Below are 131,591 nucleotides of genomic sequence, written 5' to 3'. Positions count from 1 at the left end.
CAAAAATTACTCAAAGCAATTACACAAATAACAGTGCCTGCCACATATTAAGTGCCCAATACATTTTAGCTGTTATTATTAAGAGCTTATTTCCTTTATTATTTTATTTGAATAGCAGCTTCTACTGCCAGAACACTTACTTTCACATTATCTTATCTGAATTGCATGAGGTGTTCAGCATTTAGTATTTGTTGAGTGCTAGATATGCAAAGAAACATGAGACCCAGTTCCATCTTTCAGAAATTTGCAACGTAATTCCAACAGTATTTCCTGCTATGGCTTGATTTTAGAAAATACATCTCCAGGGGAGCTAATTATAGACTGCTAGCTTTTTACCAATTAGGATTCTTTAGGTTGCAAGTAACAGAATCCAACTCAAAGTAGCTTAAACAACAAAGTGGACTTGTTAGTATGGGGCAATGAAAAGAGTGTGTCTTTTAGGAGTGGTTGGTCCAGGATCTCCACAGTGTTCACTGAAAGCCCAACTTTTCCCCAGCTATTGGCTTCTCTCATCACAGGGATGACATCAAACCAAGGCTATCTACCCATAGGATGTCTACTAGCCTCAGCTTGGGGCATTTTCTTGTTCATATCTAGGGGAAGGGAGCTAATTTCCAGAATCCCCCAGTAAACCTCTCTTCATGTCTCATTGGTTCAATCTGCGCCATATGCCTGTTCTATTGCCAGTCCCTGGGAGTGGAGATTATCCTTGGATCAATCAGGCCCACCTTGGAAACTGGGAGTGAGTCAACCTCCTTTCAGGTCCCTGTGCTAGTGCTTATTAGGACTACGATAAAAACTTGAAGGCAGAAGGAATGGTGAGCAGATAACCAACAATTCCCAGTCTACTCTTTGAGAGGAGAATGATATCTTACTTTTATGTTCTAACATGTTCTGAGCCAAGTGTACAGAAAATGCTTAATAAATACTACAGAAAGAGTGGAGAGTAAATAGACCTACCAAAGAATTGTTTATCCACCTTACATAAGTCTCTGAATCCTAGAAATATTTGTCCTAGGAACTGGCACTACCAGTTTTTTTCTTGTTTAAGTGCCCTCTCTCTCAGCAACGTGACCGTAGACTCCATCTAGTCCCAAGAGTGCTGGAGGGGCAGTTGGGATTGACCTTTTCTTCTGGAGTCCCCCTTGTTGATTGATCATAAGCTGTGATATTTGTAATTCATTCCCAAGTCAAGGGGCACATTTTGGCTGCTTGGTATCATATGTTGTAGTAGATGAATGAATCTTTTAAGATTTATGCCCAGAAAAATTGGCTTTTAAGCTTTCTCTTTATTCCAGCTCCGAGGTTAGGGAAACAGCTATTGATGGACTAATTAGCATTTTGGGGGGACTAAGAATGATCTCCTATCCTTTAACAGTTGAATAAGCAGTTGTCTCAGGGAGATTCTTAGAGCATCACTGGAATATTATTTCCTGCAGAACTACAGGCTGGCCTGACTCCTGGTCACCATATATAACACAATGGCAATAGCTATAGTAAAGAAAAGCAAGTTTGTCATGTCTGGTCATGGGAAAGGATAATGGTAGGGTGCATTTAACATAGGAAAGTTGTAACTTCTCAGAAGTTAACCCTTCCACTGTCATGCTCAGCATCTCTTTTTTCTCACTTCTAAGAGAGGGTCTATGTCTTAGGAGTAGATGCAGGAAAACCAAGTACATACAATCAATGCATAATATCACACACAATAGCCAATCAGGATATTGGGAAGCTGAAGCAAAATCAGGAACCACTTTATTCATTCTGAAGCATTACTACTGTACCAGTTACCAGTTAGCAACATTCTTATTGATAAGAACAGTTGGTTTGGTGAGCTGACCAAGACTGGAATCAGGAAGTTGCTTGAGGTAAATCTCTTTTAAAATTAAGCTCCAACACAATGAATGAGGTTAATCTTATGTATTCACTCATTTGTTTTACTGCTCTGAAGGCGCATCCACATGGGTCAATCTTTTTTTTTATTTTTTAAATTTTTTATTATTATACTTTAAGTTTTAGGGTACATGTGCACAATGTGCAGGTTTGTTACATATGTATACATGTGCCATGTTGGTGTGCTGCACCCATTAACTCATCATTTAGCATTAGGTATATCTCCTATCCCTCCCCCCTCCCCCTACCCCACAACAGTCCCCGGTGTGAGATGTTCCTCTTCCTGTGTCCATGTGTTCTCATTGTTCAATTCCCACCTATGAGTGAGAACATGTGGTGTTTGGTTTTTAGTCCTTGCGATAGTTTGCTGAGAATGATGGTTTCCAGCTTCATCCATGTCCCTACAAAAGACATGAACTCATCATTTTTTTATGGCTGCATAGTATTCCATGGTGTATATGTGCCACATTTTCTTAATCCAGTCTATCATTGTTGGACATTTGGGTTGGTTCCAAGTCTTTGCTATTGTGAATAGTGCCGCAATAAACATACGTGTGCTTGTGTCTTTATAGCAGCATGATTTATAATCCTTTGGGTATATACCCAGTAATGGGATGGCTGGGTCAAATGGTATTTCTAGTTCTAGATCCCTGAGGAATTGCCACACTGACTTCCACAAGGGTTGAACTAGTTTACAGTCCCACCAACAGTGTAAAAGTTCTTTTTTTTTTTTTTTTTTAAGACAGGGTCTCACTCTGTTGCCCAGGCTGGAGTGCAGTGGCACAGTCACAGCCACTGCAGCCTTGACCTCTCCAGGCCCAAGTGATCCTCCCACTTCAACCTCCCGAGTAGCTGGGACTACAGGTGCACACCACCATGTCTGGCTAATTTTTCTATTTTATGTAGAGACCGGGTTTCACCATGTTGCCTAAGTCAGTATGAAACTCCCGAGTTCCTCTGCCCTCCTCAGTTTCCCAAAGTGCTAGGATTATGGGTGTGAGCCACCAAGCTCGCCTGGTTAATCTTTTATTATTATTTAAATTCTGAAACAGATTAAGATGAGAATGGCTTCGTTAATCTTGATGTGACCATTTTAGGAAAATAAATTTTTTTTAATGGGAAAATAATGAAAGTCCTTACCTGAATCTTCTATTTCTAGGTATAATTTCTCGAATATCCATGTTTACCTATTGAATGTTATTTTCACATTATTTCATAGTGGCCAACACCTCTTTTGACTGACTTTTCTTTTTTAAAGAAACATCAATGTCTTTAATCTGGATACTCTTGTGTGTTCTGGTTTCAAATAATTCCGATTTTCTTGTACTGACTCTGAATCTATTAGTTTACATCTTTGCAAATAAAAGTTTAGTGAAATGGGAGTCTACTCCCTTTGGATGAGTTAATTAGCCCCTCCATGCTTCAGTTTATTCATCTGTGAACTGTGGATAATAATGGTAATAAATGTGGCAGTGCTTCACTCATGCCCCCCCTTCAGGGCCTGTGCTCTCCACCCTCCTCAAAGCTGTGCTGCTTTCTGAGGCTTGTCGTCCAGGCTCCTTACCTCATTGGAGGCCACCCAGCTCCAGGGATTTCTATAGGATTAGCTGAGGCCTCAACTGGAACAAAATTTTGGAGCAGATTGTCTTGTTGTCCAACCCTCCACTCTTCACTTCCTCAGGGGTGTATCTCCCTAAAGTACCCCCATCCTCATCCCTGTATATAATTCCTTGTCTCATAGTCTGTTTCCAAGCAACCCAATCTGAGACAAATACCTACTTCTTCAGATTGTTGTAAAGATTGAGTGTCTATATAAAGCCCTTCAGACAGCGCTTGGGTTTGGGAATAGATTTATTATTTGATAGCTGTCATTAGTCTTGGGTTGTACTTCACTGATTGATGACATTACCATGTCTGCTTATCTCATCAATCAGATAGTCCTTTGGAAAAATAATGTAATAACTAGCCCAAGGAAAGTTGTTAAGTTTGCTATTTTTCTGTTAGTTTACTCCTCCTTTGCCCTGGGGCCCTTCATGGCTGCCTCCTTCCCTGCCCCTTCTCTCCTTTCGCCTTCTCCTACCCATTCCAACCCTTCAGTATCTGACTACTCATGGCTTCCCCCGCTGGAAAAATATGTAGGAAAGGAAAGGACTTGTTAAACTTACTCACATTGGAGGCTCAATATGTTATCCCTTAACTTTCTAAGTTATACTTCATCTGAAATTCTCTCTGTATGCCTTTGGTTTTATTATTACTGTTATTATTATCTGCAGTACCACCACAACTGCCCTTCTGTAATTTTTGGCCTTCAGTCTGTTGTGAGATCATTTTTTAAAAATTGGTCTTCCCAGATAAGAAGCATCTTAAATAGATGCTTTTAAAATGCATGCCATTATGAGCTTCAAGTCAGTGAAATTAAAAAAAAAAGAAATAAAATGCATACCGTTAAGATAAAATAAAATGCATGCAACTAATTGCTACCTGCTATTACAAAGAAAATTTCCCCTTTTGTACTCATATGGTGAGGCAAATTGGCCTTAAAGGATGCAATTTTACCAAACAAACAAGATGAATAAAATTCTTATTGGATTTCTAAACAGTCAAGGTGAAGAGGGTAAATATGGAGAGTTGAAAACATCAATGTAAAAGGCAGCTCAATTTTCAAAGATCTCAAGAGCTGGGCTTATTTGGAGATGGAAAAAGAGTGGGTAATAAAGAATCTTTTTTCTTTCCTTTTCTCTTCTTTTTCTTTGGACACATGAACTTACAACAGCTAAATTTTTCTTCCACATCATACTAGATAGGAGTCTCAGTTCAAAGTGCTAGAAAACTCAACTCAAATTAAGCTAAGCACAAAAGGAGATTTCCTGGAAGGATCCTGACCAAGCTCAGAGAATCCAAGAAGGAGCTGCAGGAAACATGGCAATTCATGGGATTCAGGGACCAGAACTGGAGGTCCAGTGCCTCCAGAATCTCTCTTCATCTTTCGTCTCTGCTTGTGTCTGATATTATTGGTTAAATTGTGTCCTGCAAAAAGATGTTGAAGTCCTAACCCCCAGTGCCTATGAATGTGGTCTCATTTGGAAAGAAAGTTTTATCAGATGATCAAGTTAAAATGATATATTAGCTTGCTAGGGCTTCCATAACAAAGTACCACAGACTGTTTGGCTTAAATAACAGATATTTATTTCCTCACAGTTCTGGAGCCCAAAAGTCTGAGATGAAGGCATCAGCAGGATTGAGTTCTCCTTGACTTGTTGGTGGCCTTCTTCTCTCTCTTTCTTCACAGGTCTTCCCTCTGTGCATGTTTGTGTCCTAAGCTCTTCTTCTGATAAGGGCACCAATCATATGGGTTATTAGGGCCCAATCTTCCCTCTGTGCATGTTTGTGTCCTAAGCTCTTCTTCTGATAAGGGCACCAATCATATGGGTTATCGAGGCCCAACAATATGACCTCATTTTACGTTAGTTACCTAGTTACCCTTTCAAAGCTCCTGTCTTTAAATACAGTCACATCCTGAGGTACAGGGCGTTAGTACCTCAACATATAAATTTCAGGGACATAATTCTGCATATAACAGTTGAGGTCATTAGGATGGCTCTTAATCTAATGTTCTTATAAAAATTTGGACATGAAAACAGACAAGCATAGAGAGAAGACAATGTGAAGTCACAAGAAGACCATCCACAAGCTAAGAAATGCCTGGGGCTATTAGAAGCTAGGGGAGAGGCATGGACAGATTCTCCCTCTGAGCCCTCAGAAGGAATCCATCTTGCCAACAACACCTTGACTTATGACTTCTGGAATCCAGAGCTGTGAGACAATACATTTGTTTTTCAGGCCATCCATTTGTGGCACTTTGAAAATGAATACATCTGGCTTTATTTCCCTCTACAGTCAGACAGACTTTCTCCAGGTGGTGGCCAGACTGGGCCTCGGCTCTTCCTCTTCCCACTTCTGATCTTTCAGCACACCTTTCCATCTCTACCTTCACAAGGGATCCAGAACCTAAAAACTGATCGCCACTGATACCACTGTGGTCTCAGCCATCATTTCCTCTTATCTAGATTATGGCAGTCACCTCTTGAGGGGAGAACAAGCTCAAATCGTGTTTTTTTTTCCTGTGCTCTCACACCACAAAAATCATCAACACAGAAGACGTTCTATTTTTTGTAGAGACCAGGTTTCACCATGTTGCCTAGGTCAGTATGAAACTCCCGAGTCCCTCTGCCTTCCTTCAGTAATGGCAATTGTGGTGACAGTTAAATAAACTAATACATAATATTATTAATAATAATATTATTATCTGCAGTACCACCACAACTGCAATTTTTGGCCTTCATGTATAATGAAATATCTCTGTAAGATATTTGCTATCTTAAAGACCAAATAAGGTCATGAAATTCTAAGGTTTGCCAGCACACATACAAATGTGTGTGTGGTTTCTCCCCACGTAGCAAGCAAGCACTCAGGTCTGCAGTGGGCAACAGCCAGGTGTCCTCCAATTCAATTCTGACACTACCTGGAAATAATTCAGATCCCACAAGTTGAGGACTCAGTCCCACTAGATCACTCCGCTGTCCCCACCGTCCCCCATTCAGATGTTAGTTGCAAGTCCTGGCCTCCAGAACTTCTGACTGACCCATTTCAAGATGGGCTTCCCATGACCCTCTCTTTGGATTCAGTTAATTTACTAGAGCAGCTCATAGAACTCAGGGAAACACTTACTTCCATTTACCAGTTTATTACAAAGGATAGTACAAAGGATGTAGCTGAAGAGATGCATAGGGCAAGGTATGGGGAAGAGGCGTGGAGCTTCCATGCCCTCCCTGGGTGCACCATCCTCCAGGAATCTCCATATGTTTGGCTAGCTGGGAGCTCTCTCAACCCTGTTCTTTTGGGTCTTTTAGCAAGACTCCATTGGATAGACATGATTGAAGACAACCAGGTAGAAATACGATTAGCCAAAAAAGGGTATGATCTAAAACTAACAGACTGAGTCAGGAAACCTAGTAAGGCCCGTCTGTCTAGATTCTTCTTGGCCTTCCCGTGCAGCATTTCTTCCTGCAGGGTACGGGGCGGGACACTCTCTGGAATGAGAAATCAATCAGAAAAGCCAGGAAAGATTAGAGTCCTGCCTTGGGCAGGTGAAGGGAAGTCAGAAGAAGGTCGGAGAGAGAAAAGCCTGCTTCTGAGGCCTAAAGTGTCCCAATATTATAGCAAAAGACGGTAGCAAGGGCTATGGGAGTTATGAGCCAGGAACCATGAATCTATATTTATACATAGAGGGAGGAGTGGAGTTTAGTGAGGAGTGGGAGTTGGGGAGGAAATTTTACATATATATATGTAGAATATCATACCTCTTAATTGGTCTCTTTCTTTGCTTTGCCTCCCCATAGTCACTTCTCCAAACTGTAAGTAGCCAGAGTAATTCTGTTAAAATATAGAGTTGAGATCATGTCTCTCCTCTGCTCCAAACTCTAAATGGCTTCCCATCTCATACAGATAAAGCCAACATCTTTACCATGGCCTGGAGGCCCCTATGTGACCTAGTTTCATGGTTTCTGACCTTATATCTCAGGAACTCTGCAACAGCCATACTGGCCTCCTTGCAGTTCTGAAATGTATCAGGAGAATGCCTGTTTCAGGTCTTGGAACCTGCCATTCCTTCTACCTGGAATGATCCTCCTCCAAATACGAGCATGACTTGCTCCTCCTCTTCTTGCAACATTTCTACTTCAATGTCATTTTCTCAGAGAGGTCTTTATTAGCTCTTTTAAAAAATTTTAACACTGCTCCTCTCTGCCCTGCCCTGCCATCACTTCTCATCCTTCTTCTCCAGTTTATTTTTTCTCCTTAGTACCCACGCTTACTTATCAATACATGATATTTTACATATTTGAATCTATTCTGATATTTTGCTTTGTTTTCCTTGCAAATTCTCATTCTGTACCCTGGTTTTAATAACTATATGCCTGTTCCCTGCCTTGGCTTGTGTCTCTAGCTCACATCTCAAATGTCAGGTTGCTGGATTTTAGAGACAGTTTTGGCCCACTCAGTTTCTGCCCCTGCATTTCAGTTTTTGTTGACGGAAAAATTGAGCTGCAGGGGCAGGAAGGATTTTGTTCAAGGTCATATTGTATATTAAGTACTTTCATGAGTTTATTCAACATATACTAGGTGCCAGACATTTTACTAGGCACTGGATAGACAGGAGTGAATAATATATACAGTTCCTCCAGCCTTGAGAATGTCACAGTAACAGTGATTTATATATACAGATAATTATAAGACTGGATAGAAAAAATCAGTGATAGAGAGATGGTCAGGAAGGTCAGAAGAGGGAACTGAACCAACATGAAGAAGGTGAGAAAAGCAGAGAGACAGGGTCAGGGCTGGAGTTCTGTGTCACTTAAATCTTGCAGCATTTACAATCATTCATTCATTCATTCATTCAACCTAAATGTATTGGATGTCTACCACGTTTAAACTATTGTGTCTCCCTGTGAAGATGCAAAAGTTATTTGATATCTTACAAAAGTTCTTTAGTAAGATATTTGGTATCTTAAAGACCAAATAAGGTCATGAACTTCTAAGGTTTGCCTGCAAATTTCCATCCTCAAGTCCCTGCCCAGTTAAGCCAACCAATTTCAAAGCAATGGAAATTTGTTTCACAGTTTCTTCTCGCTCCCTCAGAGGACCCAGCAAGTAAGATTACTGTTGTGCAAACTGGCTGTGATTTGGAACTACAAGATTATAGGCTCATGTTGTCAAGTCTGGCACACGTTTCAGAAAGCCCCAATGTCCTTGGAATGGGCAGGTCACATTTGTTCTTACACAAGTCACTCAGCCAACCAGCCCCAAGTAGAGGTTGCAGGTGGTGGGGCCTTTAATCTTTCAGGACACACCATTGGCCTTTCACGGTTACTTAATCAGGAGATTAAGTCCTGCTTAAAGATACACTCTGGGAGAAACTGATGGTCAGATTGGATTGAGGATACAGGGCCCAGGACCTACGCTAGCAGGGGGTTTGTATATCACATCTGGTCTCCAGCTACTCTGGTAAAAGAGGCAGATACAAAATACTATGAACTCTGCAGGTAATTGATCTCTCCTTTGTGGACCTGTGTAGTCTCCCTGGAAGACTGCTTTTTGTTTTCCTGTAAGGAGGGATTGGTGATATAGTGGAGTGGCTTTTAAACATCCTTCCAACATATGGAAGAGCGTTTGCATCTCATTCTCCTCTCCACTCCTCCCTCTGTATTTCAAGGAAACACTGCTTACAGGCTTAGTAAGGTGGGGATTAAGAATTAATTATTGGATTTAGCAATTCGGTCATTGGTGACCTTGACAACAGTCGTTTCAGTGAAGTGGTGGGGGCAAATACTGATTGGAATGGGCTCAAGAGATTACAGGCAGCTCTTTTGAGGAGCATCAGTGGACCAGAGACTTGGAATACAGCTGGAGGAAGATAGGGGGTTAAGAGTTGTTTTTTTTTTTGTTTTTTTTAGATGGAAGAAATTACAGTGTACTTGTTGTGCTGGCTGGAATGGCCCAGTAGAGACAAAAGCTGATGATACAGAAAGGAAGGGGGATATTGCTAGAGAGATGGCCTTGAACAAGAAAGAGGACAGGAACTTTTAGTGATGTACTAGAGCTGGCCATTCAACACAGCTATTATTAAAGTATATAAATTTACAATCACATATAAAAATTAATAAACATTTATTTATTTGAGATGGGTCTCACTCTGTGGCCCAGGCTGGAGTGCATGGCACGATCATAGTTCACTACAGCCTTGAACTTCTGGATTTAATAGAGCCTCTGGCCTTAGCCTCTCAAGCAGCTAGGACTACAGGTGTGCACTGCCACACCTGGCTAATTTTTTATTTTATTTTTTGTAGAGATGGGGTTTCACTATGTTGCCCACACTGGCCTCAAACTCTTGGCCTCAAGTGATCCTTCTGCCTTGGCCTCCCAAAGTGCTGAGGTTACAGGCATGAACCATAGGAGCCTGGCCAAAGAGTAATAAACATTGAAAACTCATCCCTTCCTACTACATTTTCCATTATTTATGTTCTTGGTTCTTTATGGCTGTCGTATGTGGGTGGTGGAAATACTATGTGATGGTGTGCTTCTGTGCTTCCCTCCCCAACTCCCACTCCTCACTAAACTCCATGTTGCTAAATCCCCAACTTGTGTTTAGTGACATCGAGTTGGCATCTTTAAACATGGTAGGAGTATTTACACCACAGGAATCAGCAACCTTTGGAAATCAGGGCCTTGCTTGATTTATACTTTAAAGGACAGCTGTTTGTTAAACATTTTTCAGTTCACCTCAGGATTCAGTGGACAAATGGAGACACTGGTGCTAAAACAAAGTGCTGACAGTTCACCCACAGGAACAAGAGTGAAGGCAGGGCATTTGGTCTGGTGGGTGGAGAGGTGGCAGAGCGATGTGACCTATTGACTAAGTGAAAATGGAAGTAAGGTAATGACTGGAGTATAAGGCTGGGAACAAAGGTGTCAGAGGTGTGAGGTGAGAGGAATGTGGGAGAGTAAGTGGATTAGAGAAATTCAGTACTTTCTGTCTTTTTTTATTTTTTTTGAGATGGAGTCTCGCTCTTGTCACATAGGCTGGAGTGCAATGGGTGATCTCTGCTCACTGCAACCTCCGTCTCCCGGGTTCAAGCGATTCTCCTGCCTCAGCCTTCTGAGTAGCTGGGACTACAGGCGCCCGCCATCACGCCTGGCTAATTTTTGTATTTTTAGTAGAGACGGGGTTTCACCATGTTGGCCAGGCTGGTCTCGAACTCCGGACCTCAGGCGATCCACCCACCTTGGCCTCCCAAAGTACTGGGATTACAGGCGTGAGTCACCGCACCCGGCCAGAAATTCAGTACTTTCATAGTGTATTTATCTGGCACCATTAAAAGGAGTCATGGGGTTAGTGGTTATGAACTTAAAAGATGCCTGTCACAATGGGTGTGTATTTTCCTCCAGCCCCTTCCGGTGGCTTGGGTAGAGACAGTCAGAAGAGACCTAGATTTACACAAGGCTAGGGTTCTGCCAGACCAGTGTGACTGTGTATGGCAGGGGCGAGCGAGATTGCAAAATCGTAAAAGTCATCACCTCAGAGACCCTCCATAATCACCCTCGCTAAAATCATGCCCGCGCCTGTGTCACTTTAACCGATGATTGTTTTTATTTTCCCAGCTTGTTGATTGGGTGTGAAATCAGCCGATTCATCAGCAAGGGCTGGTGTTGCCTCCCTGCGGAATCCGCAGTGCCCACTACAGCGCTGGGGGCATAGGAGGCCACAGAACCGTGCTGAATACACGGATTAACGTGCTGGTTCTCCTAACATCTGTGGGTTGCAGTAAATAATAATACTCGCAACCCTTTTGTATCCTCTAGTTCCTTGCTCCGTGGTGTTTAACCTTAGCGAGCAAAGGAACTTACCTGCAGGGTTTGGTGCACTAAAACGCGGTTCTTATTCCCGAGGCAATCTTTACCTTACACGAGGCCCAACTCCAAGCCTCAGAGGCAGCTGCCTGGTGGCATGAGTAATGCTGGCCTTTGTCACACCAGGTCTTCCTTATTAATACTTTTTTCCCGTGCTGCCAACCACGGCTTATTCTGTGACTCCAGGCGGTGATACCATAAACGCACAAGCCCAAGGTCCAGGTTTCCTGGGGCGGGGCGTGATGGCTCCCAGGCAGAGAAGCTTTTCTCGGCAGGCGCGGCCGCGGGAGGGCACCAGGGCCGCTCTGGCGCCGCCAGCGTGGAGACCGCGGGGCCCCGGGTGCTCTGGGAGCGCTCCAGCGCCTCCCGCGCTCTGCAACCCTGGGCCGCCGACTCTGGCAGTAGGGGCGTGGGCGTTGCCGACTGCGCGTTTCTCCGAGTGGCCAATAAAGTTTCGAAAGTTTGAAAAGCGGAGGAAAAAGGCCACGCCCATGTGGCTGTCCGAGTGTGGGCGCCTGCGGGCCTCTGCTGAGCCCTGGGCGGCTCTGCGTTCGCGGAGGCGTGGCCGGTGCGCGGGCCCCGCGGCGCGCGGGGATGGGGGTTTCGGTGGATGTGCACCAGGTGTACAAGTACCCCTTCGAGCAGGTGGTCGCCAGCTTTCTCCGAAAGGTACCGCCCCGCTTCCACCTTCCGTATCCCGCGCTGCCTCCGCTGCTTGCCCCTCTCTCCTCTCCTCCCCTCCATCCACGCGGAAGCTGGCACCGCCAGTCTCTCTTTCCAGCTGCGGGCTTTGCTTCAGGGATGTGTAGGTCGAGAGGGATTTCCTCGAAGACTCCCCTTACAGGGAGCGAGAAAAGGAGCCGTACTTGGCATCACGTTCACACCTGCCCCAGCTGAAAGAAGAGGCTTTCCTTTCAGGAAGAGCCTCCGGGAATCCCAGCTCGTGAGCTCCGTGGAGTTGCAGATGACCGACGTGTGGAGCTTTCGTTCCCGTTCGTCACTGACCCCTTAAAAGCGAGAGGAGGCCATTGGGCAGTCATCCTGGTTTACTCAGCATGATCGTTCTGCTGCCTCTCCACTGCCCCTTATTAAACAGCTGTGGGACTTCGTGCAGGTTGCTTACTCTCTTTGTGCCTTAGTTTGCTAATCTGTAAAATGGGGAAAATAATAGTACCGACGCACAGAGTTGTTGTGAGGATCCAAATGAGGTAACTTGCGTAAAGTGCTTACCACAGTTGTGACCTAAATGAAGAAACTGAGGCAAAATCAATATAAAAAGAGAGTTTATTTGAGCCAAGTTTGAGGACTGCATCCTGGGAGTGAAGGTGCCCTGAGTATACATTCTGATGAGCAGAAGTCGAAAGTGGGTTTTTAAAGGAGAATAATAAGTGCTTCCTAAGTTGTTTACCAAGAATTTATATTAAAATAACATAAACTATTGATTGGCTGTACATTGTTCTTTGTATCACAAATTTCAGGAACTTGAAGATAATGGGTAAGGCAGCTGGTCAGGAACAAAATGCCTTTAACCAGTTGCTCCCAGGAATGGGTTGGTGAGGAGGGGACCACTAAAGTCCTATACTCTTGTCTCTCTGGGCTTGATCGATTTTGCATATTTCACTGTAACTCACACAATCTGCTCTGAGCTATTTTTCTTTTTCTCACTGCTACTGATGTTTAGTTAGGGCTCTAAAATGTTATTGTTGTTCGTATTGCTACAGCCGATTTCAATATAAATAATGAACTCTTCCTCAATACTGAGTGGCCCTGAATCCCAAAGACTGTTTCTAGGATTGTGAATCCTAATAATAGGAAAATGGGAAATGTCTTTGAAAAATCAAAAGCGCCCAGGCCTGGGAGGTAGGACTCCTGGACTCTGGTCTGGTTCTATGCGTGGTTAGTTCTCTGGGTGACCTTGGCTGAGGGTCTTTTCTCTAGGCCTTAGTTTCCACATCTATAAGATGAAGGGGTTGTACCAGAAGATCTTTTAAGGTCCCCTTCGGTTTTCACTTTCTTAAGCAAAATTTGCAACAATTGCAATTTGCCTTGGTTAGCAGCCACGGGACATTGAACTCCATATGCAGCCCGGAAGCCAAACTAAGGGAGATGCTGGGAAGATGAAGGTCCTTTGTTAAACGATAAGGTGTAGCCTCCATTAGAGGAGGTGACACGGTGGCCCTGGTCACAGAGGAGTGAGGAGGACACTGGTTAACACTTTGTTGCTATAGGGGGCCTCTTTAGAAGGAATGTTAGCTTGCTGATAGGTTCATTGATTTTCAGTATGTAGACTAGTGCCTAGCACCTATTAGGTATTTAATAAAAACCTGAGCAATGAATAAATGAATGAAAGAATGATTTACAGATCTGTTGTAGACTTTGCCTTAGGCCAGGCTTCTGGGCCCAAAAAGTAACAGCCAACACCCAATTTTTTTGTTAGGACTGGCACTTTGGGGTCTGGGTACCCTTAAGCCACTGCTCCTTTGTAAAGTCTTTTTGGATTGTCATCATCAAGAGTCAGTTGATCTCCACCTTCTCAGAACTCGCAGGGCACTTTGTCTAGGCGTTGCTCACCGTCTGCAGTGTCAGATGGTGACTTCTGTATGTGTTGTGTTTCCTGTTAGACTCTAAGGTTTTTAAAGGCGAGACTCACTCCTGCAGAAGCACGTAACACAATGCCAAGCTCTTATTTACGGAGGTCCTGGCGCATTGTCAGCTTTTGGAAATGCTTTTATTTTGTTGAATACTTATCTTCTGTGTGCCAAGCTTTGTGGTAGGTGCTAGAAAAACGTGGGAGGTCACCGCAGACCCTGTTCTCATGGAACTGATGGTGTGTAGTGGGTGAGATTAACATAAATAAGTGATATGCAAATGAACACAAAATTCAAATTGATGATGTGTACTTTTGAAAGGAAAATACACGGTGCTTGAATATAGCAGGGAGGCCTGCTGAAGTCAGAGAGGGTGATCTTTAGGAAAGGCTTCCCTGAAGAAGTGGCACTTGTGAAATGATGGCTGAAGCATGAATAGAACCTAGGAAGGCTGGGTGTGTGGTGTGTGGTGTGGTGTGGTGTGTGTGGTGTGGTGTGTGTATGTGCGCTCGTGTGCTTTCCATACTTTATCATGTTACTGCTGCCAGCACCCTCAGGAAGTAGTTATGATTAATTTCCATTTTACAATATAGAGAAACTGAGGACCAGAGAAGTCCAAGTGCCTTCCTCAAGTTCCCACAGCTAGCAGGTAGGACAGCCAGGATTTTAACACATGGATCCAAAACTCACTCCCTTAGCCACCAGACTGTGCTGCATTGCATATAATAGGCACTTCAATGATTATTGAGGTAATACAGTGTTTCAGAATCAACTTTGCCGGCCGGGCGCAGCAGCTCACGCCTGTAATCCCAGCACTTTGGGAGGCCGAGGCGGGTGGATCACTTGAGGTCAGGAGTTCAAGACCAGCCTGGCTAACATGGTGAAACACCATCTCTACCAAAAATACAAAAAATTAGCCAGGTGTTGTGCCCTATGACTGTAATCCCAGCTACTCAGGAGGCTAGGACGAGAATCACTTGAACCCAAGAGGCGGAGGTTGCAGTGAGCCGAGATCACGCCATTGCACTCCAGCCTGGGTGACAGAGCAAGACTTCGTCTCAAAAACAAAAACAAACAAAAAACCCCAAAAAACGTTGCTGTGCTCAATCTGTTTTCTTTTGTTCACAGACTTCTCTCAGGGTTTGCTCAGCTAAGTGGACCTGTTGACCCTGATATAAAGATGTAACTTTGATGTGTGTTAGGGTGAGAACACAGAATGTTTAAGTTATCTATTGGTATGTAACAAACCACTCCAAAACTTAGTGACTTAAACCAACGACAGGCTTTTAATTTTCACAATTCTGTGAGTTGACTAAGCTCATGTGGTTGATTTTTGTGTGCTGCGTGGTATAGCTGAGGTCACTTATGTAGCTGTATTCAGTTAGAACCTGTTGTAATTCTTATAAAATATTTAGCAAAGTACCTGGTACATAGTGAATAAGTACTATGAAAAGGCAGAACTGGGAAAGGCAGAACTGGGAAACAGAACTGGGGATGTCAGAACTGGGAAATGGAAGGCAGAACTGGGAAAATGAGAGACAAACATTTGGAGACTAAAGGTCTAGTGATGATGGGACAGTGTTAACGTCATGCATGTCACTGTACTTCCTTTCTTTCTATTCATTCATAAAGGAATCCTTCAGAGATTCCTTGGCAGGAACTATGTGACTATTTCTAAGATGTCAGTAAACCCATTTTCTGGGTGAATTTTCCCCTTATGTTATTCAAAGCCGTGAACTGGAAGTCAGTAGACCTGGATCTTGATCATTATGCTTTCACTGTTAGGTTGGGTGGCCATGGGAAACAATTTTCACCATCCTATACTGTGTCCTTGTGCAAATTAGAAAAGGCATCTTTTAGGGGTCCACTGCATAAGCTCACAGTTCATAGGGCTAGGGGAAAGCAAATGAGACTATTTATGCAAATTAGAAAAAGTTACTCCTTCCTCTAGGTGGATGCAGTCCTGTGCCCACAGGCCCACTTGACCAGGAGCCCTTGTGCAGTCAGCAACATCACAACTGTGTAAGCCCTAGTTTCTCCTCTGTGAAAATGGTAATGCCACCTACCCCACCTACCTTCCAGGGTTGTTGTGAGGATGTCAAATGTGTTAACAGTTTGAAAAGCATACGCTTTTTTATAAGCCTAAGGTAGTAAGAATTATCTTTTTGGCAAAATACACTTTTATTTTTCTTTCAGTCTTTATGATTTTTTTTCAAAGGAAAGCACTTTGCAGAAGGGACAATCGTATGAGGATCGCTGGGAAGCATTTAATCTGATTTTGCACAATGGTATGTTTGAAGCTGCTTTAGCACTGAGGAAGTTCTATTTTAAATCACATCTACTGATCTATGGCTTTTGGTTTGTTAGGAGTTGCCTTCCAAGTTATAATATACTACTGTTTTTAAAACTTGAAGAATGTTTGCTCTTCTTACATCTTCCTGTTGAATACCACAGGCAAAATATTAGCTGCATACTTTCAAAGCTAAGTGACACTGTGAAAACAAACAATATGATACTCTTTGTTCATGAAATATAGTATTTCTCAATAAACTCTTCATGGAGGAATGTTATGAAACCCAGAATAGTTTATTCATTGGATGCTGAACTGTATGTACTTTCCAAGAACTATAGTGTCAATGCACTTGACAGTGTATTTTGGTTTTTTTCTTTGTGTGATTCTTAGCTTTCTAGCTCTCATCACTTACCACTGTTTCCTTCCTTTTACTTAAAATCATCTACAAAGAGAACACAAAGTTGCATAGACGAACGTAGCAGTGTAGAAAATGGGTCTTCTCTGGAATCTCACTTAGACCTTTTTAATGGGCTTGCCTTTCATGAGCTGGATTCAGAGAACTTCTTAAATTTCATCTGCCTGAAATTTAAAGTCATTAAAAAGGATCCAGAGAGCCATTATATTGACTGGGTTTTCTTGTTTATATCTAAATGAGGCCAGAGAAGTAAAGATTTTTCTTACCTTCGGAAGGTTGACTTTCTTTTTATGCTGTGGTTAAAAGAGTCATAGTGAATAGAATATCACTTTCATAGGTGGTGATTTTTGTCATTTGTTTCTGATGTATCCCAATTATCCAAAGAGATCCTGGAACATAGTAGGTACTCAGCATATCCTTGTTGAATGAATGAATGAACTGACTCTTTTGGGGGTTAGCCCTGTGCAATTTTAGATTGAAGTCAGTATGGGATTCAGAAACATGTCCTTACTTTGGATACTGTAATAAAACGGACAGATTAAAATATTGATAATTTCTTTGCTTTGACAGAATGACCCTGGGTGTTATTTATTTTGGCCGGGAGCCTGGTGTGCTGAACAAAATGGTTTGAATGTTTACTCTTAAGCTCATAAAGGGGATTTATGAATGGCTATTTCCATTTAGAGTAGAAAGTTGATTGGGTAATTAATAATGTATCCGTTTCTGATCCTATCTTTTCTCCCTTGCAAATCTGACACTTACATGTGTGGAACATATCTTCTTGCAAAGCTCCAGAAATATTTGGGGTGAACCTGCATTTCTGAAATAAACAATTTGATAAACCATAGGCCTAGTTTAACGTAATGATTACTTATCTTTTGTCACATGCTGTACTAGTCTTTCTTCACTTTTATCTTCCTGTCTTCAGTTCCACTAGAGGATTAGGCATGATGTAAAGGAGAATGGTGCAGATGTGCAGAACGTGGGCTCTGACATCGGATGGGGTGGGGAAGACAGGAATGGAGAGCTGTTAGCCCTGTGAGCTTGGCCAGGTCAGTTCATTTTTCTATGCCTCGATTTCCTCATCTGCAAAATGAGAATAATAATCACTATCTTCTGGAGTTGTTGGAGAAATTAAATTGGATAGTGCATACAATTATATGTAATATACCTAGCTTAATTTCAGTACACAGTAGGCTCTTTTAAAGTACTTGTTGAACAATGATAACAACAACAATAATTTGTTGCATTTATTTCATGAGCCTGAAAATAAAAAGCTGAGAGACGTGGCCTCAGAAATCTTTACTAACTTAGAGTAATAAAGGGTAGAGTGAGCATGAATAAAGGTACACATTTGAATTAGGAATATTTTCTAAATGCCATTTGAATAATTGTAAAGTATACTTTACAATCTCTAGTGGAGATCGTGGCTTAATCAGTGTATAAAAGACAGGAGATATTGGCCAGGCATGGTGGCTCATGCCTATAATCCAAGCACTTTGCAAGGCCGAGGTGGGTTGATCACTTGAGCCTAGGAGTTCGAGATTAGCCTGTGCAACAGGGCAAAAACCCCATCTCTACCACCACCACCACCACCACCACCAACAACAACAACAAAACCCCAAACCACATAGACACAAAAACAAACAAAAACCCCCCAAAATTAGCTGAGCATGGTGGCACACACCTGTAGTCCCAGGTACTCGGGAGGCTGAGGTAGGAGGATCGCTTGAGCCGGGAGGCAGAGGTTGCAGTGAGCTGTAATCGCATCACTGTGCTCCAGCTTGGGTGACAAAGTGAGACCCAGTCTCAAAAAAAAAAAGAGATTTTTTTCACTATCTAAGGACATGGACCTGTCTTCAAGAAGTTCACTGTCAAAAGGGACAGAGGAGGATATATTAATTTTCATGATAAAGGCTTTCTTGGGTGCATATGGCAGACATTACATTATAGTATGGGGCAAGACTTATATTTTAATTACAAATCCATGAAGGCATTTAAAGTATTTAGAAACAGTTGCCTTTTTAAAAACAAGTAAATATTCTCTCCAGCACTCTTACTTCTCTGGTGTAGTCCTTTCCCTAATGCTAGTGTGGAGTGAAGTGTCAGGGAGGCCTTGTATCTTACACAAATTCTGAACTGGTAAAGCATGAGCTTGTGAGTTTTTTATTAGTCTAGGAAAATCAGATACATTATCTTCTAATCATTTAAAAATCATTGTTTAAGTATTTTTGGATTGCAGATAGATGCCAGCAATATATTTAATGCCACACCACAGTAAATTGCAAGATAAAAACCGAAATCTTGAAACTTTTTAAGTTTTCAAAAGTGTTGATTCATTTGTTAGTAGCAAAACCAGCTACATTTATTTTCTACTTGCACAGTGCTAGGTATTATACTGTAATTAAATTGTTTCCTTTAATTCTTGTAACAACTCTTTTAGGTAAGTATTTATTCTCATTTTACAGATGAAGAAACTAGGGCAGATTAAAGTGATTTGTCCAAGCTTCTCACAGATGGGATTCCAATTCAGATCTCTTGGGCTCTAAAATTCACTGTTTTCTAACATCGTGTCTTTAATTTTGTTTTTTATCTCTTAACTTTTCATTTGTAAATAATTTGACTTATAAAACATTTCAAAAACAATATTGCAGAAACAAAGAATTCCCACATACTTTTTTTCCAGCTTCCCCAAACCACAGTATACTTTTTTAAACCAGGAAATTAACACTGATACAATGCTATTAACTAACCTATAGACCCTATTTAGATTTTGTCAATTGTCCACTAATATCATTTTTCCAGTCTAGGATCCAGTTCAGGACCCCACATTGCATTTAGCTGCCAGTGTCCTGCAGTGTAGGACAGTTCCTCAGTCTTTCCTTGCATTTCTGGACCATGGTGATTTTGAAGAGTGCTGGGCAGTTATTTGTAGTGTATCTTTAGCTGCACTGGGTTTATGCATACATTTGAGGTTGTGATAAGAGGATTTTCCTCTGTGTTACCATGAAAAACTGTCTTTTCAAAACCTTCACTATGCCATTGCTGATTATTGGGCCGTTTTTGAAAGAAAGAGGCTGATGTGCTGTTGGTTGGCCTTTGTTTGGAATCATAGCTTTTCCTGGCCAGAAGGATCTTGAATGATCACCTGGTGGTTCATCACCCCGACCTCACAGATGGCAGCGTTGTAGTCTGCATGTCTTGGCTCGCTGCCCTTTGTTCTTTCTGTTTCATAATCCTATTGAAAGACCGATGAACAGCCATTCAAAATACTTTTCAACTTAAGTATGTTTTGTCCTTGATCATTGAAATTTTGATTAATTTATAACTCATTTCATCTTGGTATAAAATCAACTTTGCTTTTCTTCTGAGATAGACTATGGTGTGGAGCTCATAAAAGGAATTTGGCATAGCTCATGGTGATTTCTTTCTGCTGCTAAACACCAAATCTTTTTTCAGCAGCCCCATCTCTTTGCATGTACATGTTTGGCAGCAGCCTAGATAACAGATTCCTTTAATGCTTATAACACAGGTATGTTAATATACCAGACTTACCGTAGGTCTTCTTTACCTTCTTTGCAGGACTCTTCAGACAGACCTGTCACTCAGCTGCTACCTTGTACTCTCTCCGGTAACCTCATTTGTAAATTGGTAGACAGTGATTCCTTTGGATGTCATTGCCTGTTTCTGAGAGGGGAAGAAAATGTTATAAAAAAAAGGCATTGGCTTCTGAGCTTTTTGGAAAGTTGATATTTTAATAACTCTTTTAAGAGTAGGCTTTCTGAAGGCTTATGGGTTTTTTTTCCCTCAGCAAATATGAATGCAAAATGTTATATCTTCATGAAGCTTCTCCCACAAACATATTGAATATTCTGTAATTAGATGGATTCAGTTTCTTGCCTCTAACTTTTTATATGTATGTGTTTGTTTTAATGCATATTCCCCGCCCCCCCAATATTATGGAGTTCTTGGCTTATCTTTTAATATGTAAAAAATAAAGCAAGCAGATACAACAGCTTTAGGAGAGTCTACATTTTACCCTTGTTAGACTGTTACATACATATGATATATACAGTGGTATTTGCAGTAGTTTCATGTCTTGGGGAAAGGAAAAGGAGTTAGTTTACACATTCTGTGAAGAAAGTAAAAATTATAAGGAAATGCAAAATGAAGTCACATATACCTTTAAGAATCCCTTAAATCATCCATAAAGTAGTATAGCATACATGGCATATGTATGCAGCCTGTGGGATCGTTCTCATGCACACTGCAGTTTGTGATCAGCTAAGGCAGGATCAAGAAAGACAAGGGCTTTTGGCAGATATCTGGGTCTTCAGATCACATTGCTTTCATGAGAGTCTCTAGTATGAAATGGGGATTGAAGAATCCCGTGTGGCCCTGCTTGTCTGTGGGCTTTACACTATTATATTTATAGCAGAAATACTCTGTACATTAATACTTGATAGGTTTCCATGCTTTGAGAAGGACTGAATGAGATCATGTGCATGGCAGCTTCTCTAGGATAGCGCCCTGCATGAACACAGTAGCTGCTCAGTTAAGCCTTTGATAAGTGTGATCCTGATTTAGCTTAATCAATTCTGCAGTCATACTGGATTGTGTTTGAAAAGGTGTCCAGAAAAACCTGGCCATCTGCCTCCTGTCTTTCCAGGTAAATGTTTCTGATATTGACCTCTGAGAAGCCTTCCCTCTTTCAACTTTTTCTCATGGGAGTTTTGGTAAATTTTCATGAATTAAAACATGAATATTCAAGTTACCACAAGATGGCGTCAGATCATTTCAAGTAACACCGGGTAGGGGGAGACTCAGTTCAATAAATCTTTACAGAGGTTGAAATATGTGCCTTTCATAGTATGGTAGTTAGCTATTGCAAATAAACCCCTACTTTCTTCTACTGTTCTTCTATGGAAACTTGAGGCTCTTGGCTGTTCAACTCCAAAAATTATGTAAGTGTGAAGTATTTGAGTTTATAATGTTTAAGAATTTCTCTGATAGCTTAGGGAAGTAATCAGAACTTGAAAAATTTGATCATCATGTCTCCCTGGTGATTACATTTTCAATGTCTTTTATAGTTTAGTGTAGTCATCTTCCTACAACTTATGTTGAATTTATAATAGCAGTCAATATATATTTATGGGAATGTAATGAACAAGCTAGAACTGTAGTAAATGAGATAAGCACATTTTACTTTAGTGTACAAGTTACAATTTACACACATATAATCACAATTCAGAGGACCTGTGTGAGTCTCAAATATCTCCCTTGCTTTAGGGGTACTGTGTAAGCAAAAGTCTCCTTTGCCAAGGAGCAGAGTATCTAAACCTGACCCTCTGTCATGGGCATGTAACTTGGAAGGGCTGAACTTCAAGAAAGCAATCATTGTAGTTCCAAGTATTTTTTTTTTTTTTTTTTTTTTTTTTGAGACAGAGTCTTACTCTGTCACCCAGGCTGGAGTGCAGTGGCATGATCTTGGCTCACTGCAACCTCCGCCTCCTGGGTTCAAGCAATTCTCCTGCCTCAGCATCCTGAGTAGCTGGGACTACAGGTGTGCACCACCACATCTGGCTAATTTTTGTATTTTTAGTTGAGGCAGGGTTTCACTATTTTGGGCAGGCTGGTCTCAAACTCCTAACCTCAAGTGATCCATCCGCCTCAGCCTCCCAAAGTGCTGGGATTACAGGCATGAACCTCCATGCCCAGCCAAGCCTTTTTTTTTTCTAGGGCTAAAATGAGTGAATGAATGAATATATAAATAAATAGATTTTTAAAAACCAAGTTTTTCATCAGTTATCAAGATTTCAGTTTCCAGGATGGAAGTGTGAATGACAGAGTTTACCAACATGAAAGATGAAGAGATATTGAGGTTGCCGAAAGGTGAGCCACTGCTCTCTTCATAGATTGGTTTCTGACTGAAGGCAGGCTCATTTTCCAAATTGATCCCTGAGGTCATTGAGGTTTATATTCCAAATTTTTTATTTATCCAGAAAATATCGACTGAGTGCTTTCTATGTGCCAGGCATTATGCTGGCTGTTGGAGATACAGGAGTAACTGAAATAGACAGTATTCCTGCCCTCAGAGAGCCTGTGTTCTAATCTACTGTCTTTTTGGGTCATAGATATCTTTAAGAATGTGTTAAAATGATGAACCCCTTTCCCTGAAAAATCCGTTAATAAATCAATATCACACACACACACACACACGCGCCTGCTGTGGGTGGAGACCCACAGTCAGAGTTTTGTATTTCACTTCCTAGGGTTCGGAAAACTTAAAGCTCAAGTATGCAAGGTGAGAGGCCTTTCTTCTTTCTCCCCTCAGCCTGCCTGCTGCTTTTGCCTTCTGCTCAGCACTTTGTGATGTCATGGATAAGTCTTCCTGCTAATTTTCTTTCTGCTAATTTTCTTTTCAGATTTGATCACATGGTACATTGGTAAACCTCAGGGAAAAGAGTCCAAGGGGGCTCAGTAGGCTTGGGTCAGCAGCTACCTTGTCCTGTGGCTTCTAGGAGGTCACTTCTGCTCCCAGTGTCTCTCTTTTCACATCTGAGTAGTGGAAAGGATTGTGTTAGGTTAACATTGAGGTGATTTGGTGGTAGGTTAGATGGGCAGGCTTTATAGGCTGGCAGAAAGTATCAGGGGGTAAATTATGTTACCCCCAGATATGCTATTCATTAGCTGAACAATTTGAGCAAATTTTTTAATATATCTCCTTATTTTTCATATATGAAGTGGAAAAAATAACACATACCTTATAGAATGGTTTTGTGAATTAACTGAGCTAATGTATCTAAAGTATGTAAATGGCCTAAGACAAAATCGGTGGCTATTATCAACCTTGTCACAGCCAAATTGCTTTTCAGGGGAATTAAATCAATATGTTAAATATTTATTGAGCATTTACTATGTGCCTAGCAAAGCATACTTTTATGATTAGCCTACTGTGTTGCTAACCCAGCCACCAGACAATGATATTAGACCACAGCGAAGAGGTCCACTCTGTATTAAACAGGCCTGGTTTAATTCCCTGGCTCCACTAGGAGCCATCTCGGTGACCCTAGGCAGTCTAGTCTTCATTCAGTTTCCATATCTGGAAATGGGGATGATGATATCACATAAATCAGTTATAACAGAGAGGCTGTTGGATTTAGACAAGATTGCGCAAGGAAAGCATTTAGTACAGTGCCTAGCACAAAGAACACTCCTGATTTATGTTAGGCTGGTTCAATATTAATAGTATTATTATTATTTACTGATTTGCTTAACCTCATCCCCCTCAGGACTAGGTTGCATCTAAAGAAGGTTTTCCCCAGATTTCATGTAAGTCGAGATGATGATAGCATCTCACTTATCTAGGCCCAAGTTATAAAATTAAGATCCATGATTCAAAACTGGGCTTTGTTTAGAAGTTTCTTGGAAAATATTTACTAGTCCTGCAAACAGCTGTGGTTACTTCTAAGTAATTCACCTTGGTAGAAGATTAATGGTAATTCTTTTTTATATGTTTTTGTTTAGTACCCCAACCCCATGGATAAAAATGTCATCTCTGTAAAAATCATGGAGGAAAAAAGAGGTAAGTTCTCTGTACAGTTTTTTTCAGTAATGATCATTAAATGATAGTGATTTTTGTAAAGATGTGTGTATGTGTGTGTGTGGCCTATTAGGTTTTTAAAAAAATTGTTCACCTGCAGTTTCTTCCATTATTAGTTTTTAAACAGGTATATTTCTGTACTTGAGGTGACTTAGAAAGGTGTGGCAGGTAGAGCACCAGGATTTATGATAGTAAAAGGCCTGCTGATGCTTTTTGTCACTTTTTAACTAGTAATTGATGACAACACTGAGCTATATATAATTGTAACCACTAACATTTTTGAGCACTTAATATGTGGCAGGTACTCTTACTTTTATTAATTCATTTAATATTCAGAACAATGTTTGGGATAGGTATTAGACTACTCATTTAATGAATGGAGAAACTGAGATACAGAGAAGTTAAGTGACTTGCTCAAGGTCACATGGCTGTAGCCTATTATATCATTTTGTAGATGGCAAAATGCTTATGATTACATATGAGATGTGACCATAAAGTGATGGCTTATGGAATCATAACTACTTGGCAGTGTGGTTTAGCATTGACTAAATCAGGAGTTGACAAGCTATGGCTTGTGCTGCCTGTTTTAGTAAATAAAGTTTGATTGGAACGTAGTCACATTTGTTTACATGTCATCTATGGTTGCTTCCTCACTACAACAGCAGAGTTGACCAGTTGCCACAGAGACTTTATTGCCCACAAAACTTAAATTATTTAACATCTGATTCTTTGCAGAAAATGTTTACTGATTCCTGGTCTAGAGCATAGGAATCTCTTCTGTTCTGTGTTATCCCCACCTCCAGCAAAAACCATTATCAGTGTCAGTGTTTAAACTTGAGAACTGGGCAATGCAGGAAGCTGTGACAATGCACATAGTCAATGTACAAAGCTTTGGAGACGCTGGGGCCTAGGTCCAGCATGCTCTTTACCCTTCTTAGGAATCATGAGATGCTACTGTTCATTGTGTGTGACTCTGAAGCCCTCTCTGTGCTTGGTAAACATAACTGCCTTTTGCTTGTGTATGCATTGTCTGTACTTCTATAACCATATAGATATATTAAAAATATTTTCTCATGTACGTTTAGTGTGAGAGAAACTTGTTATTTGTCATCAGACAAACTGGATTTCAAATCTTGATTTCATTACTACCTTGGTTACCTAACTTTTTGGAGCCTCAGTTTCTTCATCTGTCAAATGGGAAAATAATCTTGTTTTTAGGTTGTTATGAAGATCAAATGAGAGAACACTGTGCATATTCTAAATTGAAATGTTAATTATAATTTCTGTCATTGTCAGGGGCATCTTTGCCTTTGGGAGTGGCTAATCCATTTCGAGTATGTGTGCAACAAACACTGGATGAGATGGCCAAAGGGAGGGCCAATGGGCAGAGGGGTTTGCACCCTATCAACAGCTTCTGAGCAGTCAGGGTTTTTGCATCAAGGGTTGGGACTACTATAGCCAGAGCTTTGAGAAAACCTGTAACAGCATGGCTAAGTCACAGAGATTCACAAAGCAGAAGACTGCACTTCAGAGTTTATTCTTTTCCCTGCCTCTGCCTTTCTTTTTCTTAACTAACATTGTTTTTTACATCCCTGGTTTAATTCTGGAAACTTTGGCCGGTGGCAGAACAAAATGGTTGCAGTACTAGAGTTACAGTAGGTAACTAGTCAGGTATGAGCAGGACAGAAAAGGGCTTACACACACACACACACAAACACGAGGGCTTACACACACATACACAGAAGGGGGCTTACACACACAGAAGAGGACTTACACACACACACACACAGAAGAGAGCTTACACACACAGAAGAGGGCTTACACACACATACACACACAGAAAAGGATTTACACACACAGAAAAGGATTTACACACACACACACCCAGGAGTGTTGGATGACCATCAGGTGATGGTCAGGCGGTTGTTAACTCTCTCTCTAAAGTAATAATTGGTCACAGCTGCCACCAGGCAAAGGCACGTTCCTAATAGATAGAAAACACCTGAAATTGATGATCAGCAGCTTCCTGATAAGATCTCAGGAGTTGGGAGAAGTGATGTAAGACCCCGGATGTAAGCCAACGTGTGTAAAACCCCAAGTCGAAAGGTCAGACCACACGCTTGCCTTTCAGGTTGCCTGCTTGGCTGTCTTCTAACTGTACTTTCCTTCCTTTCATTCCCATCCTAAGGGAAGCGGAATAGCTTTTTCCTGTTTAGGCAAGTTTATAAAAAGAACAGGAATAGCCATTTCCTATTCTTTTTTAATAAACTTTCACTCCTGCTCTAAAACTTGTCTTGGTCCCTCCTTCTGCCTTATGCCCCTCAGTCGAATTCCTTCTTCTGAGGAGGTCATAAATGAGGTTGCTGCAGAACCGTACAGGTTTGCTGCCGGTAACAATAGGAAGTCTACTCCCTTATGAGAGATAAATGTGGCTAATATAATTAATTATAGGTTTAAATTTTCTGGCCAGAAATCTGTGCTTGAAAGTTTGGTACAAAAGGTAGCAGCATCAGGTTCTCCCCCTTTTTGTTGAAACATTCTCTTTGGAGTTGAGCAGGAGTCCCACTGGTCATCGTCATTGGAGCACTGACATGGATAGTCCAGAGCAGCGAATGGTTGTGATTCTTTCATCCTCGACATTGGGGTGTGCATTCTGAGTTACTGTTGTACCCTTATTCCTTCATCCCAGATAAGGAATATCTGATTCGGCCCTGAAAAGTGTCAGGGAAACTGAATATTGATGTCAGTGAAACTGAATTTTCTGTAGGAATTCTGCAAATAGAAAATTGATACTGACTTTAAAAGATTCATTGCGGGAGGCTCAGGCAGGAGAATCCCTTGAACCCAGGAGGTAGAAGTTGCAGTGAGCCGAGACCGTGCCATTGCACTCCAGCCTGGGTGTCTCAAAAAAAAACCAAAAACCAAAAACCCCACCCCCGCAAGATTTATTGACACTAAGAAAAGAACACATTTCTTTAATTTTTTTTGTGTAAAAAATTTTCTTTTTTAGATGAATCAACAGGGGTCATCTACAGAAAGAGGATTGCAATCTGTCAGAACGTGGTTCCAGAAATTTTAAGGAAGGTAAGTTCATTTTAAAATGTAATCACAGTTGTTGTAACATTGAGTAAATTTTAATAGTCCTAAAAAGGAACAGCATTTTCTGATGTAAAGGAGCATTAGAAACTTCCTACTCCTTTTACCTCAGAGCCTTCTGAGGAAGAAAGCCCTTTCTTATCCAACCTCACTTTTAGCAGATGCAACTGGAGATACTTTGTCTCTCTGTCTTGTGAAGAACTCTTAATGGACATAGAGATGTTGTGCAGTTACTTTAAAGATACTTTTGGCATTTTGCATGAAGTGACTATCTAATCTGCTCATGATTAGAAATGACTCTTAGAATGATCAGAAATGGGAAGAATGTAAATATTTAGTCTCATCTTTAATAAGAAAGAGAAAAACTTCAGTTTCTAATTCACTATCAGAGATAACAGTCATTTCCCAGAGTATAATGTTCTCCATGCCCTCTGTAAGTCTTTATGTGTATTTCTCTAAAGTAATATCATTGATGATGAAATCTTCATGATAGCACATTGTTTTCTCTCTTTGAAGTCCTTAAGCACTCTGGTGATTCTTTGTTGGAAAAAGGTGAGTGGAAATTTTTAATCACATTGCTTGACCCATAGAGGGATTTTCAGTGGGAGTCCTTTCAGAGCTATGAGGAAGTCAGAGGAAAGCATCTGGATATGCCCTTTAAACAGGTCTCAGAGGGTAGTTTCAACCTGAGAGAGATTCTGTGTGTGATGTTGTGTTAGTCCATTCTCAGGCTACTAGTAAAGACATAGCTGAGACTGGGTAATTTATATATAAAAAGAGTTTTAATGGGCTCACAGTTCCACATGGCTGGGGAGGCCTCACAATCATTGTGGAAGGTGAAGGAGGAGCCAAGGCACATCTTACATGGCAGCAGGCAAGAGAGCGTGTGCAGGGGAACTGCCTTTTATAAAACCATCAGATCTGGTGAGACTTATTCACTATCATGAGAACAGCACAGGAAAACCCACCCCCGTGATTCAGTTACCTCCCACTGAGTCTCTCCCATGACATGTGGGGATTATGGGAGCTACAATTCAAGATGAGATTTGGGAGGGGACACAGCCAAACCATATCAGATGTGGAACCCAGCTTGGCTCCTGCCGATTAGCTTGCAAATTAAATTGCTGTGCTGTATGTGGAACAAATGGCAGCTTCCATCACTTCCTTATCATGAATTAAAAGACTGTCACATTCTTCAGTGTAATAAAGCTGATATGACAATGAAAATGAACTTTCTTTTATTTTCCAGATGGTAAAACTTGTTGCAGTGTAGCAGCAAATTATTACTGGCTTTTTCCAGAGTGTGTACCCTGCCTTTGTCCTGTATACTCACTCTGAATCTATTATTTAAAAAGGCATTCAACTTTGTCTTGTATCTCAATTCTTAAATAATTTAAGGACACCTCTGACTTGTACAATTCTGCCTTTATAGTTTTCCATGTCTTCACCTAGGAAACCATACATTTCTAGGTATTGGACAGAGTTTAAAATGAAGAAAATATTTTACCTGATATTGTTCTCCATGTGAGCTTGTAAGTGGGCTCGATTAGAATCCATCAATTTAAGAAGGCCATAACCAGCCTTAGAGGAGACGTGAAGGAGGCTGATAATTTGCTTAGTGTTTAGCAGTTAGGGAAATTAGGCCAGAGACTGTATAGCTTACATAAATCCTGGGTCATTTGCATGTCCTCACCAGCACTTAGTAAGGTCATAGTATGTTTGATTATCAAAAACGTACAGCCACTGGTGAGCCATCATCCATAGATCAGGATTACTTGTCCTCTTGGTTATCCAAGACTGAGAGTAACTCTGGATGCAGTCATTATGTTGCCTGCTCTTCCTAAATTGAGAAAGCCATTCTCTTTCTGTTGGACAGGTGAGCATTTTGAAAGTACCTAATATCCAATTAGAAGAGGAGTCATGGCTCAATCCTCAGGAAAGAAGCATGGCTATACGGAGTCACTGCCTTACGTGGACACAGTATGCATCCATGAAGGAAGAGTCTGTCTTCCGGGAAAGTATGGAAAACCCAAATTGGTAAGACTCGTGTGTGTGTGTGTGTGTGTGTGTGTGTGTTTTGGATGCAGGGATGGACACGTGAGTACATACATTAAAAATCTATGGTTCTATACTTATGACCACTGTTTATAACTCATACGAATTCCACATTATTAATTTTTAAATCACAGTAATTAATGAATTTTTTGCAAGAGAAGTCAGGAAATGACAGAGTTCAACTTTTATCTCACCATCTCCCCCAATCCTGTTGTCTTTTTCACCCTCTTGAGAAGTAGTGAGTGTTATCAGTTTGCTGAATATTCTTCCAGACCTTAAAGAGATACCTTTAGATACTTACATATATACTCATAGAGCCTGTATAGTTTGGTTTTGTATATATTTTAAAACATATATTGTAAGTTATAAATTAGTTTGTAAATTGTGAGTTTCTAAATTGTGCACTTCTTTTTTTTTACTTAATGGAATGTTTCTGAGCTTAAACCATGTGATATATATATATATATGTGTATATATATATATAAAACTAGCTTATTCCTTTATTGCATATAATTAAATCCTGTGATTATATGACATTTTATGTAGCTACTACTTTTTTGATAGACAGATGGTATCTAAGTTCTTTTTTACAAACAATATTAAAATATTTGTGAAGCATATCTTCCTTGTATATGATCCTTTATGTTATATATGAGTTGTTTATCTAAAGTATATATATATATATTTGAAATGCAGTCTTGCTCTGTCACCTAGGCTGGAGTGCAGTGGTGTAATCATGGCTCGGTGCAGCCTCAACCTTCTGAGCTCAAGTGATCCTCCCACCTCAGCCTCCTGAGAAGCAGGGACTACAGGCATGTGCTTCAGGAGATGAAGGTTTCAGGCATGTGTCACCATGCCTTGTTAATTAAAAAATTTGTTTTGTAGATACGGGGTCTCACTATGTTGCCCAGGCTGGTCTCAAACTCCTGGCTCGAGTGATTCTCCTACATCAGCCTCCCAAAGTGCTAGGATTCCAGGCATTATCCACTGTGCCTGGCGTAGAGTAGAATTTTTTAATATCAGGTTTATTGAGATATTATTTGCATACAATAAAACTTACTTTTCTTAGTGTATAGTTCTTTGAGTTTTGACAAATATATAGTTGTGCCACCACTGCCACAATTAAACTATAGAACATTTTAGATAGTTTTAAAACAGTTAACATTACAAGACCAATCAATGGGGAAAGAATATTTCTTTCAACAAATGGTGCGGAGATAACTGGATATCCACATATGAAAGAATGAATTTAGATCCCTACCTCATGTAGAATACAAAATTAACTCAAAATAGATCAAATACCTAAATGAAAGAGTTAAAACTATAAGACACTTAGAAATAAACATAGGTATAAATCTTTGTGATCTTGGGTTAGGTAGTAATTTTTTAGATATGATAGCAAAAATTTAAGCAGCAAAATTAAAAATAGATAAAATTGACTTCATCAATTAGAAACTTTTGTGTTTCAAGGGACACTGTCAAGAAGGTGAAAAACAGGCTGGGCGCGGTGGCTCATGCCTGTAATCCTAGCACTTTGGGAGGCCAAGGCGGGCCGATCACTTGAGGCCAGGAGTTTGAGACCACCCTAGTCACACGGCAAAATCCCGTCTCTACTAAAAATACAACAATTAGCCAGGTGTGGTGGCGCATGCCTATGGCTTCAACTACATGGGTGGCTGAGGCACGAGAATAGCTTGGACCCAGGAGACAAAGGTTTCAGTGAGCCAAGATCGCACCACTGCACTCTACCCTGGGCAACAGAGTAAGACTGTCTCAAAAAAAAAAAAAAAAAAAAAAAGACACACAATAACAAGGGTTGGTTGTGGATATGTGGAAAAATTAGAACCCTTACATGTTTCTTATGGGAATATAAAATGGTGCAGCTGCTTTGGAGAACAGTTTTTCAGATCCTCAAAAAGTTAAACGTAGAATTACCATTTGACCCAGCAATTTCACTCCTAGGTACTACAAGAAAAATGAGGAAATATATGTCCACACAAAAACTTGTACAAAACTTTCATAGCATTATAATAGCCAGAATGTAGAAACAAGCCAGTGTCCATCAACTGATAAATATGTAATGTATCCACAAAATGGAAATTATTTAGCTACAAAAAGGAATGGAGTGCTGATTCATGGTTAAACATGGACAAATTTTGAAAATATGCTAAATGAAAGAAGGCAGTTACAAAAGGCCACATATTGTATGGGTCCATTTATTTGAAAAGTCCAGAATCCATAGTGACAGAATGTAGATTATTGGTTGCCATGGGTTAGGGGGAGAGGAGAGTGATGAGTGACTGGCAGTGGGTACGGAGTTTCTTTTTTGGGGTGATGAAAATGTCCTGGAATTAGTGTTGATGGTTGCAGAACTCTGCGAATATACTAAACCTCACTGAATTGTGTAACTTAAAAGGATGAATTTTATGGTAAGTGAATTATATCTCAATACAGAAAATGATATAGCTGATTCTCAGGACATGCATACTTTTATTAGTTTAAATAGTGTTTTAGTTTGGGCTGCTATACAAAAATACCATAGACTGTGTGCCTTACACAGTAAACAATAATTTCTCACACACCTGGAGGCTGGGAAATCCATCATCTAGGCACTGGCCTTTCCAGTGTCTGGTGAAGTCCATATTTTTGGTTTGCAGATGCTGCCTCCTCATCATTGCCTCACGTGGTGGATAGAGTGAGTTCTAGTCTTGGTTTCTTCTTATAAGGACACCAATCCCATCGTGCAGTCTCTAATTCATGACCTCATGAAAACCTAATTACCTCCCAAAGACTCAGTCTCCTAGTACCACCCCATTGTAGGTTAAAGTTTCAACACATGAATTGGGGGTGGCAGGGGAGGGCACTGACATGCAGTCGTAACATACAGATTCTGTCACATTGCCTTCCAATGTGTTAATATGCACATTTTACACTGATCAACAACACATGAGCGTGTTCATTCCCTTACAACAGTGTCAGCACTTATTCACATGCTTTTTAACTTTTGCAAGTATAATGGGTGAAAAATGATTAATTTTTTTGAGATACGTTTAAAAACAAGTAAAATATACGCACTAAATGTTAATAGTGATTATTGCTGTGAACTGTGGTTGCTGTGAACTGGATAATTATCTGTGTTTTTTGTTATTGTTCTGTGTGGTTTGAATTTTTTATTATATACTTACCATTTTATGGAAATAGTAAAGCACTCAAGCCCAAACAACTATAAACCAAAAATTTAAAATCCATTCTTAAGCCCAAACACTTGTCCAAATCATTACTGCTCTCCATAACTTTGGTCCTGTAGTGATAATTCTAGGATGCTGCAGCAGCCCGCTGAGTGGGTGTGAAAGCCATGTCTTATTGGCATCAGAGGTGGGCTTGCTCTGAACCACCCACTAGTTTTTCTTTCCTAGTCTCTCTCATGATAAGAGTTTCACATAGGGCATAGATGTTTGGGATTAAGTGTAAAGGCTGTGGCCAGAGAATAGAGCTCCTTTCTTTGTATGTAGAAATAGCAAAAGGATGGAATTGGCTGATTTTGTGCAAAAAAATCATTTCATCTGCTTCGTATTAGCCTTAATTTTTGCACATATTTGAGCTATTAGCTAGTCTTAAAAGGTGAACTAAACTTTCATCTGTGATATGTAAAATGACAATTAGCTCTGAAAATCCAGGGAGGACATCCTTTAGGAACAATTTTCCTTTGAGTGTTTTTCAAAAATTATTTAAAAATAGTCATTCTGATTCTAGAAACAATAATGCATGTGTCTTGTAAAAATATTAACCAGTTCTAAGAAAAAAAGGAAAATTAATCATACCTGGAGATATTGTCTGTTTACATAATTTTCTTGGTCCATTCCTAATTGAAACTTAGGTTGTTTGTTTTTGCTCTTACAAACAGCGTTGTGATGAAAATCTCTATGATTTCATATTTTCTCACTTATTCAGTTACCATTTAAGGTAGATTGAGCAAAGTGAGATTTCTTGGTCAAAGGTTGTATGCATTTTATATTTTGGTACATATGACCAGACTTCTGTATAAGAAGGTTTGCCCAGTTACATGTTTTTTTTTTTTTTTTCTTTCTTTGGTTTGTTATGTTCCAGTCCTCTCCAAAACACTTCCTTTTCTATCATTGACACAGCAGGCTAACATTTATTGATGCCTACTATGTCAAGGTCAAAGCTATATCCTTCATGTGCATTCTTTGGAGGCTTAGGTTAAATAACTTGCCCAAGGTGATACAGTCAGTAGATTGCTAAGCCAAGATATGAATGCAGATATCGTAGACTCTACCTTGAGCACAGTGGTGAGGCGGGAATACGAACATTTACAAAGGATGGGTTTATCTTGTTCTGTAGAGTGCTTTGGATCCCAGGTATGAAGAATGAGTTTTGTCCCTTCAGCAACAAGCAGCCACACAAAGGTTTCTGAATAGGGGCTGATATGCTGAAAGCTGGGATCCACATTCTAGAGAACTTATTTTCCTTAGCTCTTGACATGGATTTAGAAAGGCGTTTAGGCAGACATTCTAAATAAATGGGTAATGGGATGGAGTGGGGGCATCCAAGAAAGATTCATTATTACTTTAATTTCTTCCCTTTGCTAAGGAAATATGAGAGTAATGGCTAGCCACTGCACCCAGAATAGGGACAAGTTTTTTTTTTTTTTTTTTTAAAGGGAATAAAAAAGCTGTCAGGGCTACTAGTGTAAAATTAGACTTTCAAGCTGTGTGTTGGTTAGCAGGTGTGGGTGTGTGACTGGAAACCAGATGTCACTCTGTCCCTGTGCATGGCCTGTTGGCTCAATTCAGAGATGAGCTCAAAATAAGTTTCCTTTAGAAACTAAGCCTTGCTCTATGTCCTCTTTACATAGTTCTGATTTTCGCTTCCCCCTGACATCTCTATAGTTGTGGCATCTTCTTCGGTGAGAGAACTGCATTGGGCTTTCCCCCATCTGTACTCTTACACAACTGGATAGCTCTAATATGCTTTCTTCCTTCACTGATTTTATCCGACATTGTCTTCTTGTAGTTTTCATGGAGTGGAATTTCTATTCTCTCCATAATAGGTATGGGAAGATAGGGTGATGTCCTGTTTCTCACTCATCTGACTCTCCCAGAACCCAGGTTGGCACTCCATGCCTCAGAGGAGCCCTCCTTTACTTACTTTATCCCTCCTCCTGTATCAGTTAGGCTGCCTTGTGCTGCAAGTAGCAGAAACCCTGACTCAGACAATACCAGCCATCCCTTACATGTGTTTACTATGTGCAGGCTCTGCTCTAAGTGCTCAATGTATGTATGTATATGTGTGTGTGTATATGTGTGTCTATATTTAATCCTCAATAACCATGTGAGGTTGGAACTATTATCTTTGTTTTACAAACTGAGGCTAGAGATGTCAAGTGACTTGTATGAAGTAAGATGGCCAGTAAGTGGCAGCACCAGATTCAAACATGGGCTGTTTGGCTTTAGAATCTGAGTGGTTGGCAGCGACACTGCCCTTCCTCTCACTAAGGAATTGCATTATCTCATAGCCAAGTGGGCAGTATTTCCATAGGTCTTATTCTTTTGGCTCTACCTTTCTCTGTATGTCCACTTTTTTTTTTTTTTCAAGTTTGGATACCTCATGACTGTCAACATCTAGGATCAGCATACTAATTTGTCCACAGTTAGTGAGAGAAAGAGCTATGTAGAGGAGGGAACCTGTCTCCTAGCCATGAGGAAAAAGCCCTTCACCTGATGCTGATTGAGTCAACTTAGAACACCTGCTCCCCCAGACCAATCAGAGTGTTCAGAGGAATGATATGGGTGTATTGGCAGATCCAGTCAAGATCTGCCCTTGGAGCTGGCGTGAGGTCATCTCCCTCTGAAGCACATGGGCTACATGGGGGATGGGTAGGCACCGGAACAGTAATAATTGGGGCATAGTAGAAGGGGACTCTGCACACCTTTTTTCCTCTTCATGTTTTCTTGGCACCATGTTGCCCATTGTCTTTATTTTGCTTTGGAAGTAATGGAAACTCACTTCTGCAGATGATTACAGGGATATTTCTGTACCAGTGATCAGGCCTCCTGAGGGATAGGAACCAGGAATTGGAAAGCCAGCAAGACCTAAGGCAGCCTCATAGTCTCTTATTTTTCTGTGTCTGGCTACTTTGTCTAGTAATTTACAGATCTGCTTTATTTACACAGCCAACTTGACTCCCTCCAGGCCTGCACAGGGTCTCTCCTCTCATGTCCTATGCCACAGTAACTGAGTAGGCATCTGCTTTCAGAATCCTACCTCTGTACCAGGTGTGGCTCAATACCTATGATCCCTGCACTTTGGGAGGCCAAAGTGGGAGGATCTTGTGGCCAGGAGTTTGAGACCAGCCTGGTGACATACCAAGACTTTGTCTCTACAAATAATAAAATAATTAGTTGAGCATGGTGCCACATGCCTGTTGCCCCAGCTCCTCAGGAGGCTGAGGTGGGAGGATCGCTTGAGCCCGGGTGGTCAAGGCTACAGTGAGCTGTGATCCTGCCATTGAATTCCAACGTGGGCAACAGAGCAAGACCCCGGATATGGTTTTGCTGTGTGCCTACCCAAATCTCATCTTGAGTTGTAGCTCATACAATTCCTGTATGTCGTGGGACATATGTGGGAAGTAATTAAATCATGGGGGGAGGTGTTTCCCGTGCTGTTCTTGTGGTGGTGAATAAGTCTCACAAGATCTGATGGTTTTATAAAGGGGGGTTCCCCTGCACAAGTTCTTTTTTTTTTTTTTTTTTTTTGCCTGCTGCCATGTAAGACGTGCCTTTTGCCTTCCACCATGATTGTGACGCCTCCTCAGCCGTGTGGAACTGTGAGTCCATTAAACCACTTTCCTTTATAAATTACCCAGTTTCAGGTATGTCTTTATCAGCAGCATGAAAATGGACTAATACAACCTCCGTCTCAAACAAAAAAAGAGGAAAAAGAAGAATTCTGCCTCTGAAACTGTAACTATGTGCCCTTGTACAATTTGTATCACTTCTCTACTCCTCGATTTCTTCATCTGTATGATGGGAATGATAACCCTTTCCCAGAGGGTGGTTGTATGAATTAAATGAAGTCGTACATAGAGAAATCTTAAAATAGTGCCAGCCCATAGTGGTCAGCAGATATTAGTGTTTTGTATTATTACTTTTACAGTTGTTATTTTCATAATAAAAATTCTGATAACTTTTGATTCTAAATCTCAGAATGTATTTAATACAGAAACAGTGTTTGTAATGATTTACCGTTACACTGCAGAAATATGTTCATTTTGGAGTTTTGCATTCCCTCAGTACACATCTTTGGGGCTATGAGTGCCTCAATTTGAGAGGCATGGGACTGGGAAACTTGTATTTTAGTTTCAGAGTGAAATTTAAGCTCTGGAGAGAATAGTATTCAGGGTCAGTGCAAGCAATTGTCATGGACTGAATCTGCTCACATTTCTGGTTTTCTTCTAGGTTCATGCAGTGATCTTGGCAGTTGTAGATTCAGGGGCATCACATAGGGTCCTCTGATGCACTGCTTGAGTGTGTAGAATGAGAGATGCCATGCTCGTGCTCTGTTTTGCCTTAAGACACTTGGGCCAAATCAGAAAAAAGAAAAGTTAATCTTAATCTGAAAAGAGGAAAAAATTAAAGTCAGCTTTTGTGGGAATATGCTTTATTATGTAGAGCAGGACACAGGCATTTACTTTGGAAAATGGAGAATGAAGTGTATTGTTTTAGACTTTTCAGAAGGAAAAAAAACAGTCATGGTTTTTACCCTCCAAAACCTTATGTTCTGAGATAGGTTTGTTAATTTCTTATCATTTTGTGTTTGTGTTTGTTCTTTAAAATATATTGATTTGTTAGTTTCTGGTTCTTATTTATTACCCTTTTCCTCTTAATAGGTATTTGTTATACCATGTGGGAATATAATTGACATGCATTTGATTTGGTTTTAGTAATTGACATTTGCTTTATCTGAGTACTGCAATGTAATTCTGGAAGATAATCATCTAGTAAAAGTGTTTTCTTCAGCTTTACTCCTTCAGCATATGTGTTTTTATGCTAAGTAAAAACTTTCTGGTATCTTCAAGTTACTACCATCAATGGAGACCTGTTCTATTCGTGATGTTGTCGAACTGGGTTTTTCCTGCATTTGAGTAACAAGATTATTCTTCTACACTCAGCACGGCATCTCAGTGGCCATGTCTTCAGCTTTCTACATCTAAAAGCTTCTGCTTATCCTCTGATGCTTATTTTTGACATTAAAAACGCTCAGCCAGGCTGGGCACGGTGGCTCATGGCTGTAATCCCAGCACTTTGGGAAGCCGGGAGAGGTGGAAAAGCAAAAGCTCTCCCAGGGCCCTGCATAGGCCCATGGCCAGGTTGGAGGCTGGCTGTCTCCAGGTGCTTATAGCCTCATTGCATGAAACCCATTTTAGGGCCCCATTTGGCCCACCCTCTCCTGGGCAGAGTGGTTGGGCATAGCTGGGCCATGGCAGTGTGTCAAGACTTGATGAAGGGGCCGGGCACGGTGGCTCATGCCTGTAATCCCAGCACTTTGGGAGGCTAAGGCAGGCGGATTGCTTGAGCCTAGGAGTTCCAGACGAGCCTGGGCAACATGGAGAAACCCTGTCTCTACTAAAAATACAAAAATTAGCTGGGTTTGGTGGCGTGTGCCTGTGATCCTAACTAATTGTTGGGGCTGACTGAGGTGGAAGAATTGCTTGAGCCTGGGAGGCGGAGATTGCAGTGAACCCAGATCGTGCCACTGCATACTCCAGCCTGGGTGACAGAGTAAGACCATGTCTCAAAAAAAAAAAAAAAAAAAAGAAAAAGGAAAAAAAAAAGCTCAGCCTAGCAAAATGTGTGTTAATAATTTGAATATATCCCTCGTGGAATATAGTGAAAAACAAGTCAAAATCAAACTTAAACACAGATTACATTAATGAGATGAGAAACTGTTCTTTTTTTTTTTTTCTTTTCTTTTTTTTTTTTTTGACAGGGTCTCCCTCTGTTGCCCAGGCTAGAGTGCAGTAACACAATCACAGCTCACTGCAGCCTTGAACTTCGGGGCTCAAGCAATTCTGCCACATCAACCTCTGACTAGCTGAGATATAGGTGTGTGCTATCATGCCTGGCTAATTTTTTTTTCTTTTTTGTAGAGACAAGGTGTCACTGTGTTGTCCAGCTGGTCTTGAACTCCTGGCCTCAAGTGACCCTGTCGCCTTGACCTCCCAAAGTGCTGGGATTCCCGGCGTGAGTATCTGCGCCTGACTGCCGCTATTGTTGGGTCAATACATTTTCATTACTACTGAAATTACTCATGAATATTCTTCACTCTCTAACAGATATGCATATAACTTTTAAAATGTTTTATTTTTGAATTTCTGGATTAAAACATCGTAAGTCTCAAGTGTTCATCTGAAAAATCACAAATACTATAATTTGCATGTGCTGAGGGCTAATTGGGCATATTTTTTGGTGTGTCCATTTTTTCACCCTGCTCTAGAGTCTTTTTGGTTTTTTTTCCATGAGTGAATTCGGTAGTCTGGTGACTTCTGCGTGTTTTTATGATTGGCAATGGCATTTTTGATGGACCTTCAGACCTGCTTTTACTGAAGTATTAAAACACTCTGGCTCTGCTGACTTAGGAATTATTTCTAAGCCCAGTCCTGGAGCTAAAGGGCATGAGGGTGTAGTTAACTAATAGCCTAAATAAATACTACTGTATTCGTCCCAAAACATGACTCCCTCTGCTCATATTGACCTTGATTTCCAGTGCACCAGTGGATAATCAAACAATTAGCAGAAAGCACCACCAATTGTGAAGAGCCAAGCAGTGAGGCCTTTTCTATACAAATATAATCATCTGGGCCGGAGCTTTATTTTTGGCTTAATAAGATTGCTCTCCAAAAGATACTCATTTGCCATTTGATGTTTGTGTTCATATAATCAGAGTCTCCTCTGTTTTTGATTCCTGTACTAATTGTTTTGTGGTGGCTGTGCACTGAGGTCACAGTTTACCACTGTATCCCCTGTATTTAGCACAGTGTTTGGCTCCCAGAAGATGCTTCATCACCATCTGTCTAATGAATGATGAATGAAAACCTGCTAAAGGGGATGCAGACAGTACTTGTGGGGTGAAATGGGAATGGCAGGGTCAGGGGGTTGTGGGTGGGAAAGGAAAAGAGAAGGAATTTGCTGCAGGGTAAGTGCAAACTGGGGAAGCCCAGTAGGATTTGGTAGGAAATGCCATGTAGAGAGAATCTCTACATTGAACCAGTAATATGGGAGCTCCTCTTCTTGTTTCTGCTTGGTCATTTTATGTGCTCTTTGACTCTGGGAAAAGGGATAAAGGTGGCCTGAGCTCCCTCACAGAGTGATGTGAAGACTTAGTAAGATAAAAAATAGACATGCTCTGCACCTTTATAAAGCACCAAATAAATGTAAGTTGTTAGAACTAATGGGATTAAATGTTGTTTTCAAAGTGTGGTGACTGTTTAAAGTTACTAATTTTGAAAAATAGAGTAAACTGTTTTATTGAAAAGGAAAATGATAATTGAGCTAGAAACAATCATGTTTAGCCAAGAGAGCATTCGATGACATAAGTAGGAGCTTTCGAGATACAGTCCGACACTGCCTACAACATTTCAGTCTATGGCAGACTGCATATATTAAGGTGGTACCATAAGATTATATTGGAGCTGAAAAAGTCCTGTTGGCTAGTAACATCATAGTCATCTTAATATCATAGCGTGATGCATTACTCATGTGTTTGTGGTGATGGCAGTATAAACAAACCTACTGTGCTGCCGGTTGTGAAAATGTGTAGTGTATACAATATGTAATACTTGATAATAGTGTATTAGTACATAATACTTGATAATGGTGTGTTAGTCCATTTTCATACTGTTATAAAGAAATAACTGAGATGGTAATTTATAAAGGAAAGAGGTTTAGTTGACTCACAGTTCCACATGGCTGGGGAGGTCTCAGGAAACTTACAATTATGGTGGAAGGTGAAGAAGAAGCAAGCACCTTCTTCACAAGGTGGCAGGAGAGAGATAGAGTGCAGGGGAAACTGCCACTGTTAAAACCATCAGATCTCGTGAGAACTCTCTCACTGTCAGGAGAACAGCATGGGGGAAACCGCCCCCATGATCCAATCACCTCCCACCAGGTCCCTCCCTTGACACATGGGAATTACAATTTGAGATGAGATTTGGTAGGGACACAGAGCCAAACCATATAAATGGTAATAAATGACTGTTACTGGTTTATGTTATTACAATACCATTTATTGTTGTTTTAAAGTGTACTCCTAACTTATAAAATATTTTAAAAAGTTAACTGTAAAACAGCCTTAGGCAGGTGCTTCAAGTGGTATTCTGGAAAGCATTGTTATCATAGGAGATGACAGCTTCATGTGTGTTATTGCCCCTGAAGACTTTCCAGTGGGATAAGATGTGGAGGTGGAAGACAGTGATATTGATGATCATGACCCCGTGTAGTCCTAGGCTAATGTGTGTGTTTTTGTGTTAGTTTTTAACAAAAATATTTAAAAAGTAAAAAATTAAAAATTGAAAAAAGTTAATAGAATAAGAATATAAAAGAAAATATTTTTGTACAGTTATGCAATGTGTTTGTGTTTTAAGCTAAGTGTGATTGCAAAAGAGTGAAAAAGTTAAAAATGACAACGTTTATAAAGTAAAAAAGTTATAGTAAGTTAAGGTTAATTTATTATTGAGAAAAACAGAAATTTTTAAAATAAATTTAGTGTAGCCTAGGTGTACAGTATTTATAAAGTCTACAGCAGCATACGGTAATATCCTAGACCTTTGCATTTACTCACCACTCACTCACTGACTTATGCAGAGTGACCTCAGTACTGCAGGCTCCATCATTCATGGTAAGTGTGTATCATTTTGTATAAACGGTATATACATGGTATGTATCTTTTATACTGTACTTTTACTGTTCCTTTTCTATGTCTAGATATGTTTAGATACACAAATACCACTGTGTTGCAGTTGCATACAGTATGCGGTATAGTAACATGCTATGCAGGTTTGTAGCCTAGAAGCAATAGGCTATACCATCTAGCTTACGTGTGTGGTAAGCTATACCATCTAGGTTTATGCAGGTACACTCTATGATGTCTGCACAACGATGAAGTTGCCTAATAATGCATTTCTCAGAACATATCTTCATTGTTAGGTGATACACAATTGTATCTTAGTGGACGCCTGTTGACATTGTTTTTCATCCTCCTTTTCCTTTGAGTTGTTTTGAGTTGTATATTGGCCCAAGATTCAGGGGCGGAGTTAAAAATGTAAATTCACCTTGGTAATTCTAGTTTTGTATCCCTGGGCTGGCTCATGAAAATCGACATTTTTAAAGTTCTCCTGATGAATCTGTTGAGTAGCTAGATTTGGAATCCCTGATAAATAGTAAGTATCCCATGGTCCCAGTGGTAAGCAAACATACAGCTGGCAGCCCTTTTGGAACTTCATTTTTTGCAAAATTCTTGTTAATCTTATAAAGCATGATCAGTTAATATTCTGGCTATCTAGCAAACACTAAACACTTTTCAGTGGAAACACCTGCTGAAAAGTCAAAATTCAGATGAGGGCTCTACTGAATTTATGCAAGAAGAATGATCAATGGAAATAAAGGATGAGGAGGGGAGACTTCAGTAAGTATGATTAGTGTCAAAACTATGTTGCATTTTCTGCTCTTAGGAAACACAGATGCCAGTTAAATATTTTTCTTTTGTTTGGTTAGCTTTTGTAGCTATAGGAAATAAAGAATTTTGGTATTAAAAATTATGATACTTTATTAACCAGGCATTGAGATAATGCAGAATAACCTAAAGATCTTGAGACAATAGAGAGGAACCTGGTGACAATCTAGACTCAGGGTCTACCTCCTCCATTGGGCAGACAATCAGCACTAGCTGTGAGTGGGATGCATGCACTGTTGGGCCTGATATCCCAAGACGAGCCTCCACCTAAGCTAGTTTACAAACCATTGTGTAATTTGAAGCTTCGCCATCAACTCAGGATGCCTGTAAGCTTTCACTAAATAGACACTTTTCTAGATAATAGGGGTTGTGGGAAGGGACATGGGATCTGAAGTTAATTGTGTTAATAGTGGCCCTGTCACTTATTTTTGTATGACCATAAGTAAGTTTGCCTCTTGGAACCTCAGTTTTTTTAAATCTGTAAGCTCGGGTTAATATTATATACCTTATAAGACTGTTGTGAGAATTAACTGAAAGGCATGTTTATAAAAAACTTAATACAATGCTTTACCACAATAGGCTATGAAAATATGTTAACTGTTATTGTCAATAATCAGTTCTTTTCTTTTTTGAGACAGAGTCTAGCTCTGCTGCCCAGACTGGAGTGCAATGGCGTGATCTCAGCTCACCACAACCTCCGCCTCCTGGGTTCAAGCAATTATCCTGCCTCAGCCTCCCGAGTAGCTGGGTTTACAGGTGTGTGCCACCACACCCAGCTAATTTTCTATAATTTTGGTAGAGATGAGGTTTCATCATGTTGGCCAGGCTGGTCTCAAACTTCTGACCTCATGATCTGCCTGCCTCAGCCTCCCAAAGTGCTGGGATTTCAGGTGTGAGACATATTAATAATCAATTCTTAAATACCATGTTTTAAGAGACAGAGCCAGACTGTCCTGAAATGTATACTTGTACTAACCTGCTGAGCCTCTGAGATTCTATCATTTAATTTATTTCTTAGTGTTATGGCATACCCTGTTGATACTCATTGTTAATAATTTAGGTAAAAACCTGTTGGTTTCTGGGATGGGTTAGAAGAACAGCTCAGAGGGAAAGCGCTTAGGAGAGGAGGTCAGAGGATGGCAGAATGTTTGGTTTCACAGTGCAGAGTGTGGGGTAGCAGGGTGGGACAGGAGTCTGGGAAGTTGGGAGGCTTCTGTTCCAAGAGCTTTGAATGTCAGAACTGGGGTGGGGAAGGGGTTCATTCCCTTCATTGCCAAGTGGTTTATGGTGATTGAGTTCCACCTAGAAGTTAATGAGTTACAGAGTCTTGGAGTTGGGTTGGGCTGGATTTTCACAGTGGTTGTTTGACTTCTCAGCCACTGTGCTTTTTTTTTTTTTTTTTTTTTTTTTTTTTACTTTAAATTGGAATAATAATGGTGGTTGTAGTAGAACAGCATAATTATTACTAATGTTAGTACTGTTTACTCACATTTGTTGAGTGCTTACACATAGTACTTTGAGTACTTTCCACATATTGCCTTATTCAACCTTGAGAGAACTCATGAAATACGTATTATTAACCCCATTTTACAGAGAAGAGCAAACTTCACAGAGCTTCAGGAACTTACTATGTGGGTGGGTAGGCAAGCTAAAACAAGATGTGAATGTAAATGGTCTAATTCCGGGAGCCACGTTCCCTGTCTTAAAGGCACACACATATATATATATACAGTGTGTGTGTGTGATTTTACACGTATGAATACACGTGTTCATGTTAAGGCTGAAACTGCATAGCATGTATTGAGAGCTCTGCAAATTGCACTGGTTTTCTGTGGAGGCAGTTATGTAAATGAGTTCAGACAGACAGCATGGGAGAGACTACATAGTCTGCCATCTTGGAGCAGCAGTGAGTCAGGAAGTCTCTACAGCAGCAGCAGAGCCAGGGAGTTGGTCAGGAGTGAGTGGGCAGTCTGACTTGAAGACCCCATGTTTCCTTTGGGACCCCTATTTCTGTGTGCTTACAGGATAATGCTAAAAACGTGGTTAGAACTGAGGTCATCACAACAAGAGTATCTGTGGAACTTTTTTTTCCCCCTCAAAGACACTTTAATTAGATTCCCATCATGAAAACAATTAGGCAAGATTTGCCATACCTAACCAGTCAATAATTCAAGGACAGGATCTCATTAAGAGCTTTTGCTTTCCCGGAAACTGCCGTTTTGAGGATTCAGCACTGGTGACTGCATGCTCTGGGGATTAATTCCTGATCCATATTTCCCCTGAACTTTTTTATTTTCTCAAATGCAGAAGAAAACAAATTTTTAAATGACTGTGTAAGCTGCCCTTCATTTTCACAAAGGTGTTCTGGGATTTGAGTTGTGCTTTCTCTGTCACAGTTCCATTGGGTTTTGTTTTGAATTACACCCACTAAGTGGACAAAGCAAGAGATGGGACTCAGATACAGGCGCTGCTTGAGTGGGTGAGCCTCACTCTCAGATTTTGCAGGTGGCTTATCCCACAGTCAGGTGAAGGTTGTCTTCTGTTGACCTGAGCGGGTGGAACTCCTGTGATATCTGGTTCATTTTCCATGACACAAGTATTGAGATGTATTATACATTTCTTGCCTTCTTTTGCTTCTTCACTTTCTCTTCCCTACACTCCCTCCATCTCTTCATTCTTCCCTTCCTAAATGCATTATTGATTTCCTACCATGTGCTAGTCTTTGCAATTTAAATTGAGGATTCAATGAAGAAAAAATAGATACAACCATTTAGAAAAACATTTGGCCTGATCTATTAAAGTTGAAACTGTGCATGTGCTATGGCCCAGGTAATTGACTGCTGGATACTCCAGAGATACTTGTGCACATATATATCTGGTTACATTATAAGCATTTTCATAACATACTGTTGATAATAGCCATAAACTGAGTCCATTCTAAATATCTTCTGTAGAGGGGATAATTTGGAGTGTTTTCAATCAGTAGAACACTATGTAGCAATGAAAATGAACAAACAACAACTACATGCAACATTGTGGATGAGTCTTATACACATAAGACTAAGCACATGGGCATTATTCACCCTGCCTTAATAGGCAGTGACATGATCAGTGTGTGCTTAGGAAGTTGACTTTTGTCAGTATGGAGTTTAGGGAATTCATGCTGGAGACAGGGACCCCATTGGGAGGCACTTTGCAATGGTCCTGGAGAGAGAAAATTCTATGCCAAGCCCAGGCAGTAGCAGTAGCAAGGAAGAGAGTAACATGGATTGTTGAGGGACATTACAAGTGAAATAAGCACAATCAGGTAACTTACTGGATGTTTAGATTGATTCTAGAGAGGGGACCATCTAACATGTTGCTAAGATTTCTAATCTCGTGGACTAGAAGAACAGTTGTGTCGTTCACTAAGAACAGAGGAAGACTAGGATTTTGAGGTGATAGCTGATGAATCCTCATGACATTAAGCTATGTGACCTTGGGCAAGTTATTTAACATCTCTTTGCCATAGTTTCTTCATGTATAAAAGAGAGAAAATAATTTTCAAAGCATAGCAACCTCAGAAGATAATACAATGTCTGATATAGAATGTACACTGTTACGATACTGGGTTTTGAGGAGTAAGTATGACCCTGAATTTGTAATATCGTAAATGTGATGGAGAGTCCTCCCTGCAGGCTTCTCAGAGAAGAAAGACAGGTGAAGGAAAACTTGAGTCATCCTTATATGTCTTGAGGATGATGAAACACTATGTACTTCAAGTACAGGGTGGGGAGAAAGTCTTAAGACACAAGCTACAAAGAAACGAGATTACATAACATGGGAAAAGGAAAGCCAAGAGGTGATTTAACAAGACTTTAAATGAAGAGCAAGCCAGAAGTTAGCAGGTACTGTTGCTGAAAATGGTTTAAAAGGCACAGAGCCATTTATAAAATGCTTTATTTATTTATATAAAAGTGATACTCAGGGTCTTATTACTCAATAGACTTTTTGGTGATGGCCAAAGGTATACATATTTTTTAAATAGAAAATTTATAAGCCACTAAAAAGAAGAACAAAGCAAGTAAATAACATATATAATTCCAATGTCCTAATGTTGTTAACATTTTAGCTCTGTTCACTTACTCATCTGTCCATCCGTCCATCTGTCCGTCCATCCATCCATCCATCTTGTCTTTTTTTTTTTTTAGATGAAGCTGAAATTAAACCATGTGTTGTGTAAACTGCTGTGTTTTGCACACAACGTAAACGGAGATGAATTCTAGTGTGAGGGATTTAGGTTAGCTATTTGTAGTAAGAAGAGTGTCTGATGTGCTTTATCAATGAGTTATTGAGGGAAAGTGCAATATTTTCTTCTCTGGCAGTCTTAAAATATAGGATAAACTCTCATCTCGTTGATGGCAAGGACATGACCCTGCTTTACTGCTCTGTTATTCTTTGATATGTGGACAAAACCCAAGAGTGCTTTTCTGAGGACTTACCTCTCCCAAAAGTGGCAGAAAGAAATATTGGTTAGAATATGATGTAAGAGACTCTTATTAATCCATCACCTACATTTGCCTTCAGGACTGAGGACTGAAGAGTTCATCTCTCCCAAGAGTGTGAGACTGCTCAACTTTTCATTTCTCAATATTAAAATCACTGTAAAATTCTATTCTGACTAATCCAGAATAAAGACAGGAAAGATTAGTGTCACCGGGATATAGTTTTACATGAGCAAATCATTTTAAACAGGCTTAAATCTAAGGAGTGAAAACTGCTTAGACGGAAGGTATTTATGTCAGATTGGGTGGGATAACTCATTTGTGTGTGTGTGTGTGTGTGTAAGGGAAGGGGGAGAGGGGGAGAGGGGGAGAGGAATTCTGAAGGCTTCCTTTTATTGTATGCATGATCTAAATGTAGAGGCTACTGCTATTAGCGAGGTCTAATTAAGAGGTTTTAATAACCATTTTGACCAAAATGACAGTTTGTTGGATCCAGTATTTTCTCAGATTTTTTTTTGATTGTTTCAGTGCATGTGCTCACTTATGCATGCATATAAACACATGCCAACTCTACATACAGGAGACGTGGCTTTCATTTCCTTTCCACAGAGATGTAAGGTTGGGAAAATGTTTTCTGTTTTGAATATTTTTTATTACAAAGGAATTGAATTAATTCATTTAACAAATGCTCATTGAACTCATTCAGTGTAAGCACTATGGTGAAAATGGGGGATAGGAGATTGTCTAAAAGCATTAAGGAATGGCAATGAACATTTTAGTCAGTGGTGCAGATGTGACTTAATCTATACCTGGTACTTGGTATCCTCAGAAGACAAGCCACCATTACCTTCAGGGTAAAGCCTAAACTTCTCAGCCTGAGGCCATTTGCAATCTTGTCTTCAGTTATCCTTTCTGCCTCATACCCTAACATCTCCCACACCTTATGCTCCAGTCATTCCTGTGGGAAGAATTTATCAAGCCCCATACCATGTACTGGGCATTTTTAGATAACCTGTGGCTCCTCAGACATCTCTCTTCCTTCACACCTCCTTACCTGGGTCCTTGTGGTTTTCCTCTGATGGAATGCTTCACCTCCAATTGCTGACACTCTCCCACTTGTCTATGTGTCTTTTCCACTAGCCAGTGAGAACCTGGAGGAGAGAGACCATCTCCTTCTCTGTGGGCCTCTAGCAGTCAGTATGGCACTTAGCATATAGTAGCCATGCAGTCAGTGTGTTGAACAAATGAATGAATGAGGCAAAGTTAAGTGTAATCCAAATCTGTAGTGGTGATGAGCTGCCTTAGCTTTTGTTTATTTAGGAAGATCTGAATTTCTCTTTCATTTTTGAAGGATAGTTTTGCTGGATGTAGTATTTTTGTTTTGTAGGTTTTTTTTTTTTTTTTTAATTTCAGTATTTTGAACATGTCATTCCATTCACTTCTGGCCTGCAAAGTTTCTGCCAAGTAATCTACTGAAAATCTTATAGGAGCTTAATGTGATGAGTTGCTTTTCTCTTACTGCTTTCAAGATTCTCCCTTTTTCTGTGACTTTTGACAGTTTGATTATAATGTGTCTTGGTGTGAGTCTTTTATATATATATATATATTTTATTATACTTTAAGTTCTAGGGTACATGTGCACAACGTGCAGGTTTGATGCATAGGTATACATGTGCCATGTTGGTTTGCTGCACCCATCAACTCATCATTTACATTAGGTATTTCTCCTAATGCTATCCCTCCCCCAGGCCCCCACTCACTGACAGGCCCTGGTGTGTGATGTTCCCCACTCTGTGACCAAGTGATCTCATTGTTCAATTCCCATCTATGAGTGAGAACCTGTGGTGTTTGGTTTTCTGTCCTTGTGATAGTTTCCTGAGAATGATGGTTTCCATCTTCATCCATGTCCCTGCAAAGGACATGAACTCATCCTTTTTTATGGCTGCATACTATTCCATGGTGTATATATGCCACATTTTCTGAATCCAGTCTATCATTGATGGACATTTGGGTTGGTTCCAGGTCTTTGCTATTGTGAATAGTGCTGCAGTAAGCATACGTGTGCACATGTCTTTATAGTAGCATGATTTATAATCCTTTGGGTATATACCCAGTAATGGGATGGCTGGGTCAAATGGTAATTCTAGTTCTAGGTCCTTGAGGAATCACCACACTGTCTTCCACAATGGTTGAACTAATTTGCACAGATGTGAGTCTTTTTGAATTTATCCTAGTTGAAGTTCATTGAGTTTTCTCAATTTGTATGCCAATTTCCTCCCTCAAATTTGGGGAATTTTCAGCCATTATTTCTTGAAATAGGCACTCACTCTGCTTCTTTCTCACTCTCTTCTCATTACGAGATTCCTGTAATGTGGATAATGATCTGTTTGATGATCTCTTGTAAGTCCCTTAGGCTCTCTTGACTTTTCTTTATTCTTTTTATTTATTTGTTGGTCCCTGACTCAATAATTTCAAATAACCTGTCTTTAAGTTTGCTGATTCTTTCTTCTGCTTGATCAAGTTTGCTATTGAATGAGCCACTCTAGTGAATTGTTTTTTAGTTCCACTATTGTATTGTTCACTCTGGAATTTCTGCTTGCTTCTCATTTTTCTCATAGTTTCTCTTTGTTGATAGTCTCATTTTGTTCTTGCACTTTATTTTTCCTGATTCCTTTAGTTGTCTATTTTAGTTCATGGAGCATTTTAAGATGGTTATTTCAAGTTCTTTGTGAGGTAATTCATAGATCTCTGTTTCTTTAGGGTTGGTTTCTAGAGATGTATTTTGTTTCTTTGATTGGGCCATGTTTCCTTGTTTCTTTGCATGCATTGTGATCTTTTGTTGAGGTTTGGGTATATAAAAAAACAGCCACTTCTCCCAGTCTTATGGACTGGCTTCATACAGGGAAGACCTTCACTGGTCAGCCTAGCTTGAGATTCTGGATTCTGGGGGCCTCTCAAACCTTTTTGGGGGATGCATCTTCTCTGGGCTTGTGTATAATTTCCCAGTCACAGAGGACTGCCCCTGTTCTCAAGAGCCCATGATCTTTTGTTACCTTTGGTGTCTGTCTGAGGTACTACAGGCTCTCTAGTGTAACAAGCCACCATGCTTGCTTTTGAAAGTATATTGCCATTTCCTTTAGCCTCTGTCATGCCCCTCTTAAAGACAATGTTGGATGCACAGTTAGCACTTTTCTATCCCTCCTGAGGGAGAAGCCAGAAGCTGGGAGTTTTTTCTTGATTGGGTTACACTATGCTGGGTGGGAGGGAGCTATCATAGGTAAAAGCAACAAAGTTTCTTATCTGCTTTGATGTGGCTCTTCTTGGCTTTGCACCCACCTGGGGTGCTGCTAATTCTTGAGGGAGTTCTCATAAAGGCAATTTGGTTTGTATATTGTTCTTAAGTCATTGTCTCTGGGGGTAATGAGGGCTTGGGACTTCCTATTCAGCCATCTTACTTCTATCACTCTTAAGTGTAATCTAGATCTCTGTTTTATGACATGAAGATAATTAATATTGATATAATTTTGGTAATTAAAATTGGTAGAGATGGTGACATATCTCTTCTGTCTCACCCCCTTCTCCAATCGAGGATTGAAAAAGTCATTCCAGGTGTCTGGCTTTCCAATCTTGTCTCTATCTGACTCTCTTTAGTAATAGCAGCTAACATTTAGTAAATACTTATGTGTCAGGAACTCTTCATATTCCTGTGATGTGTGATAACTCATTTACTTGCCACAGTAGTTGTAAAAGAAAGATACTGTGGTCGTTCCCATTTTACATGTGAGGAAACTGAGTTATAGAGAGTCTAAATAATTTACCTAAGGTCATATCATTGATAATTACCTCAGACTCAATTTTAAAAAGAGATTTTGCAGCATGAAATGAATATTCTTTAATTTGAATAAGACTTGTTAATATTATATAAACTATAAATTACTTTTAACAAAATCTTCTTATAACAGGTAGTTATTGAATTATTATGGATATTATTTTTTATTGATTATAAGTGGTAATTATGCAGCTAGAAATGTCTGTAGTTTACATATCCAAGCATAGAATGACATCAAAGATGTGTCTTTTGTTTTTTTTTTGCAGGACAGAGTTCATTCAAAGAGGCAGGATTTCAATCACAGGAGTTGGATTTCTCAACTGTATTTTAGAAACTTTTGCCAGCACATTCTTAAGACAGGGAGCCCAGAAGGTAACCGTATTTCTGCTTTGAACCAACATTAATTTTAAAAAACAATAGGATTTCCAATAGGGTTATTGAATAAGACTCATGAGCAGACATAATGAGAAAAACATATAGTTAATAAACAAATATACGCAAACATAATTACCCTCAAAATTATTACATAAATTCAAATCAAAGTAAAACTAAAGTGCCATTTATGGCTCATTAAATTGAAAATATGCCAATGAAGAGTATGTGAAAATTTGGAGCATACTTATAATCTAATTAAAAGAAATAATCAGAATGAATAATAATGTATAGTATGATGACAACTATTTAATAAAGATAATGATAGTTAATATTTATTGGGCACTTACTATGTACTACTGACTGCTAAAAGAATTTGTATTTATTAACTCATTTAATCCTCACAAACCTTTGCAGGAGCTATTATTGTTGTCCTAATATTATGGATGAGGAAAATACAGAGACCCCAATTGTCCATTCTTATAGTTTTCAAACTCTATTCTCAAGGGAGCTTAGGCTTCCATGAAAGTGATTCAGAAGCCACGTTGGAGTTCTAAGGTCCTGTGTGCTCTATTTTAAGTAGAGCTTTTCCATTTTAATCTGTCCTCTATGGTATTCCATATAACATTTATATCTTCTGTTTTCTTTCCTTAATAGCATTATTTTTAAAACTTCATGTCAAAACCCATTGCTTATGCATCTTTATGTGCTTATTGTAGTGCTCAGTATAGAGCAGTTGCTCCAAAGTGTTTTATTATTGTTATTAACTACGATGATAACTATACTCACTTATTTCCAGATTTTACTCAGGACTTTTTGTATAAGTTTACCTCATTTTGTTTTGTGGGATAGAATTAACCGCTGGTGTAAAGAACCATTGTTATGACCCTCAGAGACTTCCTGGTAATGGACCGTTGTTTTCATTTTTGCATGTCTAGGTTCAAGGATGAACCTGTACTAGGAGGTGTTCATCTGGGAGGCTGAGGGCGGTGAATGAATATTCAGTACTGTTCTGTACACCATAGACATACTGTTGTGATTGATGATGTGTTCTTGCTCCAGTTGAGGTGGTTCCTGGCACATATTCAGACTGGTCCAGCCTCTTTAAACCTGGACTTGAAGGGAGTAGTTGAACTTCCAGAAGATCTTATGTCACCTTCATTCACTCAGACATTATTGCACATTTTTCTGCTATATTGCAATTTATGCATTTGTAAAAACTCCCGTGTTCTGCAGCATTGCCCTCTAAAAATAGTGGAACTGATGAGAAAAGTAATTTAATTGCCATGTTTCTTACTGAGTTGACTTTTTGTGCATCCTTTAAACTCTGTATGATGATAATAGTAATAATAAATTGAATTTTTTTATAATACAGGTATATTCACTAGAAGAATGGGATTTTTTTGAGGGGGAGGGATAACATTTAGGTGAAGCAGGGTTCAAAGTTCGTGTTCTCTATTATCAAATTGATTGCAAATGTTCATTTATAAAAACCATTCTTGCAGGCCATATAAATACAGGTGGTGGGCTGGATTTGGCTTGTAGGGTATAGCTAACCCCTATTTCAGATAAATATTATTTCATTAACTGAGGTTGGTCTGTATTTGATGCATCAATTAATCTGATGAACCTAATAATGACTTTTAATCACACAGTGGTTATGTACATTCTGATCCTGTGAGACACACAAAGTGAAATTTTTATTCCCATTTTATTAATGAGAATGAGAATTCCCATTTTATTAATGAGAAATGACTTGACTTAAAAGATAAGCATACCCGATATGTGGTAACTGCTTTCCCTGCTTCCTTCCTCTTACAAATATATATTGAGTACCTGCTTTGCACTAGGCACTGTGCTAAGTGTGGGCTAAATATGTTTCTTCAAGGTCACAGAACTAGCAAAGGGTGGAGTCTGGACTTAAATCCCTATCTTTCGTCAATAAGAGTTCCCTCTTGCCACTTTACTGTGCAGCCCTCAGATGAATGAAGTGAAATCCTTGCCTACCTAGCATCACGAACTTCACTAATACTTGTGTTCGTTAGATGAATTTGTGTTGTAGTCTTACTCCCTTTGGATTTATTAGGACTATTTGGTTGCAAGTAACAGAAACCACTTCAGGCTAGCTCATTCTAAGTGTACAAGGGTGGTGAGGCTGGCAGCCTTCAGAAAGGTCTTCACTGGGAACTGAACACTTCCAGGAACCAAGTGGTATTCCTTCTTCAGCTCTTGTCTATAAGACTATGTGTCTATTTTATTCCACTCTTTCTGTGTAGTCTGGTTTTCTCTGCTCCCCAGCCTATATAATGGGACATGGGCCTCCACTGTCAAGCATACATATTATATATTAATAGAATTCTCACTAATAATAAAATAGCTTATTTCTTTTGTTTATTAATTCTTTGGGAGGGACTCTCGTTGGCCTCCTATAGGTGAGGCACCACCAGGAAGGTGGAAGTCGAGTTGTCCAGTTATGGCTCATCCTCTGCCATGACCACATGGACCAGGGTTAGGGGCCACTTTGCAGGGGAAGGGGTTGTGGGACGGATATATACTCCCCAAAATTTCTAGCATGATCCCACATTTGATTTTATGTTCCTTGATGGCAGAGATGGTTTTATTCACCTTAATTCTTATTCCCTCCTCCCAACCTGTAGTACCTTGGACAGTGTTCCATCCATTCGTGTGGGAATGAGTAGAAAGGAAATGCCCAGGGAGGTTCACAGTTGGTTTCTGATGAATATTATCTGGAAATAATTAGGTGACTTCAACTTCTTAAAGTGATTCCTTTTTATTCTCATTTATTATGCTCAGAAGTAAGAATATATTTTTCCTGCTAGCTTTTGCCTTTTCTGACTTACTTTTTCTTTTTGAAGAGGCCACGTTTAATTAGCTTTTTGATTTTAGGAGCCGTTTATGCTTAAGTGTCTTTTTTGTTTTATCCAAGTGGTCATGTTTTCTGATATCAGCCTGACTTCCTGATAAATCTTCACAGCTGAGCCTGCATAAATGGTTTCTGTAGAAGTCACCATAAGAGTGTTTTAGGTGACTTTATTTTCACTTTAGGACTTATTGCTGAGTCTGTTTAGTAGTGGTAATGATGGGATCTGATATCGATTTTTTTCCAGAAAAATCAAAACTAGGTACTCACAAACTTTATATTTTTATGTTTGTAAATTAAAAGCTGGCTTTAGCTATGGATCCCCAAGCTGAGGTCATACGTATTCTGTGCCTCTGGGGACTGGTTCAATTGCTTTTTTCTCCTTCCTTCATCACTCTTAAAGGGAGGTAACTTGGAATTTGGGAGCCTTTGTGTCACAAATACTGATTTTTCACACACCAGTCAGACCCCTCCTTCCTCCTGGAGTGGAAATCTGTGGGCAGGAGAACTGGGATTTCCCTGTGGCAGTCAAGTTGACAGATGTATCCTTGAAACAGGAGTGGTTCTGAACTTACAGTCCTCTGGACTCGCTCTCCTCACCGTTGTGACCCAGCACAAATCACTTTGGCCCTCCCTATTCTCAGTTTAATTGTCTGCAAAATGGGGATTTTAATGTGTTCCCACAGGTACATGTGAAAACTAAGTTTGATCACTTTCTGTAAGTTAGTAAACACAGGTCAAATATACAAAATATGTTTTAGTTTTCAAGAATTAAAAAATATCACTGCCACATACTTCTTTAACATATTTTCTTTTTATGGTTATACGTTTTTTTTCCCTCTCCCTCAAATTCATGTAAACACATACAGTCTAGACAACTAGGTTTTAAGTTCAATTCCACCAGCACTTTTTGGGTGTCACCTATATGCCAGGCATTGGGTAGAATGCTGGAGACACAAGTAAGAATTAAGACATAATTCACAAGATAGAGATTGTGCCTTAAGCAGCTTTACTTCTGGGACGTCTAGCTCAGGGTGGAAAGCAGGACAGACAATGAATAAACATCTGCTGATGCAGAAAATTTATTGAGCCTTGCTTGGTGTTCAGTGCCAGCACTATGATCAGTGCTGAGAAGCATATTAAAATAACAGCTAGTGCTTACAAGAGCTTAGTAGATGCCAAGCACTGTCCTTGGCACGCATTACCTTATCTGATTTTCTGGACAACATAATGAAATAGGAATTGTTATTTTCATTTTATGCATAGGGAAACTGAGGTCCCAAGTGGCAAAGTAGTTTTCTCAAGGTCACAGAATTAGTAAGTGGTGAACCGGGGATTTGAACCCAAGCTTGTCTGACCCCAGAGTGCTCTTGATCTCTGCAGCACAGTGCTGCATCCATGATCTATGCACTTAAGCCACCTGTGTGGGGCAAGCTGTGTTGTTGATATAACCAGAGTGAGGCGACGTGATGCACAGTAATGATGGAGGAATGCAAACGTAGGGAGCTCAGTTACAAGAGAGGAACTTGGAATGGGCCAGAGGAATGGGGCCATGCTACTTGAAACGGCCTTTGAGGGGCAAGTGAATATCTTCCCTTCTGTTCAGAGGCCTCAGCATCTGTTGTCTACACTACAGCTGGCCTAAACTCCACAGTGCCATGCAGGTTGAGAGTGTGTTAGCTGACGTTTCTCCCGTTTTTACTGTAGTGACATATCCTCTTTTCTGCTTTTCTATGTACTGCAGATGTATTGTTATTTGCTTTGAAAATACGTTTGTATTAAAAATAATATTAAAAGTTTGTTTTTTATTGTGGCAAAATATACGTAGCATAAAATTTACCATTTTAACCATTTTTAAGTGTACAGTTCAGTGGCATTAAGTACACTCACATTGTTGTGCAGCCGTCACCATCATCCATCTCCAGAACTTTGTTTCTCTTCCCAAACAGGAACTCCTTAGCCATTAAACAATAACTTCGCATCCCATTCACCTCGTAGCCCCTGGCAACCACCATTCTACTTTTTGTCTCTATGAACTTGGCTAGTTTAGTTATGACATATAAGTGGACTCATACAGTATTTGTCTTTTTGTGACTGGCATTATTTTACTTAGCATATGTTTTCAATGTTCATCTGTATTGTAGCATGTGTCAGAATTACCTTTCTTTTTAAGGCTAATATTTCATTGTTTGTATATATCACATTTTGTTTGTCTGGTCGTCTGATATGGTTTGGCTATGTTCCCACCCAAATCTTACGTGAATTGTAATAATCCCCACGTGTCAAGGTGAGGCCAGGTGGAGATAATTGAATCATGGGGGCTGTTTCCCCTATCCTGTTCTCTTGGTAGTGACTAAGTCTCATGAGATCTGATGGTTTTATAAATGGGAGTTCCCCTGCACAAGCTCTCTTGCTTGCCGCCGTGTAAGACGTGACTTGCTCCTCATTCGCCTTCTGCCATGATTGTGAGGCCTCCCTAGACATGTGGAACTGTGAGTCAATTAAAACTCTTTCCTTTATAAATTATGCAGTGTCTGGTATGTCTTTATTAGCAGTGTGAAAACAGACATCATCCATTGGTGGATTCTTGGGTTGCTTCTGACTTTTGGCTATTATGAATAATACTGCTATAAACATGGGTATATAAATATCTGTTTGAGTCCGTGCTTTCAATTCTTTTGGGTATATATATATATATATACACACACACATACCCAGAAGTGAAATTGCTGGATTAATTATATGTTTAATATTTTGAGGACTCATTTAAAAGGTTTTTTAAATTTTTTAAGTTAATTTTTTATTTTTAATTGACAAATTATAATGTATATATTTACAGGATACAATGTGGCATTTATATATATATATATATATATATACACACACACACACACACACACAATGTGGAATTATTAATTCAAGCTTATTAAAATATCCATCACCTCACATATTTATTTTTTGTGGTGAGATCATTTGGAGTTTACTCTTAGCAATTTTGAAATTTACAATATATGCTCATTAACTATAGTCAATATGCTATACAATAGATCTCAAAAACTTATTCCTCCTGTCTAACTGAAACTTTATGCCTTTTGGCCAACATCTCCTCATTCTCTCCCACCTCCCCCAGCCTCTGATAACCACCATTCTACTCTCTACTTCTATGAGTTTAACTTTTTTAGATTTTACATATGAGGTATTTGTCCTTCTGTGCCTTATTTCACTTAACATAATGTTCTCCAGGTTTATCCATGTTGTCACAAATGACAGAACTTGCTTCTTTTTAAGGCTGACTAGTACTCCACTGTGTACATATACCACATTTTCTTTGTCCATTCATCCATTGTTGAACACTTAGGTTGATTCCATATCTTGGCTACTGTGAATAATGCTGCAGTGAACATGAGAGTTCAGCTGTCTCTTTGACATACTGATTCCAAATTCTTTGGATAAATACCCAGAAGTGAGATTGCTGGATCATATGGTAGTTCTATTTTGTGTTTTTTGTGGAACTTTCATATAGTTTTCCATAATGGGTATACTAATTTACATTTCCCCAACAGTGTACAAGGGCATCCTTTTCTCCTCATTCTTGCCAATACTTTTTAATCTTTCATCTTTTTGATATCAGCCATTGTAACAAGTATGAGGTGATATCTCATTGTGGTTTTAATTTACATTTCTCTAATGATTGGTGCTGTTGAGCATTCTTTTTTTCATATACCTGTTGGCCATTTGTATGTTTTCTTGTGGGAAATAGCTATCTGGTTCTTTGCCCATTTCTTAATTGGGTTATTTGTTTTCTTGCAATTGAGTTGTTTGAATCCCTTGTATATTTTGGATATTAACCCCATATCAGATGTGTGATTTGTAGATATTTTCTTCCAATTTGCAGGTTGTCTCTTTACTCCATTAATTGTTTCCTTTGCTGTGCATAAGCTGTTTAGTTTGATGCAATCTTATTTGTCTGTTTTTGTTCCCTGTGCTTTTGAGGCCAAATCCAAAAAATCATTGCCCAGACCAATGTCACAGATTTTTTCCCTTGTATTTCTTTCTAGTAATTTTATAGTTTCAGATCTTATGTTTAAGTCTTTAGTTCATTTTGAGTTGATTTTTGTATATGGTGTGAGATACAGGTCCAATTTTATTATTCTATGTGGATATTCAGTTGTCCCAGCACCATTTATTGAAGAGACTGTTTTTTTCCCATTGTGTGTTCTTGGCATCTTCCGTGAAAATCAATTGATTGTAAATGAGCAGGTTCATTTCTGGTCTCTCTATTCTATTCCATTATTCAATGTGTCTGTTTTTATGCCAGTATTGTGCTGTTTTGATTACTATAGGTTTGTAATGTATTTTGAAATGAGGTAGTGTGATGCTTCCAGTTTTGTTCTTTTTACTCAAGATTACTGTGGTTATTTGAGGTCTTTTGTGGTTCCATGTGAATTTTAGAATTGTTTATTCTATTTTTGTGGAAAATGTTGTTGGAATATTGATAGAGATTGCATTGAATCTGTAGATTGCTTTGGGTATTATGGATAAGTTAGCAATATTAATTCTTTCAAGCTATGATCATGGGATATCATTCCATTTATTTGTGTCTTCAGTTTTGTCCATGTTTTATACTTTTCAGTGTAAAGATCTTTTACCACCTTGGTTAAGTTTATTCCTACGTATTTCTTTGGTAACTACTATAAATGAGATTGATTTCTTAATGTTTTCAGATAGTCTGTTGTTAGTGTATAGAAATGATACTGATTTTTGTATGTTGATTTTTGTATCCTGCAACTTAACTGAATTCATTTATCAGTTCCGTTTTTTGGTGGAGTCTTTAGGGTTTTATATATATATAAGATCATGTTGCCAGCAAACAGAGATGATTTTACTTCTTCCTTTTCTACATGGGTGCCTTTTATTTCTTTCTCTTGCCTAATTGCTCTAGCAAAACTCCCAGTATTATATTGAATAGAAGTGGCGAGAGTGGGCCACTTCTTTTGAGATAGTTGTCTATCTGTGTGCATGACAGCAATGGGGTATACCATTTCTGTGAATTTTTCTCAATTCTATACAGAAGAATGAATATATGCCGTCAGCCAGTGAGCACTGGTGGGTGTGCCATACAGTGTGTTCCTCAATCTGGGAGGCATTCACTCATCTCTTGACCGTGCCATAGTCTCTCTCAGCCTAGATTTCATGTGCTGGTGGACACTTTTGACCCATGGTGGCCAATAGAAGATAGTATGTTGGAAATGCCAAAAACATGCTGAAGACAAGTATTTGCTTATCTCAAGTCACGCTAAAATATGTAGTTAGCTTTTAATATGCCTTGAGATAAGTAAGTACATTCAGAAAGCAGATCAAAAAGATAAAGATCTGAAGGAAAATAGTGGTTGGTGGAAATCTGGGACACATGAAAGTCTTCATATACATTTCTACAGCCTTGGGAGATGGCCCAACCACTGTGTGAAGCAGAGCTGGAAGACACCCAGGCCAGAGTCAAGTCATGATCTCAGACCTCAGGGACCCAAAGAGGAGGAGACAGAGACATCACTGATGCTCTGCAGGTGCTCACCAGTTTGGGAGGGCTTTCCTTAGGTCAGTGTTTCTCAACCATTTTTTCATTATTACTACCTGCAGGAGCCTTTTTAGACAATTTCCCCCTAATTGCTCTTTTCACCATGAAGTTTTAAGACCATAGATATACTGACTATTTGTTCATGTACTATATTATGTTCAATTTATACATAAAAAGTGAAGATAGCAGGGTGTGGTGGCTCATGCCTGGAATCCCAGCACTTTGGGAGGCTGAGGTGGGAGGATCACTTGAGCTCAGGAGTTTGAGACCAGCATAGGCAACATAGGGAGATCTCATCTCTACAGAAAACCAAAACAATTATCTGGGCATGGTGTTGCATGCCTATAATCCCAGCTGTTCCGGGGGCTGAGGTGGGAGGATTGCTTGAGCTGGGAGGTAAAGGCTGCAGTGAACTGTGATGGCACCACTGCACCCTAGCCTGGGTGACAGTGAGACCCTATGTCAAAAAAAAAAAAAATTGTTGCCTCTTTTCAATATTGCCCTGTTGAGACAGCATGCCATTTACTATTTTGGGCATACTATTTAGGGAGCTTTTGTCTCTACTCCTCCAAATTGAAGTGAAAAAATTGCTAGCTTCCCACTCCCCAAAAATCTCAAACCAAAAATTTCCAAACTCAAAGCAAAAGAACGTTTTGGTGAACCCCCACATAGTTGCTTACAAATTCCACATTTTGCTTCTCCGGGAAGGCTTAGGAGATAACATGGGTGATAACAGTCTTGTTATGCAAGCATTCTTTTTTTAGCCTAGTTTGTCTGAATCTTTAGAGCATACTACAAATGCTGTGGAAATGCAGAGCTCTCGTTATGCAATCGCATAGACGTGTTTTTTGTTTTGTTTTGTTTTTTTGTTTTTGAGTTTGTGAAAAACATTTTCAATGTGTGATGAAATAATTTGTTATTTCAGCCACTCTCCTGGCAAGGCCCCATTATTAGTTCCATCATTATTCTTATTGTGATCAGGAGGCTGAAGCAGAGAAAGATTGAATTCAACAGTGTGTGAAATATTTGTCACTGAAACAATGCGGGCAAGTCAAACAATTTGAACATCGCTTTGAAGAAGGTCTGGCCTAGACATGCTAACAGCTAAAGAAATCAGAATATGCTGTTTCCTTGGGGTGTATGCTTGTTATTTTAGCCTTACAGAAATCCATTTTAGTAGTGGGAGATAACTTCCTGGGACTCAAGAAAAAAGTGGAGATACTACAAATGTAGTTCAAGTAGGCATTTGAAAAACTTTGAGACATTTGGTGGCATTATTTTTGTAAAGTAACTGTATGAGTTATTTGTTGCTGTGTAACAAATTGCCCCAACTTTGCAGCTTGAAACAACACATATGTATTACCTCTGTTTCTGTAGATTAGGAGTCTAGGCACAGCTTAGTTGGATCTGTTTCAAGGTTTCACAAGGATGTAATCAAGGTTTTAGCTGGGGCTGCAAACTCATCTGAAGGCTCAATGGGGAAGCTTCATCTCCAAACTTGCATGGTTGCTGTTAGGATTCAGCGGGCATCCCTTGGTTCCTTGCCACATGGGCCTCCGTATAGATGATCTCAGAATGTGGCAGTGAGCATGACAGCAAGAGAGTGCTACCAAGGTGAAATATCACAGTTTTTTATAAACTAATTGAAGTGACATCCTTTTATTTTCTGTATTCTGTTCATTAGGAAAAAGTCACAGCCCACACTAAAAAGAAGGAGATTACACAGGGGCATACATACCAGGAGGCACAGGTCACTAGGAGCCACATCAGAAGCTGCCTGCCACACTGACCTTATCCAACCTGTATGCTGAGTTGTAGGCAGAAGTGTTAAGTTCTTTTTGTTTGGGTATTGATGATAATGAGAGGTTGCTGAGGGTCAGCTGCATCCCAGAAACCTCATTAACAGTTTATGGAAATTTCCGTGACACATATATTGTGACATTTATTAGTTATTTATTTATAAATAGGCACAAAATAGTTGACCTGTTCTGTAAGTTTGATTAAGTTTTCATCCTTTTGGGTGCTCTGACCATGAATTGCATGAACAGCTCACTAAAGGCAGAGCAGACAGTATTCCAAAGGCAGGATTCAGCTATTTTATAGAGAGCATCAGGTAACTAGAATCTTCTGATGTAGTAGCTGGCCCTGGGACCATTTAGGCATAAACTGTGGATGCCATCCCTGAAGTTGGAGGGTGAAGGGCTTGCTAGATAGAGACTTACACCCTGATGGCACAAGGATGGGTGATCATTTAGAATTTTGAGCTAATCCACATATCTTAAGTTCCATTCATTGAGTTAATGACAGTCCATTTCTAATATCCATTATGCTAGTTAACAAGCCATTACTTTTACCAGTGAAAATTTGCAATTTTAACATTCCTTGTGCTAATAGTCAAAGCCTTTGGTGTCTGACTGAAGTTTCTGGAGAGCAAGGTTGCTGATTAGAATGCTCACAGACAACCTCTGGCATGTGAGGCCTGCATTAGGGCATCTGGCTGTACCTAGTGTATAACTTGAACTAACACTCATACTATCATAGTATACATCATGTGCTGAAGTATTTTAAAGCAAATTATAGACATCTTAACAATCGTATACCAAATATCAACTTCTGAACGAAAAGCATAGTATGCTGTGCCTTTAGAAAGATAGTTCAGTGTGAAACAAAGTTTTGTCTGTATGTTTAACATAGGGATTGTGTATGAAGCTTTAGAGAAAAGCTTCTTGGCCCTTGATTAGGCTTTCTCACTTTCCATAAGTCACACTTTTCTCTCTCAGACCCTTAACTTTCTCTCTCTAGAATGAAGTGATCATAAACCCCATTTTACAGGATTTTTAAAGGATTAAGTGAGGTTACATATGTGAAATATGCCTGGCACATAGTAAAACCTCAATCATTGTTAGCTTTAAGAGATGTTCTCTGCTAAGAAGTATATTTTTATAGGTAATGGCCTTTTAAATAGAAACATTTTAGATATACAGTGGTACAGGGCAAGTTTATGGTGTTTCTTTTAAAAATGATATATTTTTATCATTTTCTTGAATTATAAAAGTACTAAATATTCATTTTCAGTTTTTAATTAAAGTGCAAGTGAGATAAAATCATTCATAATTCTAATAGTGTATTCACATTTAACATTTTGACATAGATCTTTTTATATGTCTGTTCATGTTTGCATATGTATGTATATGTATGGTTTTTTTTTTTAAAAAAAACCGAAGTTGGGATTATTTAGCCCAACTATTTCATTTGTGGACATATTTATAAACATTTTTTTCTGTGTCATTACATATTCCTTGAAAACATGATTTTTGATACCTGCATAATATTCCATCGGCATAATAGCTGTTATTGTTGGTTTCTATTTTTCTTCACTATTATGAATAATATTGGAATAAATTTTTGAATATAAATGCTATATAAATATTTGTGTACATTTCTTGTTGCTTTCTGAGCTAAGACCTTTCATGCTTATTGCCAAGTTTTCTCCCAAGAGAATTCTGCAAATTTGGCACTGGATGTCATCCATATTCTGGCTGTATAACTTGAATGAAAGACTTAACTTCTTAAAACTTCCATTTATCATTAAGAAATTAGGCTCTCCCCTCTCCCTTCTCGCCTCTCTCTTCTCCCCTCTCCCTTCTCCCCTCTCACCTCTCCCATCTCCCCTCTCCCCTCTCCCTCCTTCTTTCTTCAGTCTCCCTCTCCTTCTTTCTTCGGTCTCCCTCTGTTGCCGAGGCTGGACTGTCCTGCCGTGATCTCAGCTCGCTGCAACCTCCCTGCCTCGGGCTCCTGTGATTCTCCTGCCTCGGCCTGCCGAGTACCTGGGATTGCAGGCACGCGCCACCACGCCTGACTGGTTTTTGTATTTTTGGTGGAGACGGGGTTTCGCCGTGTTGACCGGGCTGGTCTCCAGCTCCTGGCCTGGAGTGATCTGCCTGCCTCGGCCTCCCGAGGTGCTGGGATTGCAGACGGAGTCTCGCTCACTCAATGCTCAATGTTGCCCAGGCTGGAGTGCAGTGGCGTGATCTCGGCTTGCTACAACCTCCACCTCCCAGCCGCCTGCCTTGGCCTCCCAAAGTGCTAAGATTACAGCCTCTGCCCCGCCGCCACCCCGTCTAGGAAGTGAGGAGCGTCTCTGCCTGGCCGCCCATGGTCTGGGATGTGAGGAGCCCCTGTGCCCGGCCGCCCCGTCTGGGAAGTGAGGAGCGCCTCTGCCCAGCCTCCATCCCGTATAGGAAGTGAGGAGCGTCTCTGCCTGGCCGCCCATCGTCTGGGATGTGAGGAGCGCCTCTGCCCGGCCGCCCCGTCTGGGATGTGAGGAGCGCCTAGGCCCAGCCACCCCATCTGGGAAGTGAGGAGCGCCTCTGCCCGGCCGCCACCCCCTCTGAGAGGAAGTGAGGAGCGCCTCTGCCCGGCTGCCGTGTCTGGGTAGTGAGGAGCACCTCTACCTGGCCGCCCCGTCTGAGAAGTGAGGAGTGCCTCTGCCCGGCTGCCCCTTCTGGGAAGTGAGGAGCGCCTCTGCCCGGCCGCCCCGTCTGGGAAGTGAGGAGCACCTCTGCCCGGCTGCCCCGTCTGGGAGGTGAGGAGCACCTCTGCCCGGCCACCCATCTTCTGGGAAGTGAGGAGCACCTCTGCCCGGCTGCCCTGTCTGGGAGGTGAGGAGCGCCTCTGCCCGGCCGCCCATCGTCTGGGAAGTGAGGAGAGCTTCTGCCCAGCCTCCCCGTCTGGGAAGTGAGGAGCGCCTCTGCCTGGCCACCTATCGTCTGGGAAGTGAGGAGAGCCTCTGCCTGGCTGCCCCATCTGGGAAGTGAGAAGCGCCTCTGCCCGGCCGCCACCCTGTCTGGGAGGAAGTGAGGAGCGCCTCTGCCCGGCCGCCCCGTCTGGGAAGTGAGGAGCGTCTCTACCTGGCCGCCCCGTCTGGGAAGTGAGGAGCGCCTCTGCCTGGCTGCCCCGTCTGGGAAGTGAGGAGTGCCTCTACCTGGCCGCCCCGTCTGAGAAGTGAGGAGCGCCTCTGCCCGGCTGCCCCTTCTGGGAAGTGAGGAGAGCCTCTGCCCGGCCACCCCATCTGGGAAGTGAGAAGTGCTTCTGCCCGGCCGCCACCCCGTCTGGGAGGAAGTGAGGAGCACCTCTGCCCGGCCACCCCGTCTGGGAAGTGAGGAGCGTCTCTACCTGGCCGCCCCATCTGGGAAGTGAGGAGCGCCTCTGCCCGGCCGCCCCGTCTGGGAAGTGAGGAGCGCCTCTGCCCGGCCGCCCCGTCTGAGAAGTGAGGAGCGCCTCTGTCCGGCTGCCCTGTCTGGGAGGTGTACCCAACAGCTCCGAAGAGACAGCGACTATCGAGAACGGGCCATGATGACGATGGCGGTTTGGTTGAAAAGAAAAGGGGGAAATTTGGGGAAAAGAAAGAGAGATCAGATTGTTACTGTGTCTGTGTAGAAAGAAGTAGGCATAGGAGATTCCATTTTGTTCTGTACTAGGAGAAATTCTTCTGCCTTGGGATGCTGTTGATCTATGGCCTTGCCCCCAGCCCTGTGCTCTCTGAAGCATGGGCTGTGTCAACTCAGGGTTAAATGGAATCGGGCAGTACAAGATGTGCTTTGTTAAACAGATGCTTGAAGGCAGCATGCTCCTTAAGAGTCATCACCACTCCCTAATCTCAAGTACCCAGGGACACAAACACTGCAGAAGGCCGCAGGGACCTCTGCCTAGGAGAACCAGAGACCTTTGTTCATGTGTTTATCTGCTGACCTTCTCTCCACTATTATCCTATGACCCTGCAACATCTCCCTCTCCGAGAAACACCCAAGAATGATCAATAAATACTTAAAAAAAAAAAAAAAAAAGAAATTAGGCTAATCTCACTTCATAAAATTGTTGAGAAGAAAACAAAATTGTTAGGTCTTGTCTTCTGATATCTACTTTGAAGACTACTGAAAGTTAGTGATTCTGCCATTAACTAGTTGTTTGACCTTAGTCCAGCTCCATGAATTTTTTTTTCTTTTCTTTTCTTCTTTTTTTTTTATTTAAGCTCACCACAACCTCTGCCTTTCAGGTTCAAACAATTCTTGTGCCTCAACCTCCCGAGTAGCTGAGACTACAGGTGTGCACCACCATGCCCAGCTAATTTTTTTGTATTTTTAGTAAAGATCAGGTTTTGCCATGTTGGCCAGGCTGGTATTGGACCTGTGGCCTCAAGTGATCTGCCCACCTCAGCCTCCCAAAATGCTGGGATTACAGGTGTGAACCACCATGCCCCAACCCCCCTCCAAGCCTTTCATATATCCTACCTTGGACCAGTTGCTCTGAGGTGCTCAATTCTTTATCTGTGAACTTACTTTTCAGGATACACACATACACGGGTAGTCACAATTCTAAAGAACAGTGGACATTTCAAAATTCAGTAATTCCAAGACAGAGGAAAAGAGCAAATAAAACCGTCATTCAAAAGAATAAGGAGAAGTCACAAGTGTGGTATAAGAACAGGGTGTGATAGTATACTGACTATATATTGGAGACTTGCATTTCCTGCTTGTTCATGTGAATCCTTTCAAGATTCTTTATGTTAGTTGAACCACATGAAAAAAACTGATAAATGTTTTTTTCCTGTTCCAGAGGGTTTATTTCCCAATTCAAATTTACCTCTGTTGATAATACTTTTTAATCCCACCCTTGAGTGCTCAGATAGATTGATTTAGTTGATATTTATTCATTAGCTGTCCTGAGAATATTACCAAGAATTCTGATTTTTAACAGCTTATTTCTAGACCAGGTATATCATAGTAGCTGCTGTCTTCTTACACATCACCTTCCCCTTCAGCCCTGCTACTACTGTTACCTCTAGAGTTTTTGTCTGATGAAACATAGCTTTTGCAGGGAAAACAGCTTTGTGGAAATGAGTATTCTGTGAGTGATACATTTTTTTGTTCCTTCTACTGAGTTTGAATCAATGCCTTTACCTTGACTGTGAAACCTGGGAATCCAAAATCCCTTGATGGCTCATTTGAATTCATCCTGGTTGTAACAGACTTTGCTAAATGGTAAAGCTTTTGGGAATTCTTGGTTGATTTACCAGCTGAAATTCTGGGACGTTGCCTTCTGTGAAACTAGATGAAATCTCGGAAGTCAAGCTCTTGCATGAAATGAAGTAAGTGGTTTCCTGAGCTCCAGATGTGTTAGAGCATAGTGATGGGAGAAAGTGCCTCTCCACGCAGTGCGTTGAGGAGCCTGTCAACCCAGCCAGGAGTCAGGAGACCTGGGCTCTGGCCCTGTCTTGGCCACTCTCTAAGGGCTGTGTTGCTTGAACTGGTTGCTCTGAGCTTCACTAACATCTTCTGTAAAATCAGACTTAACTGGGTAGGTCATTTTCAATTAGGCAATTGTATGACTTTTTATTTTATTTTATTATTATACTTTAAGTTTTAGGGTACATGTGCACAATGTGCAGGTTAGTTACATATGTATACATGTGCCATGCTGGTGTGCTGCACCCATTAACTCATCATTTAGCATTAGGTATATCTCCTAAAGCTATCCCTCCCCCCTCCCCCCACCCCACAACAGTCCCCAGAGTGTGATGTTCCCCTTCCTGTGTCCATGTGTTCTCATTATTCAGTTCCCACCTATGTGTGAGAATATGCGGTGTTTGGTTTTTTGTTCTTGCGATAGTTTACTAAGAATTATGATTTCCAATTTCATCCATGTCCCTACAAAGGACATGAACTCATCATTTTTTATGGCTGCATAGTATTCCATGGTGTATATGTGCCACATTTTCTTAATCCAGTCTATCATTGTTGGACATTTGGATTGGTTCCAAGTCTTTGCTATTGTGAATAGTGCCGCAATAAACATACGTGTGCATGTGTCTTTATAGCAGCATGATTTATAGTCCTTTGGGTATATACCCAGTAATGGAATGGCTGGGTCAAATGGTATTTCTAGTTCTAGATCCCTGAGGAATCGCCACACTGACTTCCACAAGGGTTGAACTAGTTTACAGTCCCACCAACAGTGTAAAAGTGTTCCTATTTCTTCACATCCTGTCCAGCACCTGTTGTTTCCTGTCTTTTTAATGATTGCCATTCTAACTGGTGTAAGATGGTACCTCATTGTCGTATTGATTTACATTTCTCTGATGGCCAGTGATGATGAGCATTTTTTCATGTGTCTTTTGGCTGCATAAATGTCTTCTTTTGAGAAGTGTCTGTTCATGTCCTTTGCCCACTTTTTAATGGGGTTGTTTGTATTTTTCTTGTAAATTTGTTTGAGTTCATTGTAGATTCTGGATATTAGCCCTTTGTCAGATGAGTAGGTTGTGAAAATTTTCTTCCATTTTGTAGGTTCCCTGTTCACTCTGATGGTAGTTTCTTTTGCTGTGCAGAAGCTCTTTAGTTTAATGAGATCCCATTTGTCAATTTTGGCTTTTGTTGCCATTGCTTTTGGTGTTTTGACATGAAGTCCTTGCCCATGCCTATGTCCTGAATGGTACTGCCCAGGTTTTCTTCTAGGGTTTTTATGGTTTTAGGTCTAACATTTAAGTCTTTAATCCATCTTGAATTAATTTTTGCATAAGGTGTAAGGAAGGGATCCAGTTTCAGCTTTCTACATATGGCTAGCCAGTTTTTCCAGCACCATTTATTAAATAGGGAATCCTTTCCCCATTGCTTGTTTTTGTCAAGTTTGTGAAAGATCAGATAGTTGTAGATATGCGGCATTATTTCTGAGGGCTCTGTTCTGTTCCACTGATCTATATCTCTGTTTTGGTACCAATACCTGCTGTTTTGCTTACTGTAGCCTTGTAGTATAGTTTGAAGTCAGGTAGCGTGATGCCTCCAGCTTTGTTCTTTTGGCTTAGGATTGACTTGGCAATGCGGGCTCCTTTTTGGTTCCATATGAACTTTAAAGTAGTTTTTTCCAATTCTGTGGAGAAAGTCATTGGTAGCTTGATGGGGATGGCATTGAATCTATAAATTACCTTGGGCAGTATGGCCATTTTCATGATATTGATTCTTCCTACCCATGAGCATGGAATGTTCTTCCATTTGTTTGTATCCTCTTTTATTTCATTGAGCAGTGGTTTGTAGTTCTCCTTGAAGAGGTCCTTCACCTCCCTTGTAAGTTGGATTCCTAGGTATTTTATTCTCTTTGAAGCAATTGTGAATGGTAGTTCACTCATGATTTGGCTCTCTGTTTGTCTGTTATTGGTGTATAAGAATGCTTGTGATTTTTGTACATTGATTTTGTATCCTGAGACTTTGTTGAAGTTGCTTATCAGCTTAAGGAGATTTTGGGCTGAGACGATGGGGTTTTCTAGATATACTATCATGTCATCTGCAAACAGGGACAATTTGACTTCCTCTTTTCCTAATTGAATACCCTTTATTTCTTTCTCCTGCCTAATTGCCCTGACCAGAACTTCCAACACTATGTTGAATAGGAGTGGTGAGAGAGGGCATCCCTGTCTTGTGCCAGTTTTCAAAGGGAATGCTTCCAGTTTTTGCCCATTCAGTATGATATTGGCTGAGGGTTTGTCATAGATAGCTCTTATTATTTTGAGATACATGCCATCAATACCTAATTTATTGAGAGTTTTTAGCATGAAGGGTTGTTGAATTTTGTCAAAGGCCTTTTCTGCATCTATTGAGATAATCATGTGGTTTTTGTCTTTGGTTCTGTTTATATGCTGGATTACATTTATTGATTTGCGTATATTGAACCAGCCTTGCATCCCAGGGATGAAGCCCACTTGATCATGGTGGATAAGCTTTTTGATGTGCTGCTGGATTCAGTTTGCCAGTATTTTATTGAGGATTTTTGCATCAATGTTCATCAAGGATATTGGTCTAAAATTCTCTTTTTTGGTTGTGTCTCTTCCCGGCTTTGGTATCAGGATGATGCTGGCCTCATAAAATGAGTTAGGGAGGATTCCTTCTTTTTCTATTGATTGGAATAGTTTCAGAAGGAATGGTACCAGTTCCTCCTTGTACCTCTGGTAGAATTCGGCTGTGAATCCATCTGGTCCTGGATAAATTCCTCGACACATACACCCTCCCAAGGCTAAGCCAGGAAGAAGTTGACTCTCTGAATAGACCAGTAACAGGCTCTGAAATTGTGGCAATAATCAATAGCTTGTATGACTTTTTAAAAAAAATTCTCTCTCCCTTCCTTCAACGTCTGACCAAGATTTTTCTGTCTGACAAATGGTCTTTAAGCCCTGCATCAAAATGCAGTAGTTTAAGCTAACTAGGGATTTAAGAGCATCAGAGGTAATTCATTTAACAAGTTTGTAGTCAAGGGTTGAGATGGCAATAAAATATTTAAAAATAAGAAACATAATTTTATAAAACGCTAATTAGCAGAAGGCATGGTAAGCACGTGGTAGGGTGGTTACAATTTCATTTTATAATTATATTCACATAAATATGTTGGCTGTTTTTAATCTATGCCTTCTATAAACACAGGCTTTGGAAACTTTGGGGAAGACCAGATATAATATAATAGTAGCTGTAATTTATTGAGTGTTTACCATCAGCCAAGTGCTACACTGTTGTATGAACATTTAGTTTTCCCAGTTACCTTCTGGAAGAGAGACTGTGGTTACTCCCACTTTTCTGTTTTACAGATGAGGAAATAGAAGCACACAAAGGTCCAATTCCTTGCACAAAGTCATCAGCCAGTAAGTGGCAGAGCTGGAATTTGAATCCAGGTGGTCTGACCTCAGAGCCCATCCTCTCAACCGTCATTCACTTTGATTCCCTGATAGAGAGGTCAGAGTCTCAGAGAGTTCAGATGAAGGAGACAAGACAAATGCATGACTTGTCTCCATCAGCACTGGGTGTACATATGACTTTGAAGTAGATACTTGTTAGACTATAGGGAAAAATGTTTTCATCTTCAAAACACTTAATATGAGACTTGCTTTCTTAGTGTTCCTCTATTCTCACACCCATTAGTTCCTCTAATCTCTCCAAAGAGATTTGGGAGTTGTGTTCTCTCTGCTGTTCTGGATGGAATTTTCAACCAATCTATTAGTTTTCTGAACCTGTTCTCTCACTCTTTTGTGCTAAATTCAAAGACAAAGACAATGAGAAAGTAGGAATTTATGGCCACTATAAATCTTCATGTACCTCGTATAAACCTAAGGCAGGCATAGAATTGAAAGCTGCAACAGCTCTGGCCAGGCTGCATTGAAATACCAAAAACAAATTGTGTATTTGTATGTGTGTATATAGATATAGTATATATATATAGTGTATAATATACACACACATACATATATAAAAATATAAATATAGGGGCTGCATCTGCAGATTGTGTGGACTAAGTGCCTTTAGGAACACATCTGTTGTAAATAAAAAAAAGGCATCATTACTTACAGGATTGGGCTTGGATTTTCCTAGGTTCTTTGTGTTGAATTAAGGCTTTTAGTTTGACCAAAAAGACCAGGAAAGTGTCATTCAGACATATCAGCTGAGGGACTAATACAGAATTCTGGGTAGAGCTACTTGAATTGTAAAGGTAATTTCATTTAAGGATACATCTACTAGTTTAGCAACAGCTGTGTCCTTAAGCCCTGCAGCATGCTACTTCAGTGCTCCTTGAGCTCTCTGAGGTGTCCAGCTGTTCCCCTGGAGCATTCTCCCTCCCTTTGTCTATGGTGATTTCTCATCCTGGCTTCCCACTCTAAGATAGAATTTCATCCTTCCTGAAAGACACCTTTGGTTGTAGCCACCCCTAATGGGCAGCAGGCAGTGACCCAGGAAGGTGGTAGGGAGGAGGCTGCGGTGTCTGCCTGTTGTTAGGAGAAAAGGAAGCATTGTGTCTAGTGAAGTGGGATTTGTTGGAGTGACATTTCTTTGTCACTTTCAGTTTTTTTGAATTCCATTTGCTGTCTGGGATTTGACTCCTTTTTCCTTGGCTAGCTTCTTTCCTTAGATTCCAGCTCACCATCTCTGAATTTCCAAAGGAAAATGGTGGCTTTTTGAGAGTTAAGTAACTCCTTTCTTATTGAGTCCCAATTTAAGTAGAATTTAAAGACTATAATTAAAATTTTCTCAATCGGGGCCTTTAGTGGAGTGTAGCTTTTGTTATTTTTAGACATTAACATTTGTTAAAACCTATTGGTTTTTCTATTATTCTCTGAACTTCCTGATACATTTGAAATAGTTCAAAATTTGAAAACTTATACTCCTCCTAAAAAGACTTTTAAAATCTTTAAACAAAATTAAAAAAACTTATTTAACAATGTTTTAAATAGGTACTACCTGCACGTAAATATTTTAAATTATATTTCCAGTAGAGCCATTTATGTTCTTTTTCCTCAGCTCCCTTTGAAGCCAGCAGAATACTCTGCCCTGACCAGCTGTATGACCTTGGCTGAGGCATTTAATTTTCTGTGTCTCATGTTCCTCATCTATAAAAGGAGGACAGTATTGGAACCTACTTTGTAGAGTATTGTGAGGAGTAAATCAGCTATGTACATAAAGCTCTTAGGATAGGATGTGGCAACAACAAATGATTAGTTGTTATTGTTGTTGTTTTGAGGCAGAGTCTCACTTTGTTGCGTGCCCAGCTGGATCTTGGCAGTGGCATGATCTTGGCTCACTGTAACCTCCACCTCCTGGGTTCAAGTGATTCTCCTGCCTCAGCCTCCTGAGTAGCTGAGATTACAGGCACCTGCCACCACACCTGGCTAATTTTTATATTTTTAGTAGAGATGGGGTTTTGCCATGTTGGCCAGGCTGGTCTTGAACTCCTGACTTCAGGTGATCCAGCTGCCTCGGCCTCCCAAAGTGCCGGGATTACAGGCGAGAGCCATCATGCCCAGCCCCTGTTGTTGTTTTAAGAGACGAGGTCTCACTATATTGCCCAGGCTGGTCTCGAACTCCTGGGCTCAAGCTAGTTGTTGTTATTAACATTACTTAAAAAGCTTTTACACTGTTGGTGGGACTGTAAACTAGTTCAACCCTTGTGGAAGTCAGTGTGGCGATTCCTCAGGGATCTAGAACTAGAAATTCCATTCGACCCAGCCATCCCATTACTGGGTATATACACAAAGGACTATAAATCATGCTGCTATAAAGACACATGCACACGTATGTTTATTGCCGCATTATTCACAATAGCAAAGACATGGAACCAACCCAAATGTCCAACAATGATAGACTGGATTAAGAAAATGTGGCACATATACACCATGGAATACTATGCAGCCATAAAAAATGATGAGTTCATGTCCTTTGTAGGGACATGGATGAAATTGGAAATCATCATTCTCAGTAAACTATCGCAAGAACAAAAAACCAAACACCGCATATTCTCACTCATAGGTGGGAATTGAACAATGAGAACACATGGACACAGGAAGGGGAACATCACACTTCGGGGACTGTTGTGGGGTGGGGGGAGGGGGGAGCGATAGCATTGGGAGATATACCTAATGCTAGATGACGAGTTGGTGGGTGCAGCGCACCAGCATGGCACATGTATACATATGTAACTTACCTGCACATTGCGCACATGTACCATAAAACCTAAAGTATAATAATAATAATAAAAGAAAAAAAAAAAAAAGAAAGTATCCATTGCATCTCATCTTTGCCAAATCTCAACTTTAATTAGACTTCTCATTTTTCAAAAAAAAAAAAAAAAAGCAAAATGCAAGATAGTTAAAAACAATAACTTATTTTTCCCATTATGACATTATAAATAAATGTTTAGTGGTTATGATGAGCCTGTCTTTGGAATCAACCCAATGTGGATTTAAATCAGAGTGCCCTCCCTCATAGAGTGTGGATGAACTTAACCTCTCTCTGGGTGAAATATGAATAATACTGTCTATCTTATGAGTATGAGAGTGAAGGAGATAGTATAAGGAAGTACTTAAAATACCTTGGCACACAATAAATACTTCATAAATGATAACTGTTATCTTTTCATTATGACCCAAATTGGCGTATTTCCTTCTAGTCTCATATGCAAATTTTAAACGCAGTCATAATTAAACAGTGTTAGTACAATTTCATTTCTTGCTTTTTTCAAGTAATATTTTATAATAAATCTGTTTCACAGTTACTACATAAACTTCAAATTCATCATTTTAATGATTATATAATATTTCATTAAATAGTTATATAATAATTTATATCACCCTTTAGTATTGAACATTCAGGTTATTTTCACTTTTACCATTATAAATGACACCATGTGAAACAAATTTATGCATATAACCTTTCATATTTTTGTACCATTGCCTTAGAAAAGATTCCCTGAAGCACTCTTAACTGTATGTGACTACTTTCATGATCCTTTGAATGTGTTTTTTATCTCTCTCACTGAAAGATAGGCTTCTGTTTAAGGCTTACCACTTTATCCTTAGTACCTAGCACATCATCAATGCTCAATAAATATTTATTGAATTAATGAACAAATGAACATAATATTATTTTCCAAAAGTGGTTAGACTTTATTTTTTCATTCTATTATCTTTTAACAAAACTCTTAAAAGCAGAGGCGCTTTCTATATGACACAGGAGTAATCAGAAAGGTAACAGTAACAGGTAATATTTTTTGAGTACTTTCTGTGCCCCAGGCATCAATCATCCTGAGTATGTCGCATATATTACCTCATGCAATTTGCTTAGCATCCACCGTACAATTCACTATGGTGAGTACTATTGTTACAGGATCTTTGGGGTATCATTTTTCTGGCTGGAAACCTGTGGCTGGTGACACCTTTGTCTGAGTTTTACTTGGGCCTGCTGGGCTCATTCCACCCAGTCGGCCTGGCAGGCTGTGCTCAGTTCACACTACCGCCCTGGCTTCCACACCTCCAAGGGAGACTGTGAGTCAGGCGTGGAGCAGCAAAGGGTGTGTGAGCGAGTGTGGAGTACAGCCACTAAGCAGTTGGACACACCAGCTGCTGCCATGGGGCAGGCAGCTCTAGGTGCTGGCATGGGTGCCAGTTCTCTGCAAAGCTGTGGCTGGGCCAGGTGCACTACAAGCAGCTTCCCCAGTTGGCACTGTTTGTGTTGTAGCTGTTTCAGCTTGGCAGGTACTGAGTTCTTGTTCTGTGATCAGGAAGAATGAGATACATGGACAAATGGAGGGTGAGTAAGACAAAAAGGAGCTTTACTGAGTGATAAAACAGCTCAGAGGGAACTCACAGTGTGTAGCCCCTTTCCACAGCCAGGGTGTCCTGTAGAGTGTGCAGCCCCTAGCAGAGAGGAGACCCTGGAGTGGGAAGCTCCTCTCTGCAGGCAGGTTGTCCAGTCGGCCCTGTATCTCTCAGCAGAGAGGAGGCTCTGGAGTGGGTTGCTCCCCTCTGCAGCTGATAATCCTGTTTCTAGAGCTGTCAGCAGAGAGGAGGCCCTGGAGTGGGTAGCTCTTCTCTGTGGCTGGTTGTCCCAACATCTGCTCAGCTCTGATTGAGCCTGGGTCTTTTATGGGCCTCAGAGGAGAGGAAGTGTGCACCAGTTGGGTGGCCATAGGCAGGCCCAGAAAAGGCACAGAAATTCCCACTCTGGTGGGACTGGCAGCCCCACCCCCAGCCTTCAGGCCTTCCCTGGCCTGAAGATGGGGCTTCATCGAGGACCTGCTCCTTTCCGTCCAGGAACCTGTCTGCCTCCTGCTGCCATTCATGGTGTCCAGATTTGGCCCTGATGTTGCTCTGAGATTGGAGCAGGCCCAGACAGCTGAGGGAAGCCAGGCAGCAGGGACAGGCACTTCCAAGCCTGTGAGTGCACGGGGGCCCTTCCCACCTCCCGGCCCCCAAGAGTGTAGGGATGCCTTGGTTTGCAGTGTGCTTTGGGCGGTTGCAGCTGTGCCTGGGGGCAGGGTTTCTGCCTGCTCCGTGGAGCAGGAGGCCTGGGTCTGTAGCTGCAGTTTGGGCGGCTGTAGCTGCATGCAGGCAGGCAGTCAGGGCTCCCACCTGCCCCTGGGCTCCTGCCAGCTTCATGGAGTGTGCAGCCCTGGCGGTGCCTCCCTGTTGCAGCCAGCAGTGATGGCAGTGGCAGGCCATTTGGAGCAGCTGCTGCCATCACTATCATTACCATTTTATAGATGAGGAAGCATAGAGAAGTGAGTTGACTTACTCAAGATCACACAGGTGGTGAGTGGTAGAATCCAGATTTAAACTAGACAGTGGGACTCAGACTGATCACATAATTACTAGGCTGCCTGGCTTTAAGGTACTGAAAATTTCCTCTCATGCTAGGTGCAGTGGCTCATGCATGCCTGTAATCCCACCTACTCAAGAGGCTGAGGTGGGAGGATTGCTTGAGCCCAGGAGTTCAAGGCCTCAGTGAGCTACGATTGAACTGCTGCACTCCAGCCTGGGCAACAGAGTGTGAGACCCCATCTCTAAAACAAAAAAGGAAATTCCCCCTCATTTTACTTTTCCAGCAGCTCACTTCTTTACTTCAGCCACTGTAACAAACTATTTTCTAGAGAACCTGAATTTGTTGGCCAAATTCCATATAAGATGTGAATCAGAGCTGTCCCTCAGTCTTGGGAATTTTGCATCAGTCTCCAAACAAGAGCCAGAATTGCTTACAGCACTTGGTCTTTTAAAACAATCCCACCCTTGCAGTTCACCAAGTGAAGGATTTGTGAATTTTTTAAAAATACAAGCCTTAATTTTTTTATTGAAAGGAATAATTTTATTAGACTGTTTAACATTAAAGACAGATGGTAGATTTAGAACATCATCCATGTGGGAGATAATAATCCATGCAGGGATATCTCAACCAAATCATACAGAGAATATCCTAGGGATTAACCAAGAACACTCCCCACTTAGCAACTGAAATAGTAGAGCAACTTTTAAGAAGTATCAACATTATTACATCTATTTCTTGAGTGTCTTCTTCCCCTTACCAGTTTATTACAGGGTTTAGGAGCTTTAAAGAGCATTTGTATATACAGTAGTCCCCCTTATCTTTGGTGGATATGTTCCAAGACCCCCAGTGGATGCCTGAAACGGTGGATAGTATGGAACCCTACATACACTATGTACAAATTTCTTTTTCCTTCTTCACAGTTTCATGGATAGAAGACTTGTTCTTACCATAGATCTTTGCAACCTCAACATATGATTTTTTTTCTTTCTTTCTTCATTTGAGAACTTTCACCTTTTCACTTACAGTAAACACATTGTGGCTTCTCTTCAACATATCTGAATTGCCAGCGTCACTACTTTTGCACTGTGGTGCCCTTATGAAGTAAAATAAGAGTTACTTGAACACAGGCACAGTGATACTGCAACGGTTGATCTGATAGCTCAGAGGGCTACAGAGTGACTAATAGGCCAGTAGTGTCTACAGTGTGGATATCCTGGCCAAAGAGATGATTCATGTGCCAGGACAGAAGATTTCATCACACTTCTCAGAATGTCATGCACTTAAAAACTTATGCATTTTTTTATTTCTGGAATTTTCCACTTAATATTTTTGGACTACAGTTGACTGTGGGTAACTGAAACTGTGGAAAACAAAACTACAGATAAGGGGTGACTATAAGCACTGCAGGCATTTTTTTTCTTTGCAAAGTAGTTGACTTAAAAACAGCCCATGGTTTATTTTTAGGCTATTATCTGCGTATAGAGATTTTATTTTTTAATCATTTAGTAGCTTTCCTGTATGTAGCTTTTTTTTTTTTTTTTTTCTGATTACTCTTTGTAATTTGTAGTGTTAAGTGTGTGGAATTAAAACACAAATGTCACTTCCTAAACTTGCCATGGACTTACTGTTCCTTCACTCCACAGGTAGTGCAAAGGATGAGGAGTGAAGTCAAGCTATCATATTTATGTTGCTTTTGTTAATGACAGTACTCTGGCTAACCTTGTACTTCATTCACCCACTGCGGGTTTTGTCCCCAAGAAATGATGACCATGTTCAGTACTGAAAGGCTTTTAGTGGGAAGTGAAGGGCTGTCCATGTTGGCATTACACAATGGAATTCTAATAGGCAGATATTGTGTTAAAGCAGAAATGCTTCCCTGTGGAATGTTTCTCTTCTGGCTTCTCCAGAGTGAACAAGGGAGCTTCACTTAGTGTCAGCAGAAAACAAAATTCATTTGCATACATGGGGAGGTGCTTTTTTTCTTATGGCAATTTCAAGAACTACATGTTCCCTGCCTCTTCTAAATTAATAAAATTAAAACCACGCAGATGTAGATGGAAATTATTTTTTGATTGTAGGAAGGAATGTGCCTAAGCTGACATGTCATTCTTTGGTAATTTGAGAAAACCCTATAAACACACCTTTTCAAGGAGATAGTATACGGAAGGCTCAGAGTCACAAAAATCAGGGTGTGAAGCTGGATTATGCTACCTTTTTTTTTTTTTTTGAGATGGAGTCTCATTCTGTTGCTCAGGCTGGAGTGCAGTGGCTTGATTTTGGCTCACTGTAACCTCCACCTCCCAGGTTCAAGTGATTCTCCAATCTCAGCTTCCTGACTAGCTGGGGCCACAGGCGCACATCACCATGCCTGGCTAAGTTTTGTATTTTTTGTGGAGATGGGGTTTCACCACGTTGGCCAGGCTGGTCTCAAACTCCTGACCTCAAGTGATCCACCCACCTCAGCTTCCCAAAGTGCTGGGTTCATAGGTGTCAGCCACTGTGCCTGGCCTGATTTTGCCACTTATTAATTGAGTGTCTTTGGTTACATTTTTAAACCTAGCTGAACTTCATTTTTCTTATGTAATTGACTTGTAGGTAGGATTTGAGGGTGAAGTCATGTAATGGGCTCAGCGCAGACTAGTAGATAGAGGCCTCAGCTTGCTTGCTAATTAGTTCTTTCCCTGGAACTGGATTCTAGTTCTGTCTCTGGTGACCACTGTGACCTGAGGAAACCTGGTTTACCCTGCTGGGCCTGATAGTGTGAAACAGAAGTGTTAGTGACTCTCAGAGGTGATGTGAAGGGCAAGGAAAATGTGAACAAGCATGAGGTTACCAGCCTCTAGCTGAATGTGGGGAGGTGCCTCACTGCGGGAGTCCCATTATGAGGGGCCCCTAGTCAGATAGAGTCCATATATAGATCAGTAGCTACTTTTTAGAACATGGGAAGAATGGGAGGTAATGGTTAATAAAAGTCTGTTGTGTTCCAGTAGCTTTATATGTTGCCTCATTTAATCTTCAGGAGTGATCCTGCAGGGAAGTGTACTTATTCTCTTCCCTCCACACATTTTCAGGCACAGAAACACATTCAGTGAGGTAAGTAAGCACTCATTGTGGAATGAGGTGGAGAAATCCAGATTTAAATCCTAGGTCTGCCACTTGCTAGCTACATGACTTTGAAGAAGTCATTTACCTCTCCGAGGCTGAGTTTTCTTACCTGGAAATGGTGAGAGCAGAACTGTCTTACCTCACGGGACTATTGAGAGGGTTAAATGAGATAATGTAAGTAAAGTGTTAGCATACAGTAACCCCATAATAAATTATCATTAGATTCAATATTGAGGTTTGGTGAGATTGGTTTTTGACTGAAATATGGCTTTGAAAAATTCTATTTTGTTGAAAGGAAACACCTGACTTGAAGATACAGTAGACCGACCTTTTATGTAAAGAAGATCATTGATTTATAGAATTGCATGAACCTGTGGGGAAAGAGAAGGGTAGAGATACAAGATAAAAGCAGAATTATCTGGGCAGCTGTTAGATTTATTTATTATTTGAGCATCAATTGGATTCATTTACTCTGTTAAAGACAATTTGTTGATAAAATGTACAAGCATGCTGCTAACCACTTTATCTCAGAATAGGGAAGAAAAAAGGGAAAATTATGACTGAGCTTAAGTCTGATGAATAGTGAAAAAATGGCTGATAAAGGGGAAATAATAGGAACCTTGTTGCTTTTCACTTGGGTACAGTTGAGAGTATAGGAGTTGGTACTGGGATGCTCTGGTGCCAGCCACTAAAACAGTTCCTTACTCTTCAACGTGAGGAAGCACTGTCTCGTAATTAAGCACAGATGGACTAAGGAACAGTATGCTTCCCATGAATGGAGGTTTCCAGCAGGTAACAGATGATCAACTGTTATAAATGTCATGGATGGACATGGCAGTGGGAGAGAGGCCATATTTTGCATGAAGTGCAAGTGAGGAAAAATAAAATTATATGTAGGTCGAATTTTTTAAAATTCAAAATGAAAATAGATTAATTGAGTCACATTGGAAGGTGGCGGAAGTAACTTTGTAAAATACAAAAACACCGACGACTTAAATCTTCATGTTAGTTTAGGGTTTATTTGAAAATCAGCAACATGGAAATGATTTATTAATTGATCTTTCATTCTGTTATTTGATTGCAGGAAAGCTCTTTAAATCAGATGGACCATTTTTGATTCTTTGCTTAGAGTTGCCTATCTGGACTAGAAAATACAAGGTCCTTTCCAATTTTTAGACTTTATTATTTGAGGATATATTATTTTCCATTATAAATTGTGAGAATTAAATATTCTCTTTAAGGAGAGAGAAAGCTTTATAATGTGAAGCAAAGACATCTGAATTATTTTATCAGTTTAATGTTCTGCAGTTACACCTAAAGATTTTGGGTTACTTATAAAAATAAAAATGAATCTTACTCAAGAGTTTATTAGCTACTATGGGAAAATTATATTGAAGCCATACATTCTATCAGGCTATTTCTAATTGAAAAACATTGTCTTTAAAACAGTTTGTAGATGGGATTAGATGTTGATTCATATATTAAGATTCATGTTATTTTGTTTGGGAGCAGGACTAAAATACCTGACTTATTTATTAGGCTCTTTGAATACAGCCAATAAAGAAAGGAAGAAAAGCTCTTGCTATGTACCTGCTATGGTTTGAATGTGTCCCCACAAAGCACGTGTTGGAAACTTAATCCTTGGTGCAATGGTGTTGGAAGTGACCTAATGAGAAGTGTTTAGATAGTGAGGGCTCCACCCCTTTGAATGGATTCATGACAATTATAAAAGGGCTTGAAACTGTGAGTTCAATCTCTTGGTTTCTTGTACATGCTCTCTTGCCAAGTGGTGCCTTCTGCCATGTTATAACACAGCAAGAAGGCCCTCACCAGATGCACTCCCTCAATCTTAGACTTCCTAGCCTCCAGCACTGTAAGCCAAATAAACTTTTTTTTGTTTACAAATCACTCAGCCTATAGTATTCTGTTACAGCAGCACAACACAGACTAGTTCCAACAGTGTAGCGGGGGTTTTCACTTTTGCATTCTCATTTAAACTTCCCATCCCCACAGTGTAGTAAGATTCAGGATCCTGGATTCTTGAGCCTGATTGCCTCCTGTCAAATTGAGGTTTAGCTACTGTGTGATTTTGAACAGGTTGTTTAATTTCTGTGAGCCTTGGTCTCATCCAAAAAAAAAGGGGAGATGGGAGGGTAAAATAAGTGATTGCAGGCAAAGTGCTTGGTACACTTATGTGCCAATGAATTTTAACTGTTTATTTTAGATTATTATTAGGTGTTATTCCACTTTCTAGATAAAGTTCTGCATCTAAAAGGATTAGACAGCGTCAGATTAAAAGTTGCATAAAAGTTGCTTTATTGTGGTAGAAGATCTCTTCATGGAGAAGTGTCATGCAGTATTCTCTTACCTTTTGATGAGAAAACTGGATGCAGATCCCTTCCCCCTTTCCTCCCTTCATCTCTTCCTTCCTCCTGTGCAGTTCCCACTCCCATCCATTTTCTTTCTTGCTTTTTTTTAAGATGGAGTCTTGCTCTTATTGCCCAGGCTGGAGTGCAGTGGTGCGATCTCGGCTCACCGCAATCTTCGCCTCCCACGTTCAAGCAGTTCTCCTGCCTCAGCCTCCCAAGTAGCTGGGATTACAGGCATGCGTCACCACACCCGGCTAATTTTGTATTTTTAGTAGAGACGGCGTTTCTCCATGTTGGTCAGGCTGGTCGTGAACTCCTGACCGGTGATCGACCTGCCTCAGCCTCCCAAAATGCTGGGATTACAGGCGTGAGCCACCGCACCCGGCCACTCCCATCCATTTTCTTAAGCCTCCTTCTGCTTGGTCTTTCCCTTTATCTCTGTGTGTCACACTTGCGACTAGACTTTGGGTCTTACTCAAATCCCTCTTCTTCAAGTGGCTTCTGCAAGTCCTTCCTTCTTGCAACATTAGTTTCTACTTCCTTTCTTCCATTATATAGTCACTTAGCAACAGGGATACATTCTGAGAAATATATTATTAGACGATTTTGTCATTGTACAAACCTCATAGAGAGCACGTCCACAAACCTAGATGGTAGAGCCTACAACATACCCAGGCTATATGGTACAGCCAGTTGCTCCTAGGCTATAAATCTGTACTCATGTACTGTACTGAATACTGTAGGCAGTTGTAAAATAATGATAACTATTTGTGTATCCAAACATAGCTAAATATAGGAAACAGTAGAGTAAACATATGGTATAAAAGATTAAAAAAAGGGTATACCTGTATAGGACACTTACTGTGAATGAAGCTTGCAGGATTGGAAGTTGCTCTGGGTGGGCGAGTCAGTAAGTGGTGAGTAGGAAGGCATAGGACTTTACTGGACATTACTGTGCATTACTGCAGATTTATAAACCCTTTGCACTTAGGCTACACTACATTTATAAACATTTATTATGAAGAAACTTTTGTTTCTTCAATGACAAAATAACATTAGCTTGCTTTAACATTTTTTACTCTATAAAATTGTGAATTTTAACTTTTTGACTATTTTGTTATAACCCTCAGCTTAAAACGCAAACACATTGCACAGGTATGCAAAAGTATTTTTTCTTTATATCGTTATTGTAGAAACATTTTTCTATTTTTAAAATTTTTAATTTTAATTTTTACTTTTTAAACTTTTTTGTTAAAAGCAAAGGCATATACATTCACACATTTGCCTAGGCCTACACAGAATCAGGATCATCAATCTCATTGTCTTTCACCTTCACATCTTGTCCCATTGGAAAGTCTTCAGGGGCAGTAACATGGAGCTATCATCTGCTGTGATAACAATGCCTTCTTCTGGTATACCTCCTGAAGGACCTGCCTGAGGCTGTTTTACAGTTAACTTTTTTTTTCAGAGACAGGGTCTCTCACTTTGTTGCCCAGGCTGTAGTGCAGTGGCATAATCATAGTTCACTGCAGCCTCAAACTTCTGAACTCAAGTGATCCTACGTAGGTAAGACTACAGGCTCATGTCACTGTACCTGGCTAATTGAAATTTTTTTTTTTTTTTTTTAATAGAGAAGGGGTCTTACTATGTTGCCAAGGCTGGTCTCGAACTCCTGGCCTTAAGCAATCCTCCCACCTCAGCCTCTCCCAAAGTGCCACCATGCCTGGCCCTATAGTTAATTTTTTTTCATAAGTAGAAGTACATTCTAAAATGATAAAAAGCACAACATAATAAATATATAAACCAGTAGTATAGTCATTTATCATCGTTATCAAGTATTATGATATTATAATTGTATGTGCTATACTTTTATACAACTGGCAGTGCAGTAGTTTTGTTCACACCAACGTCAGCACAAACACATGAGGAATGTGTTGGGCGATGACGCTGTGACAGCTACAAGGTCACCAGGTGATAGGATTTTTTCAGCTCCTATACAGTCCTGTGGGACCACCATCATATATATCATCTGTCATTGACTGAAATGTCATCAAGCAGCACATTACTGTACTTTTTTCTTTTAAAAGTCATAGTGTTTCTCAGAGGCTGTCTTGCCTTTCAGTTATTTTTAATTCCTCTATTTCCTCTGAAGAGGCCAATGGTCCATTGAGTAGAGGCTTCTTGTCTTATCTGCATCCCTGTTCCACGTAGCTTCCCTGCCCTTCCTTACACACAGTGGGCGCATCAGTTCATGGTGTTTACTTTAAAGCCATGACCCACAAGAAAGCATTATTTCCAGTGGGGGTCTTTAACACCAATCTTTTATCACTGATAATTAAATGAGCAATTCTCTTTTGTTAAGAGCTCCCTGTGGATGCACCTTTTGAGAACTGCTTTAGAACATTTTTGTTTGGTCTAATATTACTCTCTTCCAAGCCTCCTACATAAATCAGAGCTTCTCAAGGAAGGATCAGTTTTATAGCAAAGTAAATATACTGTATGAATTTAGCCACCTTTAGTTTCGACTTATTCCTGCTCCTCTTAAGACAAGTTTGTGTTTTTAGTAATAATCAGCTATTTCTCAGAGACTCTTAGAGTGGAGAATTTGTGAAGTGTTTTGAATCTGACTCTGAGACTCCTTTGTGGGAATACATTTGGCCAGCACAGCTCTGGTATTAGGGAAATGAACCTGCGAGATAGCTCACTTATCTGTACATTGGCAAATAGAGAAAGATAGCCTTGTAATAGAGAAAAAAAAATCTCAGAGGGGAAAGAAATAATAAAATCAAGCTGGTTTATGGTTTGTCAGTCCAAAAAGCTTTTAAGCCTTATCTATAAAGGTAGACCCACTTAATGTTTGTTCTGCATTTCAGGCATCATTGTGTGATAAGTGGTGTAAATTTAGCCCCTTTAAGCCTGATCTCCTGGGGATTGAGATTTAAGCGTTGGAACTTTATTTGAAAGGACTCTATTGATTGGGCTTTGATTTGGTCCTTCTTTACCAAAGAGAGGTACTAAATCATGGCTTAGCTTCCCTGTTAGGTGTTCTTTTTTCCTTTTTGTTTGTTTTATAGGCCTCTCTCTCTCTGCCCCCATTCTCCATGTTCCATTTCTAACTGTTCTGCTTAAAAAGACTAAAGTGGTATGAGAGAAGGGGGAAAGAGGGAAAGAAAAATCAACTATCACTCTGTGAACTTAATTGATTCAATAAATAACATCTTTCAATTCCCAAGGAAAACCTCAGTCTTCACTTATGTCAATTAGTGTTCAGTTTGATAAGTGGTGGAGGTCTTAATTTAGATGGATGGGAAAGTTTGCAGGTCCTCACCTCCTAGGGAAGGAATGTGCTTTTCTTATTTTAAAGTCATACTGTCTGGATTTATGCTCTACTCTGTAAATAGAAGCTTGAAAGAGAATTAATGTGATAGTTTTTATTCTTCCTGAAAATAGAAAGAAGACATTTAATTATTGTCCAGAGATTTGTTAGAATAAAAAAGTGAAATGAGGGAATGAAAATTTTCTGGAATCTACTAGACTGTAAACTCCATGGGGGCAGGAACTATCTTGTTCATTCACCATTTAATCTCCAGTGCACGTAGTAGATGCATAGTACATGTTTGTTAACTGGATCTGTTGTTAAGGGAATAAGAACAAAAAGGGGCACAATGCAGGTTTTCTGTTAAGAATTTAGTTAAATTTCATTTCAATGGTTGTTTCATCCCTTGGACCCAATCCCCTTTCCCCTAATTCTTTTTTTTTTTTTTTTTTTTGAGACAGAGTCTCGCTCTGTCACCAGGCTGGAGTGCAGTGGTGTGATCTTGGCTCACTGCAAACTTTGCCTCCCTGGTTCAAGCAATTCTCCTGTCTTAGCCTCCTGAGTAGCTGGGACTACAGGCACCCACCACCATGCCCAGCTAATTTTTGTATTTTTAGTAGAGACAGGGTTTCACCATGTTGGCCAGGATGGTCTCCATCTCTTGACCTCGTGATCCACCTGCCTCGGCCTCCCAAAGTACTGGGATTACAGGCATGAGCCACTGTGCCCGGCCTCCCCTAATTCTTTAAATGGCAGGTACCTCTTAAGAGTGCAGTATATACTGTGTCTTCAGAAATGATTAAGGATAACCTATTTCATCAATTCCAAGACTGTCAGAGTTGGAAGAGATGGTGTAAAGCTGCTATTTACAAATTCTAGTAAATGACCTGGTTGTGTTTCAGAATCACATTGAAATGGGATAGTTCCCTCACCCCTTCCCATGACTTATGAAGGGGTTGCCTCATTTACTCAGCAAGCAGCTCTCAACCCCTTACAAAAGGGGGAGCACACAGGTGAGCAGGTGCAGATGCCAGGATGAGTGCTTTTGGGCAACCAGCAGGAGCAGAACTCTGTGCGGGCCTATGGAAGCATCTAGAGGTTGCCTTTGACCCTCAGAACCCCAGACAGTGCGTGTTATAGTGTGCTCTTTTAGCTTTGTCATTCATAGATGGCTTAAGTGTTAAACAGCTCAGTGGAGGGTCAGTATGGCAGCCTCTTGCACTCGCACCCGGCTCCTTGTCCTGTGTCCAGAAAGAATCAGGTGGCATGAACGAATTGAAGCGTGGTGAATGTGGAGGATTTTACTGAGCAGTGGAAGTGGCTCTCAGTGGGATGGGGAGCTGGAAAGGGGATGGAGTGGAAAGGTGATCGTCCCTTGGAGTTTGGCTGTCCCTGGCTGAATCTGAATTCCTCTCTGAGGTCCTGCCATCAAGCCATCCCTCTGAAGTCAAGCTGCTTCTCTTCAATGTCCAGCTGCTTCTTCTCCTCTCTCCTCTGCCACTCTGCCACTCCACCAGTGGGGCCTGGGGTTTTTATGGGTACAGGAGGGGGGGTGGGGTAGGCCAGGGTGGTTTTGGAAAAGGCAACATTCATGTGGGAAAACAGGAATATGTATTCTGACTTTGGGCCACAGGTCCAGGCTTGAGGGTGTGGCCCTCACCAGGGACTGCCCTTTTCTACCAGTATTTTCCTGCCACCTGTCCTTATCAACATGAAGTATGTTACCCACATACAGACTCAGGCCTGAGCCTTGAAATTTCTGACTGAGTAAAACACACTCTTGGGTAGACTCTTGGGAGTCTGTTTTCTTTTGTGATTTCCCTTAGTAATGCTAGAGTGCAGGTGGGTATAGAAAGCACTAATCCCATCTAGCTCTCAGTGCCCTGACCTCTGTGGTCTATGTTACTCCTTAGTAAATGTGATCAGCCTAAGGTACCTAGCGGAATGATTGGTGGAGCTGTGACTAGAACTCAGGTCTCCTTCCTCTGACAGTGGTGCTCCTGGTCCTATGGTTTGCTGCTTTGGTTTAGCAAACACTCCTTACTACTCAGCATTCTCTCAAGATCCAGTAATACTTCTTCCTTCCAAGATAATGGTTGTATTTGTGGTGATGGCCAGGCAGAATCTGAAGGACCTTCTGAATCCTCAAGGAAATACTAACTTTAGTTTAGTCTACTTTGGTGTTAAATATATTTTATTGTCTTCTCTAGCGATGCCTTTGATTACTCTCCGTCCCCATCCCTGGGCTCAGATCCCAAGTAGGAAGTCCCTGCCTTTTTCCTGCAGGCCCACTTGGTGTTCACAGCCCTGTGTAATCATAAGAGGATCATATGGGTGCCTGTTAAGGGCATACAGCTCTGGTACCTGCTTGAGTCCCATTAAATCAGAATTTTCCTAGGAAGGGCCTGGGGATATGTATTTTAAGTTCCCCTTATCATTATTCTTCTCTGCAATAATTCTCAGGCTCAGGTCTCTGAAAATAGCAGCTCCCTTTCCCATGGATCCAACTTTGATGTCCTGGAGACCTCAGTTTATAATTGCATCATAACCCTGTCTTCCCACTTGAAGGTTTATCCTCTAGTCTATAAAACTTGTCCTTTAAGGAGGAAAGGAATTTATGCTTTCTTCTTTCTTCCAAGGTAGAATTTGTCTGGACAGGATGCTGAGTAGACAGGTGGGTGTGGACAGTAGCAGAATGAACATTGCAAGAAGGTTCATGGAGGCCTTTGAAAAGGAAGAGGGTGCCTGTGCTCTTTCCCTGGCTTTGTTACTTAATAGTTGTGTAACTTCAGGCAAATTATTTAAACCTCTTTGAGTTTCTGTTTCCTCGTCAGTAAAATGTGGGTAAGGATAGTACTTATTTGGAGGTTTTATGTGTATTAAGGTATCCTAGGCCAGCTCTTGGGGCACAGACTCAGTTTGAGATTTGCCTGCAGGCGGTATTGGAGAGCGCACTGAGGAACAACTCTTGTCATGGGGTATGGGAAGGGATTTTTGAACTGCAATGCACTTGCAACAAAGGTCTTAGCTGATCCCTTGGGGAGCTTTGAGGGTTGGATGCTCCTCAGAGTTGTCCCAAATTAAGGGAGGGGGCCAGGTCTTTATACCCCTGTACATACCAGTCATCCATTGATGTATGCTGCCCCTGGAGGGACATGACTTCAGGTAAGGCAGCTCCCTTTGGCTGAGGGTGGCTGTTTGACAGCAGCAGCCTACAGTCTTGGTGGAAAGGGAAGGAATGCTTTAGTTCTGGGAGGGGTCTCAGTGGTACACCATAGCACTCGCTACACCCAGGTAATGCACATAAAACCCCAGCAGCAGTGAATCTAGCATATTTGTAAATGTTCAATGAATATTAACTACTGCTATTATCATTCTAGCTCTGGCAGGGCCACTTTCAAGAAGTTATTTAACTACTCTTGGGCTGTTTTCTTATGTTTAAAATGGAGATCATAAGCTCCGTTCTGCCTATGTCCCTGAGTAGTTCTGAGCACATGTGGAGATAATGTATGTGAAATTGCTGAGTAAAATATTATAAAAATGTCAGGTATGGCTATGAGCCTACTTTGTTGAAATGAATATATGGCCATGACCTGGATTCTTTGAAGGGAAAAGGTTGTGATAAATGTAAAAGTACTTGTCTGTGAAATAGGCATTTTAATTTTTTTTTCCTTCTTTGTGTAGGGAATTAGAATCATGGAGATGCTGCTAAAGGAACAGTGTGGTGCCCCCTTAGCTGAATAAAGAATCATCAGTGAGTACCAAAAGCAAAGTCAAAATTATTTACGCAAGCCATATTTTCATGCTTATCAGCCTGGTATTCTACAGCAGCCTCCCTGGGCTATTCACGCTGCACATTTCCCAGTTATATGCACAGAATACTATTTCACAGTACTTTTATTTACTTGGTTCTTTGATTTTCAGAGCAGTTTTGTATTACATGCTGGGTTACAACTCTATTCAAATTGTTAAAACTGTTGCACAGTCTACCATGATTGAGAGCCTCAAGGTGTCATAGATTTGTAAAAACTGCAGCTCAGATTAACTGAGGCTTAATGTTTTTGTTCTGAAAATAATCAAAGGAAGGCTTTAAAAGTGTAATTGGAGCAGGAAGAGAAACAAGGAAGGGGCATGCTGATTGGCCAGTGAAACAAATACCTCTTATTAGTCATATGTATTTCCGCTGATTGTGGGTAGCTGCCTGAAATGCTATTGAAAGGGATTCTGAAGTCTTGAGAGTAATTCCCAGCCTCTGGGTAAGAGTGCCTTGATGGTTAACAGTGTCTGCCATGGGCACAGGATGGAAGGACAGCACTCATGCCGAAGCACATGCCACATCTAGTTTAGGGCAAATGGTATACGGTTAACAGATAGTGGGGGATTGCAGAACTACTCAACTCCCTACTCCCACCCCCTAAATTTCTATTGTCTGAATCAGGGAGAATAGTCTTTATAGTGGAAAGGGCAGGGCAGAGTTATTTAAGAAAGAATCAAAGCCCAAAATAAATGAATATGATAGATTTACATCTTACAGAATTTATAGGCCTTAGGTTTTTTTGTTTTTGTTTGTTTGTTTGAGATGGAGTCTTACTCTGTTGCCCAGGCTGGAGTGCAGTGGTGCAATCTCGGCTCACTGCAACCTCCACCTCCCTGCAACCTCCACCTCCCGGGTTCAAGCGATTCTCCTGCTTCAGCCTCCAGAGAGGCAGGAACTACAGGTGTGCACTGCCATGCCTGGCTAATTTTTGTATTTTTAGTAGAGATGGGGTTTCACCATGCTGGCCAGGCTGGTCTTGAACTCCTGACCTCATGATCCACCCACCTCGGCCTCCCAAAGTGCTAGGATTACAGGCGTGAGCCACTATGCCTGGTCAGGCCTTAGGTTTTTAACATCTGAGAGTTGAAACCTTTGAATAAAACAAACTTTGCCTTGGGTAATGTAGAATTACCTCAGGTTTTCTTGTGTTGGTTTAAAAGTTGAGACACGTGGTCTTGTGTAAGCAACCTGGTATTCTAATTGTGATAAACAATAAAGTATGAGAGCAGTTAACCAAAAAGAAGCAAAAGGAACATCATATACAAGCACCTTGGTGTATAAAGCATGCTGTCCAGACCTGTGAATGAACATCGTTTGGAGAATTGTAAAGTCTTTCTGCTTATTTGCAGGTTGGACTCCATTTTGATTACTATTAAACCTCTGTATACTTAATACATATTAATAGATTCCTTTATTACTGGAAAAGCTAAACAAGATAATTTCATTTAGCATAGGCATACACATAGCAGGTGCTCATAAATGTTGGAATTGAAGCTAAATACGGTTTACTCCTACACCCACCCTGTTCCTTAAAAAATTATAGAGAACAACTTGGCCACATCTCCCTGTTTTTCTCGGCTAACATATTTGTGAGGCTCACTAAGCACCTCTTGTACTTGCATGCTTAGGCACAGATCCCATCTTACTCTGGAGGGTGGGATCTTGAGTCAGCTCCAAGGTAAATGAGGGAATGAGGGGTCTCCATTTCCATGGGAAAGGTATACACCTATTAGTCTTCAAACTGCAAATTAGTGTTTTTGAAACTTTCTTGAGCATCAGAGTCATCTGGAGGATTTGTTAACACAGATTGGTGGGCCCCACTCCCCAGGTTCTGATTCAGTAGGTCTGAGATTGGGCCTGAGCATTTGTGTTTCTAACAGATTTCCAGGTGATGGTGATCCTGGTCCTGGGGCCACACTTTGAGAATGGCAGTTTTAAATGAGTTCACTTCTCTGGGTGGAGACAGATGAAATGCCAGGGCACTGAGAAAGCTAATAGCTAGGAGTTAGATATTGTTGTCATGTATTCGGTCAACTTTTGATTAATAGGAAGAATGATATTCTTTGTATGGCTTTTCCCTGATTTTAGCATCTCAGCTTCTTGTTTGCCCCCTTTTTTGTTGCTTAAATGTGGCCAGGCTCCACCCTGGAGCAAATGCAGTTGAAAAGAGAGGAGGTGAGATTCACACCAACTTGTACTTTAAATCAATTTGGATTTAAATTGTTGGTAGTGAAGATGAGTAAATTAAATAAGTTTACAGCATTACCTATTCTCTTGTTACCCGTGTTCTGTGTTTTGTTTTGTTTTATTTTGAGACGGGGTCTCACTGTTCTGTCGCCCAGGCTGGGGTGCAGTAGCGCAATCACGACTCACCACAGCCTTGACCTCTGGGGTTCAAGCAATCCTCACACCTCAGCCCCCTTAGTAGCTGGGACCATAGGCGTGCACCACCACACCTGGCTAATTTTTTCCTTTTTTATAGAGGTGAAGTCTCCCTATGTTGCCCAGGCTGGTGTGTTTTTTATGTTTGTTTGTTTGTGTTTTTGTCCTGTGGTTGAGGGCTGAGCCATGAACTCAGGGCATCGTATTGTTTGTGAAAAGCAACTTACTCTCCTCTCTTAAGTGAAATGGTCGAGGTCTGAATATAACCAGGAGTTTAGTACAGGACAGTTGCATTTAATGCATTCAATGCAATGAAATTTCCTGAAGGATTTATATAATTCAAACTCTCAAAATTCATGACCAGTTTTCTCAGAGGAGTAACTGTAAAGTAGGGGATATATGTATATGTATGTATGTACTCTTACCACATAAATCTACAATTTGATGTTGCATCGAATGCTGCCAGCTTATTCCTTTCCTTTTCTGCCATTTTCTTGACTATTTTTACAAAGTTTGTCAAGTTTGAAATATGCCTATTTTAATGGAACTTTTTAATTTCTCAGAATTAACTGTATGGAAAATGGAGGAGGTGGTTGTAGGTGGGGGTACTACTGTTCTCATGAGTTGTAAAATGCTACATTAAAAGAAGTGGGGGAAATTAGCTCTATAGCTATAATAAAGTAGAGGTCAAAAAACTACAGCCTGTAAACCAAATTTAGCTGGCTGCCTGCTTTTATAAATAAAGTTTTATTGGAACACAACTATGCTCCTAACTATGTTCAAAGCTACAGCTGCAGAGTTGAATAGTTATAACAGTGACCTTATAGCTGCAAAGTCTAAAATATTTACTGTCTGGTCCTTGAAGAAAATTTTGGCTACTGATTTAGTGTCCTAAATTAACATCAAGGAGTGTTGTGGTGATTGGCCTTTCAAAATACAGTGTTTGATCACTTCTTACCCCTAAAGTTTATAGTTTGACTGTTTGTTTTTCTTGCATTAGCTCTAACGTCAACACTTTGTGAAGACTTGGCTGATTTTATATTAAGACATAAAAAGATATTAAAATGATAACAGGAAGTTAAAATACCAGCAACAGTGGTCACTAAAATTGCTCATAAAGTTCCAGTGCACATACACAATGGAGTAGACATATAGGCATTTAGTTTGGTGCACAAAGTGGCACTGTGATGAGGCTGGAGGGTAGGTGCTATGTATAATTTACTCAATTTTTTCAGCTTTGGAATTTTGCAATTTTTAATACTTAAAAGACGTTTTGTGGGATTTGCAGAAATCTGCATAAGGAGACAGTATTTAATAGTTTTATATCATACCACATTTTAAATTTGCATAATTTAAATTCACATAGAAAGTGACTACATTCTACATTGTGCCTAATATTAAAGATACTTCACAGAACTCTCTGACCTGTATGTCCAAGTGGGCATTTGAAAATAAGAAAGCTTAGAAGGTGATTTTTGTGATGAGCCAAAATGGAGACACATAAATCTCACTAACCAATACGCTTGTGGCATTGTTGTTGACACATCCATTTGATAGATTTTTGATTTCCTGTCATTTTTGAATAAAACAAATAACCCTGATATCTGTCTGTTCTTGCCACTGGCAGTTGGGAGATCAGGCTTGGTGAGATTTGACAACATAGCAGAGTTCTATCACACTGGAATGATTAAGACCTCAATTTTAGCTATATCTTAACTCTTATCTGAACCAGCTCCTTTGGGTAGTTGGACTTAATAAAATGAGGTGCTTGCCTTGTTCGAAGATCATTAGGAGGGAAAAATGCAATTTCAAGAATTATCCGTAGTGATAGAATTCAAGTGGACTCTGAAGAGTTGCTTCAGAAAAGAGGGCAAATAAGTATTGATTGGTGAGACATGTTTATGAGGTGATAAAGCCTGTTTGCTTTCTCTTGCAGGAGAGCTGTATCCATGTCTACTTTTTTATTTTTATTTTATTTTTTTGAGAATCACTTCTTGGCCACAGCACATCACAGACACAGTTTCTGGAATACAGGTTTGAGGATACAGTGTTGGCAGCTTCAAGAAGATGAAGACCTTCTTGTCAGGACATAAGATGATACCCTCCTCTGGGAGCCTGCTTCGAATAGTGGGACTCAGGGAGATAAGACCTTCTTGCTGGATTTTTATGACACAATCTCTTTATAATTTTACAAATAAAGGAAAAAAGACCCGTGTAAGATGTGTGTGCCCTTCCTCAGGGTGTTCTGCTGGTTGTCTGGTGATGGTGTCAGGGCAGCAAAGGACAGGATAAAGGCCTGGAGAGGGTGCTTGTGCCCTTATGTTATCAGCACCGTTGTTCATAGGATTTGTGAGGGGATTCTGGAACCAATAAGGGAGTTGAACTGGTACCTGATTCACAGGTGGACTGGAACAAACAGGAATGTACCAGACCTATGTTGAAGCTAAGCCGTATTTATAACGATGTTTAAGATTCTCAGAAATCAGGAGATTTTTATCCTATCCATAAGTAATATGTAACTGCCATAACTATAGCTTTTAGAATGTAATGTGTAAACTGTGATTTGGTCCTCTGAAAAAAAACATGAAGAGTGGGAAGGCAGTTTCTTTTCTGCTAATTCGTTCTGTGATGGTGAGCAAATCATTAACCTCTCTGTTTTTTATTGGGCAAATGGGGATAATCAGGCACAGGTCTTTCCGCCAATGTGTTATGATGATTAAACAAGGTTATTTTGTGCAGGTTTTTAAGTCAACAGACAGACTTGGGTTTGAATCCAAGTGCTGACACCTACTTGCTCAGTGATCATGAACGTACTTTTAAATCTTTCTGAATCTCATTTAAAAAAATTTGTGAAACAAGATGATAGAATTAATTTTGTGAGATTGTTGGACTGATGTGAGATCATGCCTATGAAGTACCTAGCACGCTGCCTAGTACATAGTAGAAGTCCAGGAAATGGAAGCCATTATTACGTAAAACATTTTGCAAATGTACTTTTTAACTGTAATGTAAAGTGGTACTGCTGTTTGAAACTTAGATGGCAGTAGTTTGCATTTCTCGTGATCAGAAGCCAAAATATAAATACTACCTAAAAAATCTTGAAGAGAGGTAATAATTTGAAATTCATCTTCTTAAGATAAAAATCAGGGCAGGGTGTGGTGGCTTATGCCTGTAATCCCAGTACTTTGGGAGGCCGAGGCGGGTGGATCACAAGGTCAGGAGTTCGAGACCAGCCTGGCCAATATGGTGAAACCCCGTCTCTACTAAAAATACAAAAAAATTAGCTGGGCGTGGTGGCGCATGCCTGTAATCCTAGTTGCTTGGGAGTCTGAGGCAGGAGAATTGCTTGAACTCGGGAGGTGAAGGTTGCAGTGAGCCGAGATTGTGCCACTGCACCCCAGCCTGGGTGACAGAGCAAGACTCCATCACCAAAAAAAAAAAAAAAAAAAAAAAAAAAAAAAAAAAATCAGGCCGTTACTGGAGAGCCTTGGGGAAATTTTTTTTTTAATGTCTGAAAAATTTTCCGCTTAATCCATTGATGAATTTCAAAGCAATTGTATTTTTTTCATACAAGCCTGCCACTGTGAGCCTGTTCTTATTGTATCTGAGCTCTTTGTGCTGCCTGAATTTTGTCTCTTAATTTCTTTTCAGCTTCATAGTGTTTCATTCTTCAATTGTGTTGGAGGGAAAAATAATGGTAGAAACTAAAACACACTTCAACCTTTTTTTTTTCCAATTTGTAAATGGCATTTGGTAGGCTTTTGGAGTAATAGCCTATTTCCAAAAATAAGAGGTGATGCAAATTATTATGGAAGTGAGAGGCAAGAAATTTGTATTTGGAGGTTGACATTAGAGTAAGTTTAACCCTTCACACTCAACAACTCCCATCCTCTGAAGGCAGGAGTTCTCAACCTTGCTTGTCTGTTAGGATTGCTTGGGAAGCTTTCTGCAATTCTGATGCCTGGGTTACTTCTCAGACCAAAAATCAGAATCTCAGGTAGTGGAACCAAGGCATCAGCTTTTAAAAAAAACTCCTTTGGTCATTTCAGTGGGCAGCTAAGAACACTACAGTGACTTTTAGGTATTTGCAGACATTATCTAATTTTTGTTCTTAATATCTCTGTGTTTGGAAAGGATCTTTGTAGCAGGAATTTTTTTTATTAGAAATAGAGTGAGGCACAGAGAGATTGAATTTCTGCCTTGTGTGCCCAGTTTCAGCACAGTGTGGTTGTGTCACTGGTCTTTTTTAGTATTTCCTATTTCCAATTTTCTAAGAAAAAACAGAATTAAAAAAAAAAAACTCCCAGTTTTTTATTGGCAGCCAATTCAGAATTGTTTGAAACATTGTGCTGGCCAAAACAAAAAACATCTTTGCCAGCCAGTAGTTTTTAGCCTCTGCTTCCAGAGTGTTAAGGACAGGCCTAAACATCCTGGCCAAGCTTTAATAGATTTGCATTTTTGTACTCTGGATGTACGTTGTATTCTGCCTCTCCTCCAAGACTACTTTTAAATGTATCTTCCTCCTCATTCCTAAATAATCCTCAGGGATTACTTTTCCTCACTCAGTATTTTTCCCCCTGCAGGCAGCTATTGCCTCCAGCTTCACCTATATAGCTTAGAAATTTTATGGTCTTTTTTTTTTTTTTTTTCATTTACTTTTTTTTTGAGATAGGGTCTCACTATGTTGATCAGGCTGGTCTTGAACTTCTGGCCTCAAATGATCCTCCTGCCTCTGCCTCTGCCTCCCAAAGTGCTGGGATTACAGGTGTGAGCCACTGTGTCTGTCCTCTTTTTGGAATTAATTAGGGCTTGTTAATTTTTTTTTAATTATATGTTTTGTGATAAAGCATTTAGAAGTCCATGTTTTTTATTCTGTACTGTGTAGCTTAAGAAATGTCAAAACCAGGAGTGCAGCCTTATTGGGCACACTAGAAACAAGAGTAGGAAAGGGTTAATTCATAGACCTGGCCAGTCTCCTCCTGTCATCAAGGCGATGGTTTACCCTGTGATTCTCAGGCTTCACATGTACCAGAAATCTTTGGGGCAATATGCTAAAGTGCAGGTTCTCAGGCCCTTTCCCCAGTGATTCTGATTCGTGGAATTTCAGTTGATCATTCAGGACACAGTATAAAGTTCTTATGCAGAGAGAAGCTGACTTGAACTATCCCTATATGATTGAGGTGCTTTTACCAGGAAGGGGCTTTTATAGTTTCAGTCATATATGGATGAAAAAGGTGCTGTATTCTTTTTCTATGAACTACTTTGTGTATTTTATAAGCAGTATATATGTACTGATACTCGTTTATCAGACATTGTGCGGTGCATGGTGTAGAAAACTCAAGGTTATTCTTTTAACTTGCACATCTTTTTTACTTTATTTCAATCATTTACATCAAACTATTTCTTAATTTAGTATACATTTCTCTGCTTTTGCAAACACAGTCTACTGGGGATAATTAAATCTTTTCAGAGTCGTCATATATGTTTTTAATTCTTTCAGCTCCTACTTAGTTTTGTTAAAGTCCCTACACTGAAGGCTCCAGATATGTTTGCTCTTTGAGTTCTACCATGGTTTTTAGAGTTTTTCTTTTCCCTCACTTTTATCTGTCATTTACCTCTCCCATTACTGTGCCTACCTCTAGGAACCTTTCTCTAATTTGCCCTGGGGTTGGGAAGTTGTGTAACTGCATACTATATGTTGAATAAGAGTAGAGAGGACTTGAATGAGGTTTTGAGAGGCTGTTCTAGCAATAAAAATGAATGTACTTTGCTACATTGACTTGGTGACATTATTTTAGTGGCTCAACTCTCTTCCTCTAACTTACTTCTTTATCCTCATCTGCAGTTGTCATATTTGTGACCTCACGGCAAGTGAGATATTGCTAGAAATAATTTCTCTTGATCAATAAACCATTGTCTCCCCCAGCTGTGTTGGTGTTTTTGTGTATTCAGTTCTATAATGTGAAGCTTAAGAGGATTAAAACTCAAAAAATTATCAGGCCAAATTTTTGTGTGGGATGAAGTGTTTCTGATTCAGTGTTATTGTGATATAGAGCTATAAATTAGTTGTTTACCTATGAAATTCCTTCCTGCAGTCATTCTGAAATAAAGTTATTACAACTGATATTTATGTGTGCATTCTAATTTTGGGGGGTATCCCATCTCTCAGCCGAGCTTGTGGTTATCGTTTATAGTAATAATCCTAGTCCTTTTCAGCTGCCCCAGATGAGGATGTTATCCTGACCATACAATGTTAGCTGCCTGCCTTCCCTCAAGGTGAGACATTAGAGTTTCTCCCAGAAATAAGCAGAGGCCACCATTATTGAGTGACGTGGGTGGGCCAGGTGCTAATGGAACAAAGGACCAGGAACTGCAGAGGGAGAAGTAATGAAGCCCAACATGGACAAACAGAATGAAGCCAGGTGTTCCCAAAGGGTGAAGGAGAGAGAGAGAGTAGCTTCTTGTTGGCCTGTGAGGCTCAGCTCTATTTTCTGTACTTCGTTTCCATGTTTCATATTTATCCTTTCATTTGTCCTCTTTTTACTTGAATGTGTTTGGGTGGGTTTCCATGCCTTATTACCAGAATGCCTTGTCCACACCCTGTTAATGCCCTTCCTTTGCTAGAGCCCAGGTATGGTGATGATCCTTCCTTTAGGGGTAGAGTCCTAGGTTCAGCCAGCATTTATTGAGCATCTGCTGTGTGCAGGAATACGGCAGGATTTGTTTTCTCTTTTGACTTGATCCAGTGTGTCACTAGAAGGCGTGTTTCATTATATGAGGGGGCTTTAAAAAGTTCATAGGAAAATGGGATTAAAAGATAAAAATATAAACTTTATTTCTCAAAATAAGTTCTATCAAGTTCAAGACACTTTTTAAAGCAATGATACCAGCCATTTAGTCCATCCCTAAAGAACTGAGGGTCTTGGGAATTTAACCAGGTCAATGCAGTCTTTTTTACATTATTAACTGAAGAAAAATTGGTTGCCTTTAAAGGTTTCTTTTAAGATTAGAAAACAAAAAAAGCAGAAGGATCCAAGTCAGGACTGTAAGGTAGATGCCTAATGATTTCCCATGAAAAATCTCACAAAATTGTCTTTGTCTGATGAGAGGAATGAGTAGGAGCATTATTGTGGAGAAGGCCTCTGAGGAAGCTTTCCCGTGTGTCTTTCTGCTAAAGCTTTGGCTGACTTTCTCAAAATACCCTCATAATAAGCAGATGTTGTTGTTTGCCCTCCAGAAAGTCAACAAGCAAAATGCACTGAGCATCCCAAAACACGGTTGCCATGACCTTTGCTCTGGACCAGTCTGCTTGTGCTTTGACTGGACCACTTCTACCTCTTGGTAGCCATTGGTATGATTGTGGCTTGTCTTCAAGATTGTACTAATAAAGCCATGTTTCATCTCCTTGTGCAATTCTTTGAGGAAATGCTTCAGGATCTTACCTGTTTAAAATTTCCATAGAAAGTTCCACTCTTGTCTGCACCTGATCTGGGTGCAATGATTTTCACACTCATTCAGTGTAGAGTTTGCTCAACATTAATTTTTCAGTCAGAATTGTATAAGTTGAACCAACTGAGATGTCTATGGTGTTGGTTATTGCTTCTGCTAGTTGCCATCCTCTTCAATTGGGGCACAAACAAGATTAATTTTTTTCTTATAAATTGATGTGGATGGCCTGCCACTGTAGGGTTCATCTTCAGCATCATCTGGTCCCTTCTTAAAATGAGCTATCCATTTGTAAACTGCTGATTTCTTTGCAGAATTGTAAGACATCAGTGATTTCATCATTCATCCCAAGCTTTACCATAAATTTGATGTTTTTGTTTCAATTTTAGCAAAATTTATGTTGTTCTGGTAGGGGCTCTTTTCAAACTAATGTTTTAGCTTCCTTAGTACCTCAAAAGAGATCCTGTTTAGACATATTATAACAACTTAGTATGAGTTTATTTTGGTGAAAAAAATTGAAATTCATGCATAGTTTTTCATAATATGCATTTTCCATGAATTTTTAAAAGATTCTGTGCACTGACAGATGGCAGTAGTGGGAACCAATTGATGGTAAGACCAGATACAGTTACCTCTTGGGTATATCAAACAATGATTACTTACTTAAAGGATTCAGAAGAAAAATTAGCATAGGATGCACAGTGGAGAGATCAGCAGAAACGCATAGGTTGGTGGCCCCAAAGCTCACCAGCAAATGCACGGTTGTGAATGATAATGTCTGAGTGAGAGAAGGGCATGTTATACCTTTGGTGAGATAACAGCTTCCCTCTAGCCCAGCCTTATATACAGAAGGGTGGAGCTGGCTGCATGAGACCACCTCATCTGAGTCAGGTAGCAGCTTTGCAGTACACAAATTGCAGGGTATAGGACATTGAGGTGTAAATGTTTTTACCTTCAAGCTGTTCTGATGGTTACAGCCTGGTTTGAGGACATCCTTGAATTCAGGCTGCAGTATCAGCACAGTGTTTCCCTGATGTCTCAGGGCAGGAGGGTAGCATGCTGACTTGTGTGGGCTAGTCCTGCAAGCCCCAGAACCTCAACACAAGCCTTGGAAAGACTGAGGAAGGTGGAAAGGGAGAGTCCTAAGAATGGCAAAGTCACTGTGGTAGCGACTCAGGACAGAAGTTAACTCAAAGAAACTTAACTTACAGAATTTTGAAAATACTGTCTTCAAAATTTTAAATGCAGTATTTTATACCTTAGCTGCCAATTGGTAAAGCCTGGGGAACTTTAAAAAACACTGATGCCAGGGTCTCACCTTTAGAGATTCTTTCTGGTTTATTGGTCAGGGTTGCTGGCCTGATGCAGGCCCCAGCATCAGGGTTGCATGTAGCTCCCAAGGTGATCCTGAAGCCATGGGCAGTTATTCCTATGAAAGCCAGAAGTCATGATGTTCTCTTATCAGTAGTAACCCTTAGGAAGCTTGCTGGAGAAGGAAGTTTGAGACAAAAGATCTCTCCTTTCTAGTGTTTTACCTCAAGTCCTTCAGAAAAATACAATTCACTGTCCTAGAAGAAAGTGCTCCAGTGCCTCTTAAATGCTAATAGAAGAAAAGAGATTCTAAAAATACTACTTCATGCGCAGCCTGTTTTGTTATGATCAGAAGTTTAAGTTGCATTTGTTGGAACAGAATCCCTTGCAGAAAAAGGATCCCACAGTAACTCCAGACCCTTGATTGTCTTGAGGGGTTAACCTGAGTAACTGCAGGGCCGGACCTTAAGATGTAGCTGTGCACTGCATGCTGTGCAAGAGGCAGCAGAGAGAAAATAGCAGCCACTATCCTGTTAAATTAAACTCCACGGAGATATTCTCCAGCATTCTCAGAGAAGGTTAGAGCCATTTCGTGCCTGCCATCTGTTAGGCTGCTGATGGAATCATTACTTCTTTGTACCGGTGCCAGGATAAACTTTTAGATCCAATGACAAAGGAGAAAATGCGAACTTGTCCAATTGCATGTTTTTGTTTTCCCATTTTAAGTTTAGGTGTCTCCCTACATTTGAAAACTCATCAACTGTTCAAACTTTAAAATTACTGCACTGCCAGTTTCTTCGGTGGTTTGTAGGGAAATTATTTTCTGGGCTGAAGCCCCTTCTTTCATTTGTGTTTGTTTAAGAATGTAGTCATTAGTCTTGTGGAAACCAAAGTCATTCTTGTCAATCAGAGAAAAAAACCCAAAAAACAAAAAGCAATTCCCTGGGCCCCAGGACAGGAGGCTTACAGAAAGCAGGCAGGAAGGGTTTAATGAATGAATCACCCCAAAATATAGTTATTGTAAATGGCAACAGGATGTGGGGTGAGGAGAGGGAGAAAGAAACGGAGAACCCTACCAAGGTCATAGCTGTCACTGATTAGATGAGGGTGACGGAGGAAAACCTTTATTGTCTGATATTTTCTTTCACAAATGACATTTTGGAGAATTGGAAGATGTAGCATGGAGGTCTGTAGTGTTCAATTCAATCCGTCTCCCAAACCCTGCACCCAACATATCTTTAGGTACGGCAAAAAAGAGTTTAATGATGCTTTTCTGCTAGTTTCTTGGCGACTGGACATAAAGTCCTTAAAAATCTTGGAGTCGCTTTGGTGGCACTAGATGGCCACAATTTTATGGTTTCAGATTGCATTAAACAGTATGCATCAGATTACTATTGGAGCTATTCCAGTATGGAAAGTAGTCTTTCTGTATGTGTCAGCTCAGAAGCTAGCATTGTAACTTGTTTCTTTAGGTGTTAATTGTTCTGTCAAGTGCTATGAGAACCATTTCTTCTTGGAAAAATAAATGCTAACAATGTTTTTTTGAGCCTTATTAAAGGAAAGGGTTTTGCAGAGAAGTATTGGGGAAGAGTGAGGAGTCAGCTAGACATTTCGTTTCTGCTGGTCTACCTCTGAAACCTCCTTCTTGGGGGATACTGCATGCAATTCTCAAAACAGGGTATTTGTTCTCTTAGGGATCTGCAGTCATCTCTGTGAGGGGTGTGTTAAGTCACAAGATAGACCGACAAAAACTTTTCCTTTTTGAGATGCAGTTTCACTCTTGTCACCCAGGCTGGAGCGCATTTGCACGATCTCAGCTCACTGCAACCTCCACTTCCTGGGTTCAAGCGATTTTCCTGCCTCAGCCTCCCAAGTAGCTGGGATTACAGGCACCCGCCACCACGCCTAGCTAATTTCTGTATTTTTAGTAGAGACAGGTTTTCACCATGTTGGCCAGGCTGGTTTTAAACTCCTGACCTCAGGTGATCCATCCGCCTTGGCCTCCCGAAGTGCTGGGATTACAGGCGTGAGCCACTGTACCTGGCCCAAAAACTCTTCTTTTGGAGCATTAATTTTCCTCAAAGCGTTGTGGAAAAATGGTATTTTTATATTACAATGGGCAAATAACTTTGTAGAGAGTAAAATTGGAATGGATTGTTAATTTTTAAAAAGTGAGACTTAATTGTGTTTGGGGCACTGGAAATGCTTGGAATGCTGCGTAACACACAGTAAGTGTCATAGATGGTTGAATGTAACGGAAATACCAAAGAATGGCAATTGCATATGGTTCAGCCTAATACAATTACTTGCGATCAGTACATTGCCAAATGCTCCAGAGCCCTGTTCTGCTGGTAGGGATCTGGGGTCTCTTGGAAAAGTTAGAGAAGCCGTGATTGAGGCCACCCCCAATCACTAGAACTCCTAGAATTTCCATGTTCTGCAGAATCAGCCTGTGTTCTTGCAGCATATCCAGGAAGCCTGGGTAAGCCTTGCCATCAGCAGCATCATGGGTTATTTTGAATACTGAGTTAATACAGAGCTCTTAGTTACTAAAGCTCTTAGTTGAGAAAGAAGTCCTATATATAAACATAATGAGCATTTATTGGACATTAAATTCTAGATGATTTTCCCTGTAGTGTGTGTGTTTGGGCAACGCTGTTTCCTCTTTTGTTTTCCTGGTCAGAAAAAAATGTAATTTGTCAATATAATGCTTGTAACATACCAGTTTTTCCTAAATGGAGGCAGTTCAGATATACCTATATACCGCAACATCTCTAACCAGTCAGTCTACAGTGTTTAATCCAGGGTGCTTGTTAAAATCAATGGGAGTTGGTATAATTAGTCTTGAAGGGGTAAAGTAACAAACACAGTGGAAAAAACTAATGAAGCTGTGTTGTGATTCTTGATTCTTGTAATTATATTGGTGAAGCTGGTTCTGCTTTAGTGATGCTCTTAACCGTTTCCAATAACACCTCTTCTCTGGCTTATTCTCTCAGATATATTTCAACTGTTATCTGAATGGGAATTGTATGGCAGTTGCCAGCAGGAATAACCTTTTTTAAAATTTACAAAATGCACATATTTCTATTAAGAATGGCAAATATGGTAGTATCCCAACTTCTTTGTTGAAATAGTATATCCTGGTCAGATCTGAATTTCCTGTTATAAAAGTGAAATTTGAAAATTTGGCAATAGATTAAGATGAAAACTTAAGTAATCTTAGCATGTGATTTGATTCCAATATTTTTTGAGCAATGGCCACAAACCAAGCTCTGTGAAATTTAGGGATTGCATAATGTGGTGGGTGAGAATAAGGGCTTAGGAGCCAGCAGCTAAACTGGAATCCTGGCAGTGCTGTGTACTAGCTGTGTTATTTAAGCTCTTTGGGTTTCATTTTCCTCACATGTGAGGGAGTAACAATAGTGCCTACTTTATGGGGTTGTTGAAAGGATTAAATGAGTTGAGACATGTAAAACAATTGGAGCAGTTCCTGGCACATAGTTAAATACTCAGCAATCTCTAGAAGAGATTGCAGAGTTGGTATACATTCTTAAATGTTTAGTAGAATTCTCCAGTGACACCATCTCGGCTTGGCAATTTCTGTTTGGGGGAGATTTTAAATTATAAATGGAATATATTTTTTTTAATTTAATTTTTTAAGTTCTGGGATGCATGTGCAGAATGTGCAGGCTTGTTACATACGTATACATGTGCCATGGTGGTTTGCTGCACGTATCAACCCATCCTCTAAGTTCCCTCCCCTTGCCCCCCACCGCACAACAGGCCCTGGTGTGTGTTGTTCGCCTCTCTGTGTCCATGTGTTCTCATTGTTCAACTCCCACTTATGAGTGAGAACATACGGTGTTTAGTTTTCTGTTCCTGTGTTAGTTTGCTGAGAATGATGGCTTCCAGCTTCAACCATGTCTCTGCAAAGGACAAGACCTCATTCTTTTTTATGGCTGTGTAGTATTCCATAGTGTATATGTACCACATTTTCTTTATCCAGTCTATCATTGATAGGCATTTGGGTTGGTTCCATGACTTTGCTATTGTGAGCAGTGCTGCAATAAACATACATGTGCATGTGTCTTTATAGTAGAATGATTTATATTCCTTTGGGTATATACCCAGTAATGAGATTGCTGGGTCAAGTGGTATTTCTGACTCTAGATCTTTGGGGAATCGCCATACTGTCTTCCACAACGGTTGAACTAATTTACATTCCCACCAACACTGTAAAAGTGTTCCTATGTCTCCACAGCCTCACCAGCATCTATTGTTTCTTGACTTTTTAATAGTCACCATTCTGACTGGCGTGAGATGGTATCTCATTGTGGTTTTGATTTGCATTTCTCTAATGATCAGTGATGATGAGCTTTTTTTCTCTGTTTGTTGGCTGCATAAGTGTCTTCTTTTGAGAAGTATCTGTTCATATACTTTGCCCACTTTTTGATGGGGTTGTCTTTTTCTTGTAAATTTGTTTAAGTTCCTTGTAAATTCTAGATATTAGACCTTTGTCAGATGGGTAGATTTCAAAAATTTTATCCCATTTTGCAGGTTGCCTCTTCACTCTGATGATAGTTTCTTTTGCTGTGCAGAAGCTCTTTAATTAGATCCCATTTGTCAATTTGGGCTTTTGTTGCAATTGATTTTGCTGTTTTCGTCATGAAGTCTCTGCCCATGCCTATGTCCTGAATGGTATTGCCTAGGTTTTCTTCTGGAGATTTTCTGGTTTGGGGTTTTAAATTTAAGTCTTTAATCCATCTTGAGTTAATTTTTGTATAAGGTGTAAGGAAGGGGTCCAGTTTCTGTTTTCTGTATATGGCTAGCCAGTTTTCCTAGCACCATTTATTAAATAGGAGATCCTTTCCCCATTGCTTGTTTTTGTCAGGTTTGTCAAAGGTCAGATGTTGTAGATGTGTGGTGTTATTTCTGAGGTCTCTGTTCTGTTCCATTGGTCTGTATATCTGTTTTGGTACCAGTGCCATGCTGTTTTGGTTATTGTAGCCTTGTAGTGTAGTTTGGTATAGTATAGGCAGGTAGTGTGTTGCCTCCAGCTTTGTTCTTTTTGCTTAGGATTGTCTTGGCCATACAGGGTCTTCTTTGATTCTGTATGAAATTTAAAGTAGTTTTTTCTAATTCTGTGAAGAATGTCAATGGTAGTTTGATGAGAATAGCATTGAATCTATAAATTACTTGGGGCAGTATGGCCATTTTCACGACATTTATTCTTCCTATCCATGAGAATGGAATGTTTCTTCATTTGTTTGTGTCCTCTCTTATATCCTTGAGCAGTGGTTTGTAGTTCTCCTTGAAGAGGTTTTTCACATCCCTTATTAGCTATGTTCCTAGGTATTTTATTCTCTTTGTAGCATTTGTGAATGGGAGTTCATTCATCATTTGGCTCTCTGTCTATTGTTAATGTAAAGGAATGCTTGTGATTTTTGCTGAAGTTGCTTATCAGTTTAAGGAGTTTTTGGGCTGAGATGATGGGTTTGCTAAGCATAAAATCATGTCGTCTGCAAACGGAGACAATTTGACTTCCTCTCTTCCTGTTTGAATACACTTTATTTCTCTCTCTTGCCTGATTGCCCTGGCCAGAACTTCCAATACTATGTTGAATAGGAGTGGTGAGAGAGGGCATCCTTGTCTTTACCAGTTTTCAGAGGGAATGCTTCCAGCTTTTGTCCATTCAATATATTGGCTATGGGTTTGTCATAAATGGTTCTTATTATTTTGAGATATGTTCCATCAATACCTAGTTTATTGAGAGTTTTTAACATGAAGCGATGTTGAATTTTATCAAAGGCCTTTTCTGCATCTATTGAGATAATCATGTGATTTTTGTCTTTGGTTCTGTTTATGTGGTGGATTTTGTTTATTGATTTGCATATGTTAAGCCAGCCTTGCATCCCAGGGAGGAAGCCCACTTGATCATGGTGGATAAGTTTTTTGATGTGCTGCTGGATTTGGTTTGCCAGTATTTTATTGAGGATTTTTACATCGATGTTTATGAGGGATATTGGCCTGAAGTTTTCTTTTTTTGTTGTATCTCTTCCTGGTTTTGGTATCAGGATGATGCGGGCTTCATGAAATGAGTTAGGAAGAAGTCCTTCCTTTTTAATTGTTTGGAATAGTTTCAGAAGGAATGGTACCAGCTCCTCTTTGTACCTCTGGTAGAATTCGGCTGTGAATCAATCTGGTCCTGGGCTTTTTTTGGTTAGTAGGCTATTTATTACTGCCTCAATTTCAGAACTTGTTATTGGTCTTTTCAGGGATTCAACTTCTTCCTGATTTAGTCTTGGGAGGGCGTATGTGTCCAGGAATGTATCCATATCTTCTAGATTTTCTAGTTTATTTGCATAGAGGTGTTTTTAGTATTCTCTGATGGTAATTTATATTTCTGTGGTGTCAGTGGTGATATCCCCTTTATCATTTTTTATTGTGTCTATTTGATTCTTCTCTCTTTTCTCCTGTATTAGTCTAGCTGCTATCTATTTTGTTAATTTTTTTTTTTTAAACAGCTCCTGGATTCATTGATTTTTTTTTTAGAGGGTTTTTGATGTCTCTATCTCCTTCAACTCTGCTCTGATCTTAGTTATTTCTTGTCTTCGCTAGCTTTTGGATTAGTTTGCTCCTGCCTCTGTAGCTCTTTTAATTGTGATGTTAGGGTGTTGATTTGAGGTCTTTCTAGCTTTTTAATATGGGCATTTAGTGCTATAAATTTCCCTCTTAACACTGTGTTAGCTGTGTCCCAGAGATTCTGGTTCATTGTCTCTTTGTTCTCATTGGTTTCAAAGAACTTCTTGATATCTGCCTTAATTTTGTGATTTACCCAGGAGTCATTCAGGAGCAGGTCATTCAATTTCCATGTAATTGTGTGGTTTTGAAGGAGTTTCTTAATCCTGAGTTTAATTTGATTTCACTGTGGTCTGAGAGACAGTTTGTTATGATTTCCATTCTTTTGCATTTGCTCAGGAGTTTTTTACTTCCAATTATGTGATCAATTTTAGAATAAGTGCCATGTGGCAGTGAGAAGAATGTATGTTCTGTTGATTTGGGGTGGAGAGTTCTGTAGATGTCTATTAAGTCCTCCCGAGTAGGGAGGGACTCTGGCCTTTTGGATTTTCGGTGTTTTTTTGTTGATGTTTTCTCATCTTTGTGAGTTTGTCTAGTTTTGATCTTTGAGGATGCTGACCCTTGGATAGGGTTTTTGTGGGGCTTTTTTGTTGTTGTTGTTGTTGATGCTGTTGTTGTTGCTTTCTGTTTGTTTGTTTTTTTTTTTTAAATAGTGAGGTCCCTCTTCTGTAGGGTTGCTGTGGTTTTCTGGGGGTTCACTTCAGGCCCTATTCATCTGGTTCACTACCGCACCTGGCGATGTCACTCAAGAAGGCTGGAAAATGGCACAGATGGGTGCTGCTTTTTCTTCTGGGATCTCTGACCTCGAGGGGCACCAGCCTGATGCCAGTAGGATTGCTTCTGTACAGGGTGTCTCACAACCCCTGTTGGAGGGTCTCACCCAGTTGAGTGGCAGAGGGAACAGGACCCATTTAATGAAGCACTTTGTCCCTTGGTGGAGTGGATGTGCTTCATTGTGGGGAAACCCCTCATCTGGTCTGCCCAGATTCCTCAGAACTAAGTCTGAGGAAAGAGTAAGTCTGCTGGTCCACAGGAGAAAAGGCTAAGTCTCCTGGTCTGCAGACACTGCGGCCACCCCTCCCCTGAAGGGCTCAGGCCCAGGGAGATCTGGGTTCTGTCCCTGAGCCTCTGGATGGAGTTATTGGAGTTCCTGCAGGGAAGCCCTGCCCAATGAGGAAGGATGAGTCAGGGTCAGGCCTGAAGAGGCACTCTGGCCACAGTCTGCCACAGCTGGTGTGTTGGGCTATGGGGAATATGTCTTGGGACCAAGCTGTCCAGCCTCCCTGGCTGCAGCAGGGGAAAAGCATGGCCTGGGGCTGTGGAGATGGATGCTGCCCTTCCCCGGCCCAGGGAACTTAGCGTGTTAGGCAGTTGTGAGTCCCAGTGCTGGCCACTGCGCCTCCCACAAGGAGCTCAAATGGCTTAGACAACAGGCAGCTGCAGCTATGATGCTGGTTGTCCTTCCCCCTGGGAGGTGGGTAGGCTTAAGCAGATTCCAGCTGAGAGGCTGAGAGGCTGTTGAGAATCTGCGGGGCTCCAGGGTTGGGACTGCAGGCCTCTGTAGCGCGGGTTCGCCAGTGGGATCCTCCGACCCACGGGTTGCACAGTTTCGTGGAAAAAGCACGGTTTCCATGCTGGGTACCACACTCACTCACTACTTGCCTTGGCTGGGGGGTGGGGATTCCCGGTGTGGCTTTCTGGTGGTCCTCCACACCACCCTGCTCTTCCTTGCTCTCCATGGATCGTGCCAGCCTCCTAGTCAGTTCTGATGAGAGAACCTGGATACCTTGGTTGCCAGTGAAGGATTCACATGCCTATTATGGTTCTTTTCTTTTCTTTTTCTTTTTTTTTTTTTTGCCATGGAGTTTCACTCTTGTTGCCCAGTCTGGAGTGCAATGGTGCAATCTTAGCTCACTGCAGCCTCCACCTCTTGGGTTCGAGTGATTCTCCTGCCTCAGCCTCCCCAGTAGCTGGGATTACAGGCGTGCGCCATCATGCCTGGGTAATTTTTTGTATTTTTATTAGAGACAAGGTTTCACCATGTTGGCCAGGCTGGTCTTGAACTCCTGACGTCAGGTGATCTGCCCGTCCCGGCCTCCCAAAGTGCTAGGTGTGAGCCACCGCGCCTGACCATTATGATTCTTTTGCATAGGAGCCTCTGATCACCCCCGTTTCTAGTCCGTCATTTTGGCCCCACCCCCTAATTTTCTTAATACTTGAAGGGCTATTCAAATGTTCTATTTCATATTGGATAAGTTGTGGTAATTTATATTTTTTGAGAAATTGGTTAATTTCATGTAAGTTGTCAAGTTTTGGTCAAATAGTACTTCCTTATTATCCATTTGGTATCTGCCTGGTTTTTAGTGATATCTCATTTTATTCCTGATATTGGCAATTTGTATCTTCTGTCTTTGTTCTTTGTCAGTCTTGCTAGAAGTTTAATTAATTAATTAATTAATTTTATTTTATTATTGTTATACTTTAAGTTTTAGGGTACATGTGCACAATGTGCAGGTATTTTATTGATCTTTTCAAATAAGCAGTTCTTAGTTTTATTTTCTGTATGGCTTTTCTGCTATATCTCATTGATTTCTGCTCTTATCTTTATTATTTCTGTCTTCTGCTTGCTTTGGGCTTATTTTTCTCTTCTTTTTCTAGATCTTGAGGTGGGAACTTAGATTATTGTTCTGAGACTTTTTTCTTTTATAATGTATGCATATAGTGCTGTAAATTCTCTTTCTAACTGCTTTAATTCTGTTCCACACATTATGATATGGTATATTTTCTTTTAAATTTAGTTCTTTTTTTTTGTATCCCTTGAGATTTCTTTGGCTCCTAGATTATTGAGAAGTTTGTTGTTTAATTTCCAAGTGTTTGGAGATTTCTCAGCTGTCTTTCTGTTATTGATTTCTGGTTTGATTCTACTAAGTTAGAAAAAACTCTGTACTATTTCAAGTACCGAGTACTTGATGTAGCCAGAAAAAATATATATATTTATATATATTTTATTTATTTATATATATGTGTATATATAAATAAGTAAATTATATATTTTATTTATTTATATACTTTATAGATAATTTTTATATATTTATTATAAATATACATTTATAAATTTATTTATATATAAATAAAATATATAACATAATTTATATATTATATACATTTATATATAAATATGAATATATGTTATTTATATATTAATATTTATATTTAAAATATATAAATATGTTATTTATATATAGTATATAAAATATGTATATATAAATATATATATTTTATATATAGTATATAAAATGTATATATAAACATATATATTATATATATAAAATGTATATATAAAATATATATTATATATATTATATATTATATATTATATATATTATATATATTATATATATAATATATATATATATATTATATATATTATATATATAATATATATATAATATATATTATATATATAATATATATAATATATATATATTTCATGGGCACTTGAATGTTTATTCTGATGTTGTTGGGTAAAATGTTTTATCAATGCTAGTTAGATTTTTTCAATAGTATTATTGCATTCTTCTATATCCTAGCTGATGTTCTATCTAGTTGTACCAATTGTTGAGAGAATGTTATTGTAGTCATCATCTATAATGATTTCTCTATTTCTCCTTTCAGTTCTATAAATTTTTGCTGCACATTATTTTGCAGCTCTGTTGTTTGGTGCAAACACATTTAGGATTGCTATATATATATATATATTTGATAAATCCTCTTATTATTATATAATGACTCTATCCCTAGTACTTTTCTTTGCACTAAATATACTTTAACTGTATTAATATAGCCACTCTACTTCCTTTATTAGTGTTTGCGTGATATATATTCTTAAATCTTTTTACTTTCAGCCTTCCTGTGTGATTATATTTGATATGAGTTTCTTGTTAATAGCATATGGTTGAGTTATGGTTTTTAAGCCACTCTTCCAGTTTTTGACTTTTAATTTGTATATTTTGGCCATTTACATTTAATGTAATTATTGACATAGGGCTTATGTTTTTTATTTATTTTTCTATTTGCCCTATTTTTTTCTTTGTTTTCTTTTCTTTCTTTTTAAAAAATTTTCTTTAGGTATTTGGATACATTTTATAATTTGTTTGATTAATTTATATAATGTGTTTGAGTAAATTATTTTGTACAGTTTTTTAAAAAAATTGGGTGGTTGCTCTATATATTATGTTATATATATATAACTTTAAAAAGCCTATTGATATGGTCGTTTTATCACTCCCAGTGAAATGTAGAAACCTTACCTCCCTTTGCATTACTACCCTCTCCTGTTTATAATCAATTATTTAAATATTTCTTGTACATTCATCTGGGACCTCATCAGAGAATGTGGTAACTTTTTTCTACAATTATTAAACATAATTTAGAAGACTCAAGAGGAGAAATAAATTTTATTGTATTTATTTATATTTTGCTTACCTTATTCTTTCTTTCTTGTTGATGTTCCAAAATTTCTTTTTGTGTTTGGAGATGGAGTCTCGCACTGTTGCCCAAGCTAGAGTGCAGTGGTGCAATCTTGGCTCACTGCAACCTCCACCTCCCAGGTTCAAGCGATTCTCCTGCCTTACCCTCCAGAGTAGCTGGGATTACAGGCACCCACCACCACGCCCAGCTATTTTTTTGTATTTTTAGTAGAGATGAGGTTTCACCATGTTGGCCAGGGTGGTCTCAAATTCCTGAGCTCATGATTCACCTGCCTCGGCCTCCCAAAGTGCTGGGATTACAGGCATGAGCCACTGCACCCAGCCCCCCTTAAAATTTCTTATTTAAATTGTTTTTATGTTTAGAGAATCTACTTCAGCCATTCTTTTAGGGTAGTCTCCTGGTGACTAATTTTTTCAGTTTTTCATCATCTGAAAGTGTCTTGATTTCCCCTTAACTCCTGAAGGATATTTTTACTGGATATTTAGGATTCTGGGTTGATAATTCTTTTCTTTTAGCACTTGAAAATTTGCCACTTCCTGTAGCCCTCCATGGTTTCTGATGATAAATCCACTGTTTTTCCCTTATAGGAAAAGTGATGTTTCCCTCTCACACTTTTTAAAGATTTTTTTCTTTGTTTTTACTTTTGTTGAAGTTTGACTATGATGTGTTTTGATATGCATTTCTTTGGGTTTGGCCTGTTTGGAATCACTCATCTTCTTGAATCTGTAAATGTATGTGTTTTGCCAAGTTTGGGAAGTTTTCAGCTATTGTTTCTTTGAGTACTCACTCAAAGAGCCTCACCCTTTTTCTTCTCTCCTGGAATTATGATGACAGGAGTTAGATCTTTTGTTTTAGTCCCACATACCTTGAAGCTCTGTTTACTTTTTTCTTTCAGTTTATTTTATCTCTGTTGTTCAGATTGAGTAATTTCTATTGTTGTATCTTCCAGTTTACCAATTCTTTCCTTTCCCCATTCTGATGTTGAGCCCATCTCTTGCATTTTTAAAAATTTTGGCTATTTTTTTTTCAGTTCTAATTTTCCATTTGGCTCTTTATATCTTCTATTTTTTCGCTCACATTTTCTACTTTCATTTGTTTCAAGTGTGTTTGTAACTGCTTACCAAAGCATTTTTGTGATGGCTGCTTAAAAATGTTTGTCACATAATTCTAATATGTCTGTCATCTTAATGTTGGCATCCATTGCTTGCCTTTTTCCTTTCAGGTTGAGATCTTTCTGGTTCCTGAAATGAGTGATATTTTTATTGAAACTTGGATATTTTGGGTATTATGTTATGAATCTTATTTAAATGATTTGTTTTGCTGGGTTATTGTGACATTACTCCAGCTGGGGAAGGGTGGGCAATACCTTGTTACTGAGATGTGGAGATGAAGGTTCCCACTCAGTCTCTGTTGACATCTGAGGCAGTGGGTTCTCCTTTTACCACTTGATGGGAGTGGGAGTTCTGGTTTCCCATTAGACTCCACTGATATCACCCTGGGAAGGGTAGGAGTGTCTTATTATTGCTCCCCACCTGGCCTCCACTTTCAGTATGGGTTTGGGGAAAGTCTTAACTCTTCACTAGGCTTTTCCCGAAACTATCTCAGTGGGGCAGGAAAGAGGCATCTCCTGCCAGGTGGGGTGGAAGTCCAGGCTCCTCACAGAGTCTCCAGTGGGGCTCATTACCTCCTGGTGGGATGACACTTCCAACTCCCTACTAGGTCTTCTCTGACAACACCCTGGCAGGAGGATTGGCCCCCCGCCCTCCCCGACATTGCATCCTTGTGAGGGTGAAAGTCTAGGCTCCCCACTCAGCCCTTGCCAGTATGGGTTATGGTGAGTCAGTTTTTTTCTATGGTATTTAGCTGGAGTACAGAGGTTATCTTCTAAACATTTCTGCCTTGCAAGACTGCTCCTTTCCTGGTCTTTTTGCCTGGAGAGAGCATCCTTTTAAAAAAATTGTCTGTGCTTGTTGTTGTTTTCAGGCTGCCAGCTTCTCTAGTACCTGGCCTGGGATGTGTGAGGCAAAAATAAAACTCAAGGAACTTACAGCAGTGTTGTTCTTTGGGTCCCAAGTTTCCTAGCTTCTTCACTCCACATTTCATGGTCTTTTTATGTGTGTTTTTTTTTTAATAAATAACATCCAGGGATTTTAGTTGTACCACCACTGACTTTTTATAAGTTCAAATCTTTGTGTGCCTTCCTCTATTTAAGTTCCACTTTTCCTTTATTTCTCAGCGGAAGCATTGCTTCTTCTGAGATGCTCATTCTGAGCCTGCACACGAGTCTGGGTCCCCTGTTATATTCCCCCCTAGCACCCTATACTTCTTATAATAACTGTTCAGAGCCTGTCTCGTCTGCTTGCCTGTAAACTCCTTGAGGGCAAGAATTGGTCCCAACTTGAATAAATGAGTGACACCTCCATTTGTAAAGTAAGACAATTGAAATAGATGAACTCAAAGTCTCAGTCTCTCTTTCTCTCCTCTTTTCCTTCTCTCTTCCTTTTACCTCTTTCTCTCTCCCATGTATCCTCTTTCAATTCTCTTCTCTTTTTCTCCACCACCCTTTAAATAATTCCCAAAATAAAATTGTTCCTGAAGTCTTCTCCTGAGCTCTGACAACATTAGATTTTATCATGAAAAGCAAAATTGAAATTTTGATCATCTGTTAGATGAATAAAGGCATCTAATTATGGTTTTATCTTGCACTTATTTGAATACTAGGAATGTTTATTCATCTTGTCCACAACGATTGAGCATCTCCTATGTGCTAAGCTCTCTGGGTTCACAAAACAAAGTCTGTTTTCCCATGAAGCTGATGAAGAGTTTTTCATCTATTTATTAATCATTTACATATTTCTTTTTGGGAATTACCTTCCACATCAGCTGCTCATCTATCTGCTGCCCTCTGTCCCTTCTTTACAGGGTTTAACAAATATTTTGCTCAGAAGTATGGAAGATGAAAAATTTTAAAAATCCTCTCCCCTATTCAGTTAGCATGTATTCTATCTCACCAGATAGATCACAGAGTCAAACAAAAACCTCTTCATCAAAGAACAAGTCTGAATAGTCTACTCATTATCACTAATTTTATATAATCTTAAGTAATTGAGATTTGAATTCAAATAGTCACTTGAGGCTAATAGTCACTTGAGGCTAGTAGTCACTGTCTTAGATAGAGCCGTGTGTTCTTGGGCAAGTTACTTACCCTCTGTGAGTCTTTGATTCCTCATCATTCTGACGATGAGGAATAAATAAGACAGATTGACAAATGCAAATAACTCGATTAAAACATTAAAGAGCACAAAGTCCAAAGGCTTGTGATTTTTGGCACTTTATTTTTATAACAAATGTGTGATCCCACTGTATAGCAACAGTTAAATACTATACATTGCAAGAAGGAATTGAAGAGCTGGATTTAATGGAACCATTTTAACAAGAACCAGTTGCAGTGTTAGGTTGTAATTGCAAAGGAACCTGCCCAGACTTTAATTTGTCATCTTGTTTTATTTTAAAGTGATGCTCAATTTGCATTTCCCAGATGTCAGAGGCAGTGATGAGAGGACCTGGGTGACAAACCTTTAATATCAGCAAGGTTTTAAACAAAACCTGGCTGGCATTTCTCTGATGAGCTAAAATTCTACTCACTTCAGAGAGAACGCCGAGTAAGATTGTTTTAGTCTCACAATGTGGTCGGTCATGCTGATCATCCATTTCACTTATTTCACATGTAATTGCAATCCCTTACCTCTGTAGAGGGTGCTTTAGTTGATTAAGCACTTCCACATGCCTTACCTCATTTAATCCCTGAAGCAACCATGTGAAGACGGTAGCAGGTGATTTAAGATGAAGGATCAAAGGCTCACAGTGGGTAAGTGACTTGTCCAGGAGCACACAGGTACTAAGTGGCTAAAGAGGAATCACTACATGGCCACATGTTTATCACGCCTTGAATGTAATTGCATAGTAATGTCATGTAATGCTAAATACACCAAAGATAAATGTCTTTATACTTCTTTCTTTTTCTTTTTTTCTCCAGTCATGAAATATCTGTATACTTCTTGATTTATGCTTCCTTATCACAAACTATGTTCTTTACACTATGTCATGTCATTGTCACAAATCTTATTTTCCCTCTTTCTCTGAGGTGGAGTGAACTATGTTATGACTCACTTGTGTTTCTGAGTGTGTATAAAAATGCATCTTTGTAAAAGCCCTTTATTAAACTCCCTCCCAATTATCCAGTATGGCTATTCTATTTCTTGCTGTGATCTTGACTACTGTAGTGTTGGAGTTAAGATGAGTTAGACTAATTGTAGCTTTTTTTTTTTTGAGATGGAGTCTCGCACTGTCACCCGGGCTGGAGTGCAATGGTGCAATCTCAACTCACTGCAACCTCTGCCTCCTGGGTTCAAGCAATTCTCCTGCTTCAGCCTCCCGAATAGGTGGGATTACAGGTGCCTGCCACCATGGCTGGCTAGTTTTTTGTATTTTTAGTAGAGATGGGGTTTCATCATGTTGGCCAGGCTGGTCTCGAACTCCTGACTTCGTGATCCGCCCACCTCAGCCTCCCAAAGTACCGGGATTACAGGCATGAGCCACTGTGCCCGGCTGTAGCTTTTTATCTGTGAAATGAAACATATCCATTAGCTTCTGGGAAACAGAGAAACTCAGGTTCAGCAGGAGCCTTAAAAGCCTAAGCTTTCACATTAGTGGATCATAGTTCACGTGTTCCTTAGTTAGTCTGCCATTTACTAACTATGTGATGAGACAAGTTATTTAATCACCCTGAATTTAAGTTTCCTCACTGGTAAAATATAATTGATAACGGTATCTATTTATAGAGTCATTGTAAAAATAATTAGCATAGTCCCTGGCAGGTAGTGATTCAATAAAAGTTAGCCATGAAAATAAATGGTCTCTTTCTGGATTAAGAGATTGGCTGGCTGGATTAGTGAGTAATCTCAATTTTTTCATAAAACATGCTAATTAATATCCACAACATCCTGAATAATCACTGCTAGTACACCTCACTTATTCATTGGTAGACTTTTGGTCTCAAAAGTTGAGTTATATGTTTTCCAAGGATAATTTGCATTGGTTCCCAAACCAGTTGATGCTTACTGCATTTATAATCATTTGATTTAATCACCTATTATGTAAACTGGTGCACTAGTTTCCTGTTGCTGCTTTAACAAAGCACCACAAACTTAGTGGCTTAAAACAACACAAATGTAATATCTTACCAAAGTACTGGAGTCTGAAATGGACTTCACTGGACTAAAATTAAGTTGTTGAGCCGGGTGCAGTGGCTCATACCTGTGGTCCCAGCTACTCAGGAGGCTGAGGTGCGAGGATTGCTTCAGCCTAGGAGTTCAAGGCTGCAGTGAGTTACGATCATGCCACTGCACTCCAGCCTGGGTGACAGAGTGAAACTCCATCTTTAAAAAAATTTTAAAAAATCAAGATGTTGGCAGGGATGCATTCTTCCAGAAGCTCTAAGGGAGAGAGATCTGTCCCCTTTCTTTTTTGAACTTCAAGGGCCACCTGCATTCTTTGGCTTGTCGCTGGCCCCTACCTCCATCTTCAGTCCTTCCCCATAGCATCTTTAAATTACACTCTGGCTCTCCACTTCTCTTTTATAAGGGCCCCTGTGATTGGGCCTGCTGGATAATCTAGCATAGTATCTTCATGTTAAGATTCCCAACTTCATTGTAACTGTGAAGTCCCTTCTGCCATGTGAGGTAACAGGCTCACAGGTTCCAAGGATTAGGGCATGGACATCTTTCAGGGACCACTATTCTGCTCACCACAACTGGTGACATTTTAGAAGAGAGAGAGGATATTTTTATGAACCCTACTTTCTTGCTTTTGAAAAACTCATTAAGTTAAATTGAAAAAAGATGGCTTTTGAGTTAGATGTGGGCTGGCTAAGTGTAAAATTTTAGGACACTTGTGAAAATCTAGAAGGATTCTGTACTCAGATTGCTTCAGAAATATGTTAATGTTCCTGCTTCATCTAGAGAAACAAATGGTAAATCAAAAGGTGCAGTATGGTTTTGATTTATGGAAGGAAGATAATGCAGAGTAATATGAGTACTGTTTTTTAAAGCTTTTCCACTTTAAGATAAAATTATTCACTTTCTCAGTTAACCAGCCAACTGCCAATCTTAATTGTGCAGGTTTTCTATTATTTAATCCAGCCCACACCCATTCCCATCCCTTTTGTTTCTGAGGCTAGAGAATGGGTTTATGTTGGTGATTCTTCACGTGTTAGGTGGAGTCTTGTATTCCATTGAGTTTTTTTTTTTTTGAGACAAGATCTCACTCTGTCTCCCAGGCTGGAGTGCAGTGGCATGATCACAGCTCACTGCAGCCTTGACCTTCTGGGCTCAAGTGATCCTCCCACCTCAGCCTCCTGAGTAGTGAGTAGCTGTGACTACAGGTGTATGCCACCATGCACAGCTGTTTTTCTTTTCTTTTTTTTTGTAGAGACAGGGTCTGACTATGTTGCCCAGGCTGATCTCAAACTCCTGGGCTCAACCATTCTTCCACCGAGAATTTGATATAAAAGCTAACACTGACCTTGAAAAACACCTATACAAATAATGTGTTCCTTTATTTTTAGTGCCTTGGATAATGAAGAGTTGAGTTATTATTCTCTTCAATTCTTGGTCCACTATCATTTTTGGTCCTTGTATTTATTATATTTTAATCTTCACTTCCCATCCCCATTTCCACTCCTACCCCTGTACCATCCTCCCCATAGATACCCACTATTTTATTTAATACTTGCTCTCGGTTATGTATCATTGAAAGACAATTAGTATCGTTTTGCATACTCAACATTTCATCTACAATTTTGGTAATTTTGTGCATCTCTGAAGGTTGTTTTTGGCTACTAGAGGATCTATAGGCCTCAGGTCAAGAAACTTTGCCATAAATCTGAATTATCCAGTACAGTGAATGTCAGGCTCATGTGACTATTTAAATTCAAATTAAAATTACTTAACACTATATCGAATTAAAATTTTGGTTTCTAGGTCTCACTAGCCACATTTCAAGTGCTCAGTAGTTGTACGTGTCTAGTGGCACATTTGTGCAGGACAGTGCAGATATAGAACATGTCCATCAATGTAGAAAGTTCTATTGGACAATACTGTGCTAGTGATCTATATGAACTCTTCCACCTCTAGCACTAATGATTAGTTTTGGTTGGAAAACTTCTCTATCTGTCATGCCTTTGTACATGTGTGGAGTAACTCATTTCTCGAAAGTGTGTTAGGGAGTCTCTGATAAAGTAGATGGGAGACAGGCTCAGGACATGAAAACTGTAAGCAATGGTTCTAGATTCGGCAAGATAAAGGATTGCAAAATGTGTTCCTAATCAGTTGCTCTCTGGAGGAATTCTACAGTGACATAAACTGTAATCCAGGAGGCCACAAGTATAATCCCCCAAATTTAGATATAACACTTCAGATTTCGAGCACCTATTTATTTATAGCTACCTTTAGTGACAGTGTTATTATTGTAATTATTGTAACCATTGTCACAGAATGTCCAGACTGGTATGCAGGCATAGCCCATTACCAGGAGGAAAACACAGAAGGTGATATATAGCAGCTTTTTACTTTCCTCATTGAACTATTCTTCGGTCTACAAAAGTCTACTCTAGGAGATAATTCAGAGGCTTCTGCCGTCTTTAATCTCCTTATCTCCCTTCTACTCCCGAGGGTTCAGATTTCCCCCTGGAATCATGAAGTCCTCTATTCTGGTCCCTGCTGAGAGGGAAAGGTAGATCTTTATGGCCTGTGCCTCCTTTTATAGAAAGAGGAGCAGATATTTCTGATTCATCGTAATGGAGACACAAACTCTTTTCTTTGCTAAATTTGACAACTTCTCATAGCATAATTTCAAAAGTAGTGAGGGGTAGAAGGAACAAAGTATAATGAGGAAGGGAGAAATGACCTGCCATGTTGTAATTAGCCTCATTTTACTAATGAAGACAGTAAGACTAAGAATGGTTCAATGTCATGCCCCAGATTATTCAGATAGTAAGTGTTTGGCTCCAAATCCAGTGCTTTTTCCCATGTTGTACTCTCTAACAATTTGGAATGAAGAGTTCCACGGTGTTCAAACCACTTTGATGGGTGAATACCTCTCTGACACATTGGACTCACTGGATTCCCTGTCAGTATGCATCTTAGTCATTCTGCATTTTAGGAATGGAGCAGGATTATGGCTGAGAATAGAAGCCAATATTAACATTTGCCTTGGTCCATAGCTGTGATCAATGGATCAATGAAAGGATCCTTATGTTCAAAACTGAGTATGTTCCAAGAACTCTGGGAATCCTGGCAGATAATTTCCCCTGTGAAATGCAAATATATGCTATAAACATGAGTACGCATGCAACAATGTAGAACATGTAAGAGTTAAAGAGGAAAGAAACACGAAATGCAGCTGGCAGTTAAAGACAGGTTTTCTTTAGTTAAAACCTGAGAGACACTCCTGGCTGATTTCGATCAGGAGTGCTTTCTCTTACAGACTAAGAGTATATATTAGTTTTAGGGTGAGGGGGCTTATCAGAAGCTTGGAATGTTCCTGTTTGAGGGAGAAGTTTTATGGTGGGGTTGGAATGTCTCTGGGTGGAGGGGAGTTTGCCTTGGGGCAGGCATCTTTCCGGCCAGAGGGATGTCATCTCGAGACTGGCATCTTCCCAGCTGGAGGGGGGTTATCTCGGGTCTAGCATGTCTCTGGTTGGGGAGGAGTTTGGAATGTTTCTGGTTAGAGATGTTATTTGTGGTATATGGTCATGCTGACCTTAGTCATTAGACTGATGCCCTTTGGATTTAGGCAGTTTTTTTTTTATTAAGGTGAACTTTAGAATGAGGAGCTTGGCCAAGATGGCGATGCTCCTGCTCTGTCAGAACAAAGTTGTGATGTGATATGATGTGATGTGGATGCTGAGTAGTTATCTCGGCTCACTAACAGGTAACAAACTTGCTTTTGTACATCTTCCAACCAGCCTCATCCTCAGCGTGGGTGATTCAAATTTATGCCTCAGAAAAATTACAAATGACTCCTGGTCATGGATCTTCATGACATGCATAAATAGTCAAAATCACCTTAGTTTGGCATTTTGAGAGTGTGCTAGTTATTAGTGCTGCTCGTTAAATATTACCTGCTTTCTACATTACGGCCGTGGGGTAAAATTACACTTCTCTTCCCTTCTTTGAAATTGGGAATGGCTATGAGAATTACTTTGACCGGTGTGTTGGGAGAAAAGCTGAGTGTTGGGAGAAGCTGAGGCAGGGCTTTCATGTCCGACATAATGTAAAAGAGTCTTGGAACATGTCCAGGGTCCAGGGTCTAAAACTCCTCATGGCCTTTGGAACACTGAGCTCTGTGCTAAAGGGTGGAAGGCTACCCTGACGCACCATAATCTAAACCCAGGGCATAAAACCCCTTGTGGCTCTGGAATGTGTCTAGACTTGCTGGCTCCTTGCTTCTAGCCCTCTCAGGCTCCTAGATTGATTGTGTGTTAGAATTGGCCATATAAATGCTAAACCATCACAACTGTAAATCTTGTGCTTAATGAAACGCTCCCTTTCAACCCCACATTCTCACCACCTGTTTCTTTGATCACCAATAAATAGTCTGGGCTTGCAGAGCTCAGGGCCTTCACAGCCTCCATACTCACATTGGCCCCCTGGACCCACTTTATCTCTCAAACTGTCTTTTCTCATTCTTTTGACTCCACTGGACTTCATTGCCCCCATGACCTGGTGTTGGGTCTGATCACCCCAACATTCCTGGCTGCCCAACATGGGGCAAGAAAGACCCCGGTGAAGGAATGCTAGAGCGTGTAAAAGCAGAGGACGCATCATCAAAGGACACCCGAGGGTGACTGAAAGAAGCTCAGTAGGAAAGCTGAGTACTCAGAAGAACCAGGGTAACAATGGGACAAAGTGAAAGCAGACATTCTGCTTACTTGAATTTCTTAAGGCATTTATTATGTAGAGGGTGAGGCATGGGGTATAAGACCCAGTGGAATCTGAGGCTTGTTTATTCAGAGGGCCCCACTTAGAGAAAAAGAAGACAAAGTGAGGACTTAGAAGGAACCTGGGCAAGTAAAGTCATCTTGAAGCTTCAGTTTCATGGTTAACCTGCCTCTGCTAGAGAAAAACAGATTTAATGAGAACAGAGGCATGATATGGGCTGAATGTAAAGAAATTTGGACTCAAGGCCCCAAGGAATATTTGTTTGAGTTGTGGAATATGCTTGATTTTGGTATGTTAGCAATTTTTGCAGCATCATTCATTGTAAGATTCAGGGCATTCTTGCATGCTTCCGAAACCCAGAGCATCATTGATACAAATGATACTTTGAAGGACTTGACAAAAGTAACACTGGGCGATAATGTGAAATACTACAATTTGGCCAGGAGGGAGTGGGACCCCTCTGATCCTCAGATGGTGTCTAAAGGTCTTTGTGCAGTTGCTGTGGTTTTGAGTTTCTCTGGGATAGCTTGTATTTTGCCAGCAAATGAAAGCTTTGGACCTCTGCAGATGTCGCTTGGAGGAGCAGTCAAAGACATCTTCAGGTTCATGGTCATATTCATTATGGTATTTGTGGCCTTTATGATTGGAACGTTCAACCTCTACCCCTACTACATTGGTGCAAAACAAAATGAAGCCTTCACAACAGTAGAAGAGAGTTTTAAGACACTGTTCTGGGCTATATTTGGACTTTCTGAAGTGAAATCAGTGGTCATCAACCATAACCACAAATTCATTGAAAATATTGGTTATGTTCGTTATGGAGTCTATAATGTTACAATGGTCATTGTTTTGCTAAATGTGTTAATTGCCATGATCAACAATTCATTCCAGGAAATTGAGGATGATGCTGATGTGGAGTAGAAATTTGCAAGGGCCAAACTCTGGTTTTCCTGCTTTGGGAGGAGAGAGCACTTCCTGTTCCCTTCAATCTGGTGCCAGGTCCAGGGTCCCTGTTTTGTCTCTTGCTGAAGCTTAAAGGGTGGATTTCTGAGCTCTACCCAGGGCCATAAAAAAGGTTTCCAGGAAGATGTAGAGATAGTAAGTAGAGATAGAGATAAATAGAGATAGATAGGAAAAGACAGGGACTTGCAGGAACTCACAGGAACTAACAGGTATCATAGGGACAGACAGGGACAGGCAGGGATAGATGAAGACTAACAATATAAGGTCAGTGCCCTAAAGAGATACTGATCAGTGGCCTAAAGATATACAAAAGCAAAGACTAGCAATATAAGGTCAGTGCCCTAAAGAGGTACTGGTCAGTGCCCTAAAGAGGTACAAAAGTAAAGACTAGCAATATAAGGTCAGTGCCCTAGAGAGGTACTGGTCAGTGCCCTAAAGAGGTACAAAAGTAGAGACTAGCAAAGACTAGCGGAGATTTGCAGGGACAGACAGGAATATTCTGAATTATGGAAATTAGCTATGGCTCAAAGTCCAGTCAAAATCTGAGAGGGAAAATATAAAATGAATAGAGGGGAGGGAGGTAAGGATAAAAATGCTCTTTGTTTTCTCTCCAATGGGACCTTTTGCATTCAAAGTTGTGCTAGCAATAGGAAATGTTACTCTTGATATAAATACACACTTTATTACATGCTCTGAATGTTGCTTGTTTACCTGCATTAATTCAACCTTTGATAAAAATCAAACTGTCTTGATAATTAAAGCCAGGGAAGGAGTTTGGATCCCTGTGTCTCTAAATAGACCATGGGAGACATCATCATCTATTTGTATTGTAACTGAGATCCTTAAAAAACTCTTATCCCGTTCCAAAAGATTTATAGTTGAAGGCCATTGGAGGCTCTACATTTGTGGATTTTGTTCTGGTGGTTGTGTGCTTGTGCTGTCTCATTTTAGTCTATAGATGCAGAAGCCACCTCTGAAAAGGAAGCTGCCTCTGAAGAGAAAGCCGTCATCAAGAACAAGCAATGATAGCTGTGGCGGTTTTATGAAAAAGAAAAGGGGGTCATGTTGAGAGGAAAGCTGAGTATTGGGAGAAGCTGAGGCAGGGCTTGCATGTCTGACATAATGTAAAAGAGTCTTGGAGCATGTCCAGGGTCCAGGGTCTAAAACTCCTGGTGGCCTTTGGAACACCATGCTCTGTGATAAAGGGTGGAAGGCTACCCAGATGCACCATAATCTAAGCCCAGGGCATAAAACCCCTCGTGGGTTGGATAGAATCCAGGGCTCAGGGCATGAAACCCCTCATGGCTTTGGAATGTGTCTAGACTTGCTGGCTCCTTGCTTCTAGCCCTCCCAGTCTCCTAGATTGATTGTGTCTTAGAATTGGCCATATAAATGCTAAACCATCACAACTGTAAATCAGGTGCTTAATGCAACACTCCCTTTCAACCCCACATTCTCACCACCTGTTTCTTTGTTTGATCACCAATAAATAGTCTGGGCTTCCAGAACTCTGGGCCTTCACAGCCTCCATACTCACATTGGCCCCCTGGACTCACTTTATCTCTCAAACTGTCTTTTCTCATTCCTTTGACTCCACTGGACTTCGTCGCCCCAATGACCTGGTGTTGGGTCTGATCACCCTACCACAATGAAATGTAATAATTTACTTCCAGACAGAAGCTTCAAGAGCTAGTGTACAATTTGTGTGGGCAGAGCAAGCTCCCACAGTTTGAGTGAAAGTTCAAAGTGTGAAAAGTTAATAGACATGTTACAGAAGGTTGAGGTGGAAAGCTGTCAGTGTGAAAAGCTACAGCTGATGTCAGAACTGGGTTGAGGGAACTGATGCAAGGCAATTTATATTTAACCTACATAATTGTATATCCATCATACTTTGCCTATCCATTCTCCCAGAGATAGGCACCTTGGTGGGCTCCAACTTCCTGCTCCTGGTCCTAAATATAGTGCCAGTGAACATACTTGTACATATTCGCCTATCTGTCTACATATCTATCCATCCGTCTGTTAATCATCTACTTATCTATCTATTCATCCATCTCCAGGAATGAAATTGCTAATAGGCGTTGACCAAGACAGACTTAATGTTCTTCTCAGCTTGACTAAAATTTAGACTGATTTCTCCCTGACTATAGATCCCTGACCTCTTTTTGCTTAGAGCATTTACTTGAGAAAATATGCAATTGTAAATTCTTTCTTTCTTTCCCTTTCTTTTTCTTTTCTTTTCTTTCTTTTCTTTCTTTCTTTCTCTTTCTTTCTTTCTTTCTTTCTTTCTTTCTCTTTCTTTCTTTTCTTTCTCTTTTTCTCTCTTTCTCTCTTTCTTTCTTTTCCCCTCCCTCCCTCCCTCCCTCGTTCCTTCCCTCCCTCCCTCCCTCCTTCCTTCCTTCCTTCCTTCTTTCCTTCCTTCTCTCTTTTGCTCTTTCTTTCTCTCTTTCGCTCTTTCTTTCTTTTCAGAGATAGTGTCTTGCTCTGTCAGCCAGGCTAGAGTGCAGTGGCAGGATCAGGGTTCACTGCAACCTCCATCTCGTGGGCTCAAGCAATCCTCCCACCTCAGCCTCTGGAGTAGCTGAGACCACTCTGGCTATTAAAAAAAATTTTTTTTGTAGACACAGGGTCTCACTATGTTGCCCTAGCTGGTCTCAAACTCCTGGGCTCAAGTGATCTTCCTGCCTTGGCCTCCCAAAGTGCTGGAATTACAGGCATAAATAAGCTACTGCACCCAGCTGTAAATTTTTTCTGTTTAAATTCTTAATTCTAATTATCAAGTTCTTCCCTATAGAATATGTAAATCTTCTACAACCCAGAAAAGTCTTGCTCAAGGATCTTGGAGTCAGCCTTTTGAGATATAATCATTGAAGGCAATAGAACCACATTTCTCAGTCTCTGGGAGGGTAGAAGCCTATTCTTGAAAAGCCTACCCTTGGAAGGTGACAATTAGCAAACACAGATGCCCTAATCATATTGGCCACCCTCCCTACACTGATGTCCTTTAGTACTCTCTAGTAGTTTTCTATTAGCTCCTCCCAGCATTTAAGAATCTTACTGCCTTTCGTTTCAGTAGAGTTGAGTTCAGCCTCTCTCTGCTATTGCAATAGTCTTGAATAAGGTCTTTCTTGCCATTTTAAATATATCCAGTGACTTTTTTTTTTTTAACGGCAGACATATATTTAATTTAATGAAGTAGTGCTCATTTGTTATCTGGAATGGCTATACTGGTTTCTTTTCCATGTATACCTGTTAGCAATGCTTAAAGGTTTACATCCCTACATTTCTACCAACTCCAAGAATTATTCAGACTTCTAATGTTTGTGAGTTAGAGGTGAAGTGCTGTCTCATTGTTTTTTAAATGTGAATTTATCAAATTACCGATGATTCTGAGCACCTTATTATGTCTGATAACTTTTGGGGTTTCCTCCTCTGTAAATTGCTTTTGTCTTTTATTCTATTGGGATTGCTCTTTTCTTGTTGCTTTGAATTCCTTTCACATACAGTCAATAACTTATGAATTTTAGACATTTCAAGTACTTTACTTTGTTTATATTATTGTCAAACAGAGATCCACATTTAAAAAGTATTTGTTGGCTGGGAGTGGTGGTTCATACCTATAATCCCAGTACTTTGGGAGGCTGATGTGGGAGGATCATTTTGGCCCAGGAGTATGAGACCAGCCTAAGTAACATAGTGAGACCTCATTTCTACAAAAAATAAAAAAATTAGCTAGGCATAGTGGTGTGCATCTGTGGTCTCAGCTACTCTGGAGGCTGAGATGGGAGGATTGCTTGAGCCTGGAGGTCGAGGCTATGGTGAACCATGATCATGCCACTTCACTCCAGCCTGAGTGACAAAACAAGACTCTGTCATATATATATATAATATATATAATATTTTATATTATATATTATATATGTAATATATATACACATACATTCATTTTTTTATACTTTTAAAGAACTGTTTGCAAATAAGTTACAGGCATTATATATATATATATTTACTTCTTGTTATTTCAGTGTTTTCCCTAAAAACATCAATGAGGAATAATGAAAGTACAAGTATGGAATCAGGATGTTTAATATTGATTCAGTATTATTATCTAATCCATTATCTATGTTCAACTTTTGCCAATCACCTTAATATTGATATTATAGATTGATATTTCTCCCTTCAATTCAGGATTCTGCTTAAGCCTCTTTTGTTTCCTTTCATTATCTCAGACCCTCAGGATTCTTTATTTTTCATGCCTTTAACGTTTTATTTTGTAGATGGCTTCTAAGTTTAGGTTTGTCTGATTTTTTTATGATCATAATTTTTTTGCAGAAATATAAAGATAATATTGTGGTCTCAGAACATCATATCAAGGGGACCATGATACCAATTTATACCGTTACTGAAGCTGTTAACCTAGGTCACTTGGTTAAGGTGAGTCTGCCAATAACCATTTTTCCCTTTGTAATTAACTACTTTTACATAGACATGTTTGAAATATATGTATATTTGCATGTTGCATTTGTCACTTATCAATATATGCTGAACTTATTTCATATTAGCTCATAGAGCTATCCTTTTTTCTTTATTACAAATGCATAACATTCCATTGTGTGTATGCATCAGAATTTATTTGATCAATCTTTTATATGTAGATATTTAGGTCACTTCCAATATTTTGCATTTATAAATAAGGCTGCTATGAATAACCTAATGCAAATGTCTTTTCTTATTGTTGGAGGTATATATTCAGGGTAAGTTTCTAGATTTGAGATTGCTGAGTTGTAAGAAAAATGCACATACAATTTGTTAGAGATTGCCAAATTCCCCCAACGTAAGAGTTGTATCATTTACATTCCCACCAGCAATGAATGAGAGTGCCTTACAAGCCTTGCCAACAGAATGTGTTGCCAAGCTTTTAAACTTTTTGCCAATGTGATAGAAGAGAAATGGTATCTCATTGTAATTTTATTTGTATTTCTCTTATTATGAGTAAAATTAAAATAGTTTCATATGATTAAGGACCATTGTATGCCTTTTTAATGAATTTTTGGCTTGTGCCTTTAACTTATTGTTTTATTAAGGCTTTAGTTATTTCCCCCTTTTCAGTTGTTAAATATATTAAAGATAATAGCTTTTTATCTGTGATATGTTTTGCAAATGTTCCAAAATGGTCTCAATAATCCCATCTCCATGTATTTACTCCTTTGTATAGATCTCTCTACATTGAATAGTCCTGGTCTGTGCACCCAATAGGATATTTGGTACAAGTCTTGCACGTGTCTGTAGCGTTTTTGTATAAAATAAAACTGTGGCTACAAAATCATGGTGTGTTTGTGTGCTTACTTTATATTCATGAATTTCTTATATTTATGATACATCGCATTCCTGGAATAAACTCTGCTTGGTCATTATGTATTATTTTCACAGTATGGTGATGAATTCTATTTGCTTGTAAATATTTACTATTTTTGCATTAGTATTTTATAAATTTTATATTTATTTATTTTATAAATAAGCTATATTGGTCTGTAATTTTATTTAAATTTTTGACAATCAAATTTAGGTATCAATATTATACTTGCTTCATAAAATGATTTTTGACAATTTTCCTTCATGTTTTATGTTTTGAAACAATTTTTGTAACATCGGGTCTCTCTGGCTATTGATAGTTTGGTCAAATTTCCTTGTGAAAACTTCTGCTCCTGGTGCTTTTTTGGGGGGTATAGCCTTGATACAATTTTTTTCTATAAAAGTTGGTTTAAGCTTTTCTAAACTCTACTTGAGTCAATGTTGGTAAACTGTATTTTTTAAAATAAATTATTAATTTGGGGCCAGGTGTGGTGGCTCACACCTGTAATCCCAGCACTTTGGGAGGCCGAGGTGGGCAGAGCAGCTTAGAACAGGAGATCAAGATCAGCTTGGCCAACATGGTGAAACCCCGTCTCTACTAAAAATACAAAAATTAGCTGGGCATTGTAGTGCTGTGCCTGTAGTCCCAGCTGCTCAGGAGGCTGAGGCAGGAGAATTGCTTGAACCTAGGAGATGGAGGCTGCAGTGAGCCACGATTGTGCCACTGCACTCCAGCCTGGGTGACACAGAGTGAGACTCTGTCTCAAAAAAAAAATTATTAAGTTGATACTGGTTTCTACTAAAACTACAAAAATTAGCTAGGTGTGGTGGCACATGCCTGTAATCCCAGCTACTCTGGAGACTGAGACAGGAGAATTGCTATAACCTGTGAGGCGGAGGTTGCAGTGAGCTGAGATTGTGCTACTGCACTCCAGCCTGGGAGACAGAGCGAGACTCTGTCTCAGAAAAAATCCCAAATTATTTTCAGTTGAGTTTTTAAATTTTGAATTATCGTATTCTTTATTTTATTGTATTATAATCTGAGAGTGTTGTCGGTAATATTTCTTCTCCTTGTGACTTACCGATTTTTTTTTTACCTAATACTTGATCAATTTTGTAAATGCTCCATGTGTGCTAAAGAGGAAAATGTATTTTCTATTATCAGGGTTTAATGTTTGATACATTTCTATAAGATCTGTAAGATCTGTCTTATTGAGAATGTTGTTTAAGTCTATCAATGTTTTGTCTACTTGACCTGGTGTAGGATACTAAAGTCTATTTTTAGCATGCTTCTGTATATTTCTACTTGCTTCTCCTACAGTTTCTGCTTTATGCAGGTGGTTGCTCTGTTATTTGGTACATAAATATTCCTAAATGTTTTATCTCTATTTTGAATTACAGATTTTAACATTAAAGTGCTTTTTTTTACATTAAAGGGTTTTTCTGGTTGGCATTCTACCTTGTCTTATGTCAGGATTGCAAACCCTGCCTTCTTGTTAATTCTATTTCCTGTTATGTCTGTGTCCATCCCTTTAGATTTAGCTCTTCTGAATCACTGTTTTTAGGTGTGGCTCTTACACACATCCTGACTTTGATACCTGTTGGTGAGTTAATTCAGAAATATTTTTATTTTAGAAGATGAGTTAAGCCAATCCACAATTAACTAATATCCTTGTTATGTTTGATCTATACTCTGTCACTTTATTTCAGTTGTAGTTTTTATAAAATTACTATGTGATTTTATTACATTTTCTGTTTCTCTACATGATGTGTTTGCTTTGCTCTTTAATTTTTAAAATTTCTTTTGGTATTAGGATTAGGTATTTAGTGATAACATTTGTATTTACACCTTTTAAAAATTCCCTTCTCTGCTGGTTAGCCTTTCTTCTCTGGTTTGTCAGTTTCTGACATACCCTTGACTCCTCCCCTTGATCTATACAATAGCTGTTCTCAAAATGTTCAGTAGGGGATCCTTGAAACCCTTTCATGGAGTCTGTGAGATCAAAACTATTTTCATAATAATACTAAGATGACATTTCACTTTTCTACTCTCCTTTTCTCATGAATGCGTGTGAAAGTTTTCCAGAGGCTATATGGTAAGTGATGATATCATTGCTCTGATGGCTAATGAAAATGTGAAACACATATGAAAATCTAGCTGTCTTCTATTAAGGCAGACCTTAAAGGGATTTGCAAAAATATGAAATAATTCTTGCTGCTATATTTTTTGAAAAAAGTTTTATATTATGTAATGGGTTTATTATTTTAGAATAAAAAATATTTTAAAACCTTTCAAATTTAATTTCTAATATGGCAGATATATCTACTTTATAATAGATATAACTCACATAAACAAAAACTTTCTGAGGTCCTCAAAAAGCTTAGAAGTGTAAAAGATTTCAGAGGCCAAAACATTTGAGAACTGCTTCTATACAACAATCAGTGCATTTATTCTCCTTTCCAATTCCCCTCACCATTTTCTTTCACCTTTTTTTCAGATTATTTTTATTTTACGGGAGCATATGACATTTTATGTTATTCTTCTACCTTTGTCTCTATTTTTGTTTTAGTCTTAAATCTAAAATTAAATGTATTAAGTCCTCACTGTTAACCCTTTTACCTAAATTTTCACAGTGATAACATGGATGGATGAAACTAATCCTTTAGTAGTTTCTTCAAGAAGGAGTCATGAATACAGGACTCTCCAAGTTTTTACATATGTAAAACTAGTTTTTACTTATTTATCTTTTTAGACCTTGATCTTGAAGAACAGCTTAGCTGAATATAAAATCTTTGGTCCACATGTTTTTTCTCCTGAATTTCTTGCAAATACTGCTTGCTTCTTGCCTTGATCTGTATGTTGCTCTTGAGAAGTCTGATGCTAACAATTCTGTTGCCATTGTAAGATTTTTTTTTTTTCCTTCTAGGAGACCTGAGGTTTTTTTTTTTTTAAATTATCTTTAATGTCTCATAATTTTACTGGAATATATCTGAGGGTTGACTACTGTGGGTGAATTTTCTCAAGTATCTGGTGGGCCCATTTAGTATGTGGATTTAGATTTTCTATAATTTCCTGAACATTTTCTGAAATTATATTTTAAAATATTAGTTCTGTTACACTCTTTTTTCTTTTTCAGAGAGTTCAATTACGTGTAATTGGATCTTCTTTGCTTGTCCTTCATTTAAATCACTTCCTTTTAGACCCTTTTAATGTTTTATTTTTATTGTCTCATTTTTCTGCTTTTCTTCATTTCCTCTTATCACATGTTCATTTGCATATAATATTCCTTGGGTAATTTGTAATTTAATTTTTCATTTTTCTGAGAAGATTTCTTTTTTTTTTTCAATCAACTCTTACTTAATTTCTTTCTGTTTTATGTCCATTTCTGTTCCTTAGATTTTGATGGTCTGATTTATGGTGTTTTTCATATTCCTACATGCTTGTTTGAAGACACTGGATTTAGTTTGGGGTATTACACTATAGTTTCTTTGGCTTTGTAGTTGTTTTGGAGGTTGGAGGGGGAGGAATTTTATCATTTTGAACGTTTCAATTTTAAGTTTCCATTTTATCCTTCTGGTAGGTTTGTATAAATGTAGATTCTTTTTCAGTGTTTATTTTGTGTATCAGGTTGGCAATCCGGGGAGATTATAAGCATTAATTCAAGAGATCCCTCTTCTATCTCTGTAATGAAGTGGAGCTTCTTCAATGGATATTGATCTATCATTATGTATGAATATATGTATGCATGCACATATGTATGTATTCCCTCTCTCTCTCTTTCTCTCTCTCATAATGGGAAAGTTACCATTTATCTCCCAATATTTTTACTCCCTTTTGTCTTGTAGGATTCTGTTTCTTTTACATGCTTCTCTTCACCATCAAGACTCCTAAGTGTTTTTCTTTATACTGTCTTTTTCTCAAATTATTGTGCCCTTCTGAGGCTGCCACCTTGAGTCCTACACATCTTAAAGCCTGCAGTCACTCTTCTTGTTAAATTTTTTCCTGATTAGTGTAGGCCTTCTCTTTCTCAGGGTGATTTTAATTTAATCTTAGGCATGCTACTCCCCTTTTTCTCTTCCCACAGTTTTCCTGGACTTCCCACATTCTCTACAAATGCTTTCAGGGGGAGCTAGTGTTCTCTATCTTCCAGTTATCCTGAAGTCTCCTGTGGTTTTATTTGTTCTTTTGTTAATCTTTATAGTTTGGAAATGTTGTCAAGTGATTCAGATTTAGATGACCTTCATTATCCTCAGGATACCCAGAAAGCAGAACTCTTTAAATTTGATGCAATCAAATCAGTCACCTTCTTTTTCCCATATAGTGTATGCTTTTATTTTATTTCATTTATTTATAAAGTCCAAGACATTTTCCTCAGTTAACTTTATGGTTCTACCTGTTACCCTCACATCTTACACTTATCAAGAGTAGCCCTTTTCATGTAATATTATGGAGAAAACCAGTTCTATTTTTCTCCATGTAATAAACATTTTTTTCCAATACCTTCTCTTAAACAATCAAATCTTTTCTTAATTATTTGCGTTTTGTCATATGTCAAGTATTCAAACACACTAGTGTGTTTCTCTGCTATTTATTCTGTTCCACTGGTCTATTTTTTAATTTTTATGGCTTAATAAACATATCTTAATATCTAGAAGCTTGCTTTTTAGTATTTTATTTTATGGTTTACTTAGCTAAGCATGGGTCTTTATTCTTCCATGTAAATTTTAGAGCAAATATGATAAATTTCTCAAATGCATTCAAGTTGAAATTTGACTGGGAATTTATACATTAGTTATGGGAAAATTTATTTAAATTTTAAAATTTAAAATTATTTAAAATTATTATTAATTTTATTCAAGTCATGGAAGATCTTTCCATTTATTCTAATCATCTTTTACATTCTTTATTAGATTTTAGGATTGTTTTCTGGAGAGATATTCAGTTTTGTCACTGAGGTTAATTCCTAGATATTTCATAGTTT

At 39.7% G+C, this 131,591-nt stretch overlaps 1 protein-coding gene across 2 annotated transcripts; it reads left to right on the top strand.

Annotated features, from left to right (window-relative positions):
- The first annotated feature begins 11,832 nt into the window (after window positions 1-11,832).
- Window positions 11,833-92,621, top strand: PRELID2 (PRELI domain containing 2). 2 transcript variants are annotated; one of them, XM_054489503.2, is made up of 7 exons: window positions 11,833-12,024; window positions 24,179-24,236; window positions 27,265-27,338; window positions 29,227-29,387; window positions 50,735-50,840; window positions 87,892-87,961; window positions 92,343-92,621. In XM_054489503.2, exons 1-6 carry the CDS (start codon window positions 11,950-11,952, stop codon window positions 87,949-87,951), a joined length of 534 nt encoding a protein of 177 aa, XP_054345478.1. In that variant the 5' UTR covers window positions 11,833-11,949; the 3' UTR covers window positions 87,952-87,961; window positions 92,343-92,621. The 2 variants fall into 2 exon arrangements, with proteins under 2 accessions (XP_054345478.1, XP_063521312.1); XM_063665242.1 differs by lacking the exon at window positions 11,833-12,024 and adding an exon at window positions 20,239-20,282.
- The last annotated feature ends 38,970 nt before the right edge of the window (window positions 92,622-131,591 follow it).

The sequence above is a fragment of the Pongo pygmaeus genome, chromosome 4, assembly GCF_028885625.2.
Source record: "Pongo pygmaeus isolate AG05252 chromosome 4, NHGRI_mPonPyg2-v2.0_pri, whole genome shotgun sequence".
In the NCBI taxonomy this organism is placed as follows: domain Eukaryota; kingdom Metazoa; phylum Chordata; class Mammalia; order Primates; family Hominidae; genus Pongo; species Pongo pygmaeus.
The sequence above is the reverse complement of the archived record's forward strand: the minus strand, read 5'-3'. Positions and strand labels throughout refer to the sequence as shown.

Bases quoted from the DNA above. Each gene is read 5' to 3' on its own strand.
- PRELID2 (XM_054489503.2), top strand. From the start codon at position 11,950: ATGGGGGTTTCGGTGGATGTGCACCAGGTGTACAAGTACCCCTTCGAG. The intron at 27,339-29,226 runs GTAAGTTCATTT...TCTGTTGGACAG, and splicing joins TTCCAGAAATTTTAAGGAAG to GTGAGCATTTTGAAAGTACC. The intron at 50,841-87,891 runs GTAACCGTATTT...TTCTTTGTGTAG, and splicing joins TAAGACAGGGAGCCCAGAAG to GGAATTAGAATCATGGAGAT.